This window comes from Neopelma chrysocephalum, unplaced genomic scaffold, assembly GCF_003984885.1.
Source record: "Neopelma chrysocephalum unplaced genomic scaffold, ASM398488v2 Primary Assembly neopelma1_23b, whole genome shotgun sequence".
NCBI classification, from domain to species: domain Eukaryota; kingdom Metazoa; phylum Chordata; class Aves; order Passeriformes; family Pipridae; genus Neopelma; species Neopelma chrysocephalum.
In genome coordinates this window covers 13,735,546-13,879,724 of record NW_020897692.1, presented here as the reverse complement: position 1 = coordinate 13,879,724, position 144,179 = coordinate 13,735,546, and the positions used below count along the sequence as shown (strand labels likewise).

Genomic DNA, 144,179 nt, shown 5'->3' with positions numbered 1-144,179 from the left:
CCAGGGCTTTTCCCCGGTGTGTGACCTGCTGCAAGCACAGGTGAGGCTTCCAGGCTCAACAGCTATTTCAGTGGCCTCCTGTCCAGCCTGACTCCTCATCATGCATCCAGCTATCAAATGAAAGCTTCCTGAAAGGTTTTGGATTCCACCAAATTTTTCCCTAGAGGAAGGACATCATCATTACCTGTAAGCAACTTTTATTTTGGGAGTGACAGGAAATAAACTGTTCATGTTAGAAACATAATCTTTAGGTTTTATGTTATGGTTATCACTTGTCATATATTGTGAACACAATAAGCAGTGCTTGTGCTTCCTGAGCAAGTCTTGACAGTATTTAAATCAGATAACGAAATAAACATTGCTGCTGACAAACAAGAGACTGGCCAGAAGTATAAGCCTAGATCAGCAAAACCGGAATTAATCACAAATCTGTGGCTCAGTACCAAGTCTACTAGTGAAAAACTAACTACAGAATAACATAAAATAGAGAGAAAGGAAGAAGGAGAACCTGATCTGGGTGTCACTGTTTTAAGACCTGTGCTAGTGCCAGTGACTGCTGCCCCCCTGCTCCAGCTTCAGCCTTGGGGGTGGCCCTGATGGGGAGGGGGTGACACACACACAGGCCTCTGTCCCCCAGTCATTGCCTGACAAACCATAGCCCTTTGTGTGTGGCTGGGGGTCACTGCCAGGCTGCAGCTGGCAGCCCAGGAGAAGGAAAACACTGAGAAGAAAGCCCCACCATGAGCATCACTCTCCTCCTGCTGAGGACAGCATGATGCTGGTGCTTCACCGTAACACATTCTGCCCCTCTGCTCCAGGAGGCAGGAAGTTGTCAGCCTGCATTGTCCAAGCTATGTTGTAAGGACAAGCATGATTACCCAATGAAAGGGATCCATATTTGTAGGCTTTTTCATGTAAGGGTATTAAAGAGGCATTTTTTTTCTTTTTTTAATCAATTGGTATTACAGTAATTGGACTAACAATAAATGCTCGGTGTATTTTCCTTAGACTTTTAAAGTATTCACTGCCCTAACAATAAATTCTTAGTTCCATATACATTTATACGCATATATTATGTCTTCCCTCTTTGGCCATAAAAAAGAATTTTTGAGTGCATCATCTGCTGCTTTTTTGCCTAGGGGAGCTTTCTGTTACCTTTTGGGCCATAAGGGGTCTTATTTCATCTTACTGACTGTTTCTGTGAAGAACACCTTCATGAGAACAGCAGCCTATTACAGAGACCAGAGGCAAAGAACCTGAGTCTAAATAAATTACCTGTAACTACTTGGGAAGGGTCCAAAATAAGCAGGAATTGAACTGAAATCATGTCTGTGCTCAACATAAATTCACCCTAACTGTCGTAGTAGTACTTCTCCATGGTACTTTTCATCCCTGGGGCTTCCAAGGCATTTTATCTATGAAATCTGCATGTTAATTATTCATTAAATTCTAGTTTCATCTTCCTGATCTTTGATACAGGGTAGTTATTCTACAGGACACTGCAACAGAGAATGTGGGTAGAGAAGTAAACTTAACTATATTAAAAGTGAATCATAAGGCAGAACATACTTACACAGCTGAATGTATTTTCCAGCTTAAAAAATAGCACTTTCAGCAACATAATGTCTGTGAAATTGTCCCGTATATCAATTTGTTAATAAAAAATGTGTCCTATTGAATCACTGACACTTTCTACAGAACATTGTATTTGATGGCCATAAAGCTCTTAATGGCCACGACCTACCAATAAAACCCTGCAACGAAAATAATCTTTTCTTAGATTAATTCATAATGAAACTCTTCTATTTTGATATCTTGAAGTAATTTTGATACCTGGAATTGGGAACTAACTGAAACTTTCTCAGAGGCCACAAATTTACATTCCAGAGACAAATTTTCAAGAACAGTAATGAGTTCTTGGCATTCAGTACAACAGCATTTTAGTATGATTGGACATGCTCTGGGAGAAGGAAAATATAATTTTCCCCTCCTCAGCTGGAATAAAAATGACAAAGGAGAAAGGTGCAAAAGAAGCCCACAATACCAGCTTTGTCAGAGAAAATTTACATCTCTACAGTTTTAAAGCAAAAGGCTTTCTGCATTCTTCCATTTCAGATTTTGTGTCTGAGCTGGCAATTTGCCTGAAGGACTGATCCTCTGACAGAATTATTGTCAGGGAGGTCAGCTGTAAATTTAAATCAGTCAGTGCAGGGCACAAGGAAAACATTGTCAGGAACATTTTCCTGCAGCTTGGCATCAGATACAAACATTGAATATATGGCTCTAAGCATAAATCTTCAAATCCTAATTCACCCTGGAAATGGATAATTTTAAATTCTCACTACAGTCTACTACTTAGGTACAAAATCTCCACTAATAGAGCTACTTTTCTGTGATATGGAGAGAACTTTGGCAAACTTACTGGAGACAATGAACTTCTTGGAAAAAAGAAAGCAAACATTATTTTATTAGAGATATTAACACCCAGGAATTACTGGGATAATCACTTGCTAAGCACTCAATTAAGAGGAACCATGATCACAGACATAAAGATTATAATGGACATCCATATAAATAATATCTAAAATAACACTAAATTACAACATTTTAATCTAATTTTTGGTGTTGCCAGCTCATAGATTTTAATCATGGGGCTTTATCTTAAAAACTTAAATTTGATATTGTCTGAAGACACCAGGACATTACTACCAATTCAAATTAAGTTTAAAAAACAAAGCCAGGAAAAAAGTCAGGGAAAAAACCCAAACAAACACACTTTATATTCTTAACCCTTCTGGCTACAGGGAGAAGCTTGAAAATAGGCCACTAAGGCAGAAGGGTCAAAAGGGTATTGACAGAAAGCATATATCTGAATGTGTTCTAACACATCTAAACATATCATGATAAGTAACTCCTATAACCAAACTTATGTCATGATTTTCTAAGTCCTTACTCACATCTTTTAAAGCTTTGAAGCAGCTCTTTGGGAATTTCAGTCCCTACAAGGCTTAGCATTATTCAGCCCTAAAATATTCTTTCAGGCCCATCCCTTCATATCAGCATCCAAATTCCGACCATAGTCAAACTGATATATGTAGGCAAACTAAGAGATGACAGCATTTCCTTTAAGATCCTGTCTTGTTGAAAACACTTTCCCAGAGATCCCACTTCGCTTTGGAGCTTTGGGGAAGCAGCTTTCAAAATCCAAAAGTGAGATAGTGGGGTGGGAAGTGTGAAATGGAAGAGTGAAGGCCATTGCAAGGGCAGGGGTAGCTGCTGCCATCTCATTGAGCAACAGAGCCCATCCTGTTGGTGCATCCCAAGACTCAGTTTGACAGCAATTCAAGACAAAGCAAGCACTGTTGAACTGATTCCAGTTTATTGATGTCTTTCTTGTACTGGGGTGCTCAAAACTGCCGACAGTATTTCAGATGTGATAAAATAAGGGCTAAATAGAGGGAGACAATCCATTGCTCTGTCTACTGGCTGTGCTTCTACTAACGTAGACCCATAATCTGTTTGCCCTCACTGCTGGCTCAGCCCACTGCCCACCAACACCCCCAGGGTCTTTCCCACACAGCTGCTCCCGAGTCTGGCATCCCCAGTCTGTGCACAGCAAGGGCCCCTTCTCAGCACTTGGCATTTGTCCTTACTAAATTTCATTATGCCGCTATTGTCCCGTTCCTCCAGCCTATCTGCATATCTCTGGATAGCAGCAATGCCCTTGAGCATATCAACTGGTGCCACTCAAGTTTGGTGTCAACTACAAACTTTATGAGCGAGCACTCATAAGCAACCATAGATTCCTCCTCCAGGGTGATAAATAGGGTATTAAACAGGTGAGTCCCATCCTGCCTTCTGCAAGTTTTCAGACACCTTCAGTGCAAAACACTGTGTGTGCTGTCTGAGTTGAGACTTTGGTTCACCCATATAGGTCATCTGCAGGTCCCTTTGGGAAGACACAATCTAAAACAGGGGAAGTGGAAGCAAGAACTCTGGGTCAAGTTGGGAGAGAATTTGTAACAAAAGTTTCCATGGTGTTCTCTTATGATAGTTACATAAACCAATTCACTGAATTATAATGTTGAGTGAGGAACAAGCCCCTACTACAGGCAGCAGTATATCCCTCTGACCCCTGTAACATTGAGGGTTCAGCCACCATCTTTAGCGACTTATGTACATTCTCACTCAAAAACTGAAAGGGCAAGCATTTCAGGCAGAAAGCTAAAGGCAGCGTATACAAGTCCTCACAGGTTCAAACAGCCCTCCCAGTGCAAGGGAGCTCAGAATGAGGTTCACACAAGGTCTAGATGTCAGTGTTTGAAAGAAGTTCTCATAGTTCTCACACGGGTTCTCATAGTACTGTACAGTTAACTTCAGTCCTGCTCTGCTGACACAAACCCAAGTCTTATGTTAGCAGGATAAGCAAACTGTTTTCACTTCTACTTACCACTTAAGACAAAAATAACTTCTGTGGTTCATCCTGTCCTCTACAGAAACAAAAGTCTTATCTTGCTTGGTGGTTTGAGGATTCAGAAAACACAAACTTAAAGGAAAGGCTGTTGGTATTGAAATAAAAGCTTTTTTACATTCTCTGCTGCTCTCTAAAAAATAATCAGCTATTTTTAGATGTATACAAGAGCTAGGACAAAAGCCCTAGACCCAAGTTTCCCTACACAAACAAAGGATAGGCAGACAGGATGGACAAAAGGAGAAACATTTTTTGAAGATCATCTTCCTCCTTCAGGGCTGGGGACACAGGGAGGACTTTGCAGTATTGGGACAGGATCTTCAACTGGCTAAAGCTTTGAAGTGAAATGTGGCCCTTTCTTCACTGTGTGCCTGCTATAAGCGACAAAAAATCTTATTAGGATACAATAAACATATATAACTATTAATAGTAAAAATTCATCCAGAGAGGAAAAAAAGGTTTTATTAAGACTGTTAACAAGCACATTCCTTGCTGACAACATATTTCCATGGAGAGCATATACTGCAGATTCCTCACATGGTTTGTCACAACATCCTGCCCTACACTCCAGCCTGTTGCCTGGGAGCCTGTGGCCCAAGCTGTTCTGGAGAAAGGTACAGTTACCTATCCCCTTTTTCACCGCATTAATGTCTTTTATTGAATAACCTATTTTGTCACTTTTTTTAGAGATATATGTTGCCTAGATCAACATCTTAAAAGGAGGCTACTTACAAATATGAAGAAAGGGTACATCCGCAAATATTTCTTCTCAACCACACTGATACAGTATTTCATTTGGAATTTGTGAACATCTTATTCATCAAATTGTTGTTCATATGAAGGCTTAAGAAAAGTCTTGAAGCATACATTTGTTCATTAAAAGAATAAAAGGAGAAAAGAACAAAGCTATATTAAAAAATTTTATTGCCATGGTAACCAAACACAGGCTAGTTTTTTAACCAAATTTTACTGGGAGGACAGAATAGATCATTACCTCTAAATCACCTAATCAAAGATTAAGAAACCTCTCAATTAACGATGATTTCTCAATAAATAATGGTGACTTGAATACAGGTTATACAAGTAATGAAAAGCCATAATTTCAAACATGTTTATATGATATCATCAAATATTTTCAGACAAGCATCTTTGTTTTAAACATTTCAGAGGCTATTTGCAAAGAAGAAAAAATGTGAAGTTAATGATTACATTACTTTCAAATAACAGTGTAATATCTAAAGGCTAACTACCTGTGCTAGAGAAAACATTCCCCCCAAATTGCTTATAGAGGATCAAAACTGTACACAGTGTTTTGCACTGAAAAAAAAGTAGCAGATGTATTTGATTGGCAGAACTGTATAATGAATGATGAGCCGCTCACCTTACCTACGCACCACCTACCAGTGCTCCGAACATACGAGAACTTACATGGGATGTGAATTTTTTAAAAGGCCACAGAGTGCTAATGCCTCAGATTAGTAAAGGGGGTAAAAAGATCCATCAGACTAATTACTATCACCAGGCAAGAAAGAGATGCTAGATTGATTTCTTTGTCCATTTAGAATTTAACCTTTTACCTGAAGCTACCAACAAAGGTTTCCACCTAATGGCAATTTTGGTGGCAGTGTCTGCGACATGCTCATCCACCTGTGGCCTTCTACCACTTGCATCTTCCTAGTAACTGAATACCCACTTCATTATTAGGACCTGGATTGCACTGAGCAGCACATTTTCATGAGTTACCACCTATTCAGTCCTCACAAAAAGCCCAGACTTCTCTACTTCACTATAATATATTACCTGCTGTCCTGTACTTTATGGAGCAAAATATTAATGTAGAGTATAACAAATTCCCCCCCAAAATAAATTAGTTTAGTGATCATCACTTCATGGCACACTGAAAATGTCATTATTTCTTTTAGAAAAGATAACAAGTAGGTTGCTATTTAATATGCAGAGTCTCTTTTTTTAGTTCTGGTACTGACCAACCTGTTCTGAATGAAAATATACGTCTTTTTTTTTTTAATAATTTTTTTGCATGGTCTCATCAGGTCTAACAGAATAGAAATAAGTTATATATCTTACTTCATAACAAACATGCATTATTTCAAATTCCTGATAAAATCCCAGAAAAACTTTTCTCAATAGCATTGCTGGCAAGTTTTCTTTCAATACTTCCTAAGGACCATCTAATTATACATGACGTCAGATGTTGGACCTTTTTTTTTCTCAGGTTCATTGTAGGATTGCCTTCATTTTATCTTCAGGCAATCTAAGATGTTACTTCTTATGTGGTCAGATACCATTTCCCCTTATCAATGAATATTTCAGTATTTCATATTAAGTATTCATTGGAGCAGGAAATAAAACAACGCTGTTTTGCTTCCCTACCGGGTGCCCTAACTACTAGCCTGTACAGCCCCAGTCTGTTCTGCATTTTGTTTTTCATTTAATGAATATTCAAGTAGTGTGTACAAAGTGGATTTATTACAAGACAATAAAACTTAAGGACTGGTGGAAAAACATTGTACACCCTGATCCTTAAAGAGGAAGGGGAGGGAAGATATACACTTAATCATGTTAATAATTTAAATATGTATTGGAACCTCTGTCTTCTAAAAGTAAACATGTTTTGTCAATGCTGCCAGTACTTTCATATGATAGAAACTAAGTGATCTGAAGCTACCAGAATTTAGGAAATAATGAGTAAAATTTAGTTGCAAAGTCAGCTTCCGTGACTGCAAGTCTAATGGATATTCTGTGAACATTAGCAGGAGCTAAATGCTACACTGAGGCACTTAGAGGAGCATAAGAGTACATCTTCTTTTTGATGTATCCACAACAGGGTATCCAGACCTAACAGGATTTATCTGATTGCTACAGAGACAGCAAATAGTTTTCTGTTACTTAAAGAACTGCAGTATGAAGGTCATCCTTAGGAGCTCTGTGGAATTAATTTTCCACATTTCACTCATTCTTTTATGGGTGATTTTCAACTGATGATGTAAGTGCAAGTGAATGAGGACTAAGGAAATACTCTGAAAAAGAATCTTCTTTGGTTTAATTATTTCTAATTTTGATGACAAAAATAATGTCAAGTGAAGCTTGTTAAGAATTAAAAATCATTTACTGAGAATGTGCTATCATAATTCAAATCCATGCTATCCATGAAACAATGCTAGCATCATCTCACACTACAAAAGGAAGTTATTTTAGCACAGCATTTTGGAGGCTCTATTATAATCTCCAAGAAACAGTAAACATGTTTAAACAAATTGCATGAAGATTTTGTTTTGAAAAAGTGCAAAATGAAATCAAGCTCTGAGAAGACAGGCTCACTGAGGCATCTATGACATCAAGAAAAGGATGACATGAATTTGTTCTCTCACCGTCCTCACCTCACTGGATAAGGGTAAAGCCACACAGTCAGGGGAGGAAACACTCCAACTCTCCTTAGTGCACATAGGGCTGGGAGAGAGACTGTCCAGAATCAAACCTACTCTGCATATTATAAGGGACTGTGTGACAAGGAGACAGTGAGTTAAGAAACTTCATTCTGCAAACAAAAAAAAAGAGGAAATGCCTATGGATTCACCACACAAATCTACTGAAACCTAACACAGGATTGAGTAACTGATAGTTATGCCAAAAGCCTACTCGGCTGCCTAACTACCATAAGAAATAACAACAATGGAGAGCTAAAACTTGATGGACAGAGGATCATGGAAAAGCCTTTACATATTTGAAACAACACATCTGTAAGAAGTCAGTCCTGGTCAGTACCAGCTTTACAGTGTGAAATATCGCTATTTAAGAGGTAGGCTTCTTAAAAAGTGGAAGACAACGAACAACTTATTCTCTACCTCTGCATAAAGCCACTCACACGGGAAGTGTCTGCTCATTAACAGAAAATAGGGCACTAGTAATAAAATGGACAAAAGACAGCCTCCAATAGAGTGTACTGTGTAAATAACTTCAATTAAAAATTGACTTTTCCTAATTGAACAACAGAGAAAACAACAATATACATTCCAAATGCACATATTTGGCATTTACTGTCATTGGTTTTTAAGACAAAAAGGAAGAAAAGACAACCTGAAGTACATTTTCTCCCCAGGCATCAAAAAGAACTAGGTCTGCAAAGGAAGCTGAAGGTCTAAGCAAGTGTCACAGAAGCAAAAAAGAGATGGTCATTGGGCAGGTTCAGTTCTCAGCTGCTGTGAAGTGGATTAAATGGTGTCTCATAAACTCAGAGCACCCATGCCTGGAATGCCTGATTAACCTGGCTGGAACAAACAGCATCCAGAAAGAGAAGTGATGAAGAAGTAGTCTTGCAGAAAAGAACTAGACACTGTATGCTCTGTTCTTTTTTTTCTTGGACACAGAGGCAAACTTTCCCTGTGAGAAACTAGTCAAAATATAAAGGGCAGTTTCTCCATGCTCAGGTAAAAGAAGAAAAAGGTTTAGTGTGACATCGGTTCCTCTACTTCTGGCAGTCAAGAACTAGAGAGGTTCTCTTGGATCTACACCAGGTTTCTATTGCCCATTTTGACTAGCTGTAAGAATATGGCCATTCTTTCAGAACACTATACATTTTCATTTTAAAACCTCCACTTGTGGATTATTCCTGCTGTGTTAGACTGAAGACATCAGTTGAATCATAAAGTTTAACACTGCAGTTAACCTATTCCTACAAGTTATTTAAAAAAAGGTGTAGCTATCTTCTAAAATGTTCATCCAAGTAGGGTCCACTATTTACTGCTGCTGGTTAAATTCTACAGTTGGCATTCATAATTAAATTATTCCTTTGTCTAATTTACAGCTTAAAAGCCACTTTAATATTCTTATCTAGGTTTGAAGTTTTATGTGACTTAAAGGCCTTTCTCATTCCATTTGCCATTCAGGTATATGCTCTAATTGAGCATTCAAAATGTAAACAACTCTCACAGAAAAAAGTATATAACACAGCTTTCCTTAGATTTCTGTAGAGATAGGAAAAACTTATATTTTAATTTTCAAGAATATACTTAATTGAAAGGAACTTTCTTTCTGCCACCTTCCTTATCTGAATTATCCAAGTATTCACAAAAGCATTGAGCGAGTTTAAAGGTAAACTGGCAGGAGAAATGAACCCAACTCAAAAGAGACCACAAGCCAGAGTTACAATTTAATTAAAAATAATACAATAATACAATTATATGGACAAGTAATTGGTTTTAACCCACAAAACCCAGACGTATAACCCATCACCCTGGGACATGAACAGAGTGGTGTTCGTTGGCTCCCGTGCTGACCCCCATGTGGTCCCCCTGAGTCCAAAGTAAAAGGGGAGGGAAACCCGTTAGTGAGAGTGCTGGTCACAGTCTGGTCGAGGGTGGTGGTTGCAGTCCGGTCAAGGTTCTGGTCCTCCTCTGGATCCAACGAATGGTACCAGAAGTCCCAAGACCCCAAGATTATATACCCTCAGGTTCAGGCAGGAATGCCCAGTACCTCCCCCAGGGTGGTGAGTTCCATAATGGGTGATTGGGAGTCATGAGTGTGAGGATAGGAGCATCCTCCTATCTCACAGGCCTCTTAACATCCAGCTTATAACCTGAGGGGTCAGGTGTGCTCTGGGCAGCTGCTGCAAATGGTCTGTTGTTAACAGTTCCTGGGAAATGTGCATGTAGAATGCACAGTTTGGGTTACACCCACACAGTGATGAACTGGTCCCAGCTGTTCTAACTAGGACAAGTGTACACACATACAGACAAGCAAAGAATTTTTTCTTTTGTATGTTAGTAAATGAAACAGAAGACCGAAAAGGGAGATGAAGGAAGACACTACGATGTTGGATAACAGGATGTGCAAACTCTTCAGATCTTTCTGGTTTTGTACTTGTGAATAGAAATGACTCCTACAAGTGTTGCAGTTAATGCAAGACTTTGTGTAGATGAGATTAGGGGACAAAGAGAAAACATTTGAAGGTTGATAGAGCTTATAGTGGTGGCAGTACTTTTCTCCCTCAGGATAGCTTGGGTTGTGTGCCAGGGCTTGAATCTTCCCTTTAATTACTTACTGACCCAGTGAACAAAACACATTGGTCACACATCCAAGTCTCACATGCTGTGATTTACTTTGCTTTGCAGCACTATGCTGGGCCATTAGACAAATCATCCATAGCACTTTTTAAGACCATGAGCCAGTGAAGTTGGATTACTGCCAATTCAGAAAAGTCCAGCTAAAACTAGCTGTTAAAAGTTATTCAGTGGAGCTCCTGAATTTCTAAAATTATCAGGACCACAATTTAAAGGTTCTACATCATTTACAATGGCCTCTGGTATCCTTTTTGAAAGCAACAAAAAAAATCTCACTTTTTAAGTAACTGATTGCAAAAACACTTATAAGAAATGTTGGCTACATATAAGGGATCTCCCTTTTCATGGACCCTTGTCAGAGACCAGATTTGTATCTTACTGGGTAGTTTGACTGACGGGTCGAACAAACCATATTGTCTACAACTTCCTCAAGAGGGGAAGAGGAGGGGCAGACACTGATCTCATCTCTGTGGTGAGCAGTGACATGACGCGAGGGAACGGCATGAAGCTGTGTCAGGGGAGGTTTAGGTTGGATATTAGGAAAAGATTTTTCACCCAGAGGGTGGTTCAGCACTGGAACAGGCTCCCCAGGGAAGCAGTCAAGCACCAATTCTGTCAGAGTTCAAGAACTCTTTGGACAATGCTCTCAGGCAGATGGTGTGATTCTCGGGGCTGTCCTGTGCAGGGCCAGGAGTTAGATTTTGATGATCCTTGTGGGTCACTTCCAACTCAGGATATTCTATGATTCTATGATTCATGACAAAAGGTAGCATTTTTACTTGCAAACAAGACCATCTTCAACTCTAGACATTAAGACGAGCCAAAAAAATCATAGTTTAGCTCTTTGGAGATGTTACCTTGAAATTTCCTTATATTTTATTTATTTTAATGAGTTTAACTTTCTGTATATACCCAAATTACAAATCTGGTTTCTCAGAGAATATCTTATCATTCCCACAGGAATTGGAGGAGCTGATTGGTTTTGCATACAAATATATGATAGGGATCCCTCAGTGTCAGCCAGCCAATTTTAAAAAAAATCAATCATCAGGAAATGGTAAAATAAAGATACTGAACTGTACTAATGTGTGTTTTAGATGCCACCATGACACTTTCAGCTGTGACCTCATGCACTGTTAAGATGAACTTTCTAGGCTGTGTCAACCTCATGTGTAGGTGGGGTGAGTACACACAGTAGTTGCATTCAGGACATACAAGACTTGCAAAAACTGGTACCTTTAAACAAAACAGAGATTTCTCCAGGATTAAAAATACAAAGAAGATATATACTGTAGAAGACAATATTACAGAGATTCTTCTTCAGAAAAAATATTTTCCTCAGGGGTCCTAAAAAAAGTGTGACTCAGATTATATTTTGAGAAGGGAACCAAAAGAGAAGACTTCTTTTTTTTTTTCTGAACAAGTAAACGCTTCACCCTACACATTAAACAATAATTTTTAGCATCAAATCTAAGCCAGACAACTGAGTATCAAATAGAGTTAACGAGCATCTTGTGTCCAGAATTGGAACAGCTGAAGATTAAGCAATTGTCTTTCTAAATTCATAGCTAATTGAATATACCATTTCCAAGTGAAAAAATAGCCAAGTGTGGTGTTAAAAAAAAATGGTTAAAAAAAAATGGTAAACCCCTGAGAGGGTGGTGTCTCCCTTGGTGTTGAGCCAACTAGCGCTCCTGCAAAATTAAAACATATCACCCCAGACCGGAAAAGAAGGGTAGATGTAGTTGTTGTTGGAGGAGAGTGGCCATGTTCTAAGCCACGAGGAAGGGGCCCAGAGCCCCACTGGGGGCTAGGCCCCCCCAGCCCCAGCTGGGGGGCTACAGGAACTTGGAACAGTGTTAGACTGGGCTAAGTATCTGTAGCTGAGAAGCTGGGAATTTTTTTCACTGGGAGTGGGCAGCAGGAGCAGTGGCTGCAGAGCAGCAGTGAACAGAGAAACTATGGCAGAAAGCCAAGCAGATAAGAAGCAAGCAGCAGAGACGGCATGCAGCCAAGAGAGGCAGAGAGAACTCCTGCAAGGAGAGAGAGTTTTGGGGTAAGAACTGAAACCAAAAACCCCCAAACCCCTTTTGTGACCTCTCCTAAGTGGAGGGGGTGGAATCCTACTGGATGGAAGTCCTAAAATGCAGCATGCACTGCAGAGAGAGGAGCTGAGAAGCTCAGGCGTCCCAGAGTTGGACCGAGATGGCCAGAGGGAATGTGGAGGAGGGCCTCGCCCCCCCATTGCTGCTGCTAAGCTAGCAGCCTGAGACAGAGCACGGGAGCTCTGCAAGGGAGCTTGAATCCCCTGAGGATAGGGACCGTCACCAAGACTTCTGCACTTTGTTGATGTGACGTGGTGAAGCGAGTTTTGTCCCGGTGAACGCAGCCCACAGAAGAGAAAGACCCTCACTTGGAGTCGAAGGGCCGAGAGGGGCTTGGAGACCCCCCTTCATGTGTAATGGAAAGAGATCCAGCTACAGCTGCTGCATGGAAGAAGAGAGACTACTGCCCTAGAGAGACTGCTGCTCTAAGAGTGGAAAGGATCTTTCCTTTTCCCTTCTGGACTTTTATTGGAGGGAGAAGAGATTGATTCATTGTAAATATTATTATAGGAAAGATAGTTAAGATTGTATATGATGTATTGTAATATTTATTTGTACAGTGATTGTAATATAATTCCCTTTTCCCCCATATTGAGTCTTGTGTGGTGTCTGGAAAACCCATCTCACACTGGATTGAGATGTGGGAGGGGGATTGGACTTGGGAATTGGATTTTGGGGCTCTCAAACCACCACAGCTTTGGAGGTTCCATCGAGATAAAGAGATAAGAGCCATGATGTTTATGATAACAGAGAAGTTTCCAGACAAAACACAGACTGTGTCATTGTAGAGAAAGTAGAGTTATAGTGATGTAAGAACTCAGAGTAGAGTTAAGTTTGTGACAATGCTATATTGATGTGTAGTAGAGAGATTTTGATTATATTTTAGTTTGTTGAAGATTGCATGTTGATTAGAGTTTTTCAAATTGTTGTTATATGTTTAAATTCTGCAAGAGCGAGGGGGTGGAGAATTGTGGTGGGGGAAAAAATGTTTTCCCCCTGGAGTTAAAAAAAAATGGTAAACCCCTGAGAGGGTGGTGTCTCCCTTGGTGTTGAGCCAATTAGCGCTCCTGCAAAATTAAAACATATCACCCCAGACCGGAAAAGAAGGTTAGTTGTAGTTGTTGGAGAGAAGTGGCCATGTTGTAAAGCCACGAGGAAGGGGCCCATAGTCCCGTTGGGGGCTAGGCCCCCCCAGCCCCCGGCTGGGGTCTGCAGGAACTTGGAACAGTGTTAGACTGGGCTAAGTATCTGTAGCTGAGAGATGGGGGAAGTTTCTCCACTGTAAGCAGCAGCAGGAGCAGAAGCAGAAACAGCACTGACCGGAGAACAGTGGCAAAGAGCCAAGAGATAAGAGAACTGAAGAAGCAGCAAAACAAGCATGCAGCTAAGCAGAGAGACACAGAGTTGTCTGAACAAGAGAGACAGTTTTGGGGTAAGAACTGAAACCAAAAACCCCCAAAACCCTTTTGTGACCTCTCCTAAGTGGAGGGGGTGGACTCCTACTGGATGGAAGTCCTAAAATGCAGCATGCACTGCAGAGAGAGGAGTTGAGAAGCTCAGGCATCCTGGAAAGCTGGACCGGGACGGCCAGAAGGAATGCGGAGGAGGGCCTTGCCCCTCCGTTGCTGCTGATAAGCTGGCAGCCTGAGACAGAGCACAGGAGCTCTGACACAACTCTTGAGGCAAAGGCTTTTCATCTGAAAGCTGCCTGAGACATTCTGACTCAGGGGTGAATCCCCTGAGGAAGGGACCTTCATGGGGGTCTTACACCCCATGATATGACGTGGTGAAGCGAGTTTTGTCCCGGTGAACGTAGCCCACAGAAGAGAAAGACCCTCGCTTGGAGTCGAAGGGCCGAGAGGGGCTTGGAGACCCCCCTTCATGTGTAATGGAAAGAGATCCAGCTACAGCTGCTGCATGGAAGAAGAGAGACTACTGCCCTAGAGAGACTGCTGCTCTAAGAGTGGAAAGGATCTTTCCTTTTCCCTTCTGGACTTTTATTGGAGGGAGAAGAGATTGATTCATTGTAAATACTGCTTTATCTTAAAAAAGATAGTTTATATTAGGTATGATGTATTATAATATTTACTTGTACAGTGTTAGTAATATAATTCCCTTTCCCCCCATATTGAGTCTTGTGTTTGTGTCTGGAAAACCCATCTCACACTGGGCTGAGATGTGGGAGGGGGGTTTGGACTCAGGAATTGGATTTTGGGGCTCTCAAACTACGACACCAAGTAACTGCTAGAATTGTGAAGAAAAAACATAAACATATTTTCCTGTTTAATCTTTACTTTTTTTGGCCTCTTTCATTGCTATTGGAGCAGGGAAGGAGACATGCCTACATAAACTACTAAGGCTATAACAGGAAATCTTGGTTCATTTAATGTGGCTTGATCCTTGCAAGTGCTCAAATAGTCTTTTGAAAAGAAAACTGAATCATTTATTGTATACATATCACTTATTTCAATTAAAAAAAAAAAACAAATCCAGAACTCCTGAAGTCTCAAGTGGTATTCACTAAAAAGAAGGATTAATTCCCCAAAGCCAGTACTGTTCTTAACATTCAGAAGTTCTGGTGCCATAATGGAGATATGAAATATGGCTGAAAGTACAAATAGCCAGACCTGTGATAGCAAAACAATTTATTGTTTTTGGTTTTTTATATAAGTGGTGGTTTAGACTGAAACTACACTCTCAATAGAAAAGGAAGTGCTGGAGAGAATTCTTAAATCAGTATTCAGTTAGAGTTCCTCAGCATGACAATAGTCCTCTTACACATGGCTTCTAAGGAGCTGCTACAAATAGATTTTTGCAAAGTACCACATTTTCATATCACTTCTGCTGGAGACCTTAAAAACCCAACTGTATCATTAATACCTTAATCTAAAGCCTATAATAATCTATAACAATGAAAGATGTGAACAAGGTAGGAAAAAAACCATTTAAATAACAAGGATGTAATTTACTTAGTAGTGAGCAAATATATGTGGGTTTCCACTTAATTTCTACTTAAAAATAGAAGTCCCTGCACTGTGGGACTCAGCAATATAAGAGCAGAAGCCATTTGTCTGTGCTATAGGAATCCGGAGAGATGTAGATCATGAGTGGATTTCATTATTGCTGACATTTCAAAAAGCCATTAAAGGAGCGCACTCTCATTCCCAGCACTTACAGTCAACTATCAAGTAAATCTAGTTATAGGTAGAGATGAGGACAGGAAGGCTGTGGGGGCATTTGGGCCAACATGTAAGCATTTATAATGGCTACCATATACAGGAATACATATATATATATATATATATATAAAAATGTATATATAGGCACACACAAGCATAAAGGCACTTGTCATGAGCACTTGACAGCTAGCCATGGGTTCCTCACATATTTCACCAAGGTCACTGAGGAAAGATTGACATTGAGCATGAAGATATTAGCACCAAAGGAGACCATTTATCTCAAGTAGAGGATAAAACATGAGACTGAACAGATGATGAATCAAGCCCAAAGTGAGAACTGACAGAGAATGTGAGCAGACGAAAGGAGTTTTCAAGAGCCAATGGGACACAATAAAAAAAATAAAAGTAACTTTCAGTTTGTGCCTATTGCCTTTGGTCTTGTGACTGGGCACTACTGAAAAGTGCCTGGTTCTGTCCTCTTTGCACCCTCTGTTCAGGTATTCCTATACATTGATGTGTCCTCCTGAGCCTTCTCTTCTCCAGGATGGAAAGTCCTGGCTCTATCAACCCTTTCTCACATGAAAGTTGTCTCAGTCCCTTACTCATGTTTGTCGCCGTTCAATCATGTGGGCATTTCAAACATTAGTGTTTGTTTCTAAATTTTCCTGTACTCTTTAGGAAATACTGGGATGTTTTTCTCTCTCCTTCTGAAGACTGAAGTTTTTTGGTCAGTGAAATTGCTATGTTATTTTCCAGTTAGAAGATCAAGGAAAATTATCTTCAATTATAGATGTTCTGATCACTTCTTGCTTTGTGATATACAACATCCCTTCTCAAACTGATTTGAAATTGACTACAGAATACAATTATTCCACAGTCTTCTTACTTCAATGCCTTTTCCAAAACCCAGTGTATACATATGAGGTCAAGTACACTTGATTTCCAAATCCTGTGAGGAGGTGCTGGGGTTTACTTTTGCATCTAAAAACTAGAGCAGAAACAGCTGATGGGAGCTGCATTTAATTTGCAGCAGATTCCTACATGAAGTCTGTGTAGAATAATGCTGCACGACATTTTAAGATCACCGTGAACCTTGGAATCAGAGTCGAGCCTTCAGGAAAAGAACTGATGCTCAGGAGACATAAAAACCAGGCTTATTCTCTCTTTCCATGTGATAATTTTCTATTGTCATTACACTTTTAAAGAAAAATGAAGCCGTTGTCCTGACCCTTCAGATAATATTTTCTGGAATCAAAACATTATCTTGTTTTCTCTTTCAATAAAACGGGATTCCAAGAAGAAATGAAAGGGGTTTAGAATTATAAAATAGTCTTCTGCTGTTCATTAATTCCTACAGTAACAGGAACTGAGCACATTTGACAGTTTTTCAGTATAATGAAAAATCAGTTTGCTCTCTTAAGAGAGCAAAAATTTTAGCTGTAACACCCATTCAAACAAAGCAAACTAATACTAGCCTTCAGACTAAGTCTTTATAGAGTAATAAGGAAAATTTAATGAGATCGTTATTAGTCATCCTGCACAAATACTTTAAAAGGCTCAAGGAATAGAACTTATTAAGAAAGAGCTGTGTACACGGCATGGCTTTGAAATGAACATTTGGATCTTAATTTGCAGTGGTGAAGTTACATACAAATAGAAGTATGACAACTACTGTTTTTTATCCCTCGTCACTTCAGCAACTCAGAATAAACAGTTAAATTGCTCTGAGGCATTCAGCAGCACATGAGACATGGGAATGGCCAGGTTGCCATGGCAAAACAGGTTGCATTTTTTCTGGTATTTAATTTCTGCATTGTTGGTCCTGACCCTTCAGTAAATGAGGCTCCGAAATTATTGTGCTGGCAGCTGCAACAAAAGGATGTGGCCACTCATCTGTTTCTTCACAAATTAGTAAAACCCTTAATGGTGCAGTCCAGAGATTTAAGTTATTGTATGCAAGCATTCCAGCACCAAGTACAGGGTGTGGATTTACACTGCCTTGAATTACATACTTTAGATCCTTGCAAAGTGAATAGGGATAGTAACTTAAGAAAGGAACACACAGCTGCCTGCTTTCCCATTAGGATCAAAGCAGGCATCCATAAGAAGTGCCAAAGTCAGTCATATACAACATATAATTTTTTCCTGAAAATTTAGGGTGCCCATGGGAAACAGTTTGAGAACCTGACACACTTAAAGACACATAAAAAGATTTTAGCCATAACAACCTAGGGCAAAAGAGAAAGTATTTGTGTCAGCATCATAAGGTAATAAATTAATTCAGGCAGGATACAGAGGACAAGGTGTCAGTACTTGCCTCAGACTGAGGGCTTTTCCCACTTCCTCAGCAGTTCTCCAAGCCCAGTACAACTGCATATCTGTGGAAAGCTGAAAGGACAAGAATTTTTTGTCCATCCTTTTGGCAGTAAGACACCATGCAGCAAAATTTTACATACAGAAAGCTAAAAAAAACAGCTAAAGGGTTCTTTTAAGCCTTATGGATCCTTGGAGTCTGATCCCAGAGAGGTTCTGAACAGGTCAAACACAGACTGTTTCACCCCACAGGTGAAAAGGCCAAGGGACGCTTTACCGCCAGCACAAGTTTTATCACACAGTCATTGCACAGTATGTTCTATTGGTAGCCAGGTCAATATGCTTGCACCAACACCAGCCCCTTTAGGTCCTCCACACGTATCAGGCCTCTCAGAAATTAACAATTCATTTTTACCATCAATTGCAAAGATTAATGATGCAAATAAATTACTTTTCCAATTCGGATCTGAAGTACATGATCATTTGGATTTGTAACTAAAAGAGCATTGATTGCACCCCAGTGCGTTCGCTATGCTCTGCTATACTTGCACAGCACCAAGGTTACCTCTGCTTCTCATGCTGCTGCTCGGCAAGAGGCTGTGGGTGGGCAAGAATTTGGAGGGGACAGACAGGACAGCTGACCCCAACTGAGAAAAGGGATATCCCATACCATATGACAGTGATGAAAGAGGAGGAGGCCGGACATTCTCAATTATGGCTTTTGTCTTCCCAAGTAATGGTTACACATGATGAAGCTCTGCTGACCAGGAAGAAGCTGAACATCTCCCTACTGATAGGAACTAATAAATAAATTCATTATTTTGCTTGGGTGCACAGATATTTTTCACTTATTAAACTATCTTTATCTCAAGCCACAAGTTTTTCTGGCTTTGCTTTTCTGATTCTCTCTCCCATCCTGCTACAGAGGGTTGAGGGAAGAAAGTGGGCAACTGGCTGGATGCTGATGCTGGCCATGGTCGGTCCACTGCAGCTAGGCTGGCAAGACAGATATTTACTGCAAGGGGCCAAGGACACTACTAAAAGAGGCAATAACTATTTATTCTAATACAGTAGAATAACTTCTACTCAGGTAGCAGAGGCTGAAACTCTGGTTAAGAACGGCACCAGTCTGAAAGACAGAACACACAAGTGGGTTATCTGAGGACAGGGCTATGGTTAAAGTAAGACCAAAGGGAAAGCCAAACCCAAATCTTCCAGGCAAGGACTTCACCTACAGTCATACCCAATCCACGTCCCCATGTATTACTTTCTCTAATTACTATTACTCATGTCTAAACAGAAGATGAGGTTATAACAACACTCTATTTATGCTGTAAATCAACCAAATACCATAGAGCTACATTGGACTGGCATTGTGTCCAAGCCAATAAAAATAAGGGACATGAACAGAAGGAACAGAAAAATCAAAAACCCAAGCCCTTTATCATGATGGGGACTTCATCATGAAGGGACTACTTCAGAGCACCAAATCAGGAAGACGAGACAAGTGTGGGTAGTTTGTTTTTTTTTAGTACCTGTTGAAAAATTCTGAAGTGCTCGACCTAGTAAAAATTTAGTACCTAGATCTCCATTGTGGAAACAAGTGCAATTCAATAAAGATTCTTCATCAATGTCTTAGAGTAAAAACTACTGGACTACCTCTTCCAAAATGGAGAAAAGAAAAAGATTTGCACAGAGTTCATTCACCTAAATTGGAAAAAAGAAGTTAATTGAAAGGATGACAGTAAGAGGTAAACTTGTATGCAAGTGCCCATGGAATGATACTACTAATGCATGTTTTGTTAGGCAGTAAAGGAAGAGCACAGATTTTAAGAATGTAGCTTCAAAACAAATTTGCAGGTTAAGATAGCTAGGAGACAAGGATAAGATTACGGTGGGGCAGGGCGAGATTTTTCCAGTTCCTAAGGAATGACAGTAAAACCACCGGGGAAAAAAGAATCCTTTAGCTGATAAAGGACAAGAATTCATGATCTGCTCAGCAGCTTGAAACTTGAAAAAATCAGCACATGAAATAAAAATGGGTTCAAATTACTAAGTGTAGGAGACTCAAATGAGAAAGTCCAGCCAGGATAAAGTAAGACAGATGTTGCTCCTTGCTAATAATTACCAAGAACTTTCAATACAGTAAAGTCATAAGAGGAAGAGCAAAGAAAGTGAAAAGACAAAGAAGGCAAGAATTCTGGCCGGAAAAGCAGAAAAAAGGCAAGACCAAATGAACCACTGGACGTTAAGGAGATGTTTCAGAATACTATACTACACATATACCCCATTTTTATTTCTATCTCTGAGCTTTCAGAATCCTGGACTAGACAAATGTTTGGTCTGACCCAAACTTACAGATATCTGTGTTCTTTATCTATTATTTTATATTATAACTGATGAAGATCAGGACCCTGAAAAGAAGAAGTTCCAGAAAAAATGGAAAATGTCATTATGTGCCTTTCATAGGGATACAACAAAGAGTCAAAAAAGTCATCAAATAGATTAAACTCAATTCCCTAGAACATATAATCAAGTTTATTTTTAAGCAATGCACAGACAGCAAAGATGAATGTTAAACCTGTCAAGAGTAAGTCATCAAATCAGTTGCATTTTCATCTACAGCATTTTTCTATATTTTTCTTCTACACTTGGTTATATGGGTAACATTTTCTTGCTATCTTTAACTGAATAGCTCCTACTATCAATGTTCCAATGTGAAAACTGGAACATGAGTGCTATTAAACAGGGGGATGGGGAGGGAGAGGGAAGGTACATCACTTAAGTGCAGCACATTGTCACATTTTGATTTGGCCTAAATTATTTGCTTAACTTTCAGAAATTCTGCCCCAAACCAGCCTGTTTCCATTAGTGACTTTATGCCACTGAAATTGATTTACAGCTTTTCAAAGATCTATTTTTCGATCCAATTTATCTTCATTGCCTGGCAGTCACCAGCAGTGGATATTCAGCCCTGTTCTTCCCTCTTAAAGAGATATCAACAGAAGTTAGAGTTGCAATCTTTTTTCCATCTGCTCCTTGACAATACTTGAAAAAATGTGAATTACTTGTTGTACAAACCACTATAACGGGGAATTAATGTCAAATGGGCCACTACCTTCTATAGTATGAATTCAGCCTCCAAAACACTTATGATTCAGTTATTAAAATTATTAGAGATGCCTCTGCCTGCATTAAGGTGCAAAAAAGACCTGTGCCAAAGTCAATAGTATGGATTTTATTTAACAGTAAATGTGAGGTGGAAATAAAGAAACAGAAAAAAGGGAGTGGGGGGAGGGAAGAAAGAGAGGAACAGAGAGAGATTAGATAGAAAATGTATCACCACTCTGTGGAGCCTGGCAGCATCCTGTGGGTCAGTTTCTTCTGGTCTTCTTGGGAGTGAGGGTCACCCAAAACACAGAGTCCAATACTTTTAGGAGATGATCAGGCACCTCCCCTGGTGGGAGGTGGGGGTGGGGGAGGAAAGCTTTACAGTCTCTCGCAACAGGCTCTGGATTTGTCGCCTCACTTGGATCACCTGCAGTCCTCTGGTGGTGGAAGGCCTCAGGAATGAGTCAGGGGGCCCTTTGGGGGTCTTTGATGGTTTATGACCCCTTCTCAGCTGCCTCCCAGAGGTGGGGGGGGGGGCAGTTTACTTGTTTTTTGTGTGAAGATTTCACCATCACACACCCCCAACCCTTTTCCTCCTCTACCTGCTGAGCCTTGTTTACTTCTCCCTAGACCTGAGATAATTGGACAATAGCTTTATCTCAAGTTTCCATCACAAATTCCAGTTAGAAGGCACTGGGGACGGGGGTTGTGCTTCGGTGGATCCGGACAGGTAGTTGCTTCTTTGCAGTTTGACAAAAAGTTTTTCCATGATTTTGACAATGTTTAAGACATGAACAACATTTCACTCTTATCAGAAATACCCATAACATGGAACACTTGTAACTACTTTAAACCAACATGGAAATATCACTATTCTACAAAATATAGTCCAGCACTCCTGCTCCAATCTCCTTCACATTCTCACCTGTAGGAAGTGACAGAGAGACTACCAGAAAATCTTGAACAGCAGGTTAGAAGTATTGCCCGTGAACAAGAGACTTTCACATGACAGATATTAATTAGAGGCTCTAATGTGTGCTGGTTAGCATGCCTGCAAGACTTTAACAGCTTAAGCATTTGGAAGCATAATGCAGGATCTTGCAGCTCCTTGACACAGACACCTTCCTTCTAACAAAATGCATAAGAACAGGCTTGACAATGCTAGAAAAAGATCTTCCTTGACAGACTCCATAACTTTCCTAAACAAGTTCCAGAAGTTCACTGTTCTTGCTATTAGAAAGTTATTCCAGAAGTTCATCCAGCCTGTCCCTCTAAGTCACATTTTGACACCTAATCATTCCTGTTACCCTCACAAGAATTTTCTCTGATTTGCTCATATGCTTCTGAAATGCAGTGCCCAGTGCAGCAGGAAGAATTCCAGGTCAAGCCTTAGGATTGTTAAGTGGAACAATGATTTTACAGTTCTTGCAGGTCAGCTACCCATTTATGTGTTTCCATCAATTTTCTGAGGAGCGAAAAAGAAACTATTCTTGTTTAGCTTGCAATGCACAATAATTTTCAGAGACATTTCTAAGGTAGAAATGGTAGCCATTTGTTCTTCATTTTGGCTGTCTGATCACATCACCCATTCCCGACATTTGTCAGAACTTTTTACAATTTATTCTTTTATTCTACAGTGCTTGCACTCCTCCCCAGACTTAAACTATTTGCAAGTTTATTAAATCTACATGCCATTTCATCATCCAATTGTAATGCTATTGTTGTATAACACTGGATCCAGAACAGATGGAAATACCCAACCCAACACGTTTTTCTGTTTATTAATGATCCATTAATCTTCTGAATGCAGTTCTCCAATCACAGCTGCATTCATCCACTAGTAGGTTTCCTGAGAACACTTATCAGAATGCCATCAGAACTGTAAAAATGCATTTCCCTCTCCACAATGTCCATACCTTTCTCAGGGTAGAAAACCCATTTCAGTAAATCTCTATCAATTATTATGTATCTGCTGGAAAGCTTCCAGGTACTTACCAATTACTCAACTATTTTTTCTTGGAAGCTGACTGGGTTGGCCTTTTCTGACTACTACTTTCAGCTCCACAAGTGAAACACTAGACTTGCTCTTTTTTCCAGTGTTCTGACACATCATCACTGATTTTTCCAAAATAACTGAAAGGGTCTGACATCTCAGCCCTTTTTTTTTGTGGGGGGGAAGGGGACAGAGGCAGCAGAGCAGGGGAATGTTTTCTTAGGATAAAGTTCAACAGGCTTAACCTAACTAAGTATCTTAGTGAAGAATCTTCTTATTCTGTTCCATCTTTATTCAAAGCTAAATTTTACCACTTCCTCACTGGATTCGGCCACAAGGCCACCAGAGTCCCTTGTGACCCTTTCAGCAAAGACAAGTACAAGAAAAATGAAGTAAATCCTCTGATGGCCTTAATAATGCATGGGTGAGACCTTTGAGTCACAGACGAGTCCTTCCTTGTTTTCTGATGTTTACAGGATTACCTGTTACTGTAATTTAGCCCTTCTCTTTCACCTTTGTCTCAAAGATGATTCTGAGCTCCCCCTTAAGGCATGAAATTGAGCCTGACTTACTCCATAGTAAGCTGTGAGCCCCCCCGCTCAAACAGTGCAAATGCACTTATGTTTTAAGAAACCAGTCAGACAGCTCAACTCTGTCTGATCAGTTCCTTGTGGACCCTCAAGGAGCAAGTGTCCACTGCAATGCTTCAGCACAGTCCAAGAACTGTGCTGAAAAAACCTGTCAAAAAAACCTGGCTTCTTTCCCTGCAGGTGACAACTGTTCCATAGTCCATGCAAGTCTGTTGCTCTCTGGATACCTGAATCACATGGAAGGGAACTGAGCACTGCCAAGACATTCCAGAGATCTGCTGCATCTTTGTGTGAAAAATGTAGTGTTATCAGCTTGCCACTTAGACTACTTTTATTTCAAGTAATGGTATGGCAAGACACCCCAAAAAGATTTATTAATTCAATAGAAAAAAGGAAGAAAGAAAAAAAGAGGAAAAAAGACACTAAATACTACCAGTACAGAAATAAAGATCATGTAAGATTAGGGCATTATGAGACCCAGAGGTAGAAAAAGAGAAGGGACAAGAAAAAAAGTCCTTGGTGACCAGACTTCCCTCAGACCTAGGTCTCCCTTAGCTAGACAAATGACCTCCAGAATAGCTAAGACAGCATTACATCCACTTTAATATCCAAGTCTGCAGCCCTGATATGGACCTCCCTCTTTCGTGCTAGAGCACCTTAGTTTTTACAGCTGTCTTTCTGAAGTCTCACAAGGATGGACAATCTTTCTTACAGAGACTTTCAATGCGATTGTTTGCTGGCTGTCCTAGGAAGGTCAGTCACTATCACCTGCCTCTAGCCACGCAATATTTCTCCCTCCTTTCCACATCTTAGTTGCTATTTATTTTGTGCTAATACAGTAGCAAACTGAGTCAGCTCACAAACAGATTAGGCAAGTACTAGATGCTGCAGGAATACGCACAGAGTGTCCCTTTTGGCAGCAAGCTACTGAAGTGTAGTGGGTTGAGCCTGGCTGGATGCCAGGTACCCACTAAAGTCACTCTCTCACTCCCCTCTGGAACTCGACAGATGAGAGAGGGGAAAAAAAAACAGCAAAGGATTCCTGGGTTGAGATAGCAGCTGGGAGACGTCACTTACTGATTACCTTCACAGGCAAAACAGACTCAAAGTGGGGATAGTACTTATATTTATTACTAAAAGGATAAGAGCCAAAGAGTGAGAAATAAAACAGTCTTAAAAACACCTTGCCCCCACCCCTCCTTCCTTCCATGTTCTCCCTCCTCCCCCCCAGCGGTGCAGGGGGACGGGAATGGGGGTTACGGTCAGTTGTTGTTTCTGCCACTGCTCAGAGGAGTCCTTCCCCTGCTCCTGTAGGGTCCCTCTCACAGGGGACAGTCCGTGATGGACCTCTCCAGCTTGAGTCCATCCCTCGGGCAACAGTTCTTCTCAGACTGCTGTCCCGTGGGTCACTCCTCCATAGAGTGCAGTCCTTCACCAATGAGCTGTACCAGCGTGGGTCCCCCACAGGGGCCACAAGTCCTACCCGGGAAAAACCTGCTCCAGCATGGGCTTCCCTCTCCACGGGCTGCAGGTCTCCGGCAGGACCCCGCTCCATCCTGGGCTCCCACGGGGTCACAGCCTCCTTCATGCATCCACCTGCTCCAGCATGGGCTCCTCCATGGGCTGCAGGTGGGTCTGTGCACCCCAATGGTCCTCCATGGGCTGCAGGGGCACAGCTGCTTCACCAAGGTCTGCACCATGGGCTGCAGGGGCCTCAGCTCCGGTGCCTGGAGCGCCTCCTGCCCCTCTTTCTGCACTGACCTTGGTGTCCACATTGTTGTTCCCATGTTCTTGTTTTGCTCTTCCGTGGCTGGAATTCTTTCCGTGCAATAACCTTCTGTTCTTAAATATGTGATCACAGAGGCATTACTATCACTTCTGATTGGCTTGGCCCTGGCCAGCGGCAGGAAGCCTGTCCTGGAGCTGGCTGGCATTGGCTCCACCAGACAGGGGAAGCTTCTAGCAGCTTCTAACAGAAGCCACCCCTGTAGCCCCTCCGCTACCAAAACCCAGCCACAGAAACCCACTACATTAAGCAGTTCAGCATGACTCAGTTTCATCCTCATCCTATTCCTTCCTCACCCAAGGGACAATGAGCAATTGCTTTAAATTCAAATGGGCACTGTTTCCCTTTTGTAGATATATGTTTTTGTATTTCACTAGTAAAAAAATAAACTGACACAAGAGTGAGAACTCCTCCCTCTCTGGTTTGATAACCGTCACTTCTGAGAATTCAAAATATATTTAAATGCAAAATAATTTACACCAAACTTTAATAAAATGTATAGTTTGATGTAGCATATAATTTTACAGAAGTGTCCACATTATGACAATTATGCTTCACATTCCTATCTCCAGAGAAAGATGACACATAAAAGTTATTTTGATACTCCGGGACAACCATTTCCCACCCTAGGAACTTTTTGAAATCAAACTTCATTGCTGTGGAACAGCATTTTTCATAACTAAGAACCAACCACATGAACATATACGATGCAACCGATATGGCTCATTACTTGCTCTTGGAAGAGACTAACCCTACAGCAGAAAAGCAACTAGAGGAGCTTTAAGGATTTTTAAAAACTGGTTTTGGCTTGCTGGGACTGGACAACTTCAGAGATTTTCTGACAAACTCCTGATTGGAGCACATTGGAGAGTTTTTATTTTTTCCTGCATATTGATGACTGCCATTGTAGGTGACTACAGAGCAGGGTCCTCTTCAGAACAGCAGGAACGAGAGCAGCCAGCTGAATCCATTCCAGTATGGAGAACAGCTCTCACCCAGCATACAATTTAACAGTCAAGTCCAACATGTAAAGTTTTATAATTGCAAATGCTCACACAGGAGCATTACAGATTTGGAAGTATTGGCATATTCCAAAAAATAATGATGCTGTATGAGCTGTGATAAAATGTAAAGGCAATTAAAAAAAAGTACATCTGTCAACTAGCAGCATAATCTCCGCAGTTAGAGTTGAGGATTTGCCAAAGAATCACTGAGAATGGCGTTGGAAAGAGTTCAAACAATATAGCCATGTCAGAGAGCAACCACGGGGCACTAGGTACAGCAAACACATGTAGTTTCTTTTATCCATGAGAGGATCACAACTTAGGAGAATTCAACTACACAACCAGATTACTTAAATGCAATTCCAACGCTACTTGAGAATAGATTTTGCCAGATTGGATTATTACATAAACCAAGTGGATTCCTCAAAGCACTTGGAGATCATTCGCCCACAAGAACGGATGACAGTCCTGAAAAAGCATTTTAAAAAAACAGGCTGAAAAACAAATGCAAAATCACAAAGCATAAAAAATTGTTATTGGAGAGGAGTGAGTTAAGTTCTATGTTTAACTTAAAATGAGTAGGTGAATCTAAATAAGGCCCTTCAGAAACAGATGGAATGAGATTAGAAGTAACACTATCAGAAGTGATATGCTAGGTGTTTTATGAGATGAGCTCTTCAGTTCAAAACATCCCATCATATCGGACAACTCAGAATTGCCACTGCAAAGGGTTGTTCAAGCACTAGCCTAAAACAGGACACTAATATGGAAACATTTCTATTTGGAGTACATTCCTTGAGACAGAAATTCACATATGTGAAGAGTAGCCCTTCTCCACATTATTCATCCAGCCCAACGATAGATTTGCCAAGTCTGAATGACGTACTTATCACTGTGTCTTTGGCAGGGGACCTGGGAGCCTTACTGGGAACTGTGAAGACACATCCAGCAAGCCTGTCAAAACAGGGCCTGTTCACACATCGCTGAGAGAATGGGACAGAACCATCCTCACATGATTTCTGCAGTGGCACCGGAAATCTGTGGAAACAGCTGAAAGGCATTAAAACAGCTCCACTGTAGGAGGATGCCAGCTTGTCAGGAAGCTGATCTTCAGCTTTTTCTAAAACAAAAAGTAGACGTGCTTCATCGCAGCAGGACTCCTGTTGATAGATGTGGATTTCTACTGTTACCCCTTGGAACTGGCACCATTTGTCTGCTCAGAAAGCCTTGCATATCAGTGCTGGTTCCACACATATCACATGGTAGCACTGCTTCCACAGCATGAAAAATCCTTTATTCAGCAGGACAACATAGCAGGATGAGGGATGAATGAGTACTTTTTTGTTGGACTATGCTTCAACACAGCTTTTTTCAAGCCTGTAGGACCAATCTAGCTACTCTTGGAATACCACCAAGACCAGAAAAATTTTAATTTGCTGCCAGCCAGGCACACCACCCTCTGGTCAGAACACCACCACCACCACTCTTGCCTTGTGGACACACTAGAGAGCAATTTGCTATAGAAGAAGCTGCTGCTTCTGCTTTTCTCTTTGATGTCAGCAGATTTTAGAAGTCTGCATTACATCAAATTCAACAGGGACAGATCTCAAGAGTATGGTGGTAAGGATTCTTTTCCAGGTGTGAAAACAAAAGTTTGATCCAGTCAAATTCAGGACAGTGTCATGTTCTAGCAGTATTGGGTAGGTAATCGCCAGTTGGCAGTCTGCATGAAGAGGGTAGTACCATCTGTATTTCAAACAACAGAAGTCAGATATTATATATATTCTCTGCACATCTGCAGAGAAGGACATCTCTGAACATATAAGGGACCCTAGGTACAGGTACCTAGAAAGTCCAGTAACCCAAACCATGCAATAATAGCTTTAGAAAACACCTGGAATTAAGCTGATTCAAATTACATGGCTCAGATTTCAGATAGGACTTGCTCAGACTAAATTCTGCCCACATCTTTTAATTCACCTTTGTTATGAATACAAAAGAACTTAAGTGCCAGGTCTAATCATCTAGGATAAGAACCCACTCGGCTTCACCAAATGTTCCTCTTTGCCACGTTCCAAAATAGGCGCTATAGCTCTTGAGACCTAACTCATCAACAGAACGGATCATAGAATGGTTTGGGTTAGAAGGGACACTTAAAGGTCATCTAGTCCAATCTTCTCTGCAACGAGCAGGGACAACTTCCATTAGATAAGCTGTCCAGTTATGTAGTAGAAAAATTTGATTTTCTGTCAGTAATGAGTCTCTTTATAGATTAAAACTTAGGAACCTACACAGCAGGTATAGGTCCTGCACACCTGTAACTGGTAAGCTCCTTTCTCAGCACTCAGCTTTGCATAAACAATCCTGAAGCATAAACTCTCCCCACAATGAGAATTAGCCTAGAGTGAAGCAGCATCTAGCTTTTACATATCAGATTGTCTGAAATTCAGGTAGCATTGTGCTCTGTGGTGTAAGCTCTAAGTTATTCTGTGGATCTAACACATGAAAGAGTCTTTTCTTTCAACCTTTGTCTTTCCTATGAAAAAGTGCTTCTTCAAACACACACTTTTCCTAGAGCTTTCAGCATCTTCCAGCATATTATCAGGTATGATTTGGACAGACTTTGAACAGGCCAGAGCTAGGAGTCACAGATTAAAAACAGCCTCTACAAAAAAACCCCATTCTCTATCATTAAGTCTCAACACTATGCTCAAAGCTAGTCAAGAAAGATTACAGTCCATCTTCTGACAGTACCCTTCTGCTCCCTCTCAGAACCAGGGTCATGACTATGTAATTTTGAAACCTGTTCTATAATAATTGCATTAGTCAAGCATTAATTTTTTAGTAATGTATTTTCAAATACCTAAAACTTGATGGCATGTTCCACTCCACTCATTAAAAGGATGGGCTTTATATATTTAATTCCTTCATAAACTGAAAGGAAAACAGTTTTATATTTTCCCTAAGCACTTCAAGCACAAAGCAGAACATTCCAAATAACCTAGGGTCTGAACTCCCAGAGGTTTTCGGGAGGAGCTGCAACCCTCATTCTTAAAAATCTAACCCTAAAATAATCCTGGTATCAGTCTCTGCACAACTTAAAAAGTGTATCTTTCTAGTCAAGGATGTTAATAAAAATATCATTTATTTGGGATCAATTTCTGAAAAAATAAAGTTCCTGCTTCATAGCCAGGAGAACAAGGATTCTTCAAGAGTTCATATCTTGCAATTATGATTTTTTTTTCCTCCATGCACTAGAAAGATATGTCCATTGTTAAGAACTTTTTCACGTTCAAATAAGAACTGTTCTACGTTCAGGACTTTACACCTCAAAACACAACAAAACACTTTTCTTTGCAATAAATTTAACTTTTCTTTATTGGTCCATTCCAAAAGAACATTCAATGCAAATCAGACAAACCTGCCATCAGCATCTTGATCATTTTTATTTGGAAACTATATAAAGTCAGCAGGCAATAAGGACACAGAGTTGCACTCTTCTAACTTAAATGTTTAGAGAAGAGTTAAGTACAACTCAGAGAAATCAAAGACATGTAGATGTGGTGTTTAGGGACACGCTTTACTGGTGGACTTGGCACAGTTAGGTTTAACACTGGACTCAATCTTAAAAGTCTTTTCCAAGTATTCTAAACAATCCTATGATTCTAAACTTGAGATGTAAACGGTACCTTTAAATTATATATTAAGTGTCACAATCAAACATTTCTGTTCTAGAGCACTCCTTCAAGTGCTTAATGCAGTAGTAAGTCCATAGGCTGTAAGTCTGGGGAGGGGCATGTGTGTGCATGAGAAATATCATAGACATTCACATTTTAAGTCCTTGCTGTCCTGACTCTGAAGTACTCTCAGGTGAAGTGATACACTTAACTACACGTGGGAGAATTTTCAAACTCTATATAGGATACAGTAACAATGATTAATGTTTAGGCAGCTTAGCAGCAGCAGAAGTATTATTAACTCAATCTATATTTTACTTCGTTGCAGGAGGTTCCATACATTCTGGTGAAAATCACCATATCCAGTCTTGAATTTCAGTAGGAACTACACACATGTTCAGCTCCACATTTGCTTTGAGTGTTCTCACAATCTCCACTGTTATGCAAGACACTTGGATTCTCATAATAAGGATTTTGACATTCCTCTGCAAAAATGCTCAAAACAATTTAAACTTGTTTTGTTTTACAGGCAACCTGCATATTTTCTCTGTGGAAAAACACAGATATAACACACAAAATAAGGACTCAACATTAATCAGTTGTTATAAGGGACGGTCTTACATGTCCTTCTAGGTGATGAACACAGGAGGATCACAAAACTTATCACATCTGTAGCTTACCTCTATTATCAGCCCTCCAGAAACCAAAATTCTTCTGTCTGACCCTCCATATACAACATACTTCCAGAGGTGAATCTGGAAGCAAGCTACAAATATGGGTTATTAAGTGTGCTTAAACTGTCTGTTTATTTCAAAGAAATAATCCTCTTTATAGCTATAAATTTGATTGAAGTGCTATCACTCATGCAATCTCTCTGAACAGGAGAAAGTTAAAAATAGTCCAACTTCCAGTAATTTCTGTAACAGCCTCATCTCACTAAAACTGATCAAGAACACTAGAATTTATGATTAATTTCATTATCCAGAATTGGCAATTGACTTAATTTAGAAACAGAATTTGTTTTAGAGTATTAACAGAAAATGGTACCTTACCACAACCAAAACTTTTGAGAAATATAGTCAAAATACACATTTGCAGGAAAAGAGAGTAATTCTTAGTTTCATTTCTTTGCTTTATCTGCAAGACAAATGACCTTGCAGAAGGTTACAAGAAACAGATCTACACTAATGTAAGAGGATGTATTATCAATATGAACCATAATCCTTAACCTAAGAGGTGGAAAAATGTTATAGCTTGAGTATTTCAAATTACTTTTGACAATTTTAGAAAGGAATTAATTTTTTTTCCTTTGCTTAGTCTCAGAAGCAGTGCTTTATTTCCCTACCCATACTCAGAACTGTATCAGTGCTATCATAATTGGTTGAATTTCTACTTACTTACAGGAGAAAAGTTACCTTCCACACTTTATCAGGTACTTTAAACACTTCAAGTTTACCCCTGCTATGCACACCAGCAATTACCATTATTTTACAATAAACCACATAATAGTTTCCACAAGGGGGTAATGCTTTTCAGAATGCTGGGCCACTCTTCAATTCAGAAACTTGTGTTGACAAAGTCAAGTAATAGCTGTAAACCCAAGAAATACAGTTTCTAAGCAGTAGAAGACATGTCCAAGAATCTGCAGAGTTATCTCTACGCTGATTATTCAGAAGCAAAACATAAGCATTGAAAAGGTTCATTAGTTTTCAGCTTAGTCACATTATCTGAGCATGCAATTACCATTCTATGCAGCATGACTCTGGTACACGTACACTGTACCTAGAAGTAGATTGCAATTTTCAGTGCAAAAGCTCAAGTCCACACTGCAATCACTCTCCTGAAGTTCAAGCAGAAAATACAAAGAGGTTGCAGATATATCTCTGCACCTTTACCGAGAAAGGCTTTTCACTTGTTTCTGACAATCAGCAGGAAATCTGCAGAACACTGTCAGTTTCAGCTAAGGAACAAAACAGACTATTACAGGCTTTACTGTATTTATGACCTGTAACTCTGGATAAATCACCAATCACTGTAGTCCAAGCAGCAAATTTAGGACCAATCTGGCACATATTGTTGCTGAATTCTATTAAACATTCCTGGTGATCACAGTTTATTTGACAGGTCAGTGAGATGTAAGGCTCTCTAGTTTCTAAATGTTCATGAGCCTCCAACATGGCAGAAGCTGACTGGAAAAGTACAACAGCAAATGTAACTGAAGCCAAGTCTGACGATAGCACTACACTTATTCAGAAGTTTTGAAAGTTCACACTAGAGAGATGGAATTGAAATATCATTCATTTAAGCAAAGCAGCAAAAGAATTCTGATGCCTTTAAGTGACTTCATTCCAGAAAACTGAGATCTTTGAAGACTCAATTGAAGATGTTAGACATTTGCTTACAAGGTAGAACACTATTGTAACATGACTGGAAAGTTCGAATTTGCTTCAAAACCTGCAGAAAACTGGACTATCATTTCAAAGCTAACAGCTAAATGAGAGAGAAGTGTTGCCACAGCATGGATAACTTTGTGGACAGAAAGTAATTAATTGTTTTACTTGCAAGTATTTTATTTAAGACAGCACAAGGGACAACTAGGAAATAATATACTGGAAGTTCTGTTTCTTAAAAGTTCCTGTAAGTATTGATCAAAGGGCTATCTTTTATTTCTTCACTGGGTGATAATGGATGTACAAATCCAGACAGTGAGTTCACACAGTAACTTTCAAAACCATCTCCAGTTCATTTTAAAGGCACAGTACAGTTAAAAATGTCAAGTTTCCATCACATGAAGTGCTTAGAGATGAATTCTTGAGTGTATATTCATTACAATTACATTAGTGCATACAAAATCTTTTAAAACCTTGTCAGTCAAATGGTTCATTGAACTCCTGAGAAATTTTAGTGAGGATGTGGCAGGTGAAGAATAATTCCAATTATGAATGCTGACAGTTATTTACTGCTTGTATGACAGAGGGTGACAGCAGATGTCTGAAACAACTTGTGAACTCTCCCATAGAAGCCTGCTTTTTGATAGCTGCAGCTCGCCATGGGCTGCTGTGGTGGGTTGACCTTGGTTGGACACCAGGTGCCCACCCTGCCGCTCTATCACTCCCCTTCCCAGTGAGACAGGGGAGACAGTAAGGTGGAAAAAAACAACTCGTAGGTTGGGATAAGGCAGTTTATTTAAAGCAAAAAGTAAAGCAAAGCTTGCACGCGCAGAAGTGAAAGATAGCAGAGTTTTTTCTCTACTTCCCATGAGCAGCGGTGGTCAGCCACTCCTGAGAAGCAGGGCTTCGGTACGCATGACGGTTTCTCAGCAGGCAGCCATTAGACAACGAGTGCCCCCCTTCCTGCTCCTTGCCTTAGCTTTTATATCTGAGTTGATGTCATATGGTATGGAATATCCCTTTGGTCAGTTGGGGTCAGCTGAACTACTTGGTTTCCCTCCCAGGATCTTGCCCTCAACTCAGGAAAGAATGTTACAGTGTTGGTGCTGTGCTCAGCAGTAGCGATAACACCGGTGTGTTATCAACACCCTTCTAGCTGCTAGTGCAAAGCACAGCACTGTGAGGGTTACTGTGGGGAAATGAACTCCAGCTCAGTCAGACCCAATATAGCTGCTTATATATTTGAATAATACTTGGATTCAAAAAAGTGGTACCTACTGAATCCAATTAAAGAGACAGTCACCAATTCAAAGGCAGATCATTGTATTTCTGCATATAGACTATTTCAACAGGAAACAGGACTGGATTGGGAAGAACCTGGAAATTAATGAAATCCCAGAAACAGCAGACACTTACAGCAACATATACCTAGGCAATGACCAGGTGTCTTGACCAGTGACCCTCTAAGTCCATGAACAACATGAAGCAGCTACATGGTACAAAACCAACACCTTCCCGCCAATCTTGTCCAGATGAGCAGCAATCTCCCAATGAGAAGTTAAGGTAGAATGGATATAACTCTGCAAAACTGGGTGTTACAAACAAATCTGTACATGATACAGGCAAAGAAGGAAATGATAATTATCACAAGTTAAAGCTGAAGATGAAAAATTAACAAAACCCACAAAGAAAGGAGGACATCTGAACAGCTACTTTTATTTAAATTAGCTCATGTAAGTTTCCCATCAGGGCATCCACAAATAAGTGTTCTCCAACTTCCTGCTACCCTTTGGATGCAGCTTCCAGACAGCCAAAATCAGGTTCCACCTTTTGTTTGAGTTACTTGAACTTCTTTTAAATAATTCCCTGAAAGTCTCCCCAGTGGTCATGTTTAAATAGTATTCAGCTAATTCTAGTCAACTAGTCAAAGGGAGCTCAGACTGCCTAATCAAATTCCAGCACCTACTGTCACTATTTGAATACATTTGTGTCCTTTCAAATGTCTCATTGGCAGCAAATGGATTGATTGGTATTAGTTGAGCAGACCTGACTGTATATTTGTAGCTCATGATAACCTACAATAGACATTCTTCCAGGCTGCCACAAACATTTATGCTATTGGAGCAGCTGGCACAGAAGGCTTGTTAAAAGACTTCAGTTTTGTTTGTTCCTATGAGTCCAAACATCAGTTCCCTGTGTTCATGCATTAACTAAGCAACTCACTTAAGACTTCCTCAAATACTGAAGCTAAATTAAAATTCAGAAGTTCCCAAGAGCCTGCTGTTCTGAAATACTGCAGGAAGAGGCAGACTGTTCTTGAAATAACTTAAGTGTTTGCAAACATGCAAACAGGACATAATAATTCCCCCACATTTTAATAGCTATTTAACAATTAGTCTTATAAAAAGACTACGTAAGTTACATTTCCATGGGCTTGCATGGACTATAGTGTCCCTCATCCAGCATTAGAAGTTTAAAACCCTGTATTTTTAATCATTTTCTCTTTCCGAGTCTGTGAAAGGATATCTGAAGATTTTTTCCAGCCTTACAAATATAGCTCAGTAACTATATAGCTAAAATAGGATTACTTTACAAAGACAACAGGAATGACAAAAATATTTATGAACTGTGTTTATATAAACATATTGGCTTGTAAACAAGTTGACAACATTTACATTAAATACTGAGAGAAAACTTCAAACTAGACAATTTGCATTTAAGAGGAAAATATGTTAAAAATTAATTGCATCTTAATTATTCCATTAGTTATGAATAAATCAGGCACCTGGCAGTTTCAGAACTGAACTGTACTAAAACACTGCAACAGTGCTGAATATTGTAATTTACCCTAATGATTTCCTCTGATAGAGTAAAAGCCACCTCATAGTTACCCGAGGTATCCTATGGTAACTCAGTGGAGATAACAGTATGAAAATTACTTATTTTTCATGGACTGGGAACTCAGCACCTAAGTGAATGTTTTTGGCATACTTTAGAGGACAGTCTCTTATTAGCTATAGTTTTGTATGGCTATCCCAGAAATGCCAGCAAAACTAATGCAAAAGTTAAACCCTTCTGAAAGTATAAATCTCATCCAAATATTTCCAGCAATATTTGCACTGTTTCGCAGGATTTTAGCTAGTTTTATTTGTGAATAAAAAAGTCCTACATGTTGAGCATGAAAGTATTTAAGAAAACTTAAGTTAACAGAAAAGCATAATGAATTATGAAATAGTTACAACAGTTCATCAAATTATACATCAGAAATTTACATACATGTTTAATCATAAAACAATATTTTCTATATATTATTCAAACGCAGCTTCAATATTCGTTCTCACTTAACAGTGATACTCAAAAAGTGATATTCAGTTTTTTTACCCCTTTAAGTGAGTACACTTATTTCTTCTATCTTTACAGGTGCAAGGATGCTTATTTGGATGCAAATTCCACGTGGGTATGACTTTCAACATAACTTTAAATTACACTTTTTTCATCTTGAAGGCAAAAGGATATCAGTGATAGTAAATAGACAATTCATCATCACTCATGTCTGAATCATCATCATCCACTTCACCTTCAATGACTGATTTCTTGCCTTTGCAGCATGAAACAATCAATCCAATTAAAAAGACCTGCAAATTTTAAGTAGTAAAAGTTACTGTTAATTCAATTAAGGGGAATAGAAGGGCAATATACGTAAAACAAAATGGCATGGTGGTGATGCAAATGATGCAATGACAACTACTGTAAATTATCCAACTTGATTTAGTGATCTCTAAAGTACTTACTGCAATGAATGCCCAGTTCCCAAAGTAATAGGCAGCACTGAAGAACCAAAACTTATGAAGAAAGAGGTACGTCCGAGTGACAATACACTGATCTAAAATGAAAGGAAATAGTACTGATTAACACAGAACAAAAAAAAAAATCAGCTAACCCAAATATAATAGGATAATAAATTTAGCAGTTTGGGAGAGTATTCAGATCTGCAGAACAATTACACTCATTAAATCTCATTGACTCTCCTCTCCCATGAAGGTATACAAGATCAACATTTGTTGTTACAAAGAGTGACTGTGACAGGTAACACTAAGTTACAAGTTACACAGGTAACCCCATTACCACTGGATACAATTTCTCCTTCAGATGTGTCAATTATTAACTAGAATCTGTCTAAATGGAACTCACTTCCCATTTTAGATAAACCATAGCCATAAAGAGATACAAAGCAGATTTGGATTAAACATACATTTCAGGACTCTGAAAAAAAGGCGTCTCTACCAGGATTGCATAAATTTTGTAAATCAATGTCAACTACAAGAGTCACGTAGGCCAAAAAAACCCAATATGTACTGAGACTTTTGCAACCCAGATAGCAGAGGACTTATTTGTACCCAAGACCTAAAAACACGGTTAAACCTTACTCCTCTAACATGTACTTTTTGATGTGGCTGCATTTTTCCTTTCTAAGAGGCAGATTCTAACAAAATTAAGAATCAAACTGCCAAGGCATTTTCAACATTGCAGACAGGGAGCATAAAGGTTTGCATGGGACACTGAACCTGTGACATTTGAGAGATCAGGTCAGGGTGGCCAGCAGGACATACGAGCCAGCTGAACCTCTCTGGTGCAAGGAGTGCACTGAGTTTATGCTAAGGTATAACACGATTTTTTCCTTTACTCACTATGCTTCAAACCTCACCTAAAGCCCATTTCAGAGCAGGAATTGGTGTCTAAACAACTTGAACACTAGAGAAAGTAAGTCACACACATTGCCTGTTCTTCCCTCAGTTTGGACCATAGGTTTGGAAATATTCCCCAGGTACAGTTGAAGTATAGAACTTCCTGTCTTCTAAACTTCTGAGTGATAGGCTGCTTATACAGTTATACAGTTTACCTTTCAGCAGCCATCTAAGTAAGAAATGCAGGCGAAGTGGAGATGCTTCGTAATTGCAGACAGTATTGTCAATACCATCTGCAGCTCTCCAGCTGGTTACCTGAATTAAAAACAGCTAAAAGACTTTCAGATGACTCTTCACAGTAATTGGATTAAGTAGATGATGGTAAATATTTTAGAATAGTTTGACCTTGAGAAAACATTTCTATACAATGTGTCACAAAAGCAGCTAACTAATTTTTACCTATTATTTCTAAACTGATATATTACTAAATAGGTTGACATAACACAACATTCTTAATCAACTTATTCCTCTGTATGACCCAGTTTAGCATAAGTCATAATGAACAACCTGCATTAGGATAACTACTTGTTATCCAGAATGATCAGTGAGAATATTACTGGCACATCTTGATCATGTGGAACAGAAATACACATGGAAAGTTACTAAGCCTCCAACAGATTAACTGCCACCACTTCAAAAATACAGCATATTATGTAGTGCTGACCAAGGCACAAAGCCAAGATTCAAGATAAAAGAATGTTTTAAACAAAGAATGACAAGTACTAACAGTCATTACTACCTGAAGAGTCAACTGTTTTTGTTTTCAGTCCATTGATGACTCAGTTTATCAATTAGACAATGAAAGAGATAATACCCTCTGTAAATCCACAGATCAAACTGGGAGAAGAGGAGAGCAGAGAACCATATTTAGGAGAGACCTATTTTTCAAGTCCCTTGAAACAGTCCTCAAAGTTTAACAGAGACAGAAGCCCTGTACTTGGAACAAAGAGACACCATGCAACACTGCAGGCTGGCGGTTGACCAGATACAACTAATAATAGGAGAAGGTTCACCATTGGCATGGGTAAACATTGAAGTGGCTGTCTGTGGAAACATTCGCAGCTGGATAGACCTGAGCAAACTGCTCTCCTTGACCCTGCAGGGGTGTTGGACCAGACTGTCTCTTAAGGTCCTGTGTGTGCCTGAAACCATTACACAAACGTAGATGTAGAGACAACACAGATCTAACTGACAATGGCATTTTGGATGGAAAACCCACAGTGAGAATGTCATCCACAGACAGATAAAGTTTACATACCCAAATTCAAGCAGAAACTAGTTTTGCCTAAAATATACTCAAAACTACTGCCATAAGAAAACCTACATCTTTACTGTGCTAAAATACATAAGCACTGCATATTCCAAATCCTAAACATATTGAAGACATGGCTTCAGGTATCCAAGAACTTACTTCATACAGCTTTTGCTGCCAATTACTTAAAAGCTGTGTTGCAAAAAGCAGCTGCTGCTTACAGTTTCTAGTTATGGCTTTGGTCATAGACAAAATTGTTGAGATGGACCAGACAAAGCAAGCTTTGGCAGTCTTCAGATATTAGCAAGTATATAAAAAGTTTTGTAATTTCAAGTTTCCCTTTTTGTCTTGTACCTATGATCTCAACCTATCTTTATCAATATTTCACAGTGTTATGGTCACTCAAGGACTTCCAATGTCCACAGAAGTTTATGTTAATGATTCTACTTCACATAGTATTTCCACAGCTTTCTCTGGAAACAGATTCATGGAATAGCAGCAACAGCTGCCTCAGCCACAAATACAGTATTTCTTTGTTTTCTTGTTGACTAAACAGGGAAAAATGATTTTGTTTTTTAGTATCTCTTACTCAGCAGTTTCTACAAAAGTAGTTTCTTGCATATTCTATTTGAGCACATCCCCCACTTACTCCATATTCTTCTCTACTGTGAGATATATACATACACACAAAAGTAACAGTAACCTCATTCATCTGTTGAGCCTGTTTTTGCATTTCACAGTCCTGCTCCTCTGCTGCTGCTACTTCACTGGTTTCACAAGTTAAAATTAATCTCCCATACAAAGCTTTTACAATTTTTGGGTTGTGGCATCCTATACTAGTAATCTTTCCCTTAGCTAACTTCTCCCAGAAATTGCTTAAATCTTCAATTCATCACTCAGCTTTCACAATAATGCAAGTATTAAAGAGCTCACCACTACTTGCTTCAAGGTTAACTTTGCAACAAATTTACATCTTTGAGCTCTTTTCAGACTGGAAACTATATTGGAAAACAGACTACTCACATATAGCAAGGATCTGAAAATATCTCCCAGCTGGTTGTATGTAGCTACAATAGCTGTCCACTTAAAGAGATGTGAATCACTAAGCTTCCAACATTTCAAGCTGACAGCACTTTGAAGCACTACAGTGCACTAGAAGCATGAGTATCAAAGCACTCAGATGTTAAACAACAGTTCGCAGATCTTAAAAGACTGCAGATAGCTATGTCTAACATACATGCACAAAAAGCTGCCTGCTGTTAATTCCCAGTTGTTTGGCTTTCGTGTGGGCTTTCTTTGCTCAGCTGGAAGTGGTAGTGAGATGGCACCTAAAACAGACGCGTAGAGACCAAAAGTCCAGCTGGATAAGTCTAGTCCAAAAAGCTACCTTATTCAACAGAAGCCGCTCAGTAGGTTTGGAATCTAATCCTGACAAAGGAAAAGATTTAGCAGGCTAAGGAGGAGCCAGGAACTTGGAAGCCAAGGAGTAACGAGGAGACTGGAAAAGCTATTTGGGACAAGCTATCATTTAGAAGGCAAACTCTGCTTTTTTCAGCGCTTCAAGCTGCAGATAATTTGTGTATGAGACTTCACATGATGTATTTGCAAATCAAGCACAACCTGATATAAAACTAGACAGCCAGAAAAGTGATGTCATCAATGTAAATAAGTCTGGTTTTATAATAGTCAGATATCATTTTGTAACAAAGGTTACAAGCCTAGATAACCAACAACTATTTGCACTTACTTTACACTACATGGACAATTGCAGCAGCCACACAACTTCTTGATGATAATTATACATTATGAATGTTTACATTAAATGGCTCGAAAATTTGCAAGTCCCATCAGGGCTAGCAGGGCTTTATAGCATAAGGAGGCTTCCAGTAAGATTCTCCAAGATTCTGTGCGGAAAAAAGAAAAAAGTTTCTGAATGCTAAATAACAAGAACCATGTCCTGCTAAGGAATCCGGGTCACATAACTATTTTTTCCAACAGTCAGATTTAAACAAAGTGACTTGTATGAACAGGATTTGCATTCATGTATGAATGCAGAATTTAGTTGTAGAAAGAGGGTTCTGGATCTTAGAATCAACAAAGTGCAAACAAGCTTTACCTAAACGTAACAAGAGTTTTCACCACTTCCCTCTATATGCTCAAAGAGCCCATCAGACCTCTTTTGGCCATTTTAAATTTGGAGTTCATCTTTGCACAGTTATGGCATTATAATGCAAAACTGCACCCAGCTATAAGGCTTCTATTTCAGTTTCTTTACAGAGATTCTGTGAGGGTGCCAAGACTTGCATGTATTAATAGACTAGGTGAAAACCATTTAATGAGATTTGAAGAGCTAAACCTGTTAACCTCATTTTTCATAATTTTAAAGGATAAGCTGACTTTAATGTTTATTAAATATCTCCAAGTGAAGAAAATACTAATTCTACAAGGCCACGTGTATAGTGTAAAGGTACAGTATTAGCCAATAACTAAGATCTGAAGCCATGTTAATTCCAACGAGATAATACCCATTTTCTACAGAGAAGCAATAAACTCCTAGATCAGCCCGCTGAAGGAAAGTGTTCTCAGTGTTTTTGTTGAAACTAGACACCTTTTGAAACACTGTGTACAATTTAGGTTAATTGCAACACTGGCCAGATGTGTTTAAACAAAGCCATAATTGGTACTTCTTGCCTTTAAAGTGCTAACCTAAATTTGAACTTCTGCAAGATGCATTTCCTGAGTCTCCCTTCAGTAACTAAAGGCAAATTACTCTTGTTTTAAAGACCTAGCTAGTGACAAGCAAACGCAATACTCTAGGAATGAACATGGATGCAAAATTCCAGAAAGGAAGCAGTGGACAGCATAACCTATCATTTCCATACTAATCAAAACCTTTTCCATTAGCTACCTATCACATTTTAGAGTATCAAATTGGCACAAGCTTAAACTTTCACTAGTTCAGACTTAAAACTACAGTACACCACTTGACCTTCAAGGCTAACTAATTTTGTCACATCGTTTCTACTTGTCTCACACTGTCTACATCTGATTACTTAAAGAAGGATGTGTCCTATGGAAAGAAGGATTCCTTGTTTTCCCCATCCTGAGATAATGCTACACGAAAAGAACTTGGAACATGGGAAGAAAGAAGATACTTTAGAAGAATTATCTTGACCTCTTTATATCCTTACAGAGTACCTCATATTCTGTCTGCAGACAGAAATATTTACAGGCAGCTGATACTCAAAGAAGCATTTAACAAAGCAGAGCAACCTCCCATGCTGGAATGCCTTCCTTATTCTCTGGAGAAGAAAAACAGTTATGACCATGGTTAAAGAGTCAAAAGACCTGATGCCAAGTTCTTTTAAATAGAAGCTGGATGTGAATTTGTGATTTTTTTCATCAGTAATGCTCTGAAAACAACAGCTTTATTCCTGTCTTCTTTAGACACAATTTAGGATACATTTGGCTGTAATCCAGTCAGGTTTCTCCCTCACAGTTCAGAAAGGATTTGCCCAGTCCAGTGCTATTCATCCAGCCTAGCTGCAGGACACGTCTTAGGCAGTGAAAAAGACCATCTTCATGAATTGATCCTTTCTAATTCTGTTGAGCAAGCCATATTTGAAGACAGATAGGAAACATCTGTATGAAGCGTCACTAGCTACAGTTATAGATTACCATTTAAAGTTTCTGCATAGCTGTTCTTTAGCATGTTATGTAGTGTGTTTATCAGCTGTCTGCACCAAGAGAAAAAAGATTATTTGATTACACCAGTAGAAGTAGCTTCTAACATTTCACTGAAAATATTTCCAATACATGCTGCAATTAATGTTTCTCAGTGATTAAAAGATACGGTGGAATTGCTACTTAGAGGCCAAATATTATGCCTTCTTTTGTTAAGAGAACTGCCTTTATTTAAAAGGCCATTTTGTAGACAGTGTTGGTAGGTTTCTTAATCAAAGGGTTCATTACTTGCTTTTAAGAATGGATGTATACCCCTCGATCCTTTACAAGGAGTTTCAATTCTTATTCCAAAGTACCGAGCATTTTACTTGACTGTTGGGTTTAAATCCAACAGGAAACAGAAGTAGCAGGTAGATGCAAGAAGAAAGTGTGCAATTACTTTACTGCCATTTAACATTTCAGAGTATTTAGAAAATGCAGCCTCATCTCTCTCCAGTTACGATTACTTGGAGGGCGAAGAAGGGTAGTTCATATCTGTCCACGGTGGTGGGGTACAGAAAAAATTACAGGAATTCATGTATCTACAACTGTGTATCCATCAACAATGCACTGCAAAAAGATATTTATGGCACTCTTAGCTGCTTATACTGTTTACAGCTGCCAAATAGGGCTTTCTGTGGTCAGACCTGCACCATTGTGCTTATTTATACTGAATACTTATGGTTATAGAGGACTTCAATAGTGTTACGCATAAGTAAAGAGCATAGTACTAGTAAGGTCATTCACTAAAGTAAAAGGAAACTGGACAGAGTCCTCACTAAAATCATCATTTAGGCTTTATGTGAAACATAAATTAATTAATTTAAAACAACAATTTGCAAGTGGTAATTTATAGTCATACAGCTCTTCATACAAAATTACAAAATATTGCAGGTTCTGAGCAATTTGCTTTTAGTTTCCCTTTGCATGTCTCCTGATTTCTCTAAAGGAGAAACAAAGAATATGCTCCTGTTTTGGCATTGGTCTTTGGGCCTCCTTTCCAGCTTGACTAATGTCTACACTAATCTTTATTCTGGTTAAAATAAAGCCTGAGGTCCTGAACTTCTTGACTTCTAGCTAACAAAAGTGTCTTGAAACAAGGCACAGATCTAGTTAACTCAGTAAGACCTTCTCAGTTCAAAGACTCAGAAACAGAGATAATCTTTCCTCTTTCCCACTTGACATGTAGCTCCAAGTCAGTGCAGGCCTATGAAAAAGGCCCAGCAGATAGACTGTACCATGCATTTAGCAGGCCTTGGGTAAGGTTCATTTCCCCAGTGAAAGAAGTGAGAGAATCCAAGGGGGATTCATAGCATGTTATGCATTTAAAGCGCATGATGCTTAAAAAAAATAATTTGGGGGGTTGTTTTTGTCTAGAAAGAAGTAGAGTGTTTATCAGATATCATAACTAAGGTTGGGAAAAGTCTTTTATATAGCCTTGCAACTGAGTCACTGCTTATTTACATCATCTCATTAACCTGTTTAGCTACATCTATACCAAGCTTTCAGTGCATTAGTCCAGGTGAAAGAGTCTTAATCAAATAACTGAACTCCTTTGCTTGATCTCATGCTCAGCTGAACTGTGGGCCCAACAGTTTAGCTGGCATTAGGCCGAGAAAACAACAATCAAAGGAGATATTTGCCCAACTGCATCAAACACTGAAAATTAATGTCTTGCCTATAACAAATTTATTAAATTTGCTGCTCCAAAAGACTACTTAAAAAGCTTTTAAAAAGTCTAATTTAAGCAGAACACAAAACTCTTGTGTAAGATGTTTAAATATAACTTAAAAAAAAAGATACTTTGAGTTGTAATATGCACCCTACCCTATTATTTTTTGGCTTCTGTTCTCTTTCATGCAGTTACACTACTACAGACTTTGGCATTGATGATAAAACAGATTCACCTCCTGCATACACCAGGAGTAGAGGTGAGTTTTGCTGCATGAAAGCAGATAATAAATGCTAAAACACTACAAATTATGTGCCATGGTCCGGGGGAGAGGGGAGTGGGACCGCAACACTGCACAAAGGGTCTGAGTCGAGGTTGAAGGTGCAATGGCGGTTTATTGAAGGTGTGCGGGGGTTTATTTAAGCTCTGGCGTGGAAAGGGCCAGAAAATGGGGTGGAGCATGAGACAGACAACCAGGGGAATGAACAGAAGTAGGGACTCAGGACAAGAGGGAGGAACTGGGGAGGAACTGGGAAAGGAACTGGGAAAGGAAAGAATCAATGGTAGCTCTCTCCTCACTGCAGTTTTTTCAGCCAACCAGAGGGAGAAGCAGGGAAAGCAGGGGACAGACAACTTGAGGCAGTACAACTGTAGGGGTAACATACAATGCACATATTTGAAACCACATAAGAACTGTAAAATCCATATAATAAAGTCCTTTCTCAATTGTTGTATATCTTTTTCCACGCCTGGAACCGTTCCCACTCTGATTCCTGCTCCTCCACAATTATGTATGTAGCTATAAACACTTGAGAGTACATTTTTATAAGATGGCATTTTAACTGCCTTAAGTTTCCCTAGGACGTGTAATTGTCCATTTGACCAAGCCAGACACTAGTTTGAAACACTACCCATTAAAGACTAAAGTTTTACATGACATCAGATCAGGTCTATTCTACCACCTCAGACAGAAGAAAACCCCAACTACTTAGTAACAGCAAGTAGAGATCATATCTATAACATCTGAATATTCGATAACATAGCAGATTGCTATAAGCTTATCTATCAGCACAGACAATAAAAGGTCATAGTTTGTTTCATGGTTAAGGAAAAACACCTGTTAGAATTAACTCAGTTTAAATGGAACAAAATAAAGTGCAGAGAAGACAAATCAATATTTGTATTTAGTTCCAGTTTGATGGTTTACATAAACCAGAAGGCAATTCAAACTGCAAGTGCTTGCCCAATACCTTTATCTTAACTTAAAGTTATTTGCATCTGTTTTTGCCCATGTCTAATATCCTTAAAAACAAGGAAAATTGTATTAAAAAGTCTAGCTTCTACCTCTGAAATAAGTTTCACTTGCCAAGATACTGTCTGATCACAGAAAAGAGTATCATCTAAAACAGTTATTTTCATTAGTTTTGTTCCTAGGTATTACAAATGGCAGGTATTTCAAGGCAACTACTACATTTCCACTTTCTAAAACTGACTGGATGAAACAGCAAATAAAGTGTCTTCACTAATGCAACTTTTTTTTTTAGTATTACAAAATAAAGTTTTCTTTCATTTATAAAAACACTCAAATGGCCTGACTATCATCTGCAGTTAATACAACTCCAGTCTAGCCTTTTCATCGCATTAACGTTCACATTTAAGAAATACCCATCCATCTTCTACTTACACTAAGTTAGCACAGGACAGCATATCAACACCTTCTCCACCTCTTTCCTATTAAGAAGGGGGAATACAACTCAAAGATTCCCACTGCAACAGCACATTTACGATGACAAACCAAAGCCATCATTTACACAGACCAACTCTTGTATTCAGCACATCAGGAGACTAGTTTTAAGCATCAGCTATATTGCCTCCATTAGTTAAAGTAAATTAGGAAAGAAAATCAAAGTATTAAAAGTATTCAAAAAATCAAGTATGGGTGCAACTTCATATATTTATAAGGAACTGGAGTTGGGCTGAAATAATTACGCAGCAAAATCTGAGGAAATCAGACTATTTTAATTTCTCTCACAAAAGTCAAGACCAATGAGCCTTATCAATGCCACTGAGTATATTCTCCCAGCAAATAGTAAGAAGCTGTTCACAAGAAATAAAAACCTATACAACTTGGTCAAAGTGATCTCATTTTGAAAGACAACAGATGTTGTTCTTCTAAATTCTGCCAAAAATAGAAGTTTCTATTTTAATCACAAAGATAAAGCAGTCTAAATGTGAGTTGAACAACTATATTTGTCAAAATACAAAAACACTTGACACTGCATTCAGACTAGAGATCGCAATCAAAAAAATGGATGAATGATTTAAGTATGAGGGAAGACAGGAGACAAATCCATTCCCCTTTGGAAATGCTATGAACCACCAGGAATAAGACTAACACATACATACTGAATTTGAAGATACTGTAAATACAAGGGAACCACCTTGCAAAAGAGACCATGGCCTCACAGATTACAAGCAAAGAACTAATGGTCCAGTTATCTCCAGTAGTACAAAAGCAGTTTAAAATCAAGTACTATCTTGTCCAATAAGAAGTAGGAAAAAACCTGAGGAGCTGTTAAGATCTTCTAGAAGCAGTCAAAATCCAGGAGTTACAGAATAGTGATAATAAGAGGAGAATACAGGACAACTATTTACCTTTTCTATCAATTAACAAACATTATCAAACATTTTATAAGTATATAAATGCACACATAATACAACTGCTCTTCATACAGAGGAGTTGAAAGTTTGCCAGAGTAAGAACAATTGAAAGCTTGGGTCTGAAAAGATCTGTACCATTCTGAAGGCCATAAATCTTTTGCTGAGATCAAAGCAATCTATATAATTGATTGTGACCTTAAAGAACAGTATCAGTATTGCAATGGCTTGTGCAATTCAAACTGTTTCCAACTGTGAAAAAACTGTTCATATGCAGAGGGAAAGGAAGGCGAAAGGTAACACTGCAAAAAACAAATCCAGCATGATTTCAATTAGTTTGTATTTTTTTTAACGAAACCAGACTAAAAATCATTCACACCTTTACTCAAGTTTCAAAGACAAATAAATACCAAATAAAATGTTACTAGTCTCTCTAAAAACAAATAAAAATATCAACATTAAGACCTGCAAAGATGAAAAGTCAAGGAACACTTCAGAATTACCTATCTGCCTGATAGTCACTACTCACAGCTCTAGAATATCCATAATATATCTTCTGCCCAAAGGTCAAAAAGGGATGGTTAATAATACAAATGCGTAAGAGTTATACTTCATATTATAAGGAACAATAATTCAGAGGATTACAGGAAAATAATTTAAGAGGTCTAGTTCCACTGGTAGTGTTGTTCATGGAAGAGCCCATGTTTACCCATTTATAAAAATTTCATAACTCTTATCTGTAAAGTTCCACTAAGAATTTCCAGTTCCATTAATTTCAGATGTTAGTTTTCTTGAGCACATTGAAAAATTTAATAGAATACTTGTCTGGACATTTCTGTGGTAAACATATACACTGAAGTGACACTTCCCATGCTAAGCTATTCACCAGCTGGGATTTATTTTCAACATCTTGCACATACATATTAAAGCAAATGAGAAATTTTAAAGCTAAGTGGAATGCTTTGTTGGCCAAGGGTTCTATTAAAAATGGTCATTTCTTCAAATGAATCAAGTAAGCTTTAAGCAAGCTATTTTTTGGTCTTAGCTACATATCATAGCTTATTATTATATATTAGACCAAAGCAAATAAAAGCCATGAAGAGAGCGATTGAGTTGCTTATTACAAACAACCATGCACCTATCACACTAGAAATATAAGAAATAAATATATCTAACTTACCTTCAGGTGCATCTGCATCACAGTCTTTAGATACAAATGTCACATTCCTTGGCTGGCCATCAATTGTCTGATTACTCTGCATTATAAATACAGAAAATTAGTCTATCAGCAATGTTTGTCCAATGATAGTCCCCAAACCAAATACATTTCCAAATAAGATTTTAATTTTATCAAAACTGCCTTGACAAAACTTTTACAATATTTAAACATTATTTGTTGAACAGTATATGCAGAGTAAGCCGTAAATGGTAAAACATGAACATTTTTAAGTACCCTTTCATTTAAAAAAAATATAGCTTGTGTTCTTTTTGAAGACACAAAAAGCAAATTTAATCTCTGAAATTAAACCTTTTAACTGTCCATAAAAAGAATCTGAAACTCAACTTTGGTGCTAAAGATACCATGAAAATGTTAGGCTTCCATAATGATACCAACTGCAATTCTCTTCTAGTCTAAAGGCCAGATGGTAATATCCAACATACTTGGACAGCCAGAGTGGAAAAAGACAAATTACACTGAAGTCAACAATTTAGAACCCAAACGTGCCTGCTTAAGTGGCCCGAATCTTTGGAAACCCAATCCTTTCAGAGACTGACATGAACTCTTATGTACCACATTTTGGAACAACGAGTGAATAATTTTAGCAGAGTCCTTTGCACTACATTGATTTCTTCATACATTAATTCACTTTAAAGGGTCTCATACCTACTTTCACCTTCATGATTTCCTAAAACAGAAAGCCTTAAAAAATATGGATCCAAAAGGAGTACGATTAGTCACAGGAATCAGTGGAACCAAAAGTAGGAGAACAATGTGTAGATAGAAACAATAGGAAAAGAACAGAAGACATGAAACTTCAGTTATTCAGTGTACATTTAGTAGTGGCCCATCTCCAGGATGTATTCCAGCTGGCTGTCACCATTACACTGCTCAGAGAGTGCTTCTTTCAAAGGACAGCATTGTACCTTGTACAATTACACAGGGCATACAAAACCCACAGATCAACCAATCACAACATGGTTATTTCAAAAATTTCGCCTTCCTTATCTTTATTCACTTTAGTATTTTAATAGTAGGGTTTTTCAAATACAACCTATGGGCTTTCTTTGATAACATCTATGCTTTTTTCTAGGTCTTGTATCACTGTTGTTCTCCATGAACACTCCTGCAATTTAAGACATTTCTAGCACAAGTATTGCCAGAGGAGAACTCTAGTGTTCTGTTATCCCATCTACTCCAAGGCTGAAAGCTGGAGGCATCAAGGACAAGTATGAGACAAAATCAAGTACAGCACTCAAGCATGTGTGCTGTAAGAGGTGACACATTTTGGATACTTAAGAAAATAGCAAGCTATCATATAACGGGTTAGGTTACAGCCTGTAACACCAACATAATTTGCTCCTGCTTTATATTCAGGATCAAGAAATTGAAAAGACCTCTTGGCACACTTGGTCATCTAGGGGATACTTCTGGATTCCTGCTGCTGACAGACACACTTGGGGTCCTGCAGTTTAGGTCCACTCCTACAAATTATCTATGTGATGGCTGAGGAAGTAAAGTGACTGTTCCCTGGTTAAGGACCAGAGCAGCAAAAGTATCAGTGTCACTCATGGCACATACTGGCCTTTTAATTCCCGTCTGTGTCAATCAAGTCTTAAAGGTCCACTAGGTACAAACGTCAGCAAGCAATGGTCGTTCTTTCAGACAAATGCAAAATAACCTTTGACCTAGTTGAATGGAAATAGCAATTATACTTGAGTACGGGCAAAATTATGATTTCACTAGAAAGCTGAGAAGGTGACCTGGATGTGGATAGAACTCTGTGAAAGGTTATGAAGAGACTCATGGCTGATTAGCAGATGTTACAAATTGTCTTAAGAGGTGAATCCAAGCTATCCTGGGTGTTTGAAGAGCTATGAAAGTTGATCAAAGCTCTACACAGGGACTCAGTTGTTAAGGCCACTGTATCCAAAAGAAACTTTCAAAAGTTTCCTACAGACAGCATAGCTGAAGACACTTTTGATGAACTGGCATCACATGCTTTGAACACACCGGTGGTCAGAATATTAATAAAGCTAGCAGCCCAAGTCTCACTAACGTTAATTGCCTCATAAGAGCTCCACTTTTCTACACATACTCAGTTAACAGGAAAAACCACCAGCAGTTCCAAATTAAAAGTTCTTGTCAAGAGTAAAAGTCTCCAAAGGAAACAGTTCAAAATTTAAACAGGAATTTAACCTGTCCAATGCATTACTATAGATTTCAGTTACAAATTAGTTTCACAGATTAACAGATTGGGAATTACTGTAGAGCAAAGCAAAGGGAGAAGTGCTCTTACACACTGTCTTTCTGTGAGCCACCAGATTGTAATATATATGTTTATCAGCCCACCCATCCACTAAGCTGACTTGGAATAATCCTCATTCTTTTGCTTGTTTTTTTACACAGTGCTGGTTACCAGTGGTGTTACCTTAAATGATGAAACTGATTGTGGTGTGTGAGCACAATGAAAACCTAGACTGTCCAAGTGAACTGGTGCATACACCTCATCATCAGGAAGCCTGCCATGTATAGTTCACTTGCTCTGCTCCTACATCCACAATCACCAATTTATAACTCTTAAGAACCTCTTCATTGCTAACATCCACAGAAAAGTCTGTTGCTCCTCTTCATTCCCAGACACCATCTCTCCTCATTTCTAAATATAAAAATCTGACATGCAGTTGTCAGGGTAGTCAGACAGAAAATGTGTCTGGTACATTCTGAAAGACTCTTTGAGAGGATGTTGTCTGAAGACGTAACAAGTAGATAACTTGGTATGCCAGGGAAGTCCAGATGTAGTTTACCAGCATATTCTTTATGCCTCGTATTATTTTAACAATAAAAGCAGTTTCTACTCAAGTTGTAATATGTACTTCAAGCACAGCTCTTTGAAATTAAACATAAGAAGCTGAAGGCCCAGAATGGTTATCTTGCCCACAACAATTTTAATCCTTTAAATGGAAAGTTATAGCTTTACTCAAACATTTCAGCTAATCCTTTTTGCATTGCTGACCGGGATTGTATGTCAATAGCTGTAAGAATGACACAATAGCCTTCTTACTGCTGTGCTCTATTCTCTTGATCCTTCTTGGTTACAAACTATGTATTTATGTTTGGATACTACTTGTCATAAGCAGGTAACATGCAAGTGTTTGTTTAGTCTCAATCTTTCTGCCTCCCTCAATATACACACATTTTATTTTATTCATAAAGCAAAACAAACTGCTAGCTACAGCTTTTATTATTTGTTTTTCTCTTCAATCTTCCATGTTATCTGCCAGCTGTATCACGAAAGATTCCTTTCTCGGGTCATTGCAAGGCCTAAAGACTAGTTTGGTAGGACCTTTAATGAAATTTTCCGTCCTACCCTTACACCCACAATGGCTCTGCACTGTAATTGGAGATATACAATCATTCTACAACATAAAAAACTGAACTGCCTTTTGCAGGGACTCATAACTGATTCTGATGTAGTTATATGATGTTCTAAGTTACATACATAGTACGTAATCACACCAGGAGTTCTATGTAAACTCACCATATAAGCAAAATGCTTTCCTAAACTTACTTTCAGATTAGTTTTTTGCTGCTACTAGTCTAATTCTGACAAGTTGAGCCAATTTATAGATGCTTACGCATGTTTATTTTGTATTAGTTATATCTAGCATAAAATCTAATAAAATGCATTACACTTCTTAAATACCAAATACTCAAATCCCTACAAGTGATTGTATTACTGTGCTTGGATTGACATGAGGATGACCAATTGCCCCTTACCAGACAATTGAGATGTAAAGACAGTAGGAAAGTAGCATTTATTGAATCCTCCATTTCCTGCAGTGACAATTCTACCACATCAACTCAACACATTGAAGTTGATCAGGTTCCTCATCTCTAGCATGTTTAACACTGCTCCAACTTCAATTTCTCCTTGTAATCCTTTTGTACCAAATATTCTGTATCCACCATGTAAACCGAAAGAATTGATAGTGATTGTCATGGTTTGAGATTGGCCCCCCCTCGAGAAGAGGGGGACTCAGAGGTGATTGGGTGCCAGGGCAGTGTTCCCTGAAGAGCCAATCACCACTCATGTTGTTCGCTTCTGCTCAAAATCAGATATACACAGCCCACCGGAAACTGTTGGCAAGAGTTCTGTTGTTGGTGTCTGCTGCGTGTAGGTGTGGAAGGCCGGGGGGTGGCTGGGCTCCCTCTCTCCCCTCCGGGGGGGAGAGGGGAGCCCTGCGGCCCCCACAGCTCTGCCCAGCCCAGAGCAGAGTTAGAGGCAGCATTTTGAGTGTGTGCAGTGAGGGAAGAGACTCACAGCACCTCCTGAACCTGACTTGAGGTAAGAGAAGAGAGCCAGGCTTTTGCAGTCAAGCCTCTTCCCCCTCCTTTTCTACAGCTAAGCTGTGGAGGGGGGCTTTTTCTTTCCCTCCACTGCAAAGTGGAGGAGAGGCTCAGCATTGAAGCTGAGCCAAGTGGACGAGCTGTGGAGGTAGGCCCGGCACTCGGGAGAAAGAGTCCCAAGCGAAATTGGAGACGGACCCCGCCCAGAGAGAGAGAGAAGGGGCCCGGAGGATGTCTCTGCCACGCAGGACAACCGAAAACCTGAGGAGAAATCCACATGCCAGGACGTGGACACTTGATGAGCAGAACCACACTGCAGCAGCCTACGAACCAAGGTATGAGAGAGAGAGAGAGATCACACTGCAGCAGGAGAGCAAGGACTCAGAGCTATCTTCCTGGACTTCAGGAGGAGGAGAGACTGCAACAAACAACTGGAACTTGGTGGGGGGGAGCGTTCAGGCCCAGAACACTCCCACAGAGGGACTGGTTGCTTTCCAGCCTTGAAAAGGCTCTTTCCTGGACTAAACTTAAAGGAGGGGCTTGAAAGGACTGATTGATAGAGATGTAATATATATATAGTTGTTTTTAGCTTGTATAGTATTTATTTGTGTAAATAAACGTATATACTTCCCCTTCCCCTATAGAAGCCTCTGGCCTGAAAGTTTCTCTTCGGTGTCGGCATATATTGTGGGGGGGAGTGGAGAAGCCTGAAAATTGGATTTTTAGATTTCTAACGTGGCTCAAACTGCCACATTTTTGGTGCATTGGCCGGGAAAGTTTGATTGGTTGTGGATAGAAAATATGAGACTTGCTGACATAACAAAGAGAAGCTCTCAGACATAACAAACTGTACCATTGTTGATAAGGTAGAGCTTTAGCTGTAATGTAATGTAAGTGTTTGATATAGAGTTAAGTTCATAGTAGAATTATGCTAATGTATAGTGGAGAGATTTTGATTATATTTGGATTTATATAAGAGTATATGTTAATTGCAGAGTATCAGAATTGTTGTGATACATGATTTTCCGCAGAAGCAGGGGGTGGAAGTTGTTATGGCTTGAGAATTTACTAAATAGAATCACAGAATTTACTAAATAGTCGCAGCTGAAGGAGGTCAGTGTGTGTTTTGTTTTGTTTTTTTATTTTTAAAGTAGCGTGCTCTCCCAGAGGTACATCCTCCTGGAAAAGTAACTGAAGTATTACAAATGCTCAAAGCAGCAATCTCATTTAAATCCCTTCTTTTAACTACTCTGCCTCAACTGTTTTGTCTGTGAAACTCAAACACCAAACAGCACACCAGGAGATCTTGACTTCATTGTGCCTGAATAAGCAACCAGTTCACAACCTGGTCAGTTGAAGACCAGATCTAATAAAGTAGGATATCAGACCTTAATAGACAGATGTCCATGAAACCTCTCAAGATTCTTATGATATGTAATACTGAATTTCCCCATAAATATGCAGCCTGCCACTCAAACTAAGATGAAATACAATAATTCAAGTCTTCAGGTACAGAAGATGAAAGACTTAAACCAAAACCTTGAAGTACACAAAAGTGCAATAACAAAAGCAGAGACTAAACTTTAACTGCTTAGTTCTATAGATTTTAGAGAGCAAGAACTGCATGGAGTTTCATGAAGTTGGACAGTCCAAAGTGCCTTAAGTGTGATTAATCAGCACATACTTTGCTCCAGTCTTATGAATTTCTACTGTAATAAGTTATCTTTGTCATTCCTCACAAATATGCACATAAAAACTATCATCTGTGGATAACATTGATTTCATTCTGTACATAGCCTTACACATTAAAAATAATCCTCACTGCAGTCACTTAGCATACCAGTACAAAATCTAGTGGAAGCTGGCAACTGTCTTATCAGAAAGAGTAAAGCAAAACTCAGGTGTTTCAGACTTGTCTGAAGATAACCTAGAAATTAGGCTGTGTAATATGTAGTACAATTGGTTTCTGGCTTGTGTATTACCAACAGACCTACTACAAAAAAAAAACTGTCTACAAAATTCTCCTCAAAAACTGAGAATGCGCCTGACTTTAAGAGTTTCTGTAAGCAATACATTTTTGGATGCAGAAAATTTAAACATAAAATAAAAAAAATTACATCTCACCTGCACCAGGTATTTCTGGCTTCCATACATTACATATTGTGGAGCAAGACTGTAAATCATGTAACTTGTATGAAGAACTATCAACAGAAGTATCATACAGAGAAATAAGAGTGCTTGAGGTCGAGTTTTTCCTCGTCTGATTTTATAAAGCTAAAACCAGAAAACAAATATTAACAGAACAAAATTATTTTTTCCCTGAAGACATTTAAAAACCTCTTTAATTCAAATAATAATTTTAATTCTATTGCCAGAAGTGGGAGGTTGCTAAAATGATCCTCTGGCAACTTAACTCCAGTGACTCAAAGCAGGTTTTCAGGGGTATTTACCTACATTTCAAAGCACAGCTGTTTAAACAAATTAAGTACTGGTTGTATTAATGGCCCAAAATATTTACACACCAGTAGCTAGTAGGAAGATTAAAATGATGTTGCCTATCACAAACTGTGTATACTTATAACAAACTGTGCCTTGGTTTGTCAAACAATACTATGCCCTTTGGTCAAGGTGTGGTGTCATCTATCACTACAGCCCCAATCAGATCTAGAAACAGAGGAAGGAGTTATGAGAGAGCATTCCCAGGCTCTGAGGAAACTTGCCCACCATATGGTGGCTTCTTGTGCATTTAACATTGCAGCGAACAATACAATCCCTCATTGTTATTCTGTAGATACCGCTGTACTCTCTAATCCCTAAGGGCTCAACCTGAGGACCATATTCAGGGGAAGAAGTTGGCACATAAGGGGTAAATGACAGAAGACCAAAACCAATACTAATCTCACAACTCATTGCAAAGATTGATAGTCATTGTTCACAACCTGGGGTGTCACCACATGAAAAGGTGACAGTTTTAAAAGGAGAGTAGGCACATAAGCATGGAAATATTTAACCAAGTATCACAGGCATGATTGTCACACTATGGGACACAAAGCTGCTTTTTCAAATACTTTTTTTTCAAATATATTATTTGCTTAATATTTAGATATGCCATATCACTACTGTACTCTTTTACTTCTTATGAAGCTAAACTTGCTTGTCACATCTGTGAGATACTGGATCCAAACCTCACTGAATTATTGATATGGGTCAAAACCAACTCACTGTGAGTGTGTGTGGGGAAGGGCTGGGCCTGGACTGCAGGTACATGGTAAGGCTGCCGTATCACATAAGGCCTGCGGAGAGCACATAGCCTGCAGCTAAGAGGGTTGAGTCCCTGAGAGCACATGGCAGAGCTGAAGCCTGTGTAGCCGGGCTGTCAGTCAAGGCAGATCTGCCTGGTAGCCCACCCACAGCACAGCCCTGCAGCCTGTGACTGGCTACAGCACTACTCACTCTGGCCTGAAGGCACTGACTGGATATCCTGCCTGGGAGGGAAAACTGAACCATATAAATACATGAGACTCCATCTGAGCTCCCTCTCTCTTTTCTCCTGCTGCCTGCACCATGTGAATCATCGAATCTTGTTGGTAACCACTTTTCCTTTCCTCTCTCTCCTTCTCTCTTTACTCTTTTAATCTGTTTTCTTCTTTTATTCTTTCCATTCTCTTGTGGGTAACTTAAAACCAATTAATTGTGTTGTACTAAAGCTAGTATATCGATTGTTTGTGGTGCTTTTTATTTTTCCTGTGGTTTTTTTTTATTTTTCCTGTGTTTTTCCTGGGGTTTTGTGCTGGATGTTTTAGTGAAATATTTTTTCTTGATTGTATTTTACTCCTGTAAACTCTTTTGTCAAAATATCTTATTTTTCTCACTAAATTAAAAGAATTTCTCTTAGAGAAGAGCATGTGACTCTTTCTCCAGATGCAAATTCAAGGTTATAACAAACCAAAAGCCTTTTAAAAAGTCTTAAATAAAATGTAACCACTCTTGGCAGCTTATGGCTTAAAATCTGGAGCGTAACAACATCGATGGCAAATCAGGCCCTTCTGACTGCATGCACATTTCAGATTTTGACCATAAAACTGACTTAATACTTCCGGTACATCAGAATCATATGGCATTAACTTAGAAAACTCAGAAGCCAAAGTGACACTGATTAAATACTTTAAAAAGAGTCAGATGACTGTACTGCTCAAACTGAAACATCAGTTTTGGTCTGATAACTTAGCAAAATGAAACACCTTCCAAAAGCAGTGCAAATTGCACACTAGGCTTCTAACACTCATTAGACAGTACACAAATATATTCAATAGCACATATTTGTTAAATATCTGAGTATTAGAAACTAAACTCTTCAGTCATATTTACCCTTATCCAGAAGAACCATATACCCATATTTCGAATCCCTGCCATTGAAGTGAAGATAAAGTACATAACAATAGTTGTAATAAGAATATAATCAAGTGGAAAAACCTAGAACAAAAACACAAGCAGTTAAAAAGACAAGGAAACAAGCTCTTCTCCCACTTATATCTAAATAAGTAGTTTCTACTTATAGCGTTTGTGGTAGCAAGAGTCCTATTTAAAAGTTTTACATAGCTGGCTCCAAATATAGCTAACATAGCTGGGTGCTAATAGAGCTTAGACAATTAATTTGCCAACTGAGCATTTTTCTTAATTTAAAACTTGCACTAATTTTGAAGCATTATACATTTTTAGGCCAAGAAATACTTAATTCTTTTAAATAGAAAGTCTCAGAATGGAAAGTCCACAGTGACAACAATCATTTTAGGACTACATAGGCATTCTATTTGTGACATTTTTCTGATCATATTTGTATATAAAATTTGATTTTTATATTTACATTAATAACAGCTTGAGAATGTTGCTGAACACTACTTTGTGCAGTAAGCTGCAAGCTTAGGTGTTCAACAATTTAAAAACCCTGGGGAAGAATGCATTGTGCTGGCCCACTGTACCAAGAATAAGGAAATAACTCAACTAGGGGAGAATAAAGCACTAGCTTATATTAAGGCTTTTCTTTTTCTTAGTTTACCCATGAAAAACTTAATTTGTACATGGACTTGTTGCCTTCCAACTCTATGGAAGTTAACAGTATGTTGGGTTTGTTTCAAAAACTAATGCCTTACTCTAACATACATAACTGCATAGCGGAATATATCTTTCAATGTGCAACAAATATATTAAAAAGTAGAAAAGTGCATTTACTTCACTGAAGAGGGCTAAACTATCCAGTACACCAACAACTAAAATGTAGGTAGAGCATGGGAAAAAGTTGCTTTTATTCTGTGCATAGTAACCACAAGTGCAGTCATTCTCCATTGCCACTGTGTTCTCACCACATCAAAGTTAAGTTTCAAGCACCACCTTTCTTCCCCAAACTAGCTTCCACCCAACAAGATTTTCATATCAATAACTAATAACTAAAAGTTAGTAAGGAATTTGCCTCGCTTTTACTGAACACACATCTAGACAATGTTGTTTTAATTAATTACTTGGGGAGAAGTTCGCCTTTTGACAGTTTACCAGAAAACAGAGGAGTATCCTTACATATATATATATCACCAATTTTTTACTTACTCTTTGAAGAACTGGTAACAACATATTCAATGGATTGGTCAGATTAGTTCCTAAAATTATAAATCCCGAGTCGAAACCAGCTGAATGCAGAGCTTTGTCCAAACTGCAATAATCAGAAAAGTTGGGTAAGTACCACAGTTCTCCCAGACCTTCGGCTTCACTTTATTCTAAAAGGGCAACTCAAAAAAAAAAAAAAGCTGAACTGAGCCCAGAGACTGATAGCTTTCTAATATCTATATAGATACACACTTTGTTTTGCCATACTCATTACGCTTGTTCTGTGAAAGTTACATTGATTTCTGCATCTCCTCAGCATTTTAGCTTTTCCCTAGTTTGGGTCATAGAGCTTATTTGCCCAGTTTGAAAAATTAAACGTGCCAACATTTGAGACCTCTGATTAGTGTTGCTCTTCGTTGAAATCCACCAGATCTGCAGCTGGCCATATTGTTTTCAATGCCATCAAACAATTACTATGAAATGGACATCATAAGAGATTAAAATATGTCACTTACTGCAAGAATTTAAGCACCTGTTACCCAGCCAAGAAGTACCTATATGCATCAAGATTCATTCAAGTAATCATAATACTTTTGTAGTCTGAATTAAACTTTCTTAACATATATGCTCAATTTCTCTACTGAATCAAAACAGTTTTCAGCAACATACAGTCAAGTCAAGCTGACCCATGTTCTTCCTTCAGTCTGTTTTAGCACATTTTGCTCAGTTTCACTATATGCTATTATAATGAGAAATGCAGCTCTAGTGACAGAAATGCAAAGTAGAAAGCAATCCACCTCTGGAAGCAAATAACCCCAATTCTGATGTTAGAGTAGAAACTAGGTAGTTTAAGTGGTTAAGGAAAATGCTGAAATGTACTTACTTTGACAAGAACAGAGAGACAGTGAAGAGCAGTGCCACAATGATGAAGAATACTCCCCACACAATCTAGAGGTAAAAATTAAAAGCAATGTAACTGAAAATACTTTCAATTGATGCATGAAATGAAGACTTGTCTAGGTTTCAGTAAGGGACAAATGAGCTTGGACACTTCAGAGCTTAAACACATTTGAAACAGTAACTGTTTGGTAAACAATCGAGAGAAGTGGGAACAAAACTTTTACCAAGTTAAACACAGTTTGTGTCAAGTACATCACATTATCCAGTGCAATACACAAGTCTACCCCTAAGTCAAAAGTGTCATTAAGAAAAGAGATGACACATTACATCAAATGAACACAGCATTTAGCAGAATGCACAACCCGTACTTACTATATTACATGGAAAAGCTTAACTAAATACATGCATATAGCCTTATTTAAAGCAATTAGAGACTGGTGCCTTGACCACTACATCTGTGTGCTCATCTTCCAACAGGAGGCAACCTGTGCACACCTTACAAGGAACATCTCACCCTTCCCAAGTAAAAGCTCCCTTCTGTAGTGCTACTCCAAAACACAGTGACCAAGTCACTTGGAGCTGATTTTTCATAAAACTCAAGTAACCAAGCCCAAATGGCAGGTCTTGATTAAAAACAAAAGGAGAGTGTTTTTATTATGCCTACCAAATATAGCACTTCAGCCAGGGATTCATTCTCTAAGCTGTCCTCAACTAGAGCATCTCCCATTGTTTTTCCTGGGCTACAAGCTAGTTCAGGAAACCATTCTCCACTTTAACAGGTTTTCTCCCTCAGGTTTTCTTCGGGGAGGTTAGGGGATGGCACACAGAAGTGAGCCTAGATAGTAAACCCTTTCAGTTACAGTTCCTAGAAACCCAAGTCATGGAATATGATCAAGTAAGCATGCTGAACTTCCTGAAACAATCATGTTTTCATATAGCTAGACCTGAGACCTAGATGTATTTCCAAACTGTATATGCAGGAACACAGTGCACGGTCTTCCAAATGAATGGGAGAGTTTCACCATTTAAATTATTTTATTAGCCCCAAAACTTGACACACAGCCATCATGAAGAGGTTAAGAACTTTATTACAGCTGCTCATTAAAGATACTCAGTGTTACAATGCTATTACTGTTCATTTAATTCTGAAGACAAACTTCAAACAATATTAGAACATCACTTATAAAACAACTCCAACTATGTAGGCCTTATTAGGTACAGATTCAGAAACTAATATCAAGGTATGCATTAACTTGTGCATTTCCACATAATTAAGTGTACTAAGATTTTACCTCTCCACAGCAAACTCCCACTAGGTATTAGCTGTACAGGGAATAGATGCTTAAAACCAACTGAGGCCAAGAGTTTTAATCTTGCATTACTTCATTTCCTTCTGCCAGCTATGGCCACTAGACTGGTATCCATACCCCTCTGGAATATGCTTGTCTTCTGAAGTGACGTCTAATACTTAGATAAATCATTGCCAAAAAAAAAAAAACCAACAAAAAAAAAAATCACTCCTTTCCCCATTTTACCCTCTACTGCAGTACCATTAAATACAAGATTGAGAGGCTAATACTAAAAAAAAAAAAAAAAAAAAAAAATCTTCATTCTACTTTAGTTCATCCTGTATGTCCACAGTACTATTAAGACTACTGAACCATAAATTATTTGCAGTTTACATCAAACTCCAAAGCATCAGCTGACTTAGGCCTTTCACAGAAGGGATCCTTGTGTTCTTGTCTAGATTTTTCTCATACTTAACTGACTACAGACAAAACGACACCTCATTCTCAGCATATTAACCAGCACTCAGACTAATATACTTCAAATATTCTAGATACACTTCGCCATGAAAATTTGCAAAATAATTTTGCTTTGTGTCACAGCATAAATGAGAAGAAGTTCAAGCTCTTGAGAACATGATTACATGTTCAACTTCAGAGAAGAGGACAGCAATAAATCAAAACCTCTTGTTCTCACAACAGGACTATTTATCAACTGATGCTGAAAAGTTTTTAGTACTAGAAGACATGAAAACAAAAGCCTGGCTTTCAGCCAAACACACAGAAGAATTTAGTAAGGTCATTATTTTTTTAAAAAGGAACCTTCAATGTATATTAAGAGAAGTCTAACTTCCAATGCAAGACAAACTTTTTTCCTACTCCCTCGTCCTTTTGAAAGCAGAACCTCAATGCAACCATACATCAAAGCTGTGTTACCTCCTCCACTACAATCAGTTTGAACTGCTCCGTTGCCAGGCCATTTCTTGATATCCATCAGCTACAAGACCCAGGCCCCATATCCACTAGTACTCAATCATTTGCTATAGGACAGCGTTCAGAGCTGCTGCTTGCACTTACATCACTGATCACCTCTAAGTGTCTGCTTGGGCCTTCTAATCTACAATCTGTTGTGCAAGCTAATATGCATACTGCTAACTGCCAACCAAAGAGTGAACTATGCTTTTATGCAATACTGCAAATATTGCAAAAATAATGAGTTGAAGCAATACTTACTAGTATGACTTACGCTGCTGTCTGAAATGAGCTCCTTGAGCATCTTAACAGAAAGCCTCTGCTCAGGCAAGTAATGACACAGCTAAAGCAGAACATAGTAGGAACTGGTTTACTTAAAGCTTTGTCTTACATATGAACCCACAGGATTAAAAGACATGGCTAAGCAAAAGACAAGACAAAAATGTCAATATAGGCATTTCTCAACATTAAAAATGGAAGCACACTAGTTCTAGGTCATAATGGAAAGTTGAATCACATTCCAGTTTAATATGTCAGGTCAAATAATTGAGGAATAACTTAGAAATATCAGAAATAATTTAGAACAATCAACTGATTAGTGTATTTTTCCACTGTTACTGCACATAAATAAGCTACAAACTAAGAAGTCTTCATGCTCTGTTTATATCATTTTCCCTGGTACTCCCTCTGCAAGCTTCTAAACATTCTAACCCTGCATCACTCTTGTTTGAGTTATTCAGAGAACTCTTTGCCTCCTATTTCTGCTCCCAAATCTCAGTCAAGCTAAGCTATTTCAACTATGGATAATTCCAAAGTGTTAAAATAATCACATAATTTCAGACTTCATTTACTCTTAAGGAAGAATGATCCATAAACAGTTTGTACTTGTTTAAAAAGCCTCAAAAATAGCTTCCAAAATTGTTAATATTGGCCCTGTAGACAGACACCAAGCTCAACAAAAGAGGTGCTGCTCCAGGAAATGGAGCAGATATTCCTCCCCCAGCCCATTAAGAAGACCATTCTGGAGCAGAGAACCACATTGAGCCCATGGAGAATCCCACACAAAACAAGTGGTTATTTTCTGAAGGAAGTTGCAGCCTATAGAGATCCCACATGCTAGGTGCTTCTGATAGGAACTACAGTCCATGGAGTAGACCCACACTGGAGAAGAGGACACAGCAGCAGAGTAGAAGTATTATGGATTCATAGCAACTCCCTATTGCCCATCCCCTCTGTGCCAGAGTCAGGACAAAAGGAGAGAAGTGGAATCTTGGAAAGAGCAAGTGGGGATCTCTTAACACAGATCTCAAAACAAAGCAATTGATTTACTTATATTACTCAACTAAGGCATCTCTTCAGTTTGTTCACAACTGTTGTGATGTACCCCATGAAAATAATGATGCAAAACTCACAATTTACCATTGTTGAGTAGACTTCCATGTTTCACATCCTATAGTCTTGTTCACACACTGAACAAACATAGCTATGTGCTCTGCAGTTTCTTTTCCTAAAAAATTTTTATACTTATCCCTACAGCAATACCACATTTCTCCTGCTGCTAAGAATATCAAATAAAAGCATGAGAAACCACAGTAAAGAAAGAAGAAGCAGGAAATAGTACATTTTGTAGAAAGAAATTAGACTAATTCAACATGACGTGACAACCCCATGCTGACCAATACTCATTTCCTTGGGATCTTCCAGATCTGCTTCTTTTGACTAAATTGAAAAACTAACAGCTTCCTCTTTGTGTAAAACAATCAATCAATCATTCTCAAAACTTAGTTTACTCTATGTCAAATAAAGCTTACTCTTCAAAGAAAAAGTTTTGCCTTTGTTTAACAACAAACCACATGCTTATAGATACTTAGCATTAATAAAATTAAAGCAAGAACATTAGAGGACACTATGCAAAGACAATCTGATTACAGAAGTCTGAATGGAGACACTAAGTTAAGACTGTAAAAGACCTTGATGACTAAGTACATCTCCTGAACATGTTATTCTGTTCTGTCAGTCCCAGTAAGAGTCTGCAACTCCCATAAATGTGACCATCCCAAACACAAAGCAAAAATAGGGCTCTCTAGTACTTGCTCCACGAGAAATGGAATTTCTCTTGAAGTCTGACAAGCAGCCACATTCTTCAACAGTAATATACACGTGGCACTGAAGGTGAAAGTGTTGTAAAACAGTAAACAAAGCCCCAAAATACCTTCTGCACTTCTCCATTGAACAGAAGTATTATCTATGGATATTGAAAAGATTTTTGTCTTTTCTTTAAAGCCACTAACTGAATGATTGACAAGTTCAGATATTTGCAAAGACATCCCAAATGCTCTTAAAGCAACAGTAAGACAGTTCTCCAAGAGTTAAGATGTAATTAAGTGATAGACATTAATCACCTTCACAGGACAGCTCTAGTCAAAGTCAACAAGTTTGCTAACATGCTTCATAGCACAACTCTAGTCTAAGTGAAAATTTGTCAAGAAAAATTATCCACCTGCAACTCTCCTTTAGTCTGCGATTCATGAGTCAACAATTCACAGTGACTGAGAGAATAAAAAGCATTCAAACCACAAAAACAAGGAGGCACTTGAATACCATCTTTACTGTAGGTGATAAGCTGTAACTAATGATATTGTACACTACCCTACAAGAACACAATGAATGGCTAAAATCCTACAGACAAAAAAGATATGGCCATTACACTTGTCAAATTTGAGCTTAATATGAAAAGTTATAGAAACTACATAACCTATACTGAATATTTTTTGAATCAAAAGGAAGCATCCAAACTGTTAAAATGAATAGTTACAGATATTTGTACTTTCATTAAAAGGGCTAAGTCTATGCTTGTAACGCATGACAGCAAAATAACTCTGCTAAGAATTTCACAATGAAAGCTTCTGGTCAACTGCAATTTCAGCCCATTTCCATTGGTACTTAGCATTAACAGTAGCAGTGACAGAGGAAATTGCTTATAGCCTGCTCCCCTCTACTCAGTTTTCCCAAAAGCAGCCTACTGCTAAAGTTTCTTCCTACATCTAGCTGGCAAGAAATATTTTATCTAGCAATACTGTTCATAAAAGTATGAGTTTTTTAAAACCAAGTATCTACTAAAAATCAAAGTCCTAAGATCAAAGGGAGACCAAGATAAAAGCTTTGCCCAAATAACCGTCTCATTTGCACTGGTTAAGTATTACTACATAAATTTCTATGTAGCTAGCTTACTATTGATCAAGTAATTCTTTGGCAAGTCACTTATTCCAAATGCATATATTCTCAAAGCATCTTTGACTTCTGATGGATACATGTAATTGAGATTAACCCGACAGCTATAGAATTTTTCCTTTGCCCATTTTCACATTTGATAGAAAAAATAAGATATTCTGATTTTCTATGGCAGTAGCACTATAGTAGACAAGCTAGGATTTGTTCATTTTCAATCTTAATCATAGTTGAGACAAATTAAAAGGTTTTCCAAGAGCTCAAACAGTGTATTCTATAGGGCTGTTTTTGTGTAGTGTAATAGTAAATAAAAAAAAGCTGTTGGTATTCAGGGTGGTAATTGATAAACTTGACCTATGATTTATATGGGAAGAAGAAAGCTGAAAGTTATTTCAAATTAAGTATCAAAAACTGAGAAAAAGTTTTACCTTTAAAGGTCGGATAGCTTCACAGAACTTTGTCCACCAGCTTTTCTCAATAGATTCCAAATGCCTCTCTCTCCTTCGAAGTGTCCTTAATCTTTCTTCTAGTTGTTTTAGAGTCCGTCTATCCCTTGATGACAGAGGGCGGCCATCTCTGCACTGGTTACCAAAAAACAGTGCAAGAGATCGAGAGGCACCAAATCAAGAAAACAAACTTGATACCTAGTTTAACTATTTACAGCTCTCAAGAATTTGTAGTATATAATTCATGCATATATAATTTCTACGCATATGAAGAGGATGAAGTGCGAAAAAGTCATAAGCTGCAACCAGAAGAATTCCTATTAGGTGGAAGAAACCACTTTTCACAATGAGGAATTAGTTGAGTGTACCAGACAGTTTGTTTGATAATTATGTTTAAGAATGTACTTTAATTCTGAGCCTTTAAACACTGAGTGGGAACCACTGCGCTCTTGTAAATTGAGTAGCAAATCCTTAGATCTCAGTTACATGTTAATAAGCAAAAGCAACAAAACAGATATTAGATAACCAAACCAAAACTGTTTGTAACATTGATGCTAGTATATTACAACCTGATACTTAAAAGATTCTTATATAGTAGGAAATGTGCTAAAACTGTATTTTAAAATTTTGAAATTCCTTATTAATTTTTCCCTTATTTTAAAACAGCCTTCCTGCAGATAGTGTAACACTTTACACTCAATAAAGTTAAAAAATATTTTAAATAAATTTCTCAAAAAGTTTACAAGACTAAGACGACATTCTAGGCATGTGAACACTTAAATTGGAGATCATAATGCACTTTTAACAGGAACAGATTCACCATACCCTGTATAGCACCTCCATGACAAACTTTTTGACAATAGTCAAGTTCCCAATATGCAAGTTCAAGCCTCAATTATTTAAGACTAAGGAAATAAAGATGTCAGATATACTAATAGCAGAAGATCATACTATATACTGAATTTTTTCATTAGATTAAATAGCATACTTACATACTTCTAGTTTTTAGTGTATACTACTCTCAGTAACACTCACTTCCTTCACAACTTAATGCAAATGTAACTGAACAATTAAGATTTCAATTACAGAATGAGGCAGAATCCTGACCATAGTGCAAACTAATTTTACTTGTTTTATGGATTAAAGGCCATATTAAAATACAGACATAACTTAGTGACTTTCTACTTTTTAATCCTATGTTAGGTAGACTGATCAACAAGACCAGTTGCATGCAAATTCTTGTAGTCCAACAAGGTATTCTATAATAAGTAATGATCCTAACTAGTCTGTACAAAACCAAAACTTCATAATTTCAACTGGGGGAGACTACTTTTTAGATTTCATTATTCAACAAGGTGTCTAGAACACTGGAGGTGCCCATGCTGTGTACAGAGGTAAGTCAAGTATCAAGGAAAGACTGTTGGAACAGTTTCAACATTGCTGAGGTCTACTATCACAGAGCACACAACAGCACAGATGGACTGCCGGGACGGAAGTGAGGCATCTTAATATCCCTTCCTCCCAGTCAAGGCTGTGAAAACACTGGTCAAACCATTATCTGAAATGGGTTGAAAAAAGGGTGGGAGATTTCCCCTATCTTGTTTGTAAAGTGGAAATCCTACCCTTCTTTGGCTTGCACTTGGAGGTTGTTAAAAGTGTCTTGCTTACATTAGGCACAGAATTCCCATTAGCAGCAAAGCCATCATGGGTTTACATGTTTAGGATTTAGAACAGATTTCCATATGTATGCTTTTCATAAAGAAATTATTTATAACAGGAAGGTACATTAACTGGGAAGCAAGAATATCTGGGGCTGTTATTTATTCACATAGATGATTCATAGTTTGATGAATCTAGCTCATGACAGCTCTATGTGGCAAGTATCCAGTGTTAACTACACTACATCGAGTAAGTATCAACAAATTGGATGCCATTTCTAGCAGCAGACAAAGTGAGGTTACTATCTACAAAGCATCTCTTCCATCTAAGCAGGCCTGGAGAAATTTTACTTGTTAACACTATTATTAGCTAGACAAAAATAACTACTACTGACAGAGAACCTAATCACTACTACATGTGACCATATTTGTTTCCAAATAAAAAACTGCAAGCCATTCACTTCTTACTTGCTAGTCTTTCCGAGACAAACTCTCTCTACAGCATGAACCATAAGCTAATAAGCAAGCAAAAAAATCATTAAGAAAGTGAGAACAGTGAAGACCGTACCTTTGATTTAATCCTTAATAAATGTTGCTCCACTTCTTCAATACCTTCAGTGTTCTCTAAACGTTCATAAGCTGCACTGGTAGTTCCTTTAATCAAGTTTAGAGGCAAAGCTGACATACCATAAGCCTAAAATGAAAAGGAAACAGACACATTGAAATTTTCTGCCATATGTTTTCATCTGATAAGGCCGCTGTATGTCGTAGCTATAAGGTATCAGTACTGGTGTTTTTTTCACCCCTTCTGCATGCTCTAAGAAAATCAACTATTTTCCTTTTTTTTGAGCAAAACGTAACAGATATGTTATGCAAATTCCAGTATCCTACACTGTTCCAATGGTACTTAAGTGTCTCCTGATTACTTAGACAACAGCATGTGTTAAGACTTTGTATAAGGATGGTACGCTGAAGATTTATCAGACTAGTTCTTGTGTTTTGTCAAATCACATAGCTTCCCAAAACGTTAGCTTTCCCACTTCAGATCAAAATCAAAACTTTGTGCAATACAGGAATTCCTAGATATTAAATTTAAATAGTTTTAGAAGCACAGTATACACAATTTCCTTGCAGAACGCTACTACCAGTAGTCTTCAACCTACTTTAAAAATAAAATTGGGTAGAAAGTACGTGAATTACTGAAAAAAAAAATAAAAATTCAGAAGCAAAAAGATAGCAGAAGCTAGGTGAACACCTGAACTCTGTTACATTCCAAGACTGCTTAGATACCCATTCACATTCATAAATTTTGTTGGCATTTACTCCTCATTATAAATTCTAAATCATTCCAAGTGTTTGGTCAGCTTCTACATCAACAGTACACCCAGATTTTTCCCATGCAAGGTCTGTAAGATTTGCACTAACATAAGAAGAAACAGATATCTGAGGCAAGGTAAAGAAGAAAAAAAAACCTCTATTTCCTCCTTGCTACCCTAAGATTCTTATAGATCAAGGCCAAGGTCAGAAGTTTCTCCAAACAGTTTAGAGACATTAGCCTTAAGCCTGTCATTTGTTTACAGTGAATGATAGGTTATTCTTGGGGAAGACCTCAGCAGGAAGGTTCTTTTCTCTCTCAATCACAATTAACATATGCAATTTTATGAGAGTGCCTGATACATGAACACTTGCCAGCTTCTGAAAACAGAATTGTTTACGTTGGAAAAGACCTCTAAGATCATCGAGTCTAACCCAACACTGCCAGGTCCACCACTAAACTATGTCCCAAAGTGCCACATCTTCAAGTCTGTTAAATACCTCAAGAAATGGTGAAGAGCAGTTTCCTAGATTTTCACAGGAATACCACTCCCTCCTTCAAGCTTTACATTTCATACTGAGAATAGATTTAACACAAATGCTGGTGTGTTAAAAATGCCACCTTACATGCTGTCAGATCACATAAGCTTTGTTTTCACAAGGCATGATTTGACCTGCTTAGAAACCTACCTAGGCATAATAAAGTCTTCACACATTGCACCCAAAGCAAGACACTGTCCATTTTTTGGTTTTATTTTTGAATATGTCATATACCCCACTACCAACACCCATTTCTAGGCCCATTTAACCAAGAGGTCTTATTTACTATTACTGTAGCTCAAACCCACATTAACTCTTTAAATTGGTAACCATTTAACATCTGACAGAGCCCACAAACTTCAATTTGAGTCTGCAAGCAATAATTTTCCAGAATTTCAAGAAAAATTCCTCTAAGTATTAGGTTAGAAAAGCATGAAACAGAACTTCAGCAAGTCTGACAGTCTTGTTGATTTACTATGGAATTAGGTTTCTTATTTCTGGAGTGACAATTACCAGTAAATTGTTGGAACAACGGCAGTTAAGTTGAACAGACAACATGTGTCTCAACAAGCTGCAAACCCAAGGAAACAACGGTAACTGATAAATCACTTTAAAAAAATTAAATAAGGGTGTAAGAGAAAAGTATTTTCCTTCAAACATTTCTTGCAGTATATATCAGCAAAGAACCCATTCAGCTGGAGCTTTGATAACTTGCTCTACTTGACTTTTTTCATAGCTATACAGCATTAGAATTTGGTGTCCAATAGGCTCCTAGAGCAAAAGGTAGACTATTAGCTGTCTGCTCAGCATTTCAGGACTTCACAGCTGATAGTCTCATTTGTAACCCAAAAACGCACATAAAAAAGGTACTTGCAGCACTGTTTACAGACTTCCAAAGAAAGTTAAACTCCCTTTTTTAAATCTACAAAAGGTAACTGACAATTTCAGTTCTTATGTTGAAGCTTTGTGCTGTAGAAGTGTTATATAGAAAAGACATCTCTTATCACAGGACAGTGATTTAAACAATTTCATGCTTTCCAAGACATTCTAGAGATTCTGGTTTGAACACAGCAAGTCAGTCATAGGAAGGCCTACTTACAAGATTGAGTATTTTCAGTAAGGAAGATAACTTCACTTATAATGGACTTCACAACTCTTCATAAATGTGTTTCAGTTCTCCCTTTAGAGTATCTTCTTTGAGAGCGCTAAGCTCTTTGCCACCTACATGAGCTAAAAAGCACTCCCCCAATTCTCTTCTCTGGGCCAAAGAAAGAATTCCTTCAACCTTTATTTATGGGTTGCTCTCTGCAACTCTGTAATCACTTGGACAAGCCTCCCCAGGAGCCTCTACAGTTTTCAACAGCTGGGGGACCAAAACAAGACAGTATTCCCATGTGTGGCTTTGGAAGTATCAAGTACAACGAAATAATGACTATGTTCTTCCTGATGCAAGCCCACGACACTGTTTGTCTTTCTGCTGCAAGGAACACTGCTGGATCGTGCTCAGCTTACTGTCACTTCCAGGTCCTTTTCAGCCAAGCCATCCCCCCAGTTGTTAGACTCAAGCTGCTCAGAATTAACCCATTCCAAGAGAAGGTCTTAACATCTCCTAAACCTGATGTCACTCTTGTTGGGCCAATCTCCCCTGTCAAGGTCTCTATGGTGGCTTTTCATTCTGTTTTATCTACTTCTCCCAGTTGGAAATCATTCTTAAACTATATGTCTACTCAACGCCATCATCCAGATAATTTCTAAAGACTGACTAGTATCGGGCCTATATTGAACCTGAAGAGCTCACTCAGCTAGTGGCATAACTCTAGAATCTGGGGGAAAGTATAAACACCATCCAATATCATAACTAGAATGCAGGCTACAATTTAACTGAAGTACCTCTGTGGAACCCAAAACATTTCCAGCCATAGACAAAAACATTCAGTATGTAGAAACGCATATAAGAGGCCTAAAAAAATTGTACAAACCTAAGCTTAGAAGCAATTAGATTTCATCATCCAGCAAAGGCTTCCACCTGTTCTTCAAACAGCTACCATCAACTAACAAACACATCAAGTATAGACTCAACAGAAATAGTTAAGAATTAAAATTCAGAGCTTTTAATCTTTTAAGTTTCTACCAAGCAAAATACAACTCTCAAAGTGATGCATTGTGTTGCTGTTTTTGCAGATGTGAATTATATGCTTGAACATCAAGCTTGCTCTAGTGATAAAGGCGGTCTAAGTTCCTTCCTTGAATACAAAACATGATATGTGAGATGATTATGCAAGTAAGCCTCCCATCATCAGTGTGGGAAAAAGACACATTGATCCTTCAAGACAACAATATATATACATAGGATGAAGGACAGAGAGATGAGTCATCTCATGTGATGTGTCACAGGTCTGAACAGAAGCTATATTAGCTCATTTTCAGGGCTGCATTTCCCTTCAGGCTGATACAGAAGTTCAAGGCTGTCCTGGACAAAGTTTTAATCCCCTGGGTTAGTACAAGTGTTAAATTATTCATAGACCATTATTTTGAGCATCTGCAACTTAACAAGCAAGCAATGTATTGAAGATAGCACAGGAAAACCAAAGCTATAAACACTAAAGCCAAGAAAGGGCTAAGTCCTGAAACAAACTGTGGATTCAAAGTTTTGAATATGAATAAAAACAGACCAAAAGAGCCTTTAAAGTAGTTAATCAATTTATATACATGAATTTAGATAAAACATGTAATTAATTCTTAACAGACACTACTGAAATAATAGTTTCCAACTTATTTTTAGACATCCTTTCCCTAGAAGTGTTAAGTTAGGTAAGAAACACTGCACCAAAGAGTAAAAACAGACATGGAAATGTCTGTACAGGTAATTGCAGTATACATGTTTGTTTGTTTGTTTGTTTTCCACTACACAGGTTCTTTAAAATGAAAAAAAGTACTAAACACTAACTGTTCAGGCTGGATGCTGCAAGCTTCAGGCTGCTATCTGCTGTTACCGGATGTCTGATCAGCTTCATTGAAACCAATTTTACAGTAGAAAAATCCAAATTTATAGCTAAACCAACTTATTTGAGAGAAGATTCCCCTCTCTTGAATCACTGCAAGTGATCCACATAAGAGATCACCCCCTATCAGTTAGCTTAAGGGCTGGAAATAAAGAGCTCGCTCCTCAGTAAGTACAAGTTAGAGCCATCATCCATAAGCAGCTGTCTCATTCTCATTTGAGTTTCTACCCACAGGCAATACAGTTAACATCCCTAGATGGACAAAGTTCATATTTATACTTCATAGAATTCTTGAAGTAGGCAGCTGCCTACTCTGAAGGAGCAGAGAAAAAAACAGAACTACTTACAACAACAGAAACCCCTGCTTTACCAACCCTATTAGAAGAACATTCTAAACAAAACTCTTGAGACTTCTGCCTTATTTGTTATTCACAGAAGGGGTAGCTGGGTTTAAGACAGTAATCTGTCTGTAAAGCAGGAGCCAGTAACTCATATGAACACAACTAGTTCAGTACCATTACGCAGTTTTCAGTAGGCACTGAAGAGCAGCCAGAAGCACTCTCCAGCAGTTCTCTGAACACACCACTGAACCCAAATATACTCCAGACAGAGCATTAAAATACCTTAAGAGAAATTATATGAACAGTGCTCCCAATTTGCCAAGTCTTCACTTCTCCCATGTACCTTTCCTTCCCATCCATCTGCAGCAGATTCATCTATTCTGTCATTCTACAGTTAAGATTTAGAAGGAAGAGCTGCTGTTCTGATCCTCAGTCTCTTGCAGACTCAGCATGTTACAACATTTTAGGCTTGCCGAACTCACATAACCCATGGCCAGAGAAGGGAATAGTCTTTCCTATTAGCTGCCTGCTATGTTAATAGTCACTCATAAACAGAAGGCAGAACACAAATGAAGTTGCAACAAGTTGTACTTAAAAGATCCAGAAAGCTTTTTCACTGGAAACCATAACCTCTAGATTAAGATTTCTAAATTGCAGGAGCTATGAAAGACTTTCACCTAAAAGAAAAATATTATTAAGGTGGGAAAAACTAATCATCAACCATATCAGCCATAAGCCCAGAAATCAGTTATGAGGAGCACAGCAACAACACATTGAAATTAATATGGTAGATTACTTAAGAAAGGAGTTAAATGAATTAAAGTAAATTTTGAACATCTACTGCAAAAAGCCTGAAACCATCAGGCATTATACTTTAAGTTGATTATGTTTCATTTTCTAGATCTGCTAGGTTCAGCTAATAAGATATGTTCAAATTATTAACTTGTGGTTCAAACAGGATAATTTCTTCCTGTTAGGGATCAAACAGAACAGGTAAGTTGTTTCTGATCAGCTTGGTACACAATTGGAACTGTAAAGACAGCTTAACAACTTTTTCTGGTTAAATATATTTAAGAATTAAACTTGTGATTTCAATAAATTATCAAAAAGTACTTGCATAGCATAGCAGAAAGACTTCCCATTCAATTTCTTTTTAGAGGTCTATATATCATGCATGTGGCTTTAAAGTGGCTATCACTGAGGCATTTTAAAAGATGTATATCTAATCTTGGGCAAGAAGTGTAGAAATCAATATTGACAAACATTTCTTGCACAGCACTGCCCTCTAGTGAAGTCACATGAAAAAGCCAAATAAAAAAGAGAATTCTTTTATCACTGTATAAAAGGCATCGAAAGTGTTCACAATTTTAAAGATGCAAATATTCAATTTCCTATTTTCTTACAACACCTTGTTTCAATACTTCACCTGAAAGTGTGACCATGAAAGACAAAATGTTCAATTCTATCAATTGGACTGTGATAAAAATGCACCTATTCAAGTTAAAAACAGCTAAACTAGTTTAGTGTATGCAGTATTTAAGAAATACAGTCAAGTATGAGTTAATTGGTTTCAATACAAGTGTTCCAGAAAAAAAACTCTATTTAAAGAATATTTTGGTAGAGAAGAGATTTTTCTATATTCGTAGCCTAATTAGCTTCTTGTTTGCATAATGTTAACCATGAAGGAAGTCACATGATACCTTTTATCCCTCACTGCAATTGACATAGTTCAGCTGATTATACTGAACGCTTTTATATGGATACAATGCACTGTTATCAGCATTGCTTCTGACAGAGCAGGAAAGTCAGTCCAATTAAGTAGTCTCAAGTGAGGTGCACTGTCGGGTGTCATACCAATACAGGCAACACTGAGCTTGTGTAAGAGGAACTGGGACTCCCTTCTCTGTGCAGCGAGACTGGTCAGTTCTCCTGAAAAGTAATCTAACTCCACAAGTAATTGCCATCTGCTTTCTCACATTAAAGCCATCTGTCTCCATCTCTGGCTATCTATTCATACTGCCAATCAAAGACAACAATCGGAATTCTAGAATCTTATTTCCAGAACATCATTAAGCATAGCAAATAGTGACAGCAATTCACGTATCCTCAACTTGTGAGGGGTTAAGGAGAAAGACTCCTAAATGCATCTGAATATGGCAGACCATCTCATCGACAGTTGCGTATTGGTTTATTTTTAAAAGCTCATGCCATACAGCTTGGAAAAATCACTCAATATATTATCTAGTAAAATCTCAGTTATTTCATGCGAAGTTTTAGCATCCAATCTTCAGCTGCTATGAGACGACAATTTTTTGAATTGCCATTGAATCATCGATTTGAACATCTCAAATCATGAACAGAGTGGCAAACAAAATAGGTATGTTCTGTACGGCACTTCTTGCACATTCTGTTGTACACAACATGAACCTTGCATTAAGCACTTGTTTATCCATTTCTCTACTATTCATCCCTATGGTCTCTCACTACACACCTTCATTTTGCATAATAATCTTTTCTCTCTAACACGCACACTGCAAGACTGTCTCACTTATTTGTCAATGCCTCTACGCTACAATTGTTCTACTACACACAGTGTACTTATGCTTGCTGGACAAAACTTCTGTAAAAAAGTTAACTCTGCTTCAGTTGTAATAGTAACCACAACTTTTGCCTAGCTGCCACCTTCTATATTGCTCCATTAGGCTTGGAAAAGCATTAACAATCAAAGATTAATCTCCTTTCAAGCTGCAATTCTAAAATCTCAAAGTACAAAACTACCAGCTATCCACCAGTTTAATATCTACAGTTCTCCAAGAGAGTAGTAGGAATAAGGCCATTAAAACAACAGTCAAATTGGTTTGCTCTTAGTTATTTACTACTTCATGGAAAAGTGAACATAATGAAACAATTACATTTCTTTTGTACTTCAGAATTGACATTGTAGTGACTAAATGGTAATGACAATGAATGTTACTAACTTATGAATTTCTGAATAACTGTTTGATGTCTACTTGAAAGAACATCACTAATGAATAAGTGCTTCTGAGGTGAGACAGATTATGAAAGCTTTTAAGCTCTTTGGCTGTTAAGTCAACTGCAGAAAAGTAAATCATGCTCTGGACAAAAATTAGGCGTGAAAAGGTCATTACATTTGTGAGTAGACAAACTAAGCTTTCCAACATTTCCTCTTTCAAGACAGAAGAAAATAAGGATCACTTTACAATTCCATAAAAAAAAAAAAACAAAAAACAAATAATGCTTACTAAATGTTTGGAGAAATTACAAAGCCAATTATAATCATCCTTCAAGGTCACGCTAAATGAGATGCACAAGATCATTCAAAAATCAATCTGCCTATCATTGTATGAGTAATAGGTTATTCTGCCTTGAATTCAAATAGCAATTTGGAGCCGACAACAACTATTGTATTATCACCTAAGGCAATACAGAACCATTTCAACGCAAAACACATTAATGAAAGAATAGATGCAAACTACATCATCTGCAAAACTGTTACAAACTCTCCCCTGGCCAAAACCAGTACAGCACTGCAGGCCTAATTTATCATTTTCTTGTTACTATTGCACGTTCATAGACATAAAAAAAGCTGTCAATATAAATCATCAAGGTCACAGATTTGCAGAGCCTCCCCCCCCGAAGATCATTTGTTCACATTTCTTACAAAACAATTTTAATTATCAAGTGCTGTACTTCAGTAATACATATTACTTAATACCAAAAAACCAGCAAACTTTGTGTAATTAAAGCTTGAAAACAGAAAAGCAAGTACCAATTCAGTATTATGCCAAGAATTGAGACATACCAAAAAAAAAAACAATCTAAATAATGTTACTCATTTAAACATCGCATATACTTGAGAAAAATTGTCTAGTCTGTTTATGCTTGTCAGTAACATTACAAATGTTCACATGATATATTAGACTTCATCTTATTATTTCCCCTTAGAAAGTTAAAAAAATTTAGAATACACATCTTCTCCAGCTGCATCTTTCTTGTCTCTTCCTGGTCTTCCAAAGTGTCAATTAACATCAAGAAAAGATCATTCTTCAGCGTATCCATCAAGAAAATGCAACATGAAGTGTGAGTTCTAGTATTATATTCTAGAAGACCATGCTAATAAGGATCAGCTCAAAGTTAGCCAAAAGAAACGTAACTGCAGCTTTTATATTTTTACATCTATTCACAGAAGCAAGCAAGTTTGCTTCTTGTACAACTAAGTTGTAAAGTTACAAAACCATGGAAAAAATAATTTGTATTTCTTAGATTGAGAGTAAGTTTTCAATGGTTGTTTGCTCCCCCACCCTGAACAGGCAATCTCCCCACCACTAGCACAATGAGCCTCTAAAAACTGCCACCTATCGAAGTATTTGAAAGTTATTACTATCTTCTGACACACAACAGTCTTGGAAGAGTTACCAGTTATTGAAACATAGAACTAACTTCAGACATCACTGCACACTGTTTTTCAAAGTGCCCACTGCATTTTTCTGAATATTGTACTGAGGTGAATAAATTATAGTAAGAATCTTTAATAAATCTTTTTTTCCACAAATTAACAGCTATGATGGAACAAAAAGTGATCCAACATGAATTAAATGAGATTATAACAGTAAAACCACTATTGTTGAAATAAATTAATCCAATAAAGAACCAATCTTACTGTCAATCTCTGTCTCCTCAAGCTTTTCATAAGCTAGAGCCATGCTTAAACAGAGGACACCTCACACCACGTTAGTGTCACCCATTGGTACCACTGCTAAAACCTGTAGGTCCACATAGAAGGACTGCAGAACCCTTGAGGCTGGGAGAGACCTCCAGAGGCCACCTGGTCCAACACCAGGGTCACCCAGAGCTGCTTGCCCAGGACTATGGACATATGGCTCCTGACTATCTCCAAGGAGGGAGACTTCACAATCTCTCTAAGCAACTTGTGCCAGTGATCAATCACCTTCAGTGTTTCAGCTTGTGCCTTCTGCCTCTCATCCCATTCCTGGGCACCTCTGAAAAGAGCTGGGCTCCATACTCTGCACTCTCCCTTCAGATATTTGTACACATTGACAAGACTTCCCCTAAGTCTTCTTTTTCTCTTGGTTAACAGTTCTAGCTCCAAGACTTTCCTCGTAACAGAAGAGCCCAGAACTCCACATATGGCCTTACCAGGGCTGAGTAAAGGCAAAGAATCACCAACAACCTGCTGGCAATACTCCTCCTAATGCAACTGAGCATACTACCAGCCGCCTTCGGAGCAAGAGTACATTCCTGGCTTGTGGTTCACTTGGTGCCCACTCGAACTCCCAGGTCCTTCTCCTCAAAGCTGCTTTCCTGCTGGGTGACTCCCTGCATGTATTTGTGTGAGTTCATTCTGCAGAGCTTAGCACTTTCCCTGCTGAATTTGATAGTGTTCCTGTCAGCCAACTGTCCAACCTAGCAAGGTCTCTCAGGATGGCAGCACAACCCTCTGGGGTATTAGCTCCAGAGGGCATCATCCCAGTTTTGTGCCACCTACAAGCTTGCTGAGGGTACACCCTGCTACATCATCCTGATCATTAACGAACACATTGAACAGACTGGAACCAGCAGTGATCCCTGGCATATCCCACTAATGACCGGCCTCCAACTAGAATTCATGTCATTGATCACCATCCACTAGGCCCAGACATTCAGCCAGTTTTCAATCCACCTCCCTGTCTGCTCATCCAACCCATATTTTGTAAGCTTCTCTATGGGGATCTTATGGCAGATGCTCAGTGTGGGTTAGGTGTGGCTTCTCAATGTTTGGAAAATACACAACAAGAGATGTTGGCATGTTATAACAGTACAGTGAAGAGCTAAAGGCTGACATGAGAAGCATTGCTCTAAGAACAGTTTAGCTCAAAAGTCAAACCTTTTGAAACTGCAAGAGTAAAGTTTGCATATCTGTCCATAAACAGATATGGATATCTGTCCATAAACTTGTTTCAGAAAATTTTGAATTATGTTTTAAAAATGGTACTGTAGCAATATGAATATGGTCTAGAAACAGTACTCAAACTGTTACACATGATTTGAAAAAAGTCATGCTGCTAAAAAACCAGTATTCTGCTTGACCACACAAGTTCTGTGGGGTTTTTTTGTTTGTTTTGGTTTTTGTTTTGGGTTTTTTTTTTGTCCTAACCTGTATGTTTGCTACACTTTAAGTTTTTGGAAAATTTAGACAACTCAGTTCTGTGCCCACCTCTTAGTAAAATAAGTACCTTAGGAAGAAAAACTGCTCATTGCAATGGCTAGAGTCGAAAAACAGAAATAAAGCTAACAGAAGAAAAGATAAGGCAAATATAAGGAAATAATTTGAGAATCTACTGTTATGGACTTTTTATAAGGTGAGAAACTTGTCAAATACAGCCAAGATGTCTGCTGTAGCTTACCCTTATACACTACTGTCAAAGTGGTTAGCCTCCTGCTAGACACCTGTCATCTTGCTTTGCCATCAAGTGTTAGAGAATCTCTGTTTTTCCTATGGAAGTCCAACACTACCGGAAAAAGGTTCCGACTCAAAAACTACACAGCTCACAGTCGGACACTGTTATAGGCCAGGGAAGCCACAGTTGCCACATTCTGCAGGACTGTCCCAAATGTCATCACATAGAAAGCCAAACAGAACAAACCAATTTATTTTCCAATTTATTTTCCATTTAAAGTGTGGAGTTAAAAATACTCTCTAAACACTCCTTTTTCTCTTCAATCATCCTCCTTGCATCACATTTATATTCTCATTTGAATGTCATGGTGTTAAGAAATACCATAAAATATTTCATTTGCTCCTTTATTCAAATATTAGCTGTTGACTTCTGAAGATATTTCATAGTAAGCATGAAACTTGAATTAAAATCTAATTATTACAATAATTCTTGCTTTTAACTAAGAGCATCTGCAAAACATACACAGTCTTCTGTATTAAGTTATCACTGAAAGCTGTTTTGAGTTTTCTCCCTGACCTCCCCAGGGAGAAGCAGCTTTTACATTAACTCCTTAAGCTGGTAATTTCCATGTTAGTACCCTCCCACTGATTTACCTTCAGGGATGAAATGCTGTCAGGATCATAATTTATTACTAATCCTCCCCAAATTCTTAACTAGCATTTCACAGAAACTGAGGAGCTCAGGAACTTTTCATACTAAATAAATTTTATTTCTTCAGTAACTTCAATTTTAACAGTCTGTTTCATGCTACCCCATTCAGATGCTGGGGAAAAACTCAAACAGAAAAAGCAAACGCTGCATTTTCCCCTCAAACTATGACAAAAGCTCTTCTCTGTATGTATCACTAGATCAAATTTACTGTGATTTTGATGTTTGAAGCCATAATAAAATGGAACACAGAAAGCTAATATAATGACAACCACATCAAACTGCAATGTTATCCACCTTTCTATCACATTCAGTAACGCAAGTCCTCAATTGTCAGCAACTTTTGTCCACCACAGAGTTTCAATGTGTTGTCCCCCATCTGTCACCTTCCCCCCCAAAATCCCAGCATATCAAATGCTACAATACAGCATGGTCTGATAAGCAGTCTGTTCCTTGTTACATTAATAGCTCACCATGTATTTCAGAGTAATACATTAAATCAACTTGGACCTTCAGAGAGGCCCAGAACACTCAATCGATCCTTAAAAACCAGATTTTTAACTGGATTAGTCACTGGGGCAAATTTGCTAGTTCCATACTTTAAACTGCAGCCATTTACTATCTAAAGAACACCACCCCACTGCATCCCTCCTCCTGTAGAAGCAGGAGAATATGCTTTCACAAAGAAAGCCTAAAAGCACACACACTAAAGTGAGCTTTTTTCTCAGTTTCTACTCAAATTCAAGGCTACCTGCTGACAGTGCCAAAGCCTTTTTTTACCCCTCAACTTTTCACAGTATTGTATATTACCACAATGCAGAAATTCAATTTCAGAGCAGCTATAATCTAATTCCTCACACTGAAGGCCATACAAAGCAGTACCGTTAACATACATTTAACTAATTGTACGATGGATAAATGGCACTGCCACAGACTTAAATAGAAGCACTTGATTCATCTGTTTCATGGTACGATTAAATCAGTCAACTGCAGGCACTGCAGGCACAGTATTCCTACTTATTTTTAGTATTTTGTGTTATAGCAGGCATTCAATGTAAAGTCATGTTTTAATTAGGTATGAAAGGATTTGCTAACATATCACTTATTACAATACAACCTTTATTAGACTCTGATTTAGATTTTTGCCTTCACTGTGAATATGAGTATACAGAGGACCAGATACACCTTGCCTTAACCTTCCTTTAACATACAGTTGCAACACTGGCATTGAAAAAGGCTGAAGACATGCAGAAGTCAGGGGAACATAGAAAAAATTTCATTTACCTCTGTACCACAAATCCTCAACTCTTCACTGATATAAATCAAAGATCTGAGATCACCTCTATCCAGAGACGCAGGAACTCAGATACACATTGTGTCTCCATCTATTTTTTTTTCCATCATCTGCCAAACATTTGTGGAAAACTTTGAAATAGTTGCTTTTGTTCTTGTGTTCATCCCTGTATAATAGTATTCTCTTTCCATGCTTAAAAAAAAATAAATCTATGACCGATGATCAAACAGTGGTTTGATGACTAAGCACAGAGACCTCCCACTTTTGGAAACTGGGACAAACAATTTGATAGGCATGCAGAATGCTATCTGAAAAACACAGGAGCCTAACTACTTATTTGTCAGATGTCTAGAGCCAGACACAAGCATTACAGACAACGCCTCACAGGCTTGCCTGTGCACTAATGCCTTTGTCTCATCTAGAGGTGAGTTTTATACCAGGCTAACACAGCAAAAAAACCCTGTAACACCAAGAAGTGCGAAGCTACCAAGATAAAGACAGTTACTCCCTTCCAGAATCGTGTGTCTCTTCCTCTGAAGTGGAACAATCCAAACTGGTAAAGAAAGACTACATATTGGGCCAACCTCTCCCGTAGGCTTACGGAAGTGCCACAGCCCACTAACTTTTCACTATTGAACTAACTTTTGCATTATGTCATACCACTGGAAAAAGTCATGCCAGCAATAAAAACTGGAATGCAGGTACATGGCATTCACATGCTGCCAAGGTCACAGTCTATTCACTCTTCAGACCATAATAACAGCATTGCTCATGCTGTTAAGAGCTGGAAATCACTTACATATGGAAGCCTGATCATCACTGATAGTGGGCAAAGTGTTATGAAAGCACTAGAGCATTAAAAAACCTACTCCTGATCCAATTTTGAAAACAGACCTTGTAATAGGTGGTTTTCACTGTCTGCCACATTTGTACAGTCCACCCATATATCAAAACCAGTTCACTGTTTAATCATAAGACTCTACAATTCCCTGCAAACAACGACAAAAAAACCTCACCGAGGTTGATAACAGCCCCCTCCTGTGTGAGCTCATCTCTAAAACTTCTACAAAATGGCTCACCCATTTCTCCCACTTTGCCTTAATGCTTACCTACTCTAAAACAGGAGGGATAGTTTCAAAAGGACAAAATGCAGCAGTTAAAAACAAAGGAAGTCATAATTTCATGCTCCAAGCATTTGCATGGACAGCTCAGTTGAAGTTTTCAAAGGAACAAATAAGCCTGAAGTCTTAGTAAACAAGGTATTCAGATAAGACTCGCTCATGCTTGATGTTTACTTCATTTATCACTCAGTATCTGTATAAGTCCTAAATACATTAAGACTAAGTCATCAACATTGAAGACCAAGGTATTGTCTTCATCTGAGAAAACACAGACAACACAGAACACTGAAGTTACTGAACGCTGATGGAAGCCACATATTTCCAAGTTCAGCTAGTGTTGAGGACAAAAGCATATTGTAATACTCAGCTGAATGGTGCCTACAGCCAATCTCTGTTCAAAAATAACACTGGAAGTAAAAAATATCAGCAATAAATTGAAAAACCTCCAAGAATCATAGAATCATTAAAGTTGTAAAAGACCTCCAATATCATCAAGTCCAGCCTTTGGCTGCATACCACCATACCCACTAAACCATAGCACAAAATGCCACATCCATCCACATCTAGGGTTTTTCTTATACATCATGAAAATAAAACAAATTTACTGCTGACGGAAATGTAAACAATCTCACATGTTAGATCTTTATAGATGTTTGCTAACCGTTATAAAAACAATACTTGGTTGTTTGAACAAAACGCTGATGATATTCTTCCAGCTAATGAGTTTGTCCTTAATGTTAGTCTCATGGAGATTAAAATAACACTACATGTACTGTTCAGTAATGTAATGTTGTTGAACAAGAGATTAATCTTTCCTTCTATACTTCAGGGAAACAAATTTAAAAGCTGACATTATTACAGGCTAAGTGAAGGTCTGGGTCTTTTTTGACCATCACATGACATAGATGTCAGCAAGACAGACTGAATAATTTAATGACCCATGTCATTTTAAAAAAAGGTTTAAAGTAATAAAATTTATGGTCTGGGTCAAGTTAAAAGTACGTAGTCAATGGGCCTGAGAGCAATTCAGCTCACCTAAGACACCCACTAGTTGATCCACCCAATTGTTCTCCTACCTGCTGCACAGACCCTGATGACCACCGAGCTGTCAAGGTTGACACATCTCAAGAACCTGTACTGAATTGCCTCACATAACTCTGCTACAACTTACACCAGCCGGAGAGACAGATAATCATTAGCTATGCTTGTTCCTCAATTAAGAGTTTAAAGGTAGTACTTAGCTTATCCCTTATCCCCTTGCCCAGTTAAGACAAACCCTCTTTCTTATATACTTGTTCTAGGAAAATTTTACACACTTATAGCCTGAAACAAAACACCTCCTTGGGTAGCAATGCTTCAAAATAATTTTTTTCATGACCTCTTGCTACAGAGGCATTTAAGAGTTCATGCAAAGCTACATGGGAACAACTTCTCTATGCTAAAGCCAGGATGCAATGGAAGAGAGTTATATTAGCAAGGACATGAACTTAAAGATTAAAACTTACCAGGAAAACAGAAGATACATCTAAATATCAGGAATGTAAAGAGCTGAAAAATTTGCATAACAACTTACTGTGTAAGTGATAGCTGCCAACATTCCAATCACAGTCAAAGAACTAATGGAAAATGAAAGTGCAGTCAAGCCATCTGCAAAAAAAAGAAAAAAGAAAAAAGCATTCTGAAAATACTTACAGTAGATGTATAAGAACCCTTCTTTCTGAATTGGTTTCTGGATGAGATTTAAATTCATGAGAATAAAGAAAAAATTGAGACACAGTTACCAGCCATAACTCAGATGAAATATTTACCTAGCATAGCTTTTTGTCCACAGTAGATCTTCCTCGCACATTGCAGGAAGTGGGACAGACTCGCAGAAGTTGCATTCAGTCAAATGGCTGAAGAGCCACTAATGAACTTGCTCCCATAGCTGTCTAATGATTCTTCAAGACCTACTGCTGCCTTCCCTAGGGTGCTGTGGTATACTTGCACAATTTTTACATGCATTCTGGATGGTTAATCTTAATTTTCTTTATCACCTAATTTCTCCTACTAAAGTATTATACAGAATCAGCCAAGTATGGATTCTTCAACCAACCAAAAAAAGCCAGGCTGCAGGCCTCAGCTTCACTCAGTGGACATGCAGACCTACAAACTGGAAGAAGTTCAGGGGACTAAAGAGTTACTGTAGCCTTATTATCATTCTAGGGATAATAAAAGAATTACCAAACAAAAAGGCAATAAACACCCTGAAACCTCTTGCATGGTGCTTCACAACAGGCCTGTCCCTAACCTCACTGTGCAGGACACATCACAAGTGGTTTTGGTTAAATAGTAACACAGAAACTTATAGTAGATATTACAGAAATTAACCTTCAGCAATCAAATTCATATTTCTGCCTGGTCATAACCAAGCCAGTATTTAGAGTTCTTCCCCATGTTCTCCCATCTAGTTAATTCAAGAATTTATAGTACAGTAACTTTTATTCTTTTTTTCATGGCTAGGCTTCGCGAACGAAGATTTGGGAAACTTTTATTCTTACTCACATAGAATTACTAGTCAGTTTCCATTCTTATTTTCTGAACAGAGCACCAAGCAGTCATAAACTGAGATCCTCCATGAGAAGCTGCATCCTTCTTCTGACCAACCCTACAGGCTTCCTTCCTAAACTAATAGAAGAGCACAACCAAATCCAACTTCACAGCTCAAATCTCTCTTTTGCTGTTTTTGCCACATAATAGCAAACAACTTTCCCAGAGCTAAAAGCAGTATGTCCCTAGATTTCAAATGCTAAAGCTATGTTTAAAACTTATAAAAAAAAACCCAAACAAAGAAAACACAAAACCAAACCCTAAGCCTAGCGCTATTCTCCCTTCAGTATCTGTGAAAATTTCACTTAGTTTCTGAAGCTCAGGGAAGAAAAAAAAAAAAACAACCAAAGGAGTGACCCCTACTTGCAACGTATCACACAATGTACTTACCATATTTGATGTTCCTTCTGTACAAGTATTTGAAACCAACATTTAATATCCATTTTAAAAGCCTGAACTATGCTCAATGGAACATTAAGAAACTAACTGGCTGAAAAATTTATAATTGTATACCAGAAGTATATTATCAGGCTCTGCCCCAGTGGATGAGTTTGTATTCCTTTTATTATCCTACTACCAACTGATGATGTTGGATACTTGTTCTCTGTCTCAAGATCTTTATATTTCTTTGGTCCAATGCAGATAGGCAAAGGAAAAGGGTAAAAGGGTAAATTAAGATAAAAACAGGACAACAGGTACAAGTAAAAACAACAGGCAAGCATTTTGACCTTATTTCTCCAGCAACTGGAATACAAAAGAACCTTCTCCAGACATTTGCTGAGGCTTCTCGCTGGGGAGCTGCCTCTGGCTCTCCAGCCTGAACACCTGTTTGGTCTCCCACAATTTGCTGTCTGTGGAGTAGCTCTACAAAGCCCAGGGCGGTCTTGGGAGACAGCAATCTGAAGATAAACCAGCAGTGTGCCCTACCAGTATGGAAGTGTAATGGCATTCTGGGCTGTATCAACTGGAATATGCCCCTCTGTTAAAGGATGGGACCATATAAGGAATGCTGCAGCCACCTTTGAGGCCCCTGCTACAGGTAAGATTGACAAATCTGAGCAAGTTAAGAGGAGAACTAAGTTGGTCAGAAATTGGAGCACATGCTGTGCAGCAAAGCTGAGGAGCCAGGTTTGTTCAGCCTGCAGAGACAGCTTTGGAGACACTTAATGCAGCCTGTCTGCTTATCAAAGAGGTGGGCTCCAGTCTTCAGTGGTGCATAGTTGTCCAGTGTGAGTCAATGGGTGACAGCATTAAACCCACACTGGGTAAGAGGAGAGATTCTTTCACAATGAGATAAATGAGTTTCCAAACTTAGGGGTTTTCAAGATCCAGCTGATAAAGCCCTGAGCAATCTAGCCTGACCTAACAGCTTCCTTCTTGGTGCAGGAGATTTGACTAGATGACCTGAGGTCTATTCAGCCTGAATTATCCTATAAAATTTCAAGCCATAAGAAAATGCTGATGGAGTCAGAACACAAAACCAGACTTTCACATCCCAACCCAGCATCTTAATCATTATACCTTCCTCAAAATAAACATTAACTATACTATATTTTCATAGCAAAAACAGATACAGAGATAAATATTTCATTACAGTCGTATCAAGGTAGCCTGGAAAAAATCAGCTTACATCTCAGCTCAACCACTGTCAGTATCTGTATAAACAATCTGAGAAGCATTTATTCCAACACTGTTATAATCTTTGCGAAGCAAGATTAATACAAACAAGCAGACAGTCAAAATGTTGAATAAGCTATGGACTTGTCCTCCCCATCTCCTATGCTTACAAGCACAGCTTATAGCACAGAGCATATTATGATTAAAGAGTCTGCAAGGATGTAAAGGCAAACAGGAAAGGCTGAGTATTTAAGTGGCAAGAGGAAGATGAGGCAATATAGGGGTCTATATTGAGCGGGGCAGGGGCCCTGGTGATACAGAACTTTTCCAGGACTTTTCCATGAAAAGGAAGGAAATTACTAAATGCCTTCTTTGTCTTAGTCTTTTACTAGCAAGACCAGACTTCAGGAAAACCAGACCTGGGAGTTCAGGGAAAAAGGCTGTAAGAAATATGTACTCTTGGTGAAAGAGGATCAGGTTAGAGAATACTTCAGCCAGCTGTACATACAAAGTTGATGGGCTCTGAAGCACTGACAGAGCTGGCTAATGTCATTGCAGGGAACTTATAGTCAGTACAAAATTCCTAGAATAATGCAGAACATGACTTGACAACGGCTTGTATCATTATATTCTAAAACATTCACACAGAAGCCAATACTCTGATACATAGAGAACGAGGCTCAAAATATTGGAGTACTTATGCATTGGGATTAATGTTTGCTAGACAACTTTTAGTTATCGTCCTTTGGAAAGCAACATGAAATCTGTCTTATCTCACCTATAAAACACTTCCTTCACACTTTTTCCCTGAAAATGGAACACATGAATTGCACTGGCTAAAAACACGAACTGCACAAGCTAAAGGTTAAATACTATTTCATGGAGTTTGGCCTTCACATCAGTTCTTTACAGCCCTAGTATAACAAATGCAAACACAACAATTTTAGAAAAGGTCAGTACTAGGAGAAAAAAGGGAAAAAGTCATAACACCCATAGGATTTTCCCATCTCAACAGACAAAGCCACTTACTAGTCTCATTCTTCCAGTGAACAGCACTATTGCATTTCATTAGGCACAATTAAAGACTGTCACACAACAAGATACACACTCACCATACCCTAAAAGTCAAACTTCAGCATGCAAATAGCATTTAAGGGCTGCGTTAAGTGAAAACTATATAAGAAAGTACCTTCCCCTCCCTACCACTAATATCAGAGGACACAACATTGGAATCCATGCTGTCAAATGGGGACTGTACTGAAAGCAGACACTGCCAGTGTCTCCTCTCTGTACTTTAAAGACATTTCTAAATTTTCTCCGAACAGGAAGAACAATCTTATCGGAAATACTTAGTGTAGGTGAGCAGCTAAAGTCAAGTTAGAAAACTGTCACAAAGCAAGTTAATCATCTTGTTCAGTCAATGACAAGTGTGCCAAAACAAGTTAGTAGCAATTTATGCAAAGCTCACAACACATCTCAAACTTACGACTACTTCCAAATTCTTCAAACAGGAGCTTCACTTTCTCCCACTCCGTGGAATTCTTCTTGTTAGGAATATCCAAAGGAACAAAAGCACTGTAATACAAAAAAAAAAAAAAAAAAATTAATCTTTCTTACCCTAATTACTCAAATATAAAAAGAATTCTACTTCCCAATTAAGAAAATGGAAATCCATTCATTCCTGAAGAATCAAAGTTTTGTGACATTAGGCTTCAAAAATTCTGAAGGTAGTCTTTCATTTTATTCACATTCCCCTAAAATGCTTTATTTAGACCAACAGAGTACGAGTGTGCAGAGTCAGGTCTGAGGTCAATGAACAAGTGATTTTCTATTTACCAGTCCTAAAGGAGGTAAGGACCCTACACTCAAGTATCATTAAGATGTATTAATCTCATTTACTATCCTGATTTGATTCATATGCAGAGGAGCAAATAAACTTTAACCATCAATTGAGACAAATTCTCCTATAAATACACACTTCTGAAAGCCAAAATAAAACAATTAATGATTTCCAAAACAAGCATTAAAATTTAAAGGGACATGTTTATCTTCCATTATTACAACTAAACTAACATCTCTGCTGCATTCCATTCTTTGTTCTGTAGTTGGCCCAGAGAAGTTCATTCAAGGTTTTTGATTTTCCAATAAGCAGAGATTAGCAAAGAACACTCAGAGAACGATGTCAGGTAGAACAGTCCCCTAACTGAAAGCTTCGTCTTGTCAGTCTCACCATCTGAAGTCAAATTATAAGAGTAACTCTTCAGCACCTCTATAGACAAAACAGCTGGTTTTGTAACAGCTGGAAAATCAGTATCTCCATACAAAAAAAACCACTGAAACCATCACTTCGAGACATGAAACAGGATGCCTACAAGTCACAAGGAAGTCAGATTTGAAAGGAAACATATTAGACAAAGAACGGGAGAATCCAACCCCAAGTCCAACAAGAATGCTCACAAGTATCTTTCACACTTGTATAAGAAAGAGTACATTAATTAGACCCCCACTTCAAGTCCCAAACAAATACGCATATCCAGGAATATGTCTCAAACTTCCAAGTACAAAAATATGCTTACGTATCAAAAGTTAAGGCTAAACCAACAGCGTGCTCTTATTATCACACTAAACCTAAACCGGTAGTCTGCAAAAAAGCTGACATTTTAAAAATTAAAATCTTAATTTCTAAAAAATTCTTGATTTGCAGCTTCTTGACTGCACTAGAGGCAGATAATGGCCCAGCATTTACTTAATTTGATGCACGCTTGTTGACTTTAGATTTTTGTCTTGTATCTGCCTCTAGTAGTAATTCTTTCTGTAAAACAGCATCCAAGCAACATGAAGACAGGGGTATTAAAACCAAGTTAGGCAATATTTCTACTTACAAGAGATAGAAACACAAATAACTGCAGGTTTATTTGCTAAAAAGGGTTAAAATAGGAGACAGAACATAAGTGAGCTCAAGTCCTTTTTATTTTAGCATCAGTATGGATCTGGTATCTGTAGACCACATGCAGGGAACAAATGAGATGGAAGAACATCTTACGATACTTTTAACTTGCTTGCCTTTTTTCCCCCCAAGAGCAATAGGATTCTTTTTTTTTTTTCTGAGACTACCTACAACCAGCATGTCAAAGGACACTAATCAGAACAGGAGCCACTGTATATGTTATACACACTCTTCAATTATTACTCAGATAAATCTCAACTGAAGGAGATGGACATCTGATTCTGCTCCTGCTCAAGTTCCATGCACAAGACAGAGTTAGGACACCTAGCCATCTACAGACCTGCATCCAGTCCACATTCCCAAAGGATCTCCAAAGTACAGCCTATCTGTTGCATCAGCACATCACACAGCAGTTTAGGCCTATTCTTCATGCACACTAAGCAAGAAATTTGACAAAAGCCTTGGCTATTTTGCTGGGTTGACTATATGGTCAATGCAGCCTGAGGGCCATAGTAGTCATCAACAGAATGAGAAGCTCCCATGCCAAATAACTCCATCTACCTGTCATCACTGTGATGCAATACAGTGTCTGAATAGAGTACAAGCACCAGAGCAGTGTTTTACAGCTGTAGCTGAGAATTTAGGTAATGCAAGCAAACAAAGCAGCTCAGCTGTGATGTCTGACGCTTGGAGTTCTGGGCATAAATGAAAGTATTAACTGCAGTAATTTTAAGAGTAGAAGAAAAGTGCTACGCTGTTCAAAACACATCCTGGGTATATTATGATTATGATCTAGATCAATATCTAGGCTACACAACAAGGAAAGTAAATGCAAGATGAGCAGTTTAAAACTATTAACTTTTGGCAGGGCTAATAACACACAGGTGTAGATGGTAAAGTTTGATCCTTAAATCAAAGAGTGTCACGAATTGTCATCCTGAGGAAATTATTTTCCAACACACTAGATTTAAACTCATTTTCTTAAAGTGAGTTCTGTGATATAATTTGCATAACTATTTATAGGTTAATTATACATATATTCAAGCTTTTTAAGAACTAATAGTTCTAGAAAATTTAAGGTAACCAGTTTGATTCCAAATACTGACAGTCATGGAAGCATTCCTTTTAGAACCAAACACTGATTAACCTTAAAAGAAAGCATTTTATTTCACACCAGACTGCTGTGTAAGTGTGCCTTAACGTAGATTGTAGTATCTCAAGCCCCTTGACAAGCACATGACAGTTAGAGAAAAGTTATCTACTTTCCTTGTATTACGAGAAGGGAAAGGCATTACAAGTAAAAACTACTTCTGAGTATGCCAATATAAATTTGTCCTATACTTTGCTCTTAATGGTACTCCACATCAAGTTATTTGTGTGCAGAGGATTTAAGCGTTACAGACATGCACATCTTTGCCACAGCAATAGACTAACAGACAACTGGAGTAAGAGGTATAAACACTACTCCTGATAAGAATTCAGACAGTAACATCCTGATAATTGAGCTGTGTTATCAATTTAGAAAAAACCTCCAAGGTCATAGCTGTTTTGTACCACGTTTCCCACAACAGTCCAAAATATCTCCAGTAGAGCAAGGTCAACATCACAGTAAGAATGTGAGATTCTTAAAGTTTGAACTTAATATAACTTTCACGATTTCTTTCAGGAATGCTGACCAGGGAAGAGGCAGGAACTTCTTATGCAGACCTTTAAAGCTATTTATTGACCTGGTTTAATTATCCAGATGACTAGCTAAATCAATCAGAACAGAGGCTGTCTAGCTATCAGATGCTAGTCATGTAAGCACAGGAAGACAGACTACTTGCTAGGTACTTAACTGGAAATATTCCAACCCCTCTTGCTCTTGTAAACTGTATGCATGAGTATTCTAGTCCATTAAGCCTAGCCACCTAGAATTAAATCCAGTACATAAAGTCTGTTTTAATGTGGCTTTGATCATGACTGCCAAAGAGAAAATCCCCTACTACTACCAGTAGGCAGTACTGCAAGACTGGTCTTCACTACCACATTCACGTAGAAGCTTCACGTGGAACTTATCTCTTTCTTATCACACTGGGACTTCTGAGGGCACTCTTTGCCCTTGCTATGAAAACAGCTAACTAACTCTAAGCTAGAAAACTTCTCCAGAAAAAGCAGGTAAATAAACACCAAGACACGTGCTATTTAAATATACACACATATATATAACTATACTAGAACTAGAGAGTTCACATTTTTCCATAGCACAGTCACCTCAGTTGCTTCCAAAACTGAGCCTTTTTCCCTTCAAAGGAGCCTTACAGGCTCCCTTAAAGGCAAAATACAAGAATTACATTGTTCTGTAGCAGCATCTTAGGTAGCAAGGGTGCTTTATTCTGAGGGCATTAGGATGATGCTACTATTTTACCATTACCACCTTAAGAGTGTGCAGGTAACCCACTATGTATAATAGCAGTAAAACTGTTCCAGTTAGAATGAGAAATACCAAAATCCCTATTGGTACCTAAAGGAGTCCTCCCTCTCTGCAGCAGATACTCCTGCTGTTTATCAGTGTTTATCCTGCTGTTTATGCACCTCTGGAGAAGCAATGTTCAGTAACTTAGACCAAGACTAAGTACTATAGCTCTGTGGTTTGCAAATCAATCTCACTGTCATATGGCACAGTATCGGAGGGGATGGTTTAAGCTGTTGTAATTTACAAGTTTTGTAGACCTTAAAGAATAAGCCTAACCGCACAAAGGACAATTAGGAAGTCAAGAACCAAGTTCTATCTTACTGGGAGAGAAGAGCAAACATGCTTACAGCTACTGAGGATTCAGCTGACACCTACTAGAGATAATACTAAATTTTCTAAACTGGATATGTTATACAGTACATATATGTATGTCCATGATGTGAGCCAACAGTCAGAAAAAGCTTTTTTCAGAAGTTTTAGTAATATTTCTAGACCATGATTAAGCTGACAACTCCTTCAGTCTCTTATAACAGCAAATATGCTGTGTAGGGAACATGTCCCGAGGTGCAACAGGGAGGCACCGAAGCTAGGAGACATGCGCAGAAACAAACACTCCTGTTGGTTAAGAGTCACGTGGGATCAAGGTATAAAAGGGTGCGCGTTGTTTGAATAAACCTCTTTGTTTACCATCTCACAGAGAGCGTGACACGATTTCTTTATTATATAAAGGCAGCATGCTACGTGCACGCTACAATGCTGTTATAAGACAATAAGGACAATAGACTTGTTAGAAACATACCTTTAACGTTTATCAAAACTCAAACATTATGCCAATAAGATGGTATACAAATAGAAGCATTAATTTCACTCTAATTTCCACTTCACGCTCCGGTACTTTGACATGGATCATTTTAGCATATATTTTGTAATCTTTACCAACTTTATTGCTGCAGTCAAAATGCTAAAAAGCTTATGACACAGCAGAGATTAGAAACATTCCATATTGGTGTCCACGTCATACTTAGTGGTGATCTGAAACTGAATTTGTAATACTGCTTGGAGTTTCAGAATAATGGCACTTGCTGCAAGTAAGTTATTCACTTCAGTAACATTTGCCTTTCAAATAAATGCCAGCAAAATCTTTATCATACAAGGCAAAATTACATCAAGCATAACTCCACACTATACTTACATTCCTTCAGAGAACACTTCCATTTAGGAAAGTATAAGCACATAAACTCCTAATCATATTCCTAAAAAACTGTTTTGCCATGAAGCATTTGATAGAGGCAGAAAACAGAACAAGTACAGATTTTTCACTCCCTGTTGTACACTGAGGTAACAATGTAGTGCCATACCCATCACGTCCTTGATATACATTAACAGTGCACATACAGTCAACTTGGAAACACAAGTATCTCCACAATTAAGAAATCATTTTAGCTTCCACATAAACTCTTTCTTTTCAGGTCCCAGTTCTCAGGATATTTAAACCCTACTAGCGATTAAGCTACATGGTTCATTATACAGACTGAGTGCATCACAATCTTACTCTTTAGAAGCACACAACAGAATTTTGCTAAATAAATCAAGATTTATTAAATAGAACAGTGTTCAATACAAATACTTACCCAATTAAGAGAAGAACTGCACAAACTGTGATGAATCCCAGAGTGTATTTGAGTGCAGTTTTAACCTGCTGTGTATTAAAGAGAAAGTTAATATACTGACATAAAATAAATCCAAAGGGATTTGTCCAAACTGTGAAAAAAAGTACACTTAGAATAACAGGTATTCAAGGAAAAAAATCTCCATAAAAAGTATGAGTAATTTTAGATATAAGCGAGAAGTACACATTCTTGAAGAGTCTCATAACTTGAGAACTATGAACATGGAATTATGTTTCCATCATAACCTATGCACTTAAGCAACTGTGGCCAGAAGCCAGAGTACATTTGTTCAGTACGAACAGTCTAAAAGAAAATACTTGATACTTTATATTATGGCTATGATTAGAAGTCTTCTCATGTTAAGGTTACAACTGAGTGGAAGGGAAAACAATCACAATCAACGACTAAAAGGTTCTTCAGAAAAGTATTTTCATTTGAGAAGTTGGCACTTTACTGGCATGCATCTATTGTATTCCCTGGAAGGTCAAGCATTTCAAAAACCTTCAGTGCATTACAAATATAACCAAGTGGTCATAGCTTCAGGTAAATTACTACTGCCTACTTCAAGAAAAAATGCAAACACTTCAGTAGAAAGACACTAAATTTGAGTACTTATCTCGCAATCAGTATAATTTTCCTGTCCTCTTCTTTAAAACCTGTCCATATGTTTCCTATTCTAAAGAAAGGCTCACATAAGAAGCTTTAACTTCCTGTATATGAAATTTGGCTCAAAAGACTTTCTAGAAAGTTTAAAGAATTCATGGAAATACAGATGTTAATTACTTATCTCATTAAAGTTTAATTTCACGCAAGACTACAGTGCTTAGAGTAGACAATGCCAGACCAAGTCTTACTAAGAGCTGCTCCAGTATTTTTAAGAAACTGTTACAATAGACTTAGAAATGGTATTAACACTGTAGTACCTAAGTTAGACAATCATTCTTGCTTTCATTTTTTTGACTGTATTCACTTGTCTTTCCACTGCTCGGTGCATTTGCTAGAGTAAACTTACCAAGCATGTGTTGCCATCATCATCTTCCTTCTCCTCATAATAGAAATAGACAAAGGGAATCCACAGAAAGACGCAGAACAGTATGATCGAGTACAAAGCTAGAAAAAAAATTTAATTAAGTGAAGAGACAGTTACATTGGCACTTCATTTACTGCATAGTAATTCAAAGAAAGAATAAAACATTAGTTTCCTCTTGTTCTGTTATTAATTTCAAGCATTGAGAAGTTAATAAAATTCACTAGCCAGCATATCAACTATTACTGTTTTGTGAATTCCTAAGGACTTGATAGAGTTAACCCTTTCAGACTAAGGATTTCAGATCCATCTTCAACAGTAATAAACAGACTAAAAGTAATAAACTCCTAGAATCACAGAACATGCTGAGTTCCAAGGGACCCATCAGGATCATTGAGTCCAACTCCTGGCCCTCTGCAGGACACCCCAAGAATCACACCACATACGGAGGCGATATGCAGTACTAGCACACTGAGGAAGAGCTAGTGTAGAGGATAGTGAATAAAAGCCAGCTATGCCAGCTAATAACAAGTTGTACACAGAAAAGATAGATTAAAAAAAACACATTTAAAGCTATTTTGGTCACTGGGTTCAATTTCAGGTGATGTTCTACTATTAATGTAAGTACATTATAGATGGAAGGTGTGGTTCTGTCACTGATGACCTCAATTCCCAAAACAAAACAAGCTGTAGCAATATAGTATCATCACTTCACATTCCTTTTTTAGGAGTGACTTTTTAGAGGAAAGACTAATTGGAAGTTGCAACAGACATTTATCTGAGTAGCCACTAAACCAACACAGTCCTACTGTCATATTACTTTGATGCACAGATGATCTTAAAAGAAAGTTTAAACCAGCTAATTTAACAGATGTGAAGAGTTTCCCATATATGTCTTCACAAATACTAACTGGCAAATTTTGAAGACATTAGTACAGCTGGTCAAAATCAAATGGCTGATTAGAGAGTGATATGAAAAGGAAAGACCAATTTGAGACACAGAATTTCAAGTTTAAATCTGCAGCTTTCTGTATTATACATTACATATGTTTTAGCACATCATTATTTAGCAAAACCTTTCAGTACTTTTAAGTATCTTACATTATAAACACTACAAAAGTCCATTAAGAAACTAAAAACCATCAAGCAGTATGTTACAGTCTTTGCACCCCACAAGAAAGGTATTCTGGAATAGTTTACCAAGCCCTCAAAATGTTATAAGTATCACACAACAAAGGTTGCTTGTGCAAGCACAAAAATCACACCATTGAAGGGCTAAGTAAAAATACCCAAGACCTGCGATCTTTGGCTATTTTTCATCTTTGCCTTATTTTGCACAACTAATTGGCACCTTTCCACCACTAACTAATATATTCATCCCTAACCTAAGTTTGTGACCTCTTATCTTGGCTAGTGCACTCCTTATCATACTCATGTGCTTCAAAGAAATCTACCTCAGCATTTTTACTTAAGGTGGTGTAGGAGGCAAATCAAGTATTGCCACCTAGAACCTAGATATGAATCAGGATTTTCTTTCTAAAATCCATTACTTCAAAAAATATTTCAAAGTGTTAAAGGTACCTACTGTTTAGAGTGCTGAGTTAGTATGGCATTGTAAGAAGAGGAACAAGTTCCCTACTTCATAAATTCTCATATTAGCCAAGAGCATAACATTCTGGGCGCCTCAGTTCAGGAAGGACATTGAGGTGCTGGAGCAGGTCCAGAGAAGAGCAACGAGGCTGGTGAAGGGACTTGAGCACAAGTCCTATGAGGAGAGGTTGAGGGAGCTGGGGCTGTTGAGCCTGGAGAAGAGGAGGCTCAGGGGAAACCTCATCACTCTCTACAACTCCCTGAAAGGAGGTTGTAGCCAGGTGGGGGTTGGTCTCTTCTCCCACACAACCAGCAGTAGGACAAGAGGGCACGGTCTTAAGCTCTGCCAGGGGAGGTTTAGGTTGGCTATTAGGAAGAAATTCTTTACAGAGAGGGTAATCAGACACTGCCCAGGGAGGTGGTGGATTCTCTGTCCCCGGAAGTTTTTTAAGATGAGACTGGATGTGGCACTTGGTGTCATGGTCTAGCAACCACGGCAGTGTTGGATCAAGGGTTGGACTTGATCTCGCAGGTCTTTTCCAACCCGGATGATTCTATGATTCAGGGTTCTAGAACACCTTAAAACTTCAGTCTCTGAAATGTAGCCTTCTTAGCACATTGTAGAGCAGTAGTCATAGTTCTTCAATATTGTGAATATTTTCAGAAATCAAGCCCCTATTTTTTTTAGACTAGGCTTAGACCACAATGTGTCAGTAAATTAGGCAAGTTAAGTTACATGCACCATTAATGGGGGGAGTGGGTTGAATCAGTTGGTTAGAGCACAGTGCTAATAATGCTGAGGTTGTGGGTTCAATCCCCATAAGGGCCATTCACTCAAGATTTGGACTTGATCTTTGTGGGTTCCTTCCAACTCTGAATATTCTGTGAATCAAAGATCAAAATAATCAGCCCACAGAGGTCACCACAAACACAGAGACATCCTCACTTCCAAGTTATACTGCGTTGAATTCAGCATACCTTACTCATAAGGTACACACATCCATGTTTCTTCCGAGAGGACAAAGGAAGGAACAGAAATTCAAGCGACTATCTATAAAGTGTGTGGGTAACTTTATTTAGAGAGAATCATTAAGGTAACTCTGTTACCATAGTGATTTCATAGGACTGTAACAGAAAAAAGGCAGCTTTGCGTTTGCTTTTCCCAAGTAAAATAATTCCAAGACAGACCTTTTCGTTCATACATCATGTGAAATCATAGAATCTGTCAGAATCTTTTAGTTAGAACTGAAAATTAAGTTTGTAACTCCCATAGTTAAAGAAGCAAAATATTGCTCTTGCTATTATACTACAAAGGTAACTTTAAAAAATCTGGCCAAGTTCCTGTCAACAAGACAGGAGACTGATCATCTGCGTTTTTAATTTTAATTTTCAGAATTTATGAAAAGAAAAAAGCAGCATCTTTCATCAGCTCATACAAGTTAGTTTCCCAAGGGCAAGCCTTCAATTGCCTGTTGTTCTGCCCAGTAAAAGCACTGTTTATTCCCTGAAAGGCTAACCTTCAAACACCAAGGTCTTGCAGCAGCAAACAGTCAGTCAACTGACAAAGTCAGTCAAGTGACAAAGATATTCCCTTCCCCCTAACTCCCCTGTGCCCTGACACACACTCTTGGCTTTCATTATCACATTTCTACAAACTTCAGTTTTAAATTAGGGATTGCTCTTTGCTCTAGTTCAGAGGTTCAGTTTCTGTTACAAAACATTTTTCTGGGTGGTATCAGAAGCTTGAAGCACTACCACTTGCAGGATGCTTTACTGCATAGCCAGTACAACAGCAGGTCCTAGGTCAAGTAACGTTCCGCAAGACCTCCTTGGTAAGGTTTGTCTGTTGTAAAGGTGTTCCTCAGAGACAATTCTTATCTCAAGTCAAAATTATTCACTGTGCTGATTTGAACCACATCAATACAAAGACACCTGAACTATGAGAAAGTTAGACTTCATAGTAGTCTTCAAGTAATTATAGCAATGTTATTGAGTGTTTTGACTGAGTTTTCTTTTTTCTCCTAGCAGTATGAAGGGCAATTAAGAACACAAGGAACAACAAAGAACAGTGAAATATAGTAGGTGAAAGGAACCAAAATATCAAGAACTGGGAAGGTTTCAAGCAGACTATCCAAGACCAATATTCGCTCAAATCCCCTTGAGAGACTATAGGAGCTTCAAGAATATTATATGATCAGAAGTATCTTACATCATACAAAACTTGGTTTTCCAGATACCATATATTACTGCATTGCATAACATCAAAACTACTAAGCTGCTTAAAACAATTTGTTATACACTCTTTCACTTTTTCTTCTGAGAAGTCACAAGCTGCTTCAGAAAACGTAGAATCAATCTTTCTTCCCAAATCTATTATTTTTTCATCTCATAAAAAATTCTTTGAACAAGTTTTCATCCAAACTGGAAGCAGAGAGAGCTTGTTTTCTCAAGTGAAAGTTAAGGAACACAAAAAAGTAGTGAAATTAAAATCAGACACTTGTTTGAAGCAGGACCGTTAAAGCAGTTGACCATAGTGTTTCAATGCTATGACAGATTTCCATTCTATGTTCTGGCACATTGCTTACAGAAAGATCACACTTATTAGAAGAATGTTTCTATAGATGTAACTCCACAATATTTGTCAAGTACAGCTAGGGGATCTCTCACAGTACTTAGAATGGCTTCTCCTAGGAGCAGACCATGAAAACACAGTCACATTTGATTTGCACCTATGAATTCCTAGAAGCCCAAGACCTTGTATCAATGGCTCAGTATCAAATGTTTGCAGTAAGCAGACAAAATTCCATCCAAAAAATACCAAGTACCCTTTTGGATAAATTCTAACTTAAATTCAAGAACTTGAACCTAGGAACCACCATACACCAACTATTGCTGATTAAAGACAAAAAGAAATGGAAAATCTGAAGATTAGCATAGACTTTGAAGCACACAGGAAGAGATCCCATGGAATTTAGCACCCAGTCCTTGCCACACTATAGTTAGGAGACACTTAACACATGCAGGTCAAGAGATCTCAGTTTATCTCCCAGGAATGTAAGTATCTACCAATGGCACCCTTTCACCACTCACAAAACTTGACAAAAGGACACTGAACGCCAAGATGACTCCAACAGTAGGATTTACTCACTCAAGAACGTGGTTCCAGGTTAACTGTCAATTGTTTCAACCCCATTCCTTGTGGTATAAAGCAAACTGTGTTGGACTGTTTCCAATTATAACACTTTCTGAAAAGAGTTTTCCTTCCAAACAAACTAACATGCTTTTTTTTAGAGCATCTGACAACCATGGATCATTCTTCAATCACTCGAGTACTGTCAGACATGTTCTATTACAATTGGGTTTAGGACAATTAACACACTAAGCCACTACAGCTTCAAAGCAATCAGTGGACTGGTTTCTTATGAAAAGCTTTTAGGCTACTGAAATCCCACCTCAAAATACCGTTATTTCAAGCTTCACTCTGAAAATACCTTGTTTATCATTCTACCACTACAAACTCATTCTACTTTTGTACCAGTCTAGCCAAGAAACCAGGTGGGTATGAGAGACAGAACATTTTTTGTGGGGGCTATTGTTAGGGGGCTATTGTTAAGGAAAAAATAAAAAGCTCTTCTGCATTTAGTTACAGCTTTATCAGTAAAATGCAATACAAGTAGCAAAGTAATCCTTAATATTCTAAAACATCAGTTAAACCACAGCCTCCAAATTCTTGTAACAATTAGAAGTGACTTGAATTGAAGGGCAGTGACCAAAGTGCACCAATTATTCATACTATAAGTTGCCAATATAACTGCAGGAGTCAAGTGGTATAGTGACATAGTTATCACTGCATTTTCATGAGACAAAATAAAACACTGGAATTCATGTCCTTAAATACAAAAGGATACTTTAGTTTTGCTCATCCTGCTTGTTAAAAAAAAAAAAAAAAAGAAAGACCAAATACTTTTACAAGAAGATACAAGTAGAAAAAACTGAATAGTACTGCAAGACTGGAAAAATTGTTTAACTTAATCTTTCTCACCTCTCCCGCTCACTATGCTGTGCAACAGCAGCAAGGAACTAGATGATGTAGGAGAGGCATTAAGTTGTGGTTTTATATATTACTAATAGAGACTTTTGAAAAATAAGTTACCTATTACTGCTCACTTCAGTGTAGCTCTAGTTATAAAAATGTCTATCAACTACTCAAATTAAGATAACAACAGAAAAATGTTTTTAAAAACATCTTTAAATCTCTACCACCATCTGGAGGATATGCTATGAAATAAAACATTCCTCCTACAATATTTCAAGTAGACCTGTCCAGACAAACCAAAAACAAAAGCAGTTTTCCAAACTGAAGTCCTAATCTATTCCAAAGATTAGTTTGGGATTTACCAAGAGACTCAGACCAAAACATCTTACAGAAATTCATCAGTCTCACTAATCCACTAATCTATAGAAAACTGTCCACAGAAGAGTTTCACAACTGCTCCACATCAGAAGTTGTGAAATACTTGGGTTGTTAAATAACACCTAAAAAGAGTAGAAAGCAAATACAAAGCAATACCACTATTATATACTAAAGAATCTTTGTGGAAGATAACTAGTTTGTAGAAGTTCCTTTTTGAAAACAGAAGTGTCTTACTACTTTTGACTTTAGGTTTCACTCAGCATGAAACTGCACATTTTAGTTTCAGTCAGTATCACTGGTAGGCAATAAGCACTGCGTAACTTAACAAAAAGTCCAGTATTTAGAACCATTTCCTGATCTAAAAAAATATATTCAAAAGAGTCAACCCCTAGTCTTCCAAGACTTCCAAACATCAAGTCTTAGGAAATGTTACCAAAAGCAGGCAACAACCCGTTTTGTATCATTGAATAAGGCAGGTATTTCACTCAAACAGTGATAGGCACTCTTCTACAGCTACCCCTTACTACTCATTAGTCCCATAAGGACAACTAAAAAACAGATCTAAGACTATGCAGAGGTTTGGTGAACAATAAATTTTATTATTACATTTCATTTCAGTCCTTTCTTTTAACTTCAGTTCTGCTCAGGGATTATCACTCTTGAATCAACTCCTTTATGCTCCTTCACAGTAGCTGTTACTTTGAACACGGCAGTTGCTGAACCTGAACACTTAGAAGTGTCACACTCATGGTTGCCTGAACTTTATACGTGGTAGGCAAGTTTCACACTGCTGCATATATTAGGCATCATGAAAGTTACAGCAAAACCATGTTTCCCTTAAGGGACCACTGAGTACACACACAGGAAACATGTTAACCATAGATTATATAACAGAAGCCTTTTCATGGACTGGCCTTCAGTATATTTGCATTTTTAGGGGGTTCTTGAAGGTAAAAACATTCCCTGAAGGGCACCAAGTACAAGACTAATGTTTGAACAAAAAGGGACAATCCAGTATGATCTCTAAAAACTTCACGCCTTCACTTAAAGGTCCTATTAATTGGAAAAAAAGTAAAATACTTACTGTAATATCCATAAAGTACAGTGTCTTCAATTTGTCTTGAAACATTAGCATCAGCCCAGATCTAGCAATAAAGGATAGAAGCTTTTATCATCAAATGAAACAAAATAACACTACAAGACAATAACTCATTAAAGAATATATATACACAGATGGATATAAAAAAGCTATATCTAAAAAAAAAATAGACGCTAGACTTCTAGCAACAGTGAAAATCACTGGGCAAACAGGAATGCTAACAGGAATAAGCATATGACAGCTTCAGAAAGGGCAGATTTTAGACCTGAAAGAACACTGAGTAGTTTTGGCAGCTCCCAAGTATGTTCTGCTAATTCCCACAGTATCTTTATAACAGTCTCTTAAGATCATCACAGAATGGTTTGAGTTGAAAGGGACCTTCAAAGATCATCTAGTCCATTCCTCCTGCCCATGGGCAAGGACACCTTTCACCAGGTCAAGCTGCTCAAAGCCCCATTCAACCTGATCTTTAACATTTCCAGTGATGGGGCATCCACAATCCCCCTGGGCAACCTGTTCTAGAGTCCCACCACTCTCACCACAAAAAATTTCTTCTTCATGTCCAATTTAAACCAACACTCCTTTCAGTCTAAAACTGTTGGCTTTTGTTCTGTCTCTACAGGCTTTGGTCAAAAGTGTTTCTCCATCTTTTTTTATAACCTCTTTGTATATTGAAAGGCTGCAATAACATTTCTCCAGAGCCTTCTCTTCTCTAGGCTGAAGAACCCCAACTCTTTCAAACTGTCTTCATAGGGAAGGTGTTCCAGATCATTTTTGTGGCCCTGTTCTAACAGCTTTCTTGTGCTGTGGGCCAAAGAGGTGGACACAGTACACACAATATTTCTATCACAGAATATCTTTGATTAAAATTTACATTTACAGATGGAACAGTACTTAGACATAAGAATAACAAATTACTTTTTATTATGCTCAGTTACAGCTCAGCTACTTCTGTTTTTCTAGTTATTCACCCAGTTTAATCTATCATCTCCCTTTTCAGAAGTATGAGACTTCACTTTTTTGTTTGAGCAAGACTTGAATTACATGAATATTCAATTTAGCAACTTAGATCCTACAACTCCAAACCCAGCAGCACTGATAGCCCTTATCTGAACAAGAGCAAAAGTAACTATGTTACTCAGTCCTGGGGAATGGTTCAGAGTGTGGAAGCAGTGAAAGTGAAAATACAAATCTATGTCAGAAACAGCAGTCAGCCAGACGGCTGACGTCAAGCTCTTGCGCCCATTCCCTTTTTCTCCTCCTAGAGAGGAACTTGGTTTAAAGAAGCTAAATGTCTTATAACAATGGTTGGCAGCTAAACTCAGGGATTGAATACAAGGCCCAACTGCCAGTACAGCTTAAACATAACCAGAATTGTTTTAGTCTTGTGGGACCCAATCTATGTGTGGTCAATATCAAGACAGTAGTTATCCAGAAGCAAAACTCTTTAAAAGCTAGAGAACACATGAAAATAACTGAATTGGTAAAGAAAAACAAAAACATCCAGCACTGTCGAAGCTCCCTTCAATTTCCACACGCAGGCTTTTTCTAAACTGGTAAGATCAAGCCCTTTTACTTGTACAGATGCACGACTAATACAGAGATATGAAAGTGCAAGTGAGTATACTCCTTAACGACTGCTACCACTAGACGTAAAGATGTTTGGCACTTGCTTTATCAGTTCTCTCAGTACTCAAACTCTTACAGAATATGGGCTTGATAACATACCATGAATACTTGATTTTTCTATTATCTTAGAAAGTCAGCACCACCTTCCTTTTTGTTACTGTATTAAGACTTCCAGTAGGTCACTTTTTATTAAGCTTTTAAAATTCACTGTCTGAACTAAATTAGATTATCATCCAACTGGAATTTGAGTAGAAAAGTACACATGCATTTTGACATCTAATCAGCAAAAAGGAAGGATGAAAAATATTTTAACAGAAGGGGGCAGAAGCAACACCTGAAGTGTCTGCCAGGTGCACAATAAGCTAAATCTTTGAAGACTGTCAGGCTCAAGCCCGACAGCATTTCAACTAAGAAATTTCTAGGCATTTGCATTAAAATACACCACAAAAGAATCTGATTGTAATAAGTTAATACTGCATAACACTAAAGTATTTAAATTGCCTAATGTTAAAAATTAAGAGAATGCATTGCTTTAATTATGCCTAAAGGAAAAATCAAGGCTGAACTGGACAGTTTGCATTATTTGCTTCCAAGTAAGTATTGGAACAAGGTCTCTCCTGTAAGTGATGGAGACATTCAAATGCACACCAACCAAGGTTAAGCAAGAAAAACAACAGTAAGACCTGATGTTTAAGTGGCACAGTCATTGTACAGGAAGAAGTAGCTAGTAATGGAAATACAACAGAGCTTAGCTGCCAAAGAACTGCACCACACTACACTACACCACACTAAAATAGTGAGATGTTATCTTAAATAAACAATGTCAAGATGCAAAGATGTGTGCATTTCACCATCATTTAGATCTGTCCCAACACAGAAACTTCACACTACTCTCCACAGAAAGAAACTGTAATGCAAGCCAATTTCATATTTATTACGTCAGCTTTCAGTCTGCTGAAGTCCCACATTTACACAAAGTAAAGAGGCAAAAAACCTTATTCTGACAAATTATGCATATGCACACACCATCAGTAACTCAAAAGCAGTAACCAGTTCATCTGAGTTGTTTCAAAAGCTAGTGATAGCAGCACTGCCTTGTCAGAAGCAAGAAACAGTGCTACCTAGTTAGTGTCAAGGGCTCTGACATTCTCAGCATCACCAGTGACATATCAAGCAGCTAGGTATATGAATTTACCGAACTAGCACACCCAGGACTCAGCTGAGAACTCATCTGGACAGCCAGTAGATCTAGTCTGTTTTTCTTCTCCATCCATTACAACCTAAGCTTACAATATATACAGCAAATACCTTAGAAGTACAATAGATTAGGAAGGTTAGAATTCATTACTGCCTTCAGCAACTGTTTAAGGTTGAAAATGTGACCACAAATTCTCTTAAGACCTGCAGAATTCAGGCACTCTGCACTGTTCTGCTGTATTTCATTCTGTTCCATGCAGTTTAGCAAGCATATAACACATTACCTTTAAAATACGTATAACAATGCATTGCATTGATGATAAGGGAAGTCACAAACTGCAAGGATATGTGCAATGAGTATGATTACCCATATTAAGCTATTATGCTTAAGTATTCCTTAACATAAGTCACGTTAAATGCACTTACAAGTGTAAAAAGTAAATATATTAGTAAAAGACACTTCCAGTTTACCTAAATGCTAAAACCAAAGCAAAACTCCCTCAGAAGATTCACTTAACAATTATATTCATATAAAATTAGTTATTAAGAACATTTGCTCCCCCAGTAATCATTGAGCTGAGTCTTTCCCAGAAACTGTGTCCAGTTAGTAATTCATGTTAATGTCTTTCAATAGAACACTACTATTCCAACTCTACAGATAACTTCCCCAAGTGAAAGCAGTACAAGTTAATCTGACAGTTTTGACCTTCCCTACTTTTTAATGGGGGAACAGCCATGAATTTCATTCCATTGTCCCCATTAAATGTGACATTTCTACTGTCACTGCTGGACCCTGTAAGAGTTTCATGAGTACCCAGTGAAGATAGCTCCCATCCTCTGCAAATGTACCTTAACGGACATTAAAGCTACATAACATTACAGGTTACAGTATTTGTGATGTTTCATCAAATGTAGATGAAGCAGTTATTCTGCTGATTAGCCTCTCCGAAACCTTAGCCAATAAAAGGAAGATACAGTATGAAAGACTGGAGAGTGGGTCATAGCATGGTTACATATCAAGAAGTTTCATATCCAGGTCTCAGATCTTCCAGCCTGTTACCTCCAAAATGGGACAGTGCCAGAATTTTGACTGCCAGATGGAGAGTAAAACACAGGAACATGCATATCTCAGGCACATCTGGCTACTGTGAATGTTTTGGCCAAGCATTATTACTTCACAAGTAGTAATTCTTACTCAGGACAAGAAGCATGGTATCAGTCAATAATGATTTCTCAGCTAACACCTTTCCAAAAATAAAATCTCCTGACATTTCTAGTGGTTTGTATTCTGAGCATCTACATAATGAGTTGCTCCCCCCACCACCCTTGCAAGATGCAAAAAAACCTTTTTACAGACCATTCTATTAAGTATCTCCCACTAAAGAGATGCTACTCCTTAAACCATTCAGAAGACAACTGGCTTTTAACGGCTCAGGCTGTTGTGATACATTCGGTCTGATCAGACAAAGAAATGCCACTGGCTTTTAACTTCATATAGCAGCAAGAATCCATACATTTCAAAGTGAAAAAGGTTTCATCACCTTCTCTGCCTTCTGCTAAAACAACAGTAGAAACAAAGCAGTGTGGTGATGGTAGTATCCTTGTTTCCTGCTGCAAGAATGCATCAGCTATATTTTAAATATTTGAAACCTGTAGGTGACCCAGAGGGCTTGGGTTCCAGGAGCACCAATTTTAAGTCTTTAAGCTATGGTGAGGTTTTCTGTTCCTAAGTGCTTGTTATATATCAGACAAGCTTTCAAATGAAACAGATCAGATACAAGTGGATATATTTGAAGTCCATTGAAACAAACTATAGCACTGTAAATGCAAACAGACAAAACCTTGAGCTCAAAGTGGTGCTGGTGAATATTACCATGACATCACTTACAAGGTAATACTCAGTTCTTTTATTAGTACTAAAACCAAAAGCCTTCTTTCCTACTTAAGCAGCACTATGAACCAAAGTAATCCCAGCCTCCAGGAAAGGTGTTGCAGTGACTTCTACTACACAGTTAGTGTGTAAAACTTTCTAATAACAAACCTGCTCAGTTCACTCACTAAAAAACCTTTAAGATAATATCTGGTATGTCTCTCAAAATATGATGGGAGACACCATTATGTAACAAATGCTTCAAGCCACTTGTTCACAGTAAAGAATAGTTTGTCTTAATTAAATGATGTATAAATAGTACCTTAACAGTCCTGTTGAAATGGACAAAACCTCAAGTTAAACAACCAAGGTAGACCAAGGTATAGCATATAGCCCTTGTCAAGGAAGGCACCACAGAACATATGATGGAAAAAGGCTACACAACACCTTAAAGTGAATTCCTCCAGAAAGCAGCATAATTTTCACAGCCTTCAGAAGGGTGCTGTGCTTGGGTAATACAGTTCAGACCATCAAGTCAATCCTCCTAGCCAAGACATATACCCTCTTCATTTGTCACCGATCACACACACAATGAGAACTTTGAACCATCAGACCATGCATTCAATTTAACCTGTGCTATTGACATAATGTGCTTCTCCCTAAGTTTGCTACAAGCCTGTTCAAAGCAAAGCCTCAAGAATATCTACAAGTTGGTAGAAGGGCAAGATTCATAAAAATTAACTGCAAGTCCTCTTCCTCCTAAGTTGAGGATCTTTGTCTTTCTCATCACTCTAACACCAACAGCAGAAATTACACTTGGGAGGCAGAGAAAAAGACTACATAAAGAAAAGAACTGTTTACCTAGAATCTTGGTACCTGCCACTACTCTTGAGGCATGAGCCCTGAAATCATCCAGTTGGAAGGTCTTTTGATCAAATAACTAATTTATCTACAGAGAATATTATTCACATTTGCTACCTGGATCTACCTCAAAAAGTCACTGAGAATACTATAGTAAAAACTTAACTCCCTCTGGCCATCCACAGCAAAAGAGGGTTCTTGCCAGAGTCATAGTGAGAGGGTCTTGGAAGTGTTGGATTTGAAAGAACAGTCCAGAGAAAGGCCAGTAGTCTCCTGGAAATATTCTGAACCCAACTGAGTCTGTCCTACTTGTGAAGCAGTAGCAGAAAAGCAGCATGTGTTACCCTGGACAGTGTTAAAAGCTTTAAAAATTAATAAAGATCTGATGGTTAAGATGTTGTCAGCCTCCTAACTCAACATTACTTCTAAGCTGAAATTAAAAAAATCAATAAAGTTGTGTTTACCTACAGGTTTGTATGTTCTGACTGATTTATTTCAACACCTGTGTTGAAAAAAATACATTTATATCAAAAGATCTCATGTTACTGCTGCAAAACTAGAAACTCAATTCAGCTGAGACTTTAAAGACACAGAAGAATTCTTCTGCAAGGCACTACGGAGCAATTTATTTCAACAGGTGATCAGAAGTATCTACAAACATTAGGAATTAAGCAGGACCAAGAAGCTTCAGAAGCACAGGCAAAAAGATACTTTACAGAAGAATGCATACGCTAGCAAAATAGGCCTCCTTCACAACAGGACATTCTACTTAGTCCCCATCAGATGTGCACTTTTCAGCTGAACCTAGTTACATCACGGTTATTAGTCTAGATAGTCAGGTTGGAATCCTGACACGTGAAAGGTCTTCTATATCCGCTTTAATTTTGAACAAAAAAAGTCTGAAGACACAAACTTTTAACAATAACACTGAGTAATGCCCTCATTTATTCTGTAATACCATTGAACAATAGAGATGACAACATTCCCATCACAACTCAATTCTAAAGGCTTCTTATGACTTGCATTTATATAATCACCAAGCTAGTTTTGAAGCATTATCACAGATCCAGAAAGACCTACATTTTCCTTTGTGAGTAGGGCTGAAAGGGAACACAGTTTTTGAGCTGCAAGCATTTACCATTTTCCCACTCTATCATTTGTTTCAGGATCATAACCTTTACTACAGACCCAGGTAGGCTCCAAACCAAACTAAGTTGTTATTCAAGTTACCAATGCATTCCAGTTCAACCTCTTGTTATTTATAGTGTCCTCACAAAGACACGAGGTTTCTACCTTCAAGAACTCTCCTTGAAAATTAAAAATGCCAATACTTGAAGCACTGGCAAGAACCCCTACTTACAGCAATGCTTAGAGCAGATGACAACAATTACTCATTTCATTAAGAACTCATTTTGCACAGCAACCTCCTACAGTTTATAAATACAGTAGGTTCAGTTACGGCTCTATCAGCCAAGAGGAGATATTACTGTATTTCCCTCCCTCAAGGGTTTTCGCAGCTTTCCCTCTTTCAAAAGGGTGTTTATTAATTCAGGTTTTAAATTATACGTAGATTAACACAGTAAATCTTTATAAAGTCTTAATGTTTCCATACCAAATTTTTTGCTGGCAAATAAGACAAAAAGTAACCTAAATTACAAATGGGCAATACAGTCTGTTTTTGATCAAAGGTGCAACAAATTTTATTCCACAATGTCCTGTTATAATGTCCTAAAAATCCAACACTTAAGCAACTTGTTGATCTCTTCAGGATGGTACACTCACTCTTGCACAGCAGAAGGAATGAGTATTTAAAGGAGTAGAATATTTAAGATAAATAATAGAAGTGAAAACTGAAATCTAGTTTAAATAATAGAGCTCAGTGTTGTATGCACAGCACTAATACCCAGCTTCGAAAAAAACTCAGTCGCTAAAACAGTTTAGTGTTATTATGCAGGTATTAGCATTGATTTTAAACACTTTGACAACCTAAGAACATCCTGTTGCAACACAAGTGCTTCTTCTGAAGAGGCAACTAATATTTTTACAAGTCCATACCTTAAATGTACCATTTTGGTTTTTCATATACGAAACCAAAAAGATGTCCACTGGCAGTAGTGCTGATGTGATAAGAGCAACGGCCAATGCAAATATTGCTGTTATGGTAGAAATCACTTCGCTTTCCCGCCGACTCTGGTACTTGCGCACGTAAACCCAGCAGAAAATTAAAATGGCCTGAAATACACAGCAAAAGAGGCTTACGAGTTGTATAACAAGAATGTCAGCAAATAGGTACTGATGTTAGACCCTGTACTGATAACTAGCAGAGCATCAACACACGTTTTACTCGAACACAACATCAGCGTCACATTCACGACACACAAAGTCGCCCTTTTCGTTATCAACAGCGTGAGCAAATTCAGCGCTCCCGCACGGAACGGGCGAAAACACAAACAAGCAGCGCGGACCGCGCAGGCAGGAGGGCAAAGCACCTCCGCACGCAGCCCCGGGCTCTGCGGTGCCGACGGCACCACGGCCGAGACACCCGCGGGAGCGCAGGGAAGCACTCGCTGCCGGGGCAGGCTGGGGGGCACTGCCGAGAGGATCGGGCGGGGAGTCCAGCTCTGGAACAGCGAGGGGCCGAGCAAAGAGGGGCGACCGGCCCAGGAAGGGACGTGTAGAGGGGCCGCCGAAGGGCGGGGGAGCCGCCTCTCACCAGCAGCGCCAGGCCGAAGAGGCACCATCCCGTCAGCAGGTCGGAGGCGGCCGCCGCCATCTTCGCTCCCGTCAGCAGCGGGGCGGCCGCTCCGGGGCGGTGCTTATGGAGGGGCGGGAATGGCGTCACCGCGGGACCGGCCGAACACCGGCCGTGACGTCAGTGTGTGCGGGCGTGACGTCATGTGCCCGCTCTCGCTGTGGTCAGCACAGCCGCGCTTCCGTCCCGGCCGGACACGGCCCGCTGTGCGGGGGCTGCCAGCCGGGGGCTCGTCCCGCAGGGAGAAGTGAGGAGAGGCAGGAGCCCTCCTGCCCCGCTCCGTGGCAGAGCGCAGCCGTCGGGGGGCAGGAAGGGGGGATCGGGGCGCATCGGAACGATGAGGTGCCTTCACCTCCTGCTCCCGCGTGGGGTTTCCCTGTCCTTCCCTCCCGAGGCCGGGAGGCAAAGGCAGGGCAACGCTCGGTCCGCGGGGACTGTTGCCTGAGGGGCGGCGGGAGGGCAGAGAGGCGGTATGGGGAAAGATGGAAAGTGCGCTAAGAGGTATCGGGCACTTTCAATCCCTTTGTTGTTGCTTCTCTCCGTAAAAGTACTTAAACCATCTCCGTACGCCGCCTGCAGCCGCCCAGAGGCGCCGGGCAGCTGTGGGGGCGGTGCCGCCGTGTCGGACCCGCGGATGTGGGAGATTCCCGCGGGAAAGTGTGTCGGCATCCCCGCACCCCGGTGCCTTTGCCTCGGACTCGACTTCACCACGATGGGGCGGCATCGTGGTCTGGCGGGAAGCGCCGCCTCGGGACGCCGTTCCCGATTTGAGGGTGGCCGTGGGTGTGAGGGTTAGGTGCTCTGGGGAGCTCGCGTCCCTGAGAGCGGATTTGGTGGCTCGGGGAGTGGGAGAGGCTCACCTGAAAGGTGCTGGCGCCTATCTTAATTTCTTAGTATCATCAAGGCTGGAAGAGACCTTTAAGGTCATCAAGTCCAACCATCCATCCACTGTAACCCCTAAACCACTAAACCATATCACCCAGTGCCAAATCCAGATGCTTCTTTAACACCTACAGGAGTGGTGACTCCGACACCTCCCTGGGCAACGCATTCCAATGCCTGACCACACTAATTGTGAAAAAAAATTTTGAACTATCCAATCTGAATCTCCCCTGTCTCAGCTTAGGGCCGTGAGGTTGGGTGCAAAGGGGTCTGTCTGCAGGAGTGCCCAGGGGTAGCCTGGGGCCCTGTCCAGAGCACAGGCTACTGTTCCAGGGATCTGCAGGAGGCTCAGGGGTGAAAATGTGCACGAGCCTTGCTGCTTCCTCAGCCTCGGTAGAAGGGGCTCCCAGACCCCCCAGCATGCAGGGGTGGCCTGTTCTCATCCTGAAGTAGTCGATACCTTTGCTGTTTCCATTTGTTGTGAGGGCAGAGGTACTCATGAGCCAAGTTAGAGGAGGTTGAAATTCAGACTCTTGTTTGTAGCCTTGTGAGAAGAGACTGTTTGAGGCAGGGGGAGTTTGGCCCTGAAGAGTTGAGCTTCCAGGTGCTCTGAGGCCAGTGGGGGTGGTGGGAGCATATGGTGTCAACAGTGCTCATGAGCTAAGTTTGAGGTCAGATGAGTGGCAGGACTTCTTGTGGGCTCATAGCCTTGAGAGAAGGCATCTGTTAGTGAAGGGGTTGTGAGAGCTTCACCCCAGACTGTTTTCTGCCTCTGCTGAGCCTTAATTTATTATAAGACCTATACATGAGACAGCAGTGTGTCGTGGTGCTCATGAGCTATATCCAGGGCATCTGAGGTGTGTGCTCAGGTGAACAGAACAGGTGTGCTCTGGAAATCATTTGTTGATGTGTGTGGTGGAATAGCTTTGCCAGACAGTAGCTGATATTTTTGCTGGGCTTCAATTTTCTGTGAAAGTGTTTTGACAGCACTCACAAGCTGTGCCAGGGATGGCTGGGAGCGGCAGGAGTTCAGATGAGCTTGCAGCTTTGCAAGAAGGGACCTCTGTTTGGGGGGACAGGAGCATTGGAAGCTTACCCTCAGAGCAGTGGACACTCCATGTGTTGTCAAGGTACTGTGGAGGACACTGGTGTGTGGCAGCATTCATGAACTAAGTGATAATGGAGCTGAGGAGGGTTCTGGAGAGCTTGTAAACCTAGCATGTAGGTACCTGCAGGGGCTTTGTTGACTCATGGAGGGAAATGTTGCTTGCAGGGGCAAATACATGTGCCATGTGTTAAGTTACTGTGAGAACAGTGGAGGTGAAAGCAAAATGTAGTGAATAGTCACAAGATGCTTGGATGGTTGGCCCTGGGTGCAGTTTTTAGGTGAGCTTGTAGCATTTCAAGGAAGGCCCTGCTGGTGAAGAAGTGGTGTTGTTTGGGAGGCTCATTCTGGAGGGGCAGATGATTGTGCTGGATTTCTATTTGATGTGAGGGCATGGGCAGCAGGCAGGTGATAATGCAGTGACTGTGGTGCTCATGAGCGGAGTTCGTGACAATCCAGGGGGGTTCATAGTCTGATGAGAAAAGCAGCAGATACTATATAACTATAGTTAGTTTTATGACAGTAAGCAGACTGTGTATGTCCTCTTAGTTTGGTTTTTTTTGTTTTGTTTTGTTGTATATTTTACTATTAATGTGTATGTATTATCTTCACCATAGAAAATATTTCCCTGGATGTCATTACTATTAAATATGTATGTAATTCAAAATTGCCCTAGAACCCATGAAGAATTAAAAACCTTAAAGAACTGCATTAAAAATAAAGTATTCCCAAGAGGGAAAGGAAGTAATTTGCCCTTAGAGTATATAAAGTTTTTATGTTTTGTACAGCACACCTTTATCAATAAAATATTGATATACCAAACATTAGGGACCTGTAACTGGGTAAGGATTAACCCTGCTTTTAAAATAATAAAAAAAAACCCTGTAGCTATAGCTACCACAATTCTTTTTGGTTTGACTCAAATGGTAGTATAAATATTTAACTTGCTAGAGTAAATAAGCCTTAAGTCTAACTTCAGCACAATCAAAAAATATTTTCTATTCTAAACAGTTGAGTTTATGTAGTTTAACAAACATGAAAAAAAAAATCAAAACCCCCAAATGATATATTTTCCACTAACAGAAAAATCAAATCTTTGAGTATTTTGTTAAAATCTTCCTGTATTTTTGCAGTAATTACCATTTCTCTGTCAGATTCATTCTTGTTTGGTAAATATGGTTGATAACCTAGTTTTAATTGGGTAACAGGCAAGGTTTTCAACATTTCAGTAAAAAATATCATGTCCTTGCACGTAAAATGATTACTGTAATTCATAGTTTAAAGGAAGAACTTCAGTTTTTGTTGGAATGGAAGTAATGGTTTTATGTACAGTGCAGGCAAAATGGAAGGTGTTTTTATGTTACCATTACGCTATGTGAATATGTTTTTTTAGTGCCCTGTTACCACTAGCTTTCTAAGTCTTTTTTCTTTATTCCCTAAAATTCAGAGTTTATAAATTCAAAGCATTTTCTCTCTTATTTTAGTAAAATCTTTATCTGAGGAATTATCTACAAGCAGACTTCAGAGAATCAATTTAATTTTTTTTTCTTTATCATCGAGTGGGACACTGCACATGTTAAGTACACACAAAAATGTAAAAAACAGTTTAATAGCAAAGCTAGTATTTTTTTAAATATTCAAATAGTGACTTTTGTCTATGCCTAGTGCCAACAAAAGTCCTATAAACATAAATCTTAAAAATGGTATTCAATTGATATGTTGAGTTTTGTGATGCAGAGAGAAATATCATCCCTTGTTTACAATTCTGGGGAACCTAAGGCTAACATTTGTCATGACTGTATTCACAGCTCTGTCTGTAAGAGGGGTCTCATGGTTAAATTTGAGGTCATATTTCTGTGTATTCACAATGTCTATTGACAGCGTATCTTGAGGATACGTTGGTGTCACGGTTTAGGAATGGTATTCTCTAATTTAGTTCTCCCAATAAAACATGGCACTCCCCGTGCCCCCTCCAATCAGAGGCACAAAAGCCAAAGATCTCAGTTGGAGATTAGAAAAATTTACTGGAAACCACAATGAGATAAGAAAATGAACAGTAACAGGAATGATATTAATAACAAAAGTGTATAAAAGAGAGAGTAATTCACATGCCAGAATGCTCACCATGGAGCTCACAACCCAACTGCAGCCCCACTGCCCTGACACAAGAGAGCCCTTCCATCCTTCTGTCTGGAAAAAGACTCCCTTCCCCCACCCTCAGCAATGATATGAGGTGGTAGAGAATAACCTTTGGGTCCCGGCCGTGCCCCCTCCTGGCTACTGCAAGAAATCAACCCTATCCTGGCCAGAACAGGACAGTTGGTTAGATGTTTCTTCACATACCAGGGCTATGTTTGTGTTAGTCAATCACTGTAGACAGCTTCCAGGATGGCTGCTGTTTGTAGTGCCCCAAGCCTACCTGTGCTTTACTCAAGTGTAGTGTTATAGGGTGAAAATGAGCAACCACAGAACAAAACTATGTCAGGCACGTGGGTCATTAAGATTAATCAATGAGAAATCATAGGTCAAAAAATAAGAGATGAGGCAACTGGTCACCAGCACAGAAGAAACATTTCCACTTTGCAGAAATAAGACAGGAAGCGAGAGGAACAAATGTACTTTTTTTTTGCAGAGCGTTATTGCTTGAGAGAAGGTAGAGGGCTGTGGTATGAGCCAGCCAGTGAAGTGGTATCGTTCATACCAAAGTTATTGATCACCTCCAAGCTGAAAGATAGTGTGGTGCCACATTGAGCACTTGTGATCCTCATGATCAGTAGTTCTAGTCTTGGCTGCAGTGGTGTACAACAGTGCTATGTTTCCAACAGCCAGGTTAAGCTAGCATGGCTTACAGGATGAGGTCAGTAGTTGTCCCTGTGGTGCTGGTCTCTCCAACACTCCAGTAGTGAATGTGTCTCTTTTTCTGCCTAGACACAGAGATTTGTCTTGTCCTCTTTCATGCTTCTTTGCTCTTGCTAGTAAAAGCTTGTCATCGAGATGTCAAAACGTGCAGCAAGATCAGTGAATGCACTTAAGAGTGGTAGTGGATAGAAGTACTTGTGTAAGGCATCATGTATGGGGTCACAGGTGAGAAGAGTACAAAAATTGATGTGATTCCTTTAAAGGTTTTGTTGGGCATGTTTGTAGCTAGGGTTGATAACTGCAAGCTAATAATTAACTATCTCTTTAAAAATTCTCATTGCACATACAAAAAAAAAAATGAGGGGGATTTTTGCAAGTCACTGAGATAATGTGTGAATGAAAATACAATGAGTGAGTCTGAAGAGAGTGCTGTTACAGTATTCCTCAATAAAACCTGATAGGCATTGTGGCAGTAGCAGCCACAGTGTAAAAAATTAAAAATTATATTAGTGGACTTCCCTAAATGTCATCCTCCTTTGCCAGGCAAGACAGCTGCACAATGCCAAAAAGAAGACTACAAAAACTTTGTGTTATACAGAAAATAAATTATTTTAAAATAAACTTTTTATTTATATTGCTTACAAAATAAAACCTTTTTCTAAAAAGAACCATTATAGTAATTCTTATGTATAGTGAGAAATAAGTCCAAACAATGCAAAATGTCTTAGATGCCACTTAATAACAAACTTGTGGAATTTACTTTTCTTGAAGTATTCATGTGGTAAAAAGACAGAAAAAGAAAAAGAGGAGTGATATTATAGAAATTAAAGTATACGAAACAAGATACAGTCTTCATTTTGACCAGGACGAGGGATTAGAATTGTACTTGAACTAGATAGTGTACATACCAAAGGGGAGCAGGTGTTCCTTCTCACTTGACTGAGCTGCTCTTGTCACCACTTGATAATCCCCCCAGTTTCAAGGGGGCTGAAAGCGTGTGGGCTAATGGCAATGCCGTATTTTAAAGTTTTCTGATCAACTCTGCTTGTTCTATATTTTTTTCTCATGTTAGAAGGTATTGAAACCGAGTTTAGCAATATTTGACAAAATATGTCATGATCTTATACTTGAAGGTGTAATTATTCTTTGTGTTATGTGACTTAGAATCCACTTAAACCTGTAAACCCAATGGCACAGAATATATTGGACCTGGTACTCTGCAAGTATACACAATTAATCATTGGCTCTGATAACTTTTTTTTAAAATTCCCTATACTTGTGTGAAGAAAATTAACTGTAACTTCTTGAAATGCCTTTTGTTTGATTTGATGCTCTAGTTCATTTACCACTGCTGCAGACCAAGCTAGATTTCTGATTTTGGTGTGTCATATTCTACTATGTCAATACTTGCATCTTCCTTCCATCACTGTACTTCAGTACTTATTTCATCTTATTTAACCAGTAGCATAGCTTTGGGTTTCTTCTTAAACTCTATTAATAGTTAATTTTCATTCTGTGAATTAGATTTTCTGCTGTATCCACCAACTTTACTTGGATATCATTTATCACTAGGTTAATATCGACAGAGCATCATGATGTGTCCTTTCCATCTTTGCTCTTTGTATTGTTTCCTTATGTCATGGTTTGAGCAGGCCCAAAATCCAATTCTGATTCCTAGCCCCCCACCCACATCTCAACCCCATGTGAGATGGGTTTTCCAGACAAAAACACGAGACTCAATATGGGGGAAGGAATATATTACAAAGACTATACAAATAAATAAATACTATAATACACTGCATACAATCTTAATTCTATATCTATCTCTACCATGACAGTAATATTTACAATGGGCCAAATCTCTTCTCCCTCCAAATAAAAGTCCAGGAGAGAAGAAGAAGAAAAGACCCCTTCCAGTCTGTCAGCAGCAGGCTCTCTCTAGGCAGCAGGCTCTCTTCTTCTCTTCCAGGCAGCAGAAGCAGTTGCTGGTTCTCTGCCAGCACACACGAGGGGGTCTCCAAGCCCCTCGGCCCTCCGTCTTCAAACGGGGGTCTTTCCGTGGACTACGTAACCCCAGACAAGGTCGTTCCACCACGGTCATATCACGAAGCACGGGGGTCTTCGTGACAGTCTGGTATCTTCAGGGGAAATCAAGCCCCTGTGCAGAGCTCCCATGCTCTGCCTCAAAGATGGCTGCCAGCTTCTCTGAAGCTGCAGCAAGGAGGGGGGGGGGAAAGCCCAAGGTCACCCCCTCCACACACATTCCTTTGGCCATCCTGGCTGAGCTCTCAGGAGGCCGGAGCTTCTTAGCTCCTCTCAGCAGTGCATACTGCACTTAGGACTCCACTCAGTCCACCACCCCCTCCTCTTTCTCAGAGGGGTCTCTGGCGAGTTTGGGGGTTTTGGTTTATCCAGTTCTTACCCCGCGAAACTCTGTTCCTGCTGCTGGCTTGGTTCTCTTGTCCTGTTGTTGCTTTTCCTTCTCCTCAGACACCTCTGTGTCTGCCTTAGCTGCATACCGGCTTCTGCTGCTTCTCTTGGTTCTTATCAGTTGGCTCTTTGCCACTGCTCTTCGGACACTGCTGTTCTGCTGCTGCTCCGTCGTTGCTCCCAGCGTCTCCCACTTCTACTTACAGGGGAGAAACTCCCCCAGCTCCTAGCCACAGGCACTCAGTCCAGCTAACACTGTTCCAAGTCCCTGCAGCCCCCCAACTGGGGGCTGGGGAGGCAGAGGCCCCCAAGGGGCCGGAGCCCCTTCTCCTCGTGGCCTCTACAACATGGCCACCTCTTCTTCTTCTCACAACAGTACCACTGCTTCTTTTCCGGTCTCCAGAGATATGTTTATATTTTGCAGGAGCACTGATTGGTCAAGCCCCAAGGGTCACCACCCCCTGGGGGTTACCACTTTCTTAGTTTCAGGGGGAAAACCTGGTTCAAACCACTACACCTTATCCTAAAACATTACCTTGTTTCAAGATCTTCAGTCATGATGGTCTCTTCAGAGAGCTTGGATTTAGGGCGTTCTATCATTCATTTTTACTGAGATTTTCCCTTTAAGCCTTATTCAATATCAGTAGTTTGTACTGTTGTATCAGTGGCTCAACATTTATATGAAAAATAGGGACGAGGCATAGTTCTATGCACCTCATGAAAATTTCAGTTTTACCTTAAATTGGTTTAAATCAGCTCAATTTCCATTTTGGGTAAATGTAGGGAAGAGAACAGTTTTCAGAAGAAGTAACGGTGTTATACTGGGAAGAAAGAAAGTGTCTCATTGGATTGGGAAAAAGGCTTTTCTCTATATGAAGTGCCAGGTAATCATAGTGGTGTTCCTTGCAGCATACCCATCAGCAGTGGCATACTGTTCCTCAGGTAGCCCAAACCAAAGACTGAATCATCATTTTTGGAGGCTAAAGATTTCTGTGCCATCAATTCACTTTTATGTCTATTTATCATCATTTATTATTTTAACAAGATTTTTATAATAAATTCCACAAAATAGTTTATATAAATCAATTTGTATAATTGATATACATAGTAATTGATGTACTTAAATTGGCTCATTGTCCTAGGGAAAGCATAGTCCCTTGAACACAGGAGTTTCAAACATGCAAAGAAAACCCTGGGATAGTTTGGGACTAGTAAACTCTATGAAAGCATAGAACTGTCACAAGGTGAAGAGGAATAGCTAATCTGTGCATTAAAATGTGTGTGTCTTCTCTTGCTGTGGTAGTATTGAAGTAGGGAAAAAGTGGAGGTTGAGGGTTTGGTGTTTTTTTAATTTTGGAGCAGAGATAATATTCTAAATGGTTGTGACTTGCAAATAAAAATAAGTAGTTGAGTTAGAAATGTAGAAGTAATCTATGGAATAATTTAGAGTGGTTATTCTTTTTATAAATTACCAACAAGTGCATAGTAATGTTTATGGAGGTTCTTTACTATTCTGTTCCTTGTTTTGTTTACTTGAATAAAACCAGAATATAAAAAACAGAGTCTGAGGGCAGAAGAGGTGATTAATTTCTCCAGGAGAGAGTTAGTGTAGGTCAGTAACATTTTCTTGAAGGACGGCTGTAAAAACAATTAGAGCCTTCAACATCAATTTATTTCTAATTTTATTCTTAAAAAAAAATAATGAAATGCTTTTCTATATGTAAATTATAGTTCTGTATGAGCTGATAAGAAAGAAAGCAATGTGAACTTCAACAGCAGAAATGTGTGAACATTCCCACAACAAAAATGAGTGTGAATGATGTATTACCATAAAACTCACTGCCTGATATTTTCAGTCAGAGTAAAAAGAGATTTCCCCAGTATTTTTCTCATGCTACTAGTCAAGTAATGAATTGGCTGCTTGATCATATTAGATCATCCAAAGAACTGTTTTCTGCATGTTTGTCCTAAATTATTAGAAATACCACTGGTCTTTTGTACATGGGAAAACTGCAACAAAGGAGTAAACTTGGAAGGAAAATGCCTTCCAAGGAGATTTTCCCAGGATGGATGAAGAAACAAGATGGATGACCATCTGAATTTAATGGCAAAATTGCCAGTAAGTTTAGCTTTTGACAAAATTAATATTCAGAGGTAGTCAAAAAGGCAAGTAATGATAGTAATAGGAAGGGCATAGTGTAATTGTCATTACACTTCACAAACAGTGAGCTGTTTTGATGTCCATGTCAAAAAGTTATATGGAATTCTAGATAGTTTAGGGGAGGATAATCATGAACAAAATGAGGAATAGCTTTTTTGCACAGGAAAAAAGTAAGTAATTTGGAATCGCCATCTTGGAAAAGATGCTACTCAAGGAGAAGTAATAGAATTTTAAGGGCTCTGACTGACACAAGTAACAGAGAATAGACAACAATTAGTCATGCTCATATCAAAAAAATCGGGCAGAAAATAGACTAACAAGCAGGAGACTTACACTGCTTCCTAAAATTTAAACAAAAAGATACCCCTACCATAGGATGATTTGAATACCAACTATGCATAGGTTAAAAATTAATAGAGAAATTCATGGATGAGAGGTCTGTCAAGCAGTATTAAGCACTCTTACAGAGAAGCAGCCTCCAGCTCAGAAGGCCCCTAAGTATGGGAGTGCCAGAAACAGACAGGATTTGCAAGAGAAGCTTGTTCAGCTTTCCCTATTTTCCAAAGGGTTTGCTGTTGGCATCCAAAGGTCAATATAGAAAGTTGCACAGCCTTTCAATCATTCTAGTTACCATCTTTCAGATAGTCCACCTCAGTATGCCTATTCTTAGAACATCAACAAAGGCTGGTGTTTTTGTTGATTTGATAGAGTTAGAGGGTTCACCTTCATGGTAAAGGTGAATTTCTTCTGGCTCAGAAGACTGATTCAAAGCCATCTACATTATTTAAACCTACCATATGGACTGCATAAAGAATCCTGAACATTAAGGGCTGTCTAGCAGCACAGGAGAGGTTATTTTTATATTATAAAGAACAGTATGAACAGTTGAACCTCATCTCTAGCCAACAAAATAGGCCTTAAACCCATACCCAGGAGCACAGAAAGTTGCCTTTTATTCAGTTCAAGAGCTAGACTGATAAACTGGAGCGAGTTCAGGGAAAGGTCACCAGGGTAGCTGGGTCTGGACCACTTCTTTTGTGTGGAGAGGTGAGGGAACTGGGCTTGTTCAGCCTGGGGAAGAGATGGCTGTGGGCCCCCAACAGCAGGCTGGCAGGGAGGTTGTCTAGACAATGGAGTCAAATGGGGCACAGTAGGAGAAGAGATAAAGAAGACATAAATTAAAATAGGAGGATCTGACTGGTTATATGGAAGAAAAAAAGTGTAAGGACAATTAATCAGTGGAGCAAATAGCCCAGATAGATTTTGTAATGCCCATTTTTGGAGGTTTACAGGACTTGACTGATAAAACCTTGAGCAAGCTGGTCTGGATTCATTGAGACCCTGCTTTGAGCAGGAGATTACACCAGAAAGGTTCCAAGAGTCACTTCCTACCTGAACAAGTCAGTGATTAACACCACTGACACAGCAACTGTATTTAGATAGAAGATAACATTTTGGAGAATGCAAAGGAAATCATTATTCTCAGCAATTGCAGCAGGAATTGAACAGTAGGACAGTAGCACAAAGCAATGTCCCAGAGAGGAGGAATGGCATGAGATTACAGCTGCTGACTGTGAAGTTTTATCATTTTGGCCTTTTTGGTCAGTAGTGGCATAGCAGTAGTTACCTCTATAGTTTTGACTTCACACAAGAGCAAATTATTTTACTTTTTGCTAATTGTGTCCTATCTAAAATGTATGATATGTGGATCATGTGATGGTTGTCAGTGCATATGGATACAACCAAATACTGCTCTGTACATGCCTGTATCCTGAGACAAAAAAATTTTAAGCATGTAGAGTCAAAAGACACTGATTCTGGCACTGGAACAGGTTGTCCAGAGAAGTTGTGGATGCTCCAACCGTGACAGTGTTCAAGGCCATGTTGGATGGGGCTTAGAGCAACAAGGGGGGTTGGAACTAGATGATCTTTAAGGTCCCTTCCAAACCAAACCATGTACATAGTGAGGATCAATCTCTGAGTCTTGATTCAGTAGTGAAAATTCCGGCATGTATAATGTTTATTTTACAAAACCCAAAGAAATGCTAGGGTTTCAAGCTACTACCAAGACTTAATATTTCCTGTTCCAAGTAATAGAAACAGCATAGAAGGATATATGATACAGTAGTACTTTTTCTTCTGTGTCCTTGACAAGGATTTAGTTTAATGTATTCTTCCTGTTTCATTTATTTCCTGCAAGTGAATTGCTTTCCTCTGTGAGTTGCAGCTGAATAATAATTGGAGTCATGTCATGTCATGTCATGGCTAGGCTTCACGAACAAAGATTTGAGGAGGGCTCTACCCACGTTTGTTACAAGCGCGCTGGTGGCTAAAAAGGCCAAAAGTCTACTCTTTTATATGGATCTGAATCATGGGTCATCTACCGCCACCACCTGCGACTCCTAGGACGCTTCCATCAACACTGCATCCATACAATCCTAAACATCCACTGGTCAGATTATGTGACTAATACGTCTGTTCTTGAACAAGCAGCAGTCACAAGTATTGAGGCCTTGTTGCTGAGAACACAGCTGTGCTGGGCAGGGCACGTCTCAAGGATGAAGGACCACCGCCTCCCTAAGATCTTGCTTTATGGTGAACTTGCCACCGGCTGCCGCAGGAGAGGAGCCCCGAAGAGAAGATACAAGGACTCCCTGAAGCAACATCTCAGCCTTGGCCATATTGATCTACATAACTGGTCTACTCTGGCCTCCAGTCGGGAGGCCTGGAGACACACCATCTATAATGCTGCTGATGCTTTTGAGAAAGCACGCAGGATCATCCTTGAAGAAAAAAGACAACGCAGAAAGATTCGTGCCCTGCAGAATTTACCACCTAAGGAGTCTTTCTGCTGTGCCTTTTGCAACTGTACGTGCCTGTCTCGTAAAATCATTGGAGTGTGGGGGGGAAAACACAGAGGAGGTGTGACATCAAAAACTCCCCGGTTTTTAATATATAAAACAAATAAATTTTAATTAATTAATAATTTCAAACCACTGCAATCTTAGATGTAAAAATCCTCTTTGAGTGGCAGGAGCCTTCTTGCTTGGCGTTTCGGGGCATTTTCCCCTATCCCCCACCAGAGGGCTCCCGCGGTGCAGTTCTCCAGAGCCGTTTCCATGACCAGTGCAGTCAGCGGGAGGTTTGCCAGAGATCTCAGGAGAGCAACTCCTTACGTGGAGAAATTTCCCATTTCTCCAGAAGTTTTAGCATAGCAAGAACTTAAGGAGTTGGCGTGTAATATATGAGTGATTTATATTTTTCAAGTTAAGTATGTATCAACTTTAAATCCAGTTTTTCAAAACTAAAACGGTTTGTTCCAAATCTTACTTTGTCTGGTACGCTCTGTCACTATTGATGGCACCATTGCTTTCTAAAGCATTCAAGTCTATAATTCATGCCATCATAAGAATTTCCATTTCTGTAGATATGCACAACTAGAGCGTACCTAAACTCTGCTATTTCTTCCCTATTATATATTCAAGAAGGAATCCTTTTCCATTATTGTATGACTGACTTATCTAAAACATTCTTTCCCATATTTGCAACCATAGCGTTTCCATTCTGAACTCTGATGAACTCAGTAATTCAAAAAGAGATGGAAAATCATAATAAATCTGGTCATGTTGATCTTTTCACCTTCATCTTCCAGTCTCTGTTGATCTCTTATTTGTTGAACAATAGACATGCTAAGAGGAGTTTGTACACTCCTATGTACTCTTGTGTACTGACAGACCTCAGTGACTGTTCTTATTCCTTTATTCCAGCAACTAGTTTGTTTTGTCCTTGAAGTGCTCAGTTCACTTGCCAGAATCTGTCCCCCTTTTTGGCACAATCTATTAAAATGCAGAATATCCTTCATAAGCCAGTCTACAGACCCTTCATTCATGTCTTAAAGTACCCCTTACTACTAATTTTTGATTTAATACCCAAAGTGCCATGCAACCAGTTAATGGTCATCAAAGTGATGATTTCTGATTTTTTTCTACATCTTATTTATATCTCCTTTTTATAGAAACATTTAGTACATATTAGTATTAGTGTAATTCTCATTGCTTTAATTATTTCATATATTTTACATCATGTTTTAATTTTTTTAAAATTGAACAGGCTACCCTGAGAAGTGGTTGAGTCACCTTCCCTGGAGGTATTTAAAAGACGTGTAGATATTGCACTTAGGGACTTGGTTTAGTGGTGGACTTGGCAGTGCTGGATTCGAGGTTGGACTCTATGATCTGAAACGTCCTTACCAATCTAAAAAATTCTAAGAAACTGGGTTTTTTCTTCTTACCATACAAAGTCTTCAACATAGTAATACGGTAGATGCTGATAATTTAATATTTTATCTAATAAGGAAATGCAAACCAAGTTCTACTGTTCTGAATGATTAAATCTTGAGATTCCTTCTAACATTTACTAAAAGTGATACAGAAATGTACAGATTTTATGCAAAATTATGCATGGCAGGTATTCACTTCAATAATTATGCATTTTTATTTGTTTTGTGTGTATATTTGTTTCGATATAAAAAATAAACTTTCCCCTTCTGTTTCTTCACTGTCTTATCATTTGCTTTCTTATAGTCACCAAAGAAAAAAAGATCGTGAGAAATTTTACTCTGTTTGAGGTAACTGTTGGCTATAAGGTCTCCAAAGTTTTAACCAGAGGAAAGAAGCAGTGCACAAAAGAACCAGGTGCACAGGCCATACCTTTTTGTAGAGGCAAAGGACATCAAGATATCCCACAAAGCACATTTTCAGTCACTCTGAGAAGAAAAACTCCGGTAAGAATCCAGTATGAAGAAGAGTTGAAAATATGAAGAAGAGTTGAACCCAGATGAGTCGATAGCCAAAATATTATGTGTTCCATGTTGACTGCATAAAAGATGTAGAGCAAATACACTCTGCAAAGAATTTGTTTTCTGTGTTAGCATACTTGATATAGGAGGGTATTTAATGGCATGGGATTGGTCTTTGATTAGCATGGAAAAGAGAAGTCTTCAAGACATCTAATAGCAGCTGTCCAAGACATAGGGGGAGGTAATTGAGAAAAATGTAGCTGAAGCTGTTCAGAAGCACGCAGTGGGAGAATGACAGGTGGGCACAAGTGGAAATGAGAGAGGTTCCAACTGGATATGAAGAGAAACCTCTTCACCATGAGGACAGTCAAGGAGAGGAGCAGGTTGTCTGCAAAAGTTGTAGCATCCCTCCTGGGAGGCTTTCAAGACCTGGCTTGCTTCACTACCTGCTGCTGACTACTATTTTTGTAGCATACCATACCAGTATTCTTATGCTGGTAAAGATATTCTGTTGTAGCTGTTGCTTAAATTTCTGCCTCACTTATCCGGTTTCATCAGTGTATTTTCAGTTTGTTTCTTATATTAGGTATCAGTTCAGCTTTGCCATGTTTGGGCATAGTCTCCACTGTGTGGACTCTATAATATTACAGGTCATTTAGCGGGTACCTATGTTTTACCTTGTTTTCTACAGCATCAACTTACACTTGTTGATCTTACATAAAAAAGTTCTGTTTTAATTTTGTGCACATTTAAATAGCACACTCAATGTGTGATATTTTCTAGAATTTTACAGGTTGTTTTAAAACATTTTCCAATGTATGACCATTTGTATAATGCTTGTTATTACATTCATCATTGTCTTTGCTCATGTGTGGTTTTATGTTGGCCACCTTTGAAGCCTTAGCCATTGCAGATGTTATTACGTTTTATTCCATTTGGGTTTTAGTTGTGCTGACTTCTGGCAACATTCAAACAAATAACACACTACACCAATGTGTCAAAAATATGAGCACTTTCTTTAAACACACCCGACACATCCATAGGATAGACTTCTAAATAAATCTAAAGCATTTTTGTTGTTACTAGCTATTTTCTCCTTCTCAACAGGAGCTCTCTAGGTATATCTATACTGTTTTTTGAAAGTGTTCCTGTGACTGTCATTGAATTGGACTGCTTCTATACATAAAACAGGTCTGCAAGCACTATTTTGGTTCACAGTTTTGGATGAGAGAGAGCAGCTTTGAATGATGCTAGTAACTAATCAAGTATTTTTGAAAAATAAGCAGTTGCAAATGCGATGAGGCATTGCTAAGCAACTTAAAAAACTTGTTTCAGTCCTACTTTTCCCATTCTATTTTTCCATTTTTTTAAAAAAAATAATGTTCTCACATGTACTTAGAACATTCTCTTAAATTTTGGAGATTGCTCAGCTGGCTTGCTGCAAAACTATCACATTAGTGCTAGATAAACATCATTAAATTGAGCGCAAGGCTTTGCTCTCCTTGGCTAGAAAACATTGCGAATAACTTGCTGTTGACATGAAAATGATTAAGTAGGAAATAATTGCATGTCCATTTTTGTAAGGTGATTTAGATGGCCCAGGAAAAAGGTGATACAGTGAAATCAAATATAAGATTTCACTCACAGGACCAAGTATTGCAGGACTAAGCTCACTGAGCAGTATACATCCTCTTGGAAAGTGGGAACTCTTTAAGAGAGGTAACAATAGCTTTGTGCACACTGTGATGGCTTAAAAAAAGATGGGTTTTAACAGAAAGAAACACTAAGTAGCAGTAGTGTAGCTGTGTTACTGCTTTATATGGTATTGATGGCATAACTATGCCATTGTGTTAGCTTCTACTGTCCAAGCAATCTGCTTTCTAATTGATGTCAATGAGCAGGAATGGTTCCAGAAACAAACCTCAAACCAACCAACCAAAAAAAACCGACCTAGCACAAAACCACAGTGCATTGTAGTGAAAAACAGGTGAAATGAAACAACAGCTCAACAATCCATCTTTGTTATTCAGAAAAAGAGAATAGCCTAACTTTGTACATGGAAATAAGACTTCTGGTCTTATTAACTACCCCTAAGGCTAATTAATAGATAACAGATAAGGCATATCATAATCCAAAGGCTGAAGCCTAAAGCTAGAAAAACTGAGAAAAACAAGTCACTTGGAAAAAAAAATCACGTAAATATTGCTACAAATGCAGCTATTAGCCTAAATATGTGGTAGAATCTTTATAATTCCATATATTTAAAACTAGATTATATATTTTTTTCAAAAAGAAGAGGTATAACTTGCCTATAAATTAGGAACTTTTCAGGAATGACTGAATATCATTTTATGGTCTAGATTATGAAGGAAGTTGTAACCTTCTCTGGAAGTAATGTAGTGTGCCTAGATGGAAAATGTCTTCTCTGGACATGGTCCTGGGCAACTGAATCTAAGTGGCCCTGTTTGAGCAGAGAGGTTTGACTCAATGATGTCCAGTGGTCCCTTCTAACCTTGGCTGTTCTGTGAGAAGTGTCAACGGTATCAGACTGGTACAGAGAGAGAAAGCCAAGCAAGAGCCACGAAGCCAAGGAAGTTAAAGGAAGGCTTCTTGCAGTAAAGGTAAGATCCTAGCCCAAGTCTCAGTGATGACAGTTAGGAGAAGAGTTTTTGAGAGACCAGGTGAGCTCTGAAATGTAAGTAGCAACTGAAAGCTGCAAGATTTTTAGGATGGGAAGAATTATCTGCAAAGGTACAGTGGATAGTAAATAGATATGTTTTCAAATCTTTTTATTTAAACTGTTTCACCTAGTAGACTAAGCTACTTCTATTTGAGTTACTTTGTTAAAGCTTTAATAAAGTCCACTTTTAGATATGAGAAATATTTTAATTTGATAAATCACAAAGTAACACGCATAGCTCCACTTCAAGAACTTTTTCAGCATGTAGTCAGGTGCAGAGATCATGGCCTGGAAAACACAGTGATGGATAGCAAAGCCTCTTTAAAACATAAAGGAAAAAAAGGGCAAGCCTTTCATCTTGTTAATTTGGCTTTGGTGTTGGGGTTTTTTTATCATGTTATTTAGCTATCTTTCTGTTATAACTGGAAAAAGATGTAATTTAATCCATAGGTAACTGACAAGAACACCAGTGGTCTGTCTGGATATCCAAGATCAGGAATTCTAGCAACCAATTCCAGCAGGAGAGGAAAATAAAGAGTCTACACACAATGAGGTCTGGAAAGGGATGAGAAAGCAAAAGAGAGGGAAGAACCTCGACCATACTAAACAAAAAACAAACAAACAAAAACACACCACAAAAAAACCCCCTGTGTTAACTGCAGCATACCATTATGGAGGCTGTTCTAATCCAGATGAGAAACCAGTGGAATCTTGACTTCTAAATAATTTTTTTCCAGTGTCTGGGTCAAAAAATTTTGTTGTCTTTGTTGTTCAAGTTGCAGTGTTACCACTAAATGCAGCACAGCCTAGGATCCACAAATGTCTTTCTGGCAAGCAATCTCTTTCTGGTATATTTATTTCTTAATTGCCCTCTCTCTAAGGATGACAGGAAGCACGGCTAATACTTTCTGTTTAGAGTGGAATCCTGGCTTGACTGAAATCTCTGATACTCCTAGATCACAGCAACAGCAGCTAAAGAAAGGTCATAGAAAGCAGGTGTGACATTCTGGCACAGCTGAAGTTTATACCAAAGCATACACTGACTTACTGAAGCCAAAATTTCACTCTAAATAAAAAAACTTACCAACACTTCGCATGCTTAGCAGAAAAACCTTATTGTCCGTGGCCTAGGTGTTTTACTTGAGCTAACTTTCTAGTTCTCTTCCATTATTCTTCACAGTGGGATCCTAGAGTGGAGTTATATAGCAGTGGTCTCCCACAAGAAACAGAGGAGAGAATGACCCTGTGCTAAGAAAGCAATTCTGAAAGCAGAAGGCAATGTCATTAATGAAACTGGTATCAGTCCTGTGGGAGAAAGTTTATATCAGGAAAAACAATAAGAAAGGGAATGACAAAAATCTATTTCTAGATAAGGGGTTTTAACATGTTAAAAATCTTTCAGTTTTTAAGTGAACCATAGTGACATCTTTCTGTTTTCAGTGTTACTTAAGCAGAAATTAAGTCAATGAAGATATTTTCAGGGAGTTCTCACATTGTATTATTTTAATAGTGAAGGATATTCCTTTAATTTTTCCTATCTTGTGGTGTTCTTGTTCTTAATGCTAATAGGTTTTCAGTAAATCATTGTCAAAGGCAATTCTCAACGCTCTCAAATTATGAAGACGTTTTAATACATATTTTAATTTCAGAGAAAGAAGGTAAATACTACTGAAATATGGGGAGAGATGGGGAAATTATGGTTTGATTATATATTTCTTAGGTATCAAAAGCATACCCCTTAGCTACATCACAAAAGTCAAATATAGTCCTTAATTCAACATGATATATAGTCTTTCTTTTGTCCATGCCCACTTACACATGTGGAATGAACCATATAATGATATTTCACTGTTGTCTCCATTTACTGTTAAAGGGAAAAACTTACAGGAGTCCAAAATTGATTAACATTTAAAAAAATAACTGTCTTGCATAGTATTCTACACTGAAAGATATTCCGTGAATCTGATTGCATCAAGATTAGTTTGTATTTCATTAACAAAGAGAAAAGGATTCTAGCCCAATCCGTTGGCCTACACTATGTCAAACGATGTTCTAGTATCCTAATTTTTGCTTCTGCTTCCTTCTTTTTGTCTCACTGCTCAGCTCCTGACTGTCATACTGGTAAATAATTCAACGATAGAGTAGAAATAAATCACTAAATTAATTTGATGTTTTATTTTCTAGATATTTTAGCTCATGTAGGTGAGTAGTGATGGCCTCCCATTGGCTAAATATCATCCTGTCTCCCACCCCTTTTCCTTGTCTGGTTTTCCTTGCCTTGTCTGTCCCATCTAGAGGCCAGCTGTCATCATGCAGGCAAGGCAAAAGACTGGGGAGTTTGGTGGGACAGTTTATTTGAGCTCAACGTAAGGGCAATGGCATAGACTGGGAAGTATTTAAGATTTCTGGACCGACTTATGAAAAGAGGGAAAATATAATAAGGTGGGGATCTGAGCAGTTACAACTTGTCTGTACTGCCTGAGACCATCTAGAATACAAACTGTAGTATTTGTCTTGAATAGTCCGATAAAATCACAGGAGTGGAAGTTCTCCACTGAAAATACTACCTAAATTTTTACCTTCTCTGATAATAAAATTAGATGATATTAATAAAGGATATGCACATCCTTTACTGTGGTCCAAGGTAAGTTTGTGTTAATGAAACTGTTGAGGAGAACTGCTCTGAATGTAAATTGAAGGGCCTTATGTAGGTGTAACTGAAAATTCTTATTTTATCATGTCTGGTACAGGCAATGCTTGTGGAATATTCATTTAAGTCCTCTGTACATAGAATTTGACTCAGTTTATTGGTTTCAATCCAATTTACTCTGTGAACAATTTACATCATTATAAAAATGTGTTGTAGTAGTGTAGGTCATTTTTGTAGTTAATTTTTATCCATAAAAAGAATATAAATATTTCTAAGTATATTAGACTACCTTATCTAAAGATGTCTAAAAGCCATGCTGGTCCTAAAGTTTATTTAAGCTTGCTGAATGTCTACAAATTCTACAAAATCTTTAACCAAGCACAAATTCAGTTCAGAAACTTAGCTGTCAAGTTGAAGTTAGGAACACTATCACTCTAAAATCAAGAGAGACACTTGCTAAGAAAGTTAATTCCAAATCTGTATTTCCCAAGGGAAATTACATCCTTCATTGAGACACCTCAGATGCCTCACACGACTTGCGTTCAGATTTCACTCCACTTGCTGTTTGCTTACATGTGTAGACAGGAACATAACTCACTTCCGTGATTGGCCTAAACTAACTGAGAATGATTAAAGCTGGATTTAAACTTGTGATTAAATTACTTTTGGGTTATTAACTCTGTAGTCTTTGCACCACAGGAACACAATCATTCAAGTAAATATGTGTAGTCCTTTTTCTTGCTGTAATTGCAGAAGTGTGCTTGGATGTAGACAGCTTCTTTCTCAGTGCACTGGGAACGTTTCTCCAGCAGTTTGCTCTGTGGTACCACAGGCAGCCATAGGATACACTCAGACCTCCTACTGATTTATGTAGTAAAGCTCAGTACTGGGGAGGACTCAGAAGAAGGCTTGCCAGCTTCGTCATTTGGAACTAGGCTAGTCTAATTTGGCATTCAAACCTAGGTTCTGATGGCAAGAAACACTTCTGTGGGGATGTAAAGACAAACATGTGCCTGGTGCAAGCTCTTGTTTTCAGTTATGTATTCTTCTGCTTACAGGCCTTCAGTGGATAGTGGTTTTTTATTATTTTTTTTTTAACCCTGTCAACAGCCTTAGCTTATTCAGTTTCAACCTTTTTTTCCTAATTTTATTCTCTAGGAGTCAAATTCTCTATTGAAGCAAATTTTAAAGTTCCCTAAATACCAGTGAAGTATCTGTAACCTATGAACAGTTCCTTAAAGAAATAACCTCTATTCTAAGTCCTGGGAAACTGAACAATATTGCAGTAGGACAGACAACCTCAGTGTTGCTGATGAATGTTTGAGCAACTTGAACCTCAAACAGTTTGTGAGTTTGTTTTTTTTTAAACAATTTGACCTTGTAGTTTTAACACATGAACCAACTTCTTCCCAAATAGGTTTGAAAGCATGCTAATTATTCATGCTAAAAAAATTTTGGATAAACCAATTTTATTACGAAAAATTTTGTTTCTCTGTGAAAAGTATCTTCCACCTGTAAAAGCGCAGAAGATAAGAGGCTAATATGTATGTCTCAAGTACTGATAGTGGTGGAGCCAATCAAGGATTGTTGGTAATAACAACTGAGGGTTGTTGGTAATAATACACTGTTAGAAAGAACAAGATGTGGATGGAGAAGGGGACCATATGGAGGTAGGGCAGCACTTTTCTGGGACAAATATCTTTGTTCTGGCTCCGGGAAATAAGCACAACACAGTACTGCACAGACACAGGAATGAGGTCTAGAAGCAGACTGCAGAGGAGGATCAAACACACCCAAGATCCCTGAAGCCCTCCAACTCATTTCCAGAAAGGTCCAGAAGAACAAACTGAGTATGAAAACTAATCTGCTTAGAAAGTGAGAAACTCCTCTCCAGGGTGGGGGAACTTATCTACAAAGAAGCACCTCCACGAAGCCTGGGTGCGTGTGTGCCCCAGGACCCCAGATGCCCCATCAGCTGCATCAATGCTGGAGCCACGACTGGTTCTCTCTCTTTCTTCCTTTCTTTCTCTCTCCTTCCCCCTCTTTAATTCATTTCTCTCTCTCTTCCCTTTCATCTTATCCCCTTTTATCCAAAACCCACTGCCATGTGCTTATACTAGGAGGTCAGGGTGGGAAATTTTTTTCACGTGAAAATTCAGCTTCACTAAATAGTTGCAGGATGGATGCCACTTTCACCTATTGGAACATAGCTGGTTACGGCATTAATAATTGGTTCCAACACAATTAGTCAATGGCTGATTGGCGAGATTAAGTACTCAGTTAAAATAAGCAACAAGATATATCTGGATTACACTTAGCAGGAAAGGGAAGAAACCAAAGCAGTTCCTAGCAACTTCAGGCTTCATCAAAATGGCATGTTCATGCTAAATCACATGGCCTTGCTTCAAAATTAAATTTCTCCATTGTGTACAAACCAGATTTGACATGCCAAAAAAAAACAATTTAGAGACTGATGGAAATGTTACACTTGATACATTACATAGCTAGATTTGTTTTAAGAACCTTCCATTTATTTAAGTAGTGGCCTTTCTAGGACTAGTATTGGATTTTGAATTCCTCGTAAACAGTAAAATTTATTTGAATTGCCATGCATAAGCATACAGTCATGCAAACACAGTCTGAGAGGTTCATCCTTCTGATTGTCATTTTCTATTAGTGCTCAAATCATCAGCTCCCAAAAATACATATAAACACAGGGTGATGTAGGATGTTGAGTTGTGATATGTATAGGCCAGTAGGCTGGTTTAGAAAGAATGTGGCAGCCAGGTTGTTTTTTTTTCTTTTTTTTGTATGTACTTCTGTCTCACTATGAGCTGCAGCCTTTTAAATGCTATTGAATTCATAGATCTTTCACACCTGAGATCATAACTAGATAGCTCTAGGCAGACATCAAGCTTACATAAATCTGTAAAACTACTTACTTAAAAGCATAATAGTTAAATCCTGAGAATATTTATTCCTAGATGAGAGGCAAATAAAGTATGTGGATGCAGAGATACAAATTAACCATGGACTTTAATATGACTTCCCTGATTATTGTGCCTATTTATTCATCAATAAATATTAATAAAATACTTGTCATTTTATTATTTCATTTTTATGTTGTTTGACAGTATTGAAATTGAGCATGAAAATAGCATAATGGTAAATAGCTCTGCATGAACCTAGGGTTCTGAATGTGTTAATATAATTGTAGCTACTATGTTGATAAAACCCGATGGTCATATGTATCAGTCTTGCATAGGCAAATTTATAGAAGTTACTTTCTGAAAATTTGAAACTGTTCATAACTAGATGTATAAGTGGGTTATTTATCATTGTAGTGTTCCATTTGTAAATAACATTTGGGCAAATTAGCTGCCTAGAAAGGACATAACGGTAGGAGATAGACAGAAAATAGGCATAAAATATTCAGCCTTCTGATCTGAAATAAAGTTGGCCATTAAGCCTGTAGGGCTTATACAGCCTAATCTTTTTATAGGATCTTAAATTTTGATGATACCTTTCCTTTGCTCTTCACCTTCCTTTTCCTAATATTTGCATCATATAAATTTTAAATTAATATATTGCACTGATTTAAAGATGTTTTCAGACTGTGCGTAGGATTTTAACATATTCATACAGAAGTATTGGGCAAGCACCTGTACTTCCCAGCAAAGCTGCCTAAAACCTTGCTTTGATCTTTTGACTACATGTAAGGACTTTTAAAGACATATGGATACTTTAGTTTAAAACAAGCCAGAAGTTGTGCTTTGACTTGTTTTGGAAAATCACCTTTCAGCTTTTCTCTCCCCTAATCAGCTGTTTGACCACTTACTTTTTTTCTTGTACAATAAGAAAGCCATCAAAAGGCACATATTTCCTGTGTTACAGTTAGGATGGATTCCATATGAAAGCCGGAAAAGAAAGAACAACAGTGGTAAATGTTATTTTTAAATTATTTTATTGTCTATGTCTTTGTGTGGTTCATGAAGCAATAGAATTTGTGGCAAGCTGTTTGGAATATGGCTCTCTCTATATATGAATTTATTCATAGGAAGACAAAGTAAAGCATGCCTTTTAATGTATTAAGGACATAGACATTTTGACACTATTAATCTTAGCATTCTTTCTCTAATCCCAGACTGATGTTATACCAACTTCTACAAATCCAGCTGTATCTCAGGTTTGAATAACTTAACTGAATTTTTGAACACTTAAAGAGTAGCATATGCCAAGAATTGTATTTTTCTGGAATGGTAATGAATACTTTACAAAGCATATGATAACAACTGTTGGCATGTTTGCAACTAGTAAATATAAGCAATATATCAAAAGGTTGATTTATTTACTTTGAAATTTATATTTTTTTTTGGTTGCCATACCATTACACTTATTAGCAATTGCTTATTTTAAGACATGTTGTAAAGTGCCAAAGAGTGGAGAAAATACTTGAGCCAAGACAACAACCACTACCAAAGTGTAGTGATAAATATTCTCTCTGCATTTTTTTTTTTTAGTAATTTTTGGCCCCTTTACTCAAAAACTGAGTCCTTCCTAAGTATGAAGAAAAAGAAGTTACAGTTCGGGTTTTTTCCTCTTTTCATCTCCTATAGAAGAAATGAAGTGACATCCAGCTTTTCTGTTGGCTTTGCTGCTTAGGAGTGCTTAGTGCATGTGCACATGCATATAAATAATTCCTTTTTGTTGTAATTTTTGCCAAAGTGCCCTCATTTGAGTGACATTTTTGCTCCATTTACATCAATGTTAAAATTTCCATTAGCTTCCCCAGGGCTGGGATTCCACCTGTTTTGTCTAAGTTCACTATAGTTCAGTCTCGTGTATTTAAAAGCATTTATATTTTAATTGCTTCAGTGGAATGCAGTTGTCATGACCGACAAATCTTGCAGAGGGCAGAAAGGATCATCTGGCAAGGAACAATGCCACATAAGGGCTTATACAACAAAACAGAAATACTAAGCTCCACATTCAGTGAGAAATAGCGTGGTAAGGGGCGTTTCAAATTAATCTCCTTTTACAAAATTGTTTTCAAGTAGGATACTGCTGCTCTTAGAGTTTTTTCTAAGTTTACAGCTTCATTCCTGAATATGCATTGTCGTAAGCAACACAAGTTTAAAATGTGGGTCTAACGAGATGGAGACAAATCTGTTAGCACTGCACAGACAGAGCGAATACGCTGCTTGGCTGGTTTGGATATTCTAATCGTGACAAAAGAGTGACAACGAGTGTTAGCAATAAAGAAAAATTTTCTACAAAGTAAGTCAATACCTTTGCCACAGATTCTCTCACCTTTTCCCCCTGAATCCTGCCTGCAACTGCAGTCACAGTAAAAGCTGTTCAGTGGAGCAGTTCCCCCTTGATGCAGGAGATGGAACATTCTCTGCATGTCTGTGCTAAGTATGGCTTCAAACCTAATTTTCTCTCCTTCCTGTTTCTTGGTGTATTTGCCTTGGCTCTTGCCTGGATCCAGGTCTAATCCTGTCTTCTGTGTCCTTTAGCTAAACTCTGAGATAGCTGGAAAACCATGTTACCGCAAATATAACATGGAATGTCATCCATTGTCTTCAGGTGCTTCAGCTCCCCAGATACAAAGAAAAGAAGACGATCTACAGAAAATGTTTTCTCTGGAGCGCATCAGTAACTTCAAGTGAACAAGCATATAGGTGTTTGGAATTTTTAAGCTGTTTATGGTAACAAGAGATGTTTTGCCAGTTGTGGCTTTGCTTATTACATTATGAGAGGCAGAGAGAAGCCATTTTGGGGGGGTCATGACAGGGGTTTTTAAAGAGTAAGGTTTTTCTTGTTCCCAAGTTGCACATGACTAGTCATTCAAACTGTATTTATTAACGTGAACAGTGTTGTCCATAAATACATATGGTGGCAGTCCCTAACGTTGACCTCCTCAGCTAGTAATTTCTTTGATTTGTGTGAACTGGAATAATCCTGTTTAGTTGAAGATCTGGCCCAGAGTACAGGAAGTGTATGTGTTAGTCAGGGAAGGTTGTAGCAGTTTCTAATTCTTCTACTTACTACTTTCATGCAGATGTGGAATGTTCTTTAAAGTTGACATGGTCCAAATAAGGTATTTAATTTCCTATTTGTAGTGTCAATATCTTGGTAAGTGAAGCAACACGCTTGGTTTAGGAATTATGTTTCATTATTGCTTCGTAGGAAAAGAAGATCTTATTTGGGTCTGGACCTTCAAACAATACTGAAATTTTGATGGACGGAAATATTTCTTTAAAGGATGAACTGATTGTATGCGCAACTGTTACACAATTAAAATGTTTACCTAATTCAGAACTTACAGTGATTGAAATTAATGAGACTGTTTATATTCATGTAACACAGATGAATCCAGGTAATTAGGACATGTAAATTAAGTAAAAAAAAAATTTTTAGAATTTTGTAGCTTGAAAGAGCAATGAGAAATGCAGTTCCTTTCAAATCAAAAATGATTATGCCTTTCACTAGAGGCAGAGCTTTTACAAAAGGTCTTTCAGCTGAGGATCTCACAACTCTGCTTGAAACACAGAATTAGGGGTCAACACTGAAGCCTTTATCAAGTGAACAGTCTGAAGGAGAAAGAAAGTGCTCTGATGATTTTTCAGCTGTGGGATTGGGCTCTTACTCCTCACTCTGCGAGGTAAGACAGCTTTACTTTCTATAATTTACAGAATGAGCAAGCAAGAAGTGTGACTTGCCTAAAGTTACACCACAAGTCTGTGGCAAAGCTGTGGAATAAAACACCCCAGCAGACGTGTATGTAAGCTGCAATTTCATCTTTCTCTTGTGATTCTAAGTTGGGAAGAACAACAACTGTTTTGAAATTCAAACCAGAAAGATAATTATGTCTTTCCATGTGATTTGTTGGTTATCCTGGCTAGCTATCTCAATTGAAATGAGGAAACACTTTCCGAAATCTGGTGGGTGTGTGGGAGGATTTGGGATATGGGGTTTGGGAGTGGAAAAAAGTTTATCCTATGAGTTTTCTGACCTGAAGACCAGTTGGCTAAATTGATGTTAAGCTGATAAATTTTCATATGACCATCTTCAATTTTTTTCCCCTGTCAGAACAATTCTACTAGAAAAAGCTAAAATATGTCTTGGATATGTATAAATGAGATATGTTTAATTAAAGCCCTACTCTCTGTCTTCTGTGTATCTATTTCTAGTCATTCTACTTCTCTCCGTCCTTCTATCTGGTTTACATCTTTAAAATGCAATACAGAAAACTACCACAAGCACACTTGGAGAACCTGACAAAAGTGCAGTTTGGCACATTCAGATAAGAGCCAGTGGCAGCGCTCAGTCTCACCATTTCATCACAGACAGATGATATTACAAGTGCAAGAACATTCAGGTTTGTAAATTATAGATTTTTAAAAGGCAAAGCAAATGTCAGTAATTCGCTGAGCATTGCAGCATCAGTGCCATAAACAGGTGTACTCTCTTGGTTTCTTAAGTGGCTGATTTTTAAATTTATGACCAAGTATATAAAATTAATGGTGTATGCTTACACTTGAAGGATAAAAGCTAGTTTCTTCCAGTGTGCTAATGCACATAATTGGTTCTTTACAACTAGAAACCAGATACTCTTTCATTCATGGATTCATCCCATGGCAGTCTAATTTATGAACTGTAGTGCACTATTTTTTTGGGGAGGTAGTGGGAAGAATTAAAAAACACCATTTCTTACATCGTTACCTGTCTTGGGATATACACGTGATTACGTAGAATCTGTGTCTGGGTGGCTGTTTGTCCTTTCTTGCAGAGTATTCTTGCTCACTGAGTGGGAGGGTCACACTATATGAGACTAATAAGGACAGAGCTGCATCCCCCTCTACCACTCTTTGGAGACTTACTCCAGCAACTCCTCAGCACTACAGCAGCTCTGTACAGGCATTTTCAGTGCTTCCGGGGGACAGAATAATATAAACATTAAAGGTAAGCAACTCATTATTTGTAGTCAATTCTCTAAACATATCACATGTGCACACACACACACATACTACACTATTCCTGGCTTGTTTTGTGGTGGTTTTGTTCGTGGGTTTTTGTTTTCCAAAATAACCATTTAAGTTTATCACTGCTAATATTAACTACGTTTTGTATAAACATGATGTACACTGTAAGTTTTTAATGCAGTGCATTCAGCCTATGCTATAGTATGCTTCTCATGACTGTGTAAATACATTGTATATGTTAGCCGGCGACTATAGGTATATGCTAAGACATGCTAATAGAAACAGCCCTATTAAATTAGCAGTAATTTACAAAACTGATTAAAGTGTTGCGAATTGCCGCAATTCTGATTGTGCATGTATTTACATTTAAAAACCTACCTATTAGTGTGTGCCCTTGTAATTAGCTCGCTTACCGGGTGGCCTGCACGCAGTTAGTGGAACACGCCGGTGAGTGAGCTGCGGCAGCGAGTGCCCTCCGAGGAGGGGGCACCGCGCCGCGCAGCAGCTGCGGGGCAGAGCCGGGGATGCCGAGGGGCGCGTCCCGCCGGGCTGGCACCAGCGCTGCCGACCCCGGCCCCCTCCCGCCCGCGGCGGCCCCTCACCTGCGGCCCCGTGCAGGTGCCGGCGGGACTCCGCCGCAGCGCCCGGCGGCACCGGGGCTCCCCAGCCCGCAGGCGCCGCCGGCCCGAGCGGGATCCTGGCTCCGCTCCGCCCCGGGGCCGCATAGGAAGCGTCGGCGGGCGCTGCCCCTCGCTCGGCTCGGCCCGGCCGGGCCGGCCGCTCCTGGCGCCGCAGGAGGGTCCGGGGAGACGGGGCGGGGGCGGCGGGGGGGCCCGACAGCGGGGCCGGGGGCGCGGAGCCGAGAGCTCAGAGAGCGGGCTCCGGCTGCGGGGCGGGGGCGCTGCTCGGGCTCCTCGCCCAGCCCCGCCGCCCAAGCTGCCCGCTTGCCTTCCCGCCTGGAAGTGCTGGACCTTCCCTCCGGCAAACCCAGCCCGATCCGAGAGAAATGAAGCTGCCGGCACTGCCGAGTTAAAATCTGAGCTGCCGAGGGCTCGGGTCGCTCCGCAGGCGCCCTGTGGGCTCCGGAGCGCCGGTTTGAGCGAGGGAGCGGAGCCTCCCGGAGCCCCCGGCGGGAGGGGACCCAAGCCCGGAGGTGCGGCGGCAGCGCGGGGCTGGCGATGCTGGTTGTAAGAGCCCTTCAAAAAACGAGTCCTCTGAAGCGGCGGCTCTAGTGAATTCCCGATGCCTGCTTGCAAAGCAGGTGCAGGAAATTAAATGATAATGTTATTTGAACATATATTGGCTTTGCTGCTGGTTGGGAGGCTGGAAAAGTTAATGATGGTGTAGTTGCTGTCAGTGCATGTGACTGACAGAATAGCTCTGATGATGAATAAGGTGCCCTGAGAAAATAATTATAAAAATTGCATCTTAGGTACGTGTTTTGCTTTTCTTACAGAAAATGTGATTAGAATAATACTTGCTATTTTCTGTGTGTCATTAAATCTACGTGTATATATGCATCGCGGTTGACTTAGAAGAAAAGCTGAACAATAAAAGATATGTTCTTGAAGCCAGACTGTAAATTTGTGAGATTTTAAGTGGCAATTAAATATAGGCTGCTTCTGTATTTTGCAAGGTAAAGAAACAGCATATTTTGGTTTCTGTTGTGCTTAAACTGAAACAACTGCATGTTGTTCTTTGTTCAATTTGAAGACTACTTCAGCAGCAGTAGTCTTCAAAGTCACTAGAAATGTCGTGACACCAAATAGTTTAGCTGATATATTGAAAATTGAAAAATAATTTGGGGAGAAATATAAAATTAGTAATTACTAATTAAATGGAAAATAAGGGCCTTTACAACTAATGTATCTGAGTTAGTATTTCTAAAGTGTTACTTTGAAGTTCAATGAACAACTAAAAAGGAGTATATTTGTAATTTATTTCTAAATTGATATAAGACTTTTTGTAACTCCTTAAGCAGATAAATTATACACTTGCATGTTGCTAGCAACTTTCTCTTCACAGTTAAGAAATTTTTGTTTGCAGTCTTCTGATGGAGTGAGGCGAAAAGAATAAGATGAAACTGTTCTAAAAATGCTTATTTTCTGTTTCAGATTTGTAGCTGATTGTTCATATGTGTCCAGGGAGAGATGAAGTACATCGGATCCTACATAATTTGGCTTTGTATGGCAGTCTTCCTCCTCCTTCCTGTTTCTACTTCTGTGGCTGTGAGTGACCAGACAGGTACTTCCACTTTTCTTGCCCATCACAGACCAAAGGCATAAATCTCAGTACTGAAAAATTTCTAACAGATAGCAAGAGCATATGGAAAATAAACAGTATAAGGAGATAAAATGATGCAAGATAATGTAAATCTTTTTTTGTAGAATGTCCTAGGTTAGAAGCAGTTTCAAAATAGCCTTTCTGCTTCCTGTGCTTGGAAGAATCGTGCTTGGAGGTAGTTGTAGATCCTAGGAGTTTTGTTTTGTCCTCTTTGTCTGTACCATACAAACCAAGATTATAAATCAAAGTTTGCGAAACTTTTGTGAACAAAGTCACGTGGCTTTATTATAGCAGACTAGTTATCACAGTGACCTAAACAATACTTCAAAGATCTGTATTTATCTGTATCTATCTTAGATAAAACCTTGTACATAATGGGGAAAAGGAATATAGTGCTATTTTCTAACTTAAAAGCTGTTACCCATGTTCTGCCAATTTTCTCATACTTCTTTGTTTTCTTCCTTCTCTGTCCACATGTTATCTAGTGTTCTCACTTAAACTCTACAGTAACTCTCCAGGGTGTGGTAAATTCTATCTTAAAGGCACATCATGTGTGCTTCTCACATGAGGAATGTCAGTTTTCTGGAATTGCTCAGCCTCCACACATACCTCAACTTTCTATAAATTTCTTACATTTACTGGCAAGAAGAACATGCTTATTGTTATTTAAATGAAGTACTTTTTTTTTTTCAAAAATTAACTTAACTTTTAGTGATGCCGTTTTTTCCAGAAATCTGATGAAAGATAATAGAAGCTATACATGCAGAAAAACTTTGAATCTCAATAGCACATTCAAAACTCAGGCCCAAGAAATTAAAAAAATCAGTGACTAGGATAATGATCCTTTTACTACTCCTGGAAACTGTAAGTGGTAATATTGAATAAATAATAAGTGTAATGTGTGGGCTCTCAGGTAAGAGTAATGCATTGTGAAGAGTCTGAATTTAAGTCAAAGATTTCTTTCCCTTATATTTTTAGGGCAGCAAGGCTAAGTGCTCTACTGATGAATTATTCTTAACCCCTGTGAGAGAACAAACATACATCATAACTGTAAAATCATTCCATTCAACTGTCTGAAAAAAGCAAAATAGGTTGTATTTTCTGTCATTGCCAGCTGGTTAGTTGCAGAAGGGAAGTTTTTAAAAGTGCTAAAATGGTGTGAGTGCAGAAGGTTCCCTAACAATATAAATGAATAAATGGAAACTTGAAAAATGTTAAAACAAAGTTCCAGGAAGAATTTTTTCTTTTCTTCTATATTCTTTTTTTTTTCCCCTAAAGAAAATATCTCTTAGTAAGTGTTGGACATATGTGACAGATTCACTGTATATTAGCAGTTCAATGTATCTGAACTCTGCATTACATTCTGTTAGAAGTTAGTGGCTAGGCAGCCAGCAGTGAAGTTGCAGTTTTCCTTAACCTGATTGTCACAAATGGATCAAATATGGGTCCAATTGAACCACTAGGAAGAAGAAGAGAGATTGAACTTCTCCCGTGAATAGCTGATGGTGTGCAATTGAGAGATGCTTCTGCAGTTTGTGGTGATACAGGCAGATGGTGAGGAATAACAAGTAGATAGCTGCCAGCTTGAGCAGCTCTGCCAACAGCAGGGAATAGGCTCAGAGTGAAGCCTTAAGTTGATAATGGGAAAGAGACTCTTCTAGAGTCTGTAGGTATGGTTACTGTCCAAAAAAGAAATGCAATTTGTAGACCACAAAGCAGGAGTTGAGAAAGAACAAACCCAGTAATGGAGCAGCAGTAGAACAGATACAAATCTTTCTGCAAACCTTTTGTTAAACTGACCTGCTCAGCTGACATGAATACTCTGTGTTGCAAAGTAGTCTTGCTACAGTTTGATAATTTATATGCAGATGAATCTGTTACAAATTGGAAATATGCTCACTTCAGGAAGAGAGGAATAGCTAACCTCTTTTTTTTTTTCTCCTCATATCTTGCATTAAGACACTCTAAGTCATTCTTTCTTGTGTGTTTGTTCTCTCCTATGCACCAATTCTGTTTGGATCAGCATCTGTCCCTCAGTATCCGCCTAGACGATCCTTCAACAACATATGCATAGCACTTATTTCTCACTGTGCTAATATGAAAGTCTTTCCAGCAAAGCAAATTTAGAGATGACCTGGGATTATTGTATTTACATCCTGAAATTTATCACCTGATCTACTCGATTCTAAAGGAATGGCTTTGAAATTCATGAAAAAGTGTGAATTAGAGTTAATTTGAGGGTGATGAGGGAAAGAAGTATGTTAGGGAAAGGATTAACTTGTGTGCACATGTAGGGGAGAGCTTTCTGAGCCGGCATGCCAAATATACTTATTCTTTGGGTCAATATTGTAATAAATAACTACCAGTACTGAAAAAAAGGTCAGTGTGACAGAGTATGCTGGATCTTCTCAGAGCAGTCCTCCTTAGGCTCTGAGTGTCCCAGTAACTGTTAGATTCACAGCAAGGATTTCTTTCAGTTCTTGCCTATCCAGATGCTTTGCTATGCTGAATGTTCATCAGAAGGAAACGCTTCTCATGACAGAATATAGCAACTCTGAGGGAGAGGGTTCAGGAGTTTTCCACAATCCTGTTTTTTATTTGACTTCAAGAATATTTTGTTCATGTTGTCAACTTATTGGGAATATTTGGGTTTTGAGAGTGGATATGAGCTCTTTCTGTAGTGACACATGAAGTTCTAATTTAATCATTCCAGAATGGTCTATATTAAGAATATTAATACTCTGTCTCATTCCCAGATCATTGCTTCTTTTTCAACTTTGTTTTACAATTACTGTTTTTAAAGTCACTTGCTAACCCATGAAAAATGTAGTATAAGCAAAGTCCTGAGACTGTCAGGCATGGTGAATTTCCATTGCCTTTTGACATGGAATGCATTGTGAAAAATATAGGCTCTAGATTATAATTTTGGATAGGCACTTTAGCTCAAATACAGAGTGGTTTCAAGTATGCAAATTTGTTCAGCTTTTTTGGTTTTAATGTTTTCAGTATGGCTAGATACTTCTCAAAATCAAGATAATGACTCTACAGTAACTCTCATATATTCATATTTCTGATATTCCCATCCAACCTGACCTTGAATGTTTCCAGGGATGGGGCATTTACCACCTCTCTAGGCAACCTATTCTAGTGTTTCACCCCCCTTATCGTGAAGCCTAGTCTTAACCTAACCTCTCTTCCCCCTTATCGTGAAGTCTAGTCTTAATCTAACCTCTCTTAGTTTAAAACTATTACCCTTTATTCTGTCACAACAGGCCCTGATAGAAAGTCTGTCCCCATCTTTCTTACATCTGTCCCCATCTTAAGTACTGAAAGGCTGCAGTAAGGTCACCCTGGAGCCTTCTCGTCTCAAGGCTGAACGACCCCAACTCTCTTGCCCTGTCTTCACAGGAGAGGTGCTCCAGCCCTCTGATCATTTTTATGGCCTTCCTTTGCGTCTGCTCCAGCAGGTCCATGTCGTTCTTATGTTGGGGCCACAGAACTGAATGCAGTCCTCCAGGTGTGGGGGGGTGTCTCATAAGAGCTGAGGGGGAGAATCCCCTTCCTTGGCCTGCTGGCCATGCTTCTTTTGATGCAGCCCAGAACGCGATTGGCTTTCTTGACTATGAGCACACACTGTCAGTTCATCTTCAGCTTTTCATTCACAAGTATTCTCAAAGCCTCCCTGTCATGACTGCTCTCAATCACTTCATCCCACAGCCTGTTTTGATACTGGGCATTGCCCTGACCCATTGTGCAGCACCTTGCACTTGACCTTGTTGAACCTCCTGAGATTTCCAAGGGCCCACTTGTTGAGCTTCTCCAGGTCCCTCTGGATGACATCCTGTCCTTCAGGTGTGTCAACTGCATCACTCAGCTTGGTGTAATCTGCAAACTTGATGAGGGTGCACTGGATCCCACTATGTCATTGATGAAGACATTAAATAACACTCGTCCCAATACAGACCCCTGAGGGACACCATTTGTTACTGATGTCCATCTGGACATTGAGCAGTTGACCACTATCCTCTGGATGCGACTGTCCAACCAGTTCTTCATCCACCAAGCAGTCCACAAATCAAATCCCTATCTCTCCAATTTAGAGATGTTGTAGGGACTATGTCAAAGGCCCTGCAGAAGTCCAGATGACATGCATAGCTCTTCCCTTATCCACAGATGTAGTCACTCTACTGTAGAAAGCCACTAGGTTGGTCTTGAAGACTAGCCCTTGGTGAAGCCATGCTGGCTGTCTCAAATAATATGAAGTCCTGTTTTTCGCTACCTACTCTTCCTTATGGGAGAACAGAGTTTCCCAGGGTCTAGTATGAGTGTCCTAACCCTTGAACTCCATTAGTTGGGATTTCTTAATTCTGTCTGCCAAAGCTCTTTGTTACTTTCATAACCATATTAATAGTTATCAGACTTAAGTACTTTATCATGTCTCCGTCATTCTTTTTCCCACCCTTGTCTTAAATAACACATATGTTGTAATGTAACATGATCTTGTTTACAGAGTAAAAAAGGAGTAAAATAAGAATTCACGTCTCATTTCCTGGTGCCTCTATACTTGAAGCTACAGGTATGTAGGATTTCTGAATTCTTGACCTTATTTGAAAGCAGGTCAGCTGAGTCTGGTTAACTTTAGTCCACCTTTGGGGTGGACTCATTGGATGTTGTTGCTGATATTTGCAAATGTGTTGCAAACTCTGAAGAGGTTCCCTATGTCTATATATTTATGAAGCTTTATCCAGTAAGAGTGTGAGACAAATCTTGGCTAATATGTGTTTGTGTCTGAAGCTTGAGTCAACATAGGATGATGGGATATTAGGGCTTTGCTGTTCGGCCACATTCATTAGGCTCATCATGCTTACTGATGGAAACTTGAGTGCCCTTGCAATGTGCATTTCAGTAGTGTTAGATCGCAGCTGAAAACTTCAGCTGAACATAAAGTTTAATTATAAAGTAGCATGTAGGTACTTGCAAAGTGAATCTAGCCATTACAGGTTACATTTGATCTGGAGAAGCCAAGAGTGCTTATTGGAAGTTACGGTTCATAATCAGGAAGTGCACACAAGAGATGTCTTTAAGAGAGACTGAAGCATGCCCCAGAGTTCCTCTGTCCTCGTTTGCTTGGAATGGAAAGCTGAGCATGGTGCTTAGATGGAAGTTGCAGTGTGCTTCAACAGGTGTCCTGATTATTCCAGGAATTAAGAACATGTCATTGCATGTTGCAGCAGATATGTTTAGATAGAATGCCCTTTTTTTTTTGTTTTTCATAATTCGATTAGAAAACAAACAAAAAATTCTTACTATCATTTTACTGGAAAGACAGAAGATCAGGGGTCTGTGATGTATCTGCTTGGTCCGCATAAATACATATTTTCAAAATGATCAGGTTGATTTTATATTAATAGACTCATATGTAGAACTCATTGATTTATAAATATCAAGGTCTAATTTGTCTTATGGATAGGTGAACTCGTTAAT

General features: G+C 38.7%; 2 protein-coding genes across 7 annotated transcripts in view; one reads left to right on the top strand and one right to left on the bottom strand.

The window, feature by feature from the left end:
- Window positions 1-34,392: 34,392 nt before the first annotated feature.
- LMBRD1 (LMBR1 domain containing 1) lies at window positions 34,393-108,948 on the bottom strand. The gene is made up of 16 exons (XM_027698001.1): window positions 108,821-108,948; window positions 108,163-108,339; window positions 100,536-100,596; window positions 93,433-93,530; window positions 92,382-92,449; window positions 86,835-86,923; window positions 82,716-82,789; window positions 66,972-67,097; window positions 64,728-64,880; window positions 58,797-58,861; window positions 57,917-58,019; window positions 56,684-56,788; window positions 54,440-54,589; window positions 47,927-48,002; window positions 36,488-36,579; window positions 34,393-36,331 (listed from the first exon to the last, which is right to left on the bottom strand). The coding sequence occupies exons 1-16, from the start codon at window positions 108,878-108,880 to the stop codon at window positions 36,212-36,214; spliced, it is 1,617 nt and encodes a 538-aa protein (XP_027553802.1). The 5' UTR covers window positions 108,881-108,948; the 3' UTR covers window positions 34,393-36,211.
- A 27,355-nt stretch (window positions 108,949-136,303) lies between these two features.
- Window positions 136,304-144,179, top strand: part of COL19A1 (collagen type XIX alpha 1 chain) — a 190,276-nt gene continuing 182,400 nt past the window's right edge. For 5 of the 6 annotated variants that reach the window (XM_027697963.1, XM_027697971.1, XM_027697943.1 and 2 more), the window contains exons 1-2: window positions 136,304-136,392; window positions 138,527-138,656. In XM_027697963.1, coding sequence (XP_027553764.1) covers window positions 138,563-138,656 — 94 coding nt within the window. In that variant the 5' untranslated portion in view covers window positions 136,304-136,392; window positions 138,527-138,562. Of the gene's footprint in view, window positions 136,393-137,525; window positions 137,566-138,526; window positions 138,657-144,179 lie in introns of those variants that run through there. The other variant, XM_027697953.1, reaches the window with a different exon arrangement.

What these genes read in the sequence shown, in the direction of transcription:
- LMBRD1 (XM_027698001.1), bottom strand. Translation starts at nt 108,880, where the DNA reads ATGGCGGCGGCCGCCTCCGACCTGCTGACGGGATGGTGCCTCTTCGGC. An exon ending in TCTTCGGCCTGGCGCTGCTG is followed by an intron (nt 108,340 to 108,820) that starts GTGAGAGGCGGC and finishes TGTGTATTTCAG; the next exon opens with GCCATTTTAATTTTCTGCTG. An exon ending in GTCTCTCTGTTCTTGTCAAA is followed by an intron (nt 58,020 to 58,796) that starts GTAAGTACATTT and finishes TGATTATTGCAG; the next exon opens with TTTGGACAAAGCTCTGCATT.